The 144179-nt window shown below is 45.4% G+C and overlaps 1 protein-coding gene across 1 annotated transcript; it reads left to right on the forward strand.

The window, feature by feature from the left end:
* Window positions 1-315: 315 nt before the first annotated feature.
* LOC138516815 (progonadoliberin-2) lies at window positions 316-105474 on the forward strand. The gene is made up of 4 exons (XM_069632228.1): window positions 316-451; window positions 44555-44726; window positions 99177-99260; window positions 104714-105474. The coding sequence occupies exons 2-4, from the start codon at window positions 44559-44561 to the stop codon at window positions 104750-104752; spliced, it is 291 nt and encodes a 96-aa protein (XP_069488329.1). The 5' UTR covers window positions 316-451; window positions 44555-44558; the 3' UTR covers window positions 104753-105474.
* Window positions 105475-144179: the final 38705 nt, after the last annotated feature.

The raw sequence follows: 144179 nt of genomic DNA on the forward strand, positions 1-144179 counted from the left end.
ATTTAAGGCATTGGGTGAAGCCAGACATGTGCAGCTGCATACGTTTGCGAGCCCTGGAAGAGTAAGCAAATCCCCCCCACCCCCTACGCCTCTGTTTGCACTTGATGTTGACTGTGGACCCTTTAGCTCCTCTGGGGCTAAGAGGGCTCAGATTATAATGCAACCTTTATTACAGGGTCCACGATGCGCCGCCGGTTGATCCGCAGAGGGCTGATTGGGGCGGGCTCCCAGGAGATGCCGGCAGCGATGTCTCATTCATGCCTCCCCTGAAGGCTGTGGGTTTAACTTTAGACTTGTATGTCTCACTAATCAGTGCACACAATGGACGTCAACAAGAGGTCCCAGCAGAGAGGTAAATTACACCGATCTAAGCCGGCGGAAGGTATAAATGTGAAGGGCACACGCTAGCTAATCAGAGAAGACGCGCGGAGCCGCAGAGTGAACCAGGGCGGTGAGTTAATTGGTCATGTTCAACCTCTTCGACGATGTGGCATTGTTTGTCAGTTGCAACAATCTTGCAATGAATGTTGATAAAGAGTGCTTGTCTGCGTTTAAATACAGGGTGGTTGTTCTTTGATTGACATGGGGCCACTAAAAGAAGAAATACTTAATATTGATTGAATGATTTTAGATGCAGTTATGCATGTCTAGAAGGGTTCCAGCTGGTGTGCAGATGGGAAGGAATGCACTATCCTATGCCTAATTGTTTCCAACATTTAATGCATTGCAAGTGAGCTCTTGAACGCTTGCAGAAATACAGCTACAGATGTGATTGCACACTTGTCTGTCTTGGGCAAAAAGGTAGAATAATTTTACTCATGGGGGGTTCGTATGCATTACGATAAGAATGGGAAAATGTGCGCTCAATATAGCTACTGTATATTTGCTTCCATCTCCTGCCATCTCCCTCTGATCTAATTTAATATTTTAAGGAGCACAAAGATACAAAGGAATGCTTCTTGCACACATGGATATAATTCTTTAGTTTTTGTATTTCTTATTGTTACATTGCACGGCAAAGTGATCTTAAGCCGGTACCCGGTGTGAGACTTAATGTCCCGCGGACACATGAATAAGTAGCAATGCTTTCAATGCAAATGTCAGCGCACAGTGGGTCTTGTTGTGCCAAGATGTGCCTCTCCGTTGCCTAAAATTCTTCAGGTTGCAAATGCCCATCATTACTGCGCGCGTCAATATCTAAAAAAAAAAAAAAAAAGGGTAATTGACGCGTCAGAAAACCCAAAGTTTCGAAAGCTTTAATATTTCTCGCCAAAAATTCGAATCTGAGATGATATAATGGATCCATTTACGAAGTCCCTCAGATTTTGCAAGCGTGTGTTTTGTGTAAATTGAGCATTGTACCGTTTTTGCTTCGCCCGGTGAAGTAGGTTAGACCGTGGATCATTCGTACTGAATGTAGTCTTGTGTTCGGAATGTGGCGTCCAGGATGGAGCTTATTGAAGTGACTATACAGGTAGTCATGTGGTTTTCTTAAGCACGGGCTTGTGGCTTTGGAGAGCACTGTGCGCGCCCTATGATAATCAACACTGGCTACAGTTAATGCAGCATCACTTCATCACATTTTAGACATAGATATGTGTGCATTATTTGTCAGGAAAGTAATCCTTCACACATGAATAGTATTACAATGTTCCTCTACCCACGCCTAGCCTTTAATTTATGTGAGTTACTTCCCGCGTTCTCGTGTCCATGTGCCCTCTGTTAGATCTTCAATTGTAAAACGAAAATTGATTTAAAGAGCCCATTTGTTATTGAATGTGATCTCCCCCCTCTGAAGTAAGTCCTTTCTCTGGTCGTATATTGTGACCGCAGCACCCCGTTTTGTGATTACCTTTCATGACTGCGGAACTCTTTTGCCACATTCGCCAAATGCTAAGAGTGCAATAAACTGCACTCATGGTGTTGATCTGGTCCAACCAGCGGCCAGGTGGTGTTATTGCATCTCTATTGAATTAGAAGTTGCATGAAACATGGGGGGAGAAAGACATGGCGTTACAAACACCGTCATTTTCTTTTAAATAGCATGGCTCTTTTGGAAAATGCAGGTCTTGCTATGTTACTTCACTTTTGCCCCTCAAAGAGGCCTCCTTGGGACTGAAAAAGAGATTGTGAACATCTGGCCAAAAACCCCAATCAAGATTGCAAAGCTCACCCCAACAATGTGTCTCTGTTTTGGTGGGGTTCTGCATTAGATGACAGAATGATGTAAATATGGTCAAGCTTCGGATTTATTGTATTGTATGGTTTAAAGTGTCTACGCTCATGCAGGATTTAATGTGTTTTTGAGGCTCAAAATGTAATGGTATGACATATGCTCTGCACAATCAGGTATACTTATTAAAAGGTATCTTAAGCAAGGAAACGCTCTTCCATTAAAAGGGAAACCCCTCTAGGAACCATTGGCATCTCACCATCTCCAAGGAGTAGCAATAAGAAAATTGGAAGATTTAGGTGATCTGTGAGGGGCAGGTTGCAGCAATGCAATAACCGGTTTGGAAATACCGAACAAATAACTTATTCTGAAATTAAGAGGTAAATCGGGAGCAGCCAATAGCACCACTCTATGCTCGCCACATCCTGATGCAAATTATGGAGGCCTCTCCCCTGTTTCGGCCTTGCCACATAAGTACATCTGTGCCTGCACAAATGGACGCTTTAGTCATTGCTGTTCTCATGCCACAATTTCAGGTCTGATCTGGCTTTGTTGGTTCGCCCCAAGCCTCACCCCACTCCCCCGGAAATGACTGAACCGTTGCACTTAGAAGCCCTAGCGGAAGATTCCCTGGTCAGGGGTCTAAATAGCATAGCGTCGGCCCATTGCATCCTTTTACTGCACAGTAACTGGCAATTGCAGAAAAATTTAGCAATATTTTCTGAAAAACTGGACAGTTCAATTTGGATCCGTCCATTCAAAAAACATTCCCCCTAAAATGTGGTAAATGATTTTGGAGCAAGACCATTTTAACAGTTTTTTGAGCCTGAGGCACCAACACATTTGGCGACTCCCCACCGAACCAATGAAATTACGGGAACCAGAATTTTTGGTCACCCACCCCACGACGCGATCACAACCCACAGCTTGACATGCCGTGCTGGCAGCGATCAAAATAAGCATGGGTGCCCCTTTCACCCTTGCTGGAATCGGACTAATAAACATGGGACATTTCAGGGGAAACATTAGCAGTCCATGATGTGCCTAAGAATATTGGAAATTGGGAGAAAAAAAAAAGATTTTTACTGCCAAGCAAGTGGACCTGAAAATAAGGTCGCCAGAAGCTTGTGACATGTGGCAGGCTCTCTTCTGTCTGGAACCAACTGCATGTAAACAACCTACATGGAAAGCAAAAGCATGCAATGGGCTGAACAATTTATTTATTGTACTTATCAATTTATACCATGCCAGGAACCGCAGGCATCAGGGAGCCAAAACAAACACAAGGGGACAACAAAAGAAAACAAGACATACATGAATCATACAAAACTTAGACAGGCGTCTCACTCCAAAAGGAAAAGTAATCTTTCCTGAAAGAGCCAAGTTTTCAGAGAGCACAGAAAGTATTCACATTTTTGTGCAGCCGAAGGGAGGGAGTTCCATACCTGGGCTGCCCGTATGGCACATGCCCTCCCGAGACCACCCACCCTGGTAAACATTGGGACACTAATTGTCCCCTGATCAGAAGAACGGAGAGCTCGCCTGGGAGTGTACAGAGTTATGTGGGTCTGCAGGTATTCTGGGGCCTTTCCAACAATGTTGCAACAATGCCACCTGAGTATGCAAAGGCATACCAATTCACAGAACACAGCACAGTGAGATAAGATATTTTGTACAGGATCACTGTATTGTCTATTGGAAAAGCTGGGCTTTGGGTCCAAAGCCTCAATTCTGGCTACACAATCAAACGCTCCCGACTACACTTTACGCTCTTCAGTGGGGTGGGCGGGTGAGTTTTTACAACCCTCTTTTGGAGAAACCAACTCTGGACCAGCACCATACTGACGCAATGCTAGTTTTCATAACTAGCTAGATCTGGTGCAGGGGAGGTGTGACTTACTACCAAGAAAGTATATATATTCACGCTCAAGGTTATCAACCTCAGAGAGAGGAAAGGCTGAATCGGCCTGGACGGAGTTTGGTACCCCAATCTGTCATATGATCACGGACCTCGTCATCAAGGGCTGAGCTATCTTCTGGACCATCATGGCACTTAAATGTACCATTATGCGTTTCATCATTGGTTTTTGCACGTGATTGACAAGATCCCCACAGAATGGTGAGAACACTACAAGAGTTGTGCTACATTTAACACACACACGTTATCGACTTTAGTGAATACATAAAAAATGACATGAATCGATCAGATCGGAACATATTCGTCAACAAGAATCAGGAGGCATAGTGCCTCTGTTGTGCACTATACGATAGTGAAACGCGCTATTTATGTTTTGCAAAACATATATGCACTTACCTTTTGTAATCAGGCAGCCCCATGGCAGTCTCTTCTGTCCTCCCACAAAGACCTCTATGATTTAGGATCCATAGAGAGACTGAAATCTGCTAGTCAGACATCTAATATATTGAACGAGTCAATGAACTGCAACAGCAAAGTGACTGCCTTCTTCATTAGTTTGGCCCCCAGTGAAATGGGAAGTAGTAGATGTTTTTGAGCCATGGTTAAACGCTTGCTTGATTCACTGGTGCAGATGCTGGACATGGGGAGGAAGAACAAAATATAACTTTGGTCTGAGCTGGGGCAACTGTGGCCAAATGCACATGGGTTATCCTGGGGGAGGACGAGGGTCCAAAAGAGAGAACGATTCATCCTTAGGAATCCTTTTCAAGGGACCTCATTACGGGTCCGGTGGTAACCGTGCCAATGCTACCGGAGGGTTCCCGCCGGACCGGTAAATATGTACCTGTGCCTGACCTCCGAGTGCCACCGGGAGATTACAACCTCGGCAGCCCGGAAAGTCAGGTGCCGGTAAAATGTAAGTCCCCATTACCATGGAGTCGGATAGAACTCTATGCGAGTAGGGACACGGAAGCAGTGGCACCATTGCTAACTGTGCCAGCACTTCCGTGACGGCTTGCCTACTACTGTGGCCGCTGTGCCCGGCAGAGTCAGACCGGTCGGGCACGGCAGCGCCAGTAGGCAGACCTGTAATAAGCCGGTTCGGAAACAACGGTGGCAGTAAGCTTACCGGCATCCTTGTTTCCGGACCGGCAGGGTTGATTTGAGGCCCAAGGTATCCCGAATGATGATAGTGCAAAATTCTGAAATGCGGGGCTGAGGAAGAGGGGGCAAGGTAAGGAGAGGAGTTAAAGGAAGGAGAGAGTGGGTCATCAGGAAGAAGAGGGAATAATGGGGATGGTGTTTAGCATAATCATGCATTCTAAAAAAAGAGGACGCAATCCTCTGACCTTCTGTTTTTCATTTTTGGCTATCTGGTTGTGTGGTAAGCGCAGCCTCTAAGCCTAAACTATTAGAATGGCAGGAATTAAGAGAGACATTGAGATTGGGTCAGATGAGGGACACACAGCCTATGGATTTTGTTTGGCTTTCTAGCCACCTATTGACTGCCCATTGTAATGCAAGTCCCTATTATCATTTCTACCCACTACTTTCCCCAAACACACACCCTGGGATCTCTTGGAGCTATCTCTGTGCAGTTAAGGGGATCCATTGTTATTTCGAAGAAGCCTCTGGAATGCTTATGACTTAATTGCACCTGTAATTCTCTCCTGGTGTCAGAACTATGTCTTAACAAAGCATCCATTTGGTAACTTGGATTATAAGCAATATGTATGCCCTTGCATCCGTTCCTTGTACTGAATTCCAGTTACAGACAGGCACTGGCAACACCAACAATGTTGGCTGTTGTCTAGGCATTCGATAGCCACTGTTATCATATGCCCAGGTGGGGATTATTCTCCAACTGTTGCCATCGCATGGCCAGGTAGTTTTGTATGGATGTTCCTGGTAAATGCCTATACCACGCCAAGAATAAAAGCCCAAACTGTGGGTTTTGCCAATGCTTCTTTCAGTTACCTCTGAACTGTAATAAGCACCAATGCCTTGATCTACTGGTGCACAGTAAAAAGCAGTGTTTCAAATGGGTCCCAAATTTTAAAAAAACATGACAGTAGAGGGGACATGCAATAACCAATCAGTCGTTGATATAGAGACAATGGCTTCAGTAGTGATTCGTAATATAATGCTTTTGTTTTGGGATCACCATATTCAAGCCAATGCAGGCAGGAGACATTGGAGAAGAACAGGTGAACATTAGCATATTCTATATTGATCACGTTAGGATGTTTGGATCTATGTTGCGATAAAGGCACTGTGTTTTTAGCTACAGCTATTAGGTGTCGCTTGCGCCACCTATAAGACAAAACTATTGCATTAGAGCACAGATAGGGCGGAATGGCATATGAGGAGAACACACAGCCTGTAAGTGTTGTTTGGTTTTATGCACACCCATTGACTGCCCATGGCCATGTTAATCCTTACAGACATTCCCACCCAGTATTGCCCCTCTCTTCCCAAAACAGATCCTCCTGGGAACTCTTTGAGCTTGCTTTAATTAAGCCTTACCATCAAACTTGGCATTCGATAGTGCCTGCCAGAGTTTTTTCAAAGTGGTCTTCTGAGAGTTAATGGCTTAATTGGAGTTGTAAACCTGCTAAGGGTGTAATAAAAATGTCTTACCATGTCTTGAGCCACACGATTTATAAGCACTACGTGTGCCCTTCACTGAAGTCCTGTTAAAACCAAGCATTGGCAAAGTCAATAATTCTGCCAGACACTGATATTAAATGTCCAGGTACTCGCACCATTTTGCACCTGCTACCATCAATGGCCAGTTAATACCAGTGCGGCAGTGCCTGGCAAGTGTATTGCCCTTGCCTACACAAAAGCCCAAACTGTTGGCATTGAACATGCTTGTTTTAAGGAGCTGTAGAACGGTGTACAGTACATGAATGAGGCCCGGTACACCAAATCCCTTCCACCATGTTCCTTTATGTGACAAAAGCCATGCGATCACTCTACCCATCTAATGATGACACAGGGTGCCCGATCATGGATCCTGAGCAGAGGCTCCCCAAACTGGGACCACGCAAAGGAGGATACAAATCAGGTGAAACACTCGCCATGAGTCAAAAGCGGTGCCTGCCGATACCAAGGGCCTGGTCATTGGTCAGCAGACAATGGGCCTCATTATAAGTTTGCCAGTCAGGAAACCAGGGTGCCGGTAAGCTTGCCGGTACCGTAGTTACCGGACCAGCAAACTATGAGTTGGGCTCGCAGGTGCATTTCTGCCCGCCAGGTCGGACCTGGCGGGCAGAGCGCCACTCGCCTGCACAGCATGTCAGATGCACAGGCACTCTTATAAATGGTGCCGGTGCATCGGACCTCCCCATTCCCATTCAGCCCTATGGGGCCGAATGGGAATGGGGAGCATCTTTTTACCGGCGTCCGCAAATGGGCAATTAATGGGTCCGGCAGGGCCGTAATGACCGGGTAATTGCCCATTCGCGGGTGCCTGAAAAAATAAATGTCTCCAGCTACCACCGATGTCATAATGAGGCCCAATGACTACATCACCATTCACCATGTAAGCCACCAAATTCCGGTGGGTGACGTCCACATACCATGAGAGGTCTGGGCCGTGGCGTGGGCGCAGAGCCACTGTCGGGTATACTGGGTAGACTGGGCTGCAAGTTTCTTGACGGACTGAACGGGAGTTGAATGCGGGTCAACGAAATCACATTGCATTAAAGTCACTTACATTTCAAGCTTCTATCATCAGGGGCAGATAGACTGAGATCTCTAAGTCTGTGTTGACTTCAGGGATAGAGTACGTGGGAAGGATCCGCCATCTATTACAGAAAATCGGTTTTAAGGAGGCTATTATGAAATCACAGTAAATGTAATCATTGAATAGAACTTTACCCACAAAAGATCATTCCTTAGTTTTATTCTATCTCAGTAGGGTTTTTGTTTTTTACTTGAGCACTGGCCATTGTAATGATCTGGTGACATCCATTAATTTAATATACTACAAGGAAGAATGGTAGAGAAAGAACACATGTAACCGTCTCTTTGCTGTCAATTGGGGTTGGGACGAAAAGGCTAGGAAATCTTCAAACAAAATAAACATCTGAGGTTAATCATTTTTTTAAATAAGGTTACATGGTTAAAAATGTATCATAAAATGTAACCTTTAACATTCTTCAATACAATAAAAACAAGGCATGAATATACCAAACAAAACAATATTATCACATAATAGTTTGGAGAAAAAAATAAAATGTTTAAAAAAGTTAAAAAAAGGAAAATTATTATTCTTAAATATACTTAAATACTAAATTCATAAGTACAACTCTAAAATACAATTAGTTCCAGATGTATCATACATCACATACAACACAGCAAAATAACAGAATTTCATCCAGATTCTTCCAAGAGCAAAGATTGTCCTTGCCAAAAGATAAAACCAGTAGCAATGCAAAAAAACAAAGCCAGCAGATTGTTGATGAGGTAGTGGGAAATGACGGATTCCAAACACGTGTGATCTTGTTCAACGGTTGTAGCTGCAAAGATTTAAAAAAGGGTAACTAACGGCAGTACGGTTGATGTCGGTCGTCCCGCAAGGCAGTGATTCCAAACAGTTTAACCATCCCCCAAAAATAAAGATTTCCTCAACTTTTTCCAACAAAGTCCACCTTTGACCCTGTACTGCCGCGCCCAAAACCAACAAGTGTTTCCTTTTCTATTGCAGAATCTATAGTTCGCCAGTTCAGGTTTTAACACACCATGAGCCTCATTATAAGCTTGCAGGTCTGGAAAGAAGAGTGCCCGTAAGCTCACGACATCCTTGTTTCCGGACCGGCATACTACAAGTCTGCCTGCCGGAGCCACTGTGCCCGACACGCCTGACCCTGCTGGGCGCAGCAGCCACGCTAGGCAGACTTGTCACTGGAGCACCAGCACCATTGTTAATGGTGCCGGTGCTCCCGTGTCTCCACTCCCATAGATTCCGATATGACTCCATGGGAATGGGGATTAACAATTTACCGGCAGCTGAGTTCCCGGCCACCAGACTCAGAATGAGCCGGTGGCACCAGGAGATTAGGCGCTGGTAGCACAGCCAGGGTATCCACCGGACTCGGAATGAGGCCCCATATCTGACCAGAATGTCCTTAGTTAGAACTAGGTTCCATTTCAACTTAAGGAAAATCTTCCTACCAGGTTAGATTGCGAGATATGGGGCTAATACTCCCAGCTTGTTCTGCGTGTGGCCCAAGTGATTCAATGACACATACTTGTGCATTCCTTCTATAGTGGCTCTCCAGTCAAACCCATGCAATCATCTTTTGACTCTTCCTGGGTTCTCCAATAGTTCCAAAAATTGAGGAACCAATTTTGTTGAGGAGGTCACAAAACAAAGAGTACTCTAGAAACAATCCATTACCTCTCTCTTCCAAAATGACCTTCAAGTCAGCAAATAGGGCGTCTTCCACTGGACACAAGACCTTCCGGTAGAATGACAGGAGTTTCCATTGTGCTCTTGACAACATTGAAGTGAAACCAAGCTCGTACCTGATCGCGTATAGTGACACCAAGTTTGGAATCCGAAGAGCCCTCCTCCAGATCAGCACTTCCAGACATGGCTAGTACTCCACGATAGATAATGCTTGTATTTCAACCCCATATACATTCTAGGGGATCATTTTCCCCTCATAGAACGTAACGATTGAGAACACAGAGAGCCTGCCAAATCTGGCGTCCACCCTACTAAGCGGATTTGACATCGGAGGTTAATATAACACCTGCTTTTGGAAACCCCATTGAGAGACCTACCGGGTGCCGTAAAACAACCACCCCGGTCCTCGAGAGCTCAGGCCATGCCATGTTTTCAGGACAGCCACACAGAATCCAAAGGAGGCAATGGGGTTTGAGCCTATGCCGTGTGGATGTGAGAGTCATATCTAATGGAGGTCTCCCAGCTCACTTGTTGGGGTTGATGGTGCAGATACCATGCATTATTCAAGACGCAGATATTGTGCAGCAGCAATTTAAGGAAAAATTATTTCCCAAACGGGAAAAAATATTGTGGATGTTACGAAAGACATACCTCACTGTGGCCCCAATAGTTTTCATAGCAACCCCTGTTATCCTGAGACTCTCAGCTCTAAAAGGAGCTACCTCCTGAGTCTCACGAATCCCACAAGATTCAAAATGCAGGTGCTTTTCTTTGCTAACTTTGATCCTGGAGATAGCTCACACGTTAAGCGTTTACCTCTGACATGGGGAATGATGCAAGTTCCAATTTTGGCAGGGTGCACTCACCCCTTCATCCTTCCATGGTCGATACCATTACGTTGGGTAATAATAACAGTGTTTAGAAATGGGGGAACTTTGACATGAAGGTCTTTATAAAAAACAGATATTAGCATTATTATTGTCCAGAAAATATTCCATGCAGGCATTCCCTAGCAGCGATGTAAGTGATGCCAGTGACAGCAAGGCTATACATTTTGACTATTATTCCTATCTTCATTGATTAGTTTCTATATAAAATCTATTTCTATGAATCCATGAACATCAAAGGGGGTGTGATGTCACTGTGTGTGATGTAATCAGTGTCGCATGTCATTTTCTGTGATGATATAAGGGTGTCTGTCGGGGTGTGACGTCACTTTCGCTACTCCTATCAGCACGGCTAAACGGTTGAACCAGTCATTCATAGTGCTTCACACCATGGAAACACACAAGTAGTCAAACTGTGAAAGAGACTGAGGTTCTAACACACAATGCCTGCCACAAATGTCCACATTAATCAAATGCATGACCATGTACAGATGAGTGTCTTGTCTGCACCAATCAAATGCCCGTGTGTAACCCAGACCGCAAGTGCTGCATGCATTCTGTCTGTAACAGTTTTTGTCTTTGGCATTTGTAATATCGTCCAATGCCCAATCCCCAAGTCCATCAAAGAAGCATGGGTCACACCACTCCTGAAAAAACCCACCCTGTACCCCACCCTTCCCAACAACTACCACCACATCACTACCGTTCCCTATTTCGTAAAATTCCTCGACTGCACAACTTACTCCTAACTCCAAACTCACCTAGAAACAAACAACCTACTTGGCACCAGACAATCTGGCTTCAGGCCCAGACACAGCACAGAAACTGCCCTTCTCGATCTTAAAATACAACTTGATCACATCTGCGACACAGGAGACCTTGATATCCTCCTCTTACTTACCTTTCAGCTGCCATTGACCTCGTTGATCACGACATCCTCTGCCACCACCTCAGATTTGTTCAACTTCTCCATCAAAGCAGTTGACTGGATAAGGTCCTTCCTTCGCAAACGCACCTCCAGAGTCTTCGCTGGGTCCGAATCTGCGGATCCCACGCTGTCTCCTTTGGCGTCCCCCATGGATCTTGCCTTTTCATCCACCCTCTATAACATGTACACCAAGCCACTCTTCGACCAACTGGATAAATTAAACATACCTTACACCAATTTTGCGGACAACGCTCAGGTCCTCCTCAAACTCACTTTCAACTATGAACTTGATTCTTACAATGTCAAGCAGATCTTTAGCATCATCCAGGTGTAGATGGCAAACCACCACTTATGCCTCATTGATGATAAAATAGAACTACTCATTGTTGGCCCTCCTTATCATCTCAAACACCTTGACCCCGGCTTCAACTCCTTCTCATCGACGGCAACATCACCCTGTTTCTGCCCATGTCAAAACTCTAGGGGTATACCTTGACACCAAAATAACATGCACGAACACGTCAAGGCTGTCACCTCACCTGCGGCCTACTCAACGAAACTCATTAATCTATCTAGGAAATTCTTCACCAGCGACAACTGCATCACACTGACCAGAGCCATCAGAGGTAGAAAACTTGACTATTGCAACACCATCCTTGCAGGTACCTCCTTGAAAACCCTAAAAAAACTGCAGCTAATCCAAAACAACGTCCTCAGAGCAGTGTGGGGGATGAAACTCTCCAACCACATCTCCAATGTGAGACGCAAAGCCCACTGGCTTCCAGTTCAGGCACGCATAGAGTTTAAAATCCTATCCATCACCCATCACTGCACACATAACACTGCAAACCATACTACCCCACATATCGCATCTCCAAAAGATCCATCTTGTGTATTCTGCGCCCCTCCGCCTCCACCTCTCTAAATACCCCAAGGTTCTCCAGAAAAAGAGCAGGAGGATCTAGCTTCACCACTCCCACCCTCTGAAACATGCTCCCCCCAACATCAAAGAGGACCCCTTCTACATGTCCTTCCGCAAAAAAGATTAAAACATTTCTGTTCAACAAGTATGATTGACTACAAGTACTTTACCTGTACTATCTTATGCCTGGATAACCACAGTATGATAAAATGCCTGTACAATGTGTCTTTTAATGTACCGATTACATTGTAACCTCTAGCGCTGTGATACCTTCGGGTCTTTGGCGCTATCAACAAATGCAATAAATAAATAAATAAATGTGTGATGTACCCTTGTCACAAAATGATACCGTGTCTCTTGGTGAGCTCCTTCACACACATCTATTTCGTTTTTGATTACATCTAATATCTTTGAAGTAAATAAACTACACCTCCTAACTCTCTAAACTGGGGTGCCAGTTGCAACCCACAACTGCACTGCCAATATGCAAGGTTTTTCCGCCTCCACCATCTGGCATTCTCTGCTGTGCTGCAGTGTAGCCACTCAGTGCCATCTCCAAGATGGTGCCTGGTGTATACTGATGCACCGTGCTGTTTTCAAACTTATACAAAGCTGTCTGTGCTTCACAGCCATGGCATTTATGGTGTACATGTTCTCCAACTGGGCGGTGAACCTCTCTTCTAGTGCTCTACCCTTTGTTTATTATACATTTAATCTAAATAATAATGTGGCCTAAAAATAGCCAGTTAAAACAAAAAACATAATAATGTGACTAATTCAACGAAATATCATGTTACATCTGGTGCATAGACAGGGACTTCGAAGACACAGGGACCAGCAATGAGAAATAGGTTCATACCTCAGCACCAGTGCTCTACTTTTTTCTCTTATTTTCGTGGTTGTAAAGTGACTACCTTTCAAGTAGTGCTAAATGGCAGTAATCAGGCAAGGCCATGGTTGAACACTCACAGCACGAATTTGTTGTTGGTTTCCTCAGCCAGACTGTCTTTATTAATCGACACACTGCGGCCCCTCTGCAGCAGCTCATCTTGGCAATCAAAGCCGCAAGGTCATGTTAAGAATTATATCTATTAAAATAAAGACATAAGGAATAATGTTGCAAAATAGTAGATACTAATTGGCTAGTTATTTAGAACGGAAATAACTGTTGATGACCAGGGGATTTGGTGCAGCATGTATTCGTGGCATGGGAGAAACTAGCACCTCCCTTACTAGATCAGTACTAGAGCTAACAGTACCCTCTAATCAAAAACACATGCTGTGTAATGGAGATTCATTTGTTTTATTTAAATCACCTAGCCATGCATGACTACTTTGTCAACTTCCTATTAGCGAACACAATTTTTTGGAATACTGATCCAGTCCAAAAAAAGAGAAATAAGCACATTCTGTCCACCTTTTCTCAAAATTCCACTGTGAAATATAGTCAATAATCACTTTCCCCCAAATAAAAGATAGAAACAATGATGTTGAGTTTTATCTTGGGAAAGAAGTTTTCAAATCCCCCGCTTATTTTTATTAATGTGCCATGTAAAAATTAACGGTACTTTTAGGGGCAGTATTTGGTCAGTTGTGCCCCGAGACTAAATGTCCCATCATGGATTTGGTGGCGAATGTAAGCCCAGATGGTAACACGACTGCAGTGGTGGATGGTGGGGCATGGTTTGAAAGTAGGAACTACCTTTTATCAGTATAGCGTTAATGTGGCTATAGCTGAAGATGCAAGGTGGCTATCCATGTGTGTCCAGGTGCTTCATCCCCTGTTGAAAGCTAGGAAGACCACTAGTGGTGAAATATTGGCGCCTTTCATGGCTGTACTGACCTGATCTGGGGGAGAATTTGGAGGCAAAATAATGGAGAATTTTGTTGATGAAACTGTTGTCTCAGATGGGGAAAAGGAGCAATATATCCAGATGTCACTCTCAGGTAAATGATGTGCCCAGTGAGCACATAATGACAACTATTGTATAGGCTAATATATTGGGGTCAGAGAGTCTACAAGTGAGGCGGTAAGGGCTTAACGGCCGGATAAAGGTGCCTGCGCCGTTAATCCCGTACCGACTCATTACGAGGTTCCCTCGCGGGACGTGCTCTGGATGTCTGATCAGACCAGATGTTTTTTGCGGGTCCCGCGAGGGGCCAGCATGCTAACAACGGGCACATCATTAACCGGCCCGTTGTTAGCATGCTCCCCATTCCCATTGAGCCCTATCAGCCTCAATGGGAATGGGGATGGTCCGGGGTTCTCTGAATGGGGAAATAACGGGCCCTCCAAAGTCGGAATGGCCCGGTATTTCCCCATTCAGGGACCACGGACCCACACCCGAGTTTGGAGGCAGCCATGCCCTTATTAGAGGCATGGCTGCCTCCAAACTCGTAATGAGGCCCTTTCTATTAGTTTATGCTATAGAGCGGTTTGTCAAGCCAAGTGAGAAAATAGTGCTCACAAACAAAGGGGTAAGTACACCGTGCCGTTTGTGCAAATACAATTTGAAGGATATTTCAAAGTATGGATATTAACAAGCGAGTAACATGGTGATCACCCTGTTTTCCCTGGCATACGCTTAGCTGAAGTATGTTAAGAGATGGAGACTCTGGAAGGACAGAGGACTGTCCCCATGAACTGAACTAATTGGAAAACTTCCAGAAAGACAGTTGTAGATATAAATATGAAAACTGGGTGACACGTTGTTACTCACAGATTTTATCCCTCGAAAAACTGACTAGCAAAGACGTAAACTCTAATCAAGAACAGGGCGACAGACTGTGTTTTAGCCCCACAATTTGGATATGTACATTCTGAGATGTTCTTCACAAGATTTCAAGACGGCCTTCATCAGGACATGGAATATCTTTAGCGATATAGGGAGTCCAGCAACCCCTGTTTTTCCTTAATCATGTTATATCGCGTGTTAGGGCTGGGATGATTCTTGTCTTTTTTGAATTAATTAAGAAGGGCTTGGGTATGCTAAAGACATGAAATTGGCACTGGCGGCTCCAGTGGAGTAACTTTGGCGAAAATGTAGGGGGGGGGGGGTGCATGACATCTGAAGAAAAGGTGCCCCGGCCCTACAGAATGGGGACAAAATGGTGTGCCACGAAAGTTGGGGGGACAAACACTACTGTCCCCCCTAAAATTACACCCATGGGCGGCACTTCAGGAGAGAACCAAGGCCCATGCTCTTCAAGTAATACCATGTTGCTTGCCCTCCTCATAGTACTTATTAATTCTTCCTCCCATGACACTGCTCTCCTTGTTTCTCTCTCTTTCTGTACTCTTCCCTTTTTAGTTACGGCTGAAAGGGGGCAAAGACACCTTGTTATGTTAGGAAAACGTATAAAGCGCACGGTCACCCGAAAGTATCATGGCACTGAGAGGGAGCAAGAGCAGATTGGCAAGTCCCATCTAGAACAGGTAGGTCTTCAGGGATTTTCTAAACACAAGATCATTAGACACATTTTTAAATGGGCAGGTCGTTCCACATTCGGGCTGCGGCCACAGAAAAGGCCTGGCCTCCAATGCGAGAGTGACAAAAGGACAGCCAGCAGAGCAGGCCCGCAGAGGCAGTTCGTAATGTTCGATTAGGGCAATAACGGGTGAATTTGGCCCGCAGGTTTTCCACTCCTAAATCGTGAAAAGCACGATGGACCAGACAAAGTGCCTTGAACTTAATGCGCTGGGCCACAGGCAACCAATGGAGGGATTGCAGGGCTATCAAAATACATGCCCCGTGGGGGGATCTTGTCGCTATTCGTGCAGCCAGATTTTTTAGGCACTGTAGCTGCTGGATGAGGCCATTGGGCTGGGCCAAATATAGCAAATTACAGTAGTCCAGTTGACTTGCGACCAAAGCCGCTACCACCGGCGGCCTAAGATTCAAGGGTAGAAAGGGGAGTACCTTTCACAGTATTTTAAGGTAATAGTGACCTGCTTTACATACAGCGAACACCTGTGCATCCATAGCAAGAGGAGAGGAGATGACCACGCCCAAATTCTTAACTGTAGCAACCGAACAGGGAGCGGGACAAGTGTGGACGGCCAGAAAGGGGACACCCAGAGTGCAGGGTCATGGGGAGAACCCACCACCAACACCTGCGTCATGTCTCCATTTAGCTTCAGCCAATTGTGGTTCATCCAATCTCCCATGGCAGACAGGCACTGATGCAGGCACGATGACATCTCAGCCTGCTCAAGATCGAACCGAATCAGTATCAGAGTGTCATCGGCGTATGAATAGCACCTGATACAAAAGGAGCGGGTGATACACACCAATGGCCAAATGTAGATGTTAAAAAGGATAGGAGACAAGGCTGAGCCATGTGGGACCCCGCAACCAAGGGGACAGGAACAAGAGAGAAAAGGCGGGAGTAAAAGTATTTGGGTTCTGTCTGCCAGAAAATAGGTGAACCAGGCCAATACTTGGCCATAGATTCCGAACTGTGCTAGACAGGCCAGCAGGGTAGGGTGGGCCACGGTGTCAAAAGCCGCTGATAGATCGAGTAAAATCAGGGCACCAACCACCCCCTGCATTGACCAGCCTAGCCATATCATCCTGTACTGACACCAAAACACTTTCTGTACCTCGTCCAGGCCTAAAGCCCGACAGAGCGGGGTCAAAAAGGTCAGATGACTCTATAAAGGATGACAGAAGTGGTGAGATCAGAGACTCCAAGAGTTTCATAAAGAAGGGCAGAAGTGGAATAGGGCAAAAATTAGAAGGAAGTGCATGGTCTAAAGAAGGCTTTTTGAGAAGGGGAATCACTGTCGCTACCTTCAGTTCCTGAGGGATAAGGCCCGTCTGACAGGAGGCATTTATGGCCTCCGAGATCTCACTTAGTAACTCCGGAGAAATATCCTTAACCGAATCGGACTGGGCCGCTGATTTAAGTTGGGGTCAGAGATGTCTGACTCGACAAACTTCGGAAAGAGAGACCACCCCGCTGATATACTGGCCAGAATGGTCACAATTCTGGTGATGAAGAACTGAGACAGAGAGTCACAGAGTTCCTAAGAAGGACTCACCGTAGGCACAAGGCTTTGCACAGGGCTTGCTCAATTTTCTGTGCCAAGTGTGACTTCTTCACAGCCAGAATGGCTGCAGAATAAGCAGCCGCACACACTTTATATTGGAATCTGAGACCGGGATCATAGGACCGCTGCCATTTCCGCTCAACCTGCTTTAGCTCAAGTCGAGCCAGTTTAAGCTGCTCAGAGAACCAAGGTTCAGACGGGAGCCTCCGCAGCTGAATTTGCCTTAAGGTGGCCACTTCATCAGCGGCCTCTTGCAAAAAAACGGGACAGCACGGAGAGGTCGACCACCAGGGCCACACCACATTTGGCTCAAACTGAGGATGCAAGGTTCCGATGGTCACCCGAACGCCAACTACACTGCCAGACTCTAGGCGGAAGACTCTTCTGCTGCGTCAGTACCGCATTAAGAGTAAAGGTCAGAAGGTAGTGGTCAGACCATAGCACAGGCTGAGCCAGAAAAATAGTTAATTGTGTTTTTTTGGCCAAAACCAGGTCAAGCGTGTTCCCCAGATTATGAGTAGGTTCGGATACAAATTGATGAAGGCCTAAATCGGCAAAGCTGTTAAAAAAGGAGTCTAGGGCTGGGGCCCGGAGGCCATTGAATTTGAGATTGAGATCTCCCAGAACAACGAAATGAGCAAACTTCATCTGTAACTCAGTTTATAGATCTAACGCGGTTTATGATCCTGGAGGTTGATAAATTATTAAAAAGTAGCAAGTATGCTGTAGCGACATGACACATCTCAGCAATAGTGCTTCCATAGCTCTGGTGTGAGAGAGTGGCAGCTGAGTGACCCCTAGATTACACTTAAAGATCATCACCACCCCACCTCCTGTTTGGGGAGAGGCTCGGTCAAGATGAATAATTTTGAAATCAGCAGGAATCGCCTGCACCAGTGCAGGTGCCGAGCACTCATGCAACCATGTCTCAGTCAAACAAAGCACGTCCAGTTTACGGTCAGACAGAAGGTGGTGCACTTCAGCAGCATGTGCTGGAAGCGAGCGGGTATTGTGCAACATAGCAGACAGACCCCCCCCCGCCATTGAGTGTGCCGTAGGAGAGCTAGATGGAAGTCTGGAGACAGAGCACAAGCCAAAGCCCCCTGGAGCCTGCCTGGGAAAAAACGTGCAACTCCATCCAGCCCACCCATGGCACGGGCGGGCTTGCCTTAAGCGTGCCTTTGGTACGCTGATGGCACGCCTGCTGCATCGCCTGTTGCGCCAGCCCGCTGAGCGTGCGATCCCTCCGACAAATAAATGCAGTGAAAGAACAGAAGCGAGGCGTGATAACGCCCACAACAATCAAAGAAAGAGGACCGCCCGCGATGCGGCTTCCTAATATTAGAAGAATCAGAGCAACAGTATCGCCAATCCAGTCCACTGTAATGATATTGCAACGATGTGGCTAGGGAAACCTTAGTTAACAGTAGTTAAAAGAGTAACATAAACAATAAAGTCTGCCGAGGGGCTTTAAATGGAAGTCCTCTGCAGGATGACGTCACATCCTCACCTTGGTGGCCAAAACATTACTGTAGGAGAAGTTTCTTCACTTGTTCTTGTAAGTTATTTCACTCTGATTGCTATATCCTTCGTGTGTACATCCACACAAGCTTTGATTGACCCTGACATGGCCCTAGTAGGCAAACACCTGGTTGGCGGTACGCTAAAGTCCTCGCATTCCAATGTCTGCATTCTAAGTTCTTGCCGGTCAAGGCAACACCCGCTCTTACAGTTTTGCCAGCTGCAGCAATTGTAAGATACCTGTGCTGTAGCCATCCCCGAGCAGCATCGCCCCCTGCCTTCTTCAGTACTCTCTCCCTCTCCAAGCACCACCACCCTTTGGTTGACCAAGACAGCCACCTGTACACAAGGACTGACCATCTGTTACTATTAGAGTATGCACAGAGTTTTTCCTTAACCGGCACTTGGCGAGTGGACACAGTTGCGTGCGGTGTGTGGATGATTCGCCTCTTCTCATATACTGCAATGCTGCTCCCTTGATGCGGGTCTACGCAGAACAGCTCAACCACACATCCTCAAACCATCCTCAATCTCTCCGATGACCGGTGATCGCTGGATACACATGAATCCTCTGGCATCTGCACCAGACTCTTGTAGATCACCTGCACTGTTTATGAAGCTCTGCTTATGGGCCTCATTGTTCCCTCAATCTTCCTGGTCCGGACTGTTTAATTCTTATAGACTGGTGTAAGCACCCATTCCAGAGAGACTGGTTTCTTGCCCCACGCATTGTGAGAATACTTACTTTTAATATTTATTTAGTTGGTTTTTATAACGCGCCTAATACCAGGCTTGAGTTCAGTATCTAAGCGCATGACCAGGATTTGAACCTCTGTTGCTTCCATGACTAGGGCGTTGCCCCTGTGCTATCCTCCGTTCATCAAGCTAGATCTGTTTTAATAGGTTGCATGACTGCTATAAACCCAAGTAGACACCACAAAGGATACAACTCGATCATTCTTTTCACAGCGTTTTCTCACTGAATTATGTACAAGGTTGGGCAATTCAGCAAGGGTCAGAAAGGCAAAACATGCCTTCTTTGTTCCAAAAGGGCTCCTCCAGAGTTGCTCTAGGCCTCTCCCTCCGCCCACCCCTCAGTGTCACTCACTGTCTATTGTATGACATTGTTCCAGTGGTTGATGTGCTGTTGGGTCGTTGGCCTTGCCTGCTTGTCCACGGGATGCATAGCATTGACGAGATGTCCCAGGCACTCTTGATGCTACTCTAGCTTCACAGCTATCAGGGTTCATACCATACTCCAGAGATGAGTGAGGTCTTATGGATGCCTAATTATTTGTTTGGGCTCTGTATCACATCCCTGCCTCGGAATACTGAACCTATGTCCCCCCAGCCCTGTCATGCTCTAATCCTCGCTCTGCCAATCATCACTTAGGCCTATGTGTCTGGTACTTTTCTCCCTAGAACTCGAGTTGACTGTCGTGGAACCTCCTTGACTTTCTTCCTTCGGCTTCATCCGCTTCCTACTTTTACCTGACAACACATAGGCTCATGCTGTCTCACTCTGTGGGGTTGCTGTGCTTCCAGTGCAGAGGGGACCTGGCCTAGCAGTTCCAGGCTGGGCTGCTCCCATTGGTGGCAGTACCTCACTGATTTGCATATGGCTAGACCCCTTTTGCAATGGTGCTAAGAAACGGTGGTGTGGAAGGTTGCCCAGAGGGCAGTGCCAGTGGTTCAGATTAATTCAAAACCTCCCATCCATCACTTTGTTGGTCTCGCTCTGTCTGTGACACATCTCCACAAGATGTCCCAATCTTTTTTCCTTCAGTTTCTTCTCTTTCTCACAAAATGCCCTCTTCTTCCAACTTCTCCACCTTCCCCTCTTCTGTCAGACCCCTACTTCACCTCCTCGTGCACCCATTCCTTCCTACCCCACCAACTCCTGCACCTTCAACTCCCCCTCTTCCTGCTCAGATACTCCAAACTCAAAGTGAACCCCACACTGTTCACTTTGTGTACTTTTATAGGGTTTTCTATCTTCCCCCTGGGCTTGGCTTAGGGTTAGGACTTGCAGATGAGTGTAGGCATCTTATTTTTGGAGGAGTACTGTTCAATTTGCTTAAACATCCCATGCCCAGGTACACCTGTGCTCACTTTCCCAGCATCTGTTCGCCATCGACCAAACCTTAAATGGCTGAGTGGTTGGCTCCAAATGTGGAATGGGACCCGCAACCGAAAGCACAGCCAGTAGAGTGCTCACTTTGACATCTTTGCAGAGCTTGCTGACGCAGGTTCGAATCCTGGCAGGGCCAAACTCAGCCTTTGATCCTTCTGAGGTCGATAAATGAGCACCACACACTGTGGGTAATAATAAGCAGCGCTCAGATGCCTCAGGGCTCGTAGTGCTATATAAATACTAAATAATTATTAATATAGGCAGATATGACCTTGGTAAGCTGTTGCAATGCGTGTTCTGCGGTACCAGGCCACAGATTTCTATATCAAACCCAGCTTCTGATTTTTTTATGTGCTGGTAGTGGATGCATATACCATGTGGTAGTCTCCTGTCCCAGGCCCACAGTGTTCTGAGGAGACCAGTTCATCATCCCCCGGTCCCAGACCATGCAGCAGCCGGCAACTCTGAGTTGCCCCACACACACACTTTATGGACCAATCAGGTGACATTGTTGCAAATACCCAACTTCATGGCACTCAGTTTATCGATTGCAGTAGGATAAGGCCGAGAAACCCCTGACAGCCAATTTTATCAGCTGATAGTTTACTTTATAAAGACACAAACACTTGAAATTGTCACCTCTAAATGATTGCGCAGCCCTGAGCAAATGGTAAATGTCCTATTCAAATTGAGTGTGTAACTGGACAACAGATACGGTGAAACAAAGAGTCCAAAGCAAGTAGATTCTTCAGTCAAAATACGCTGTCGAAACAGATTTTATGAAATGATGCAAAAACAAGACTGCCGACACGTGTTTCAACCCAGAACAACGGGTCCTTTTCAAGGCAAGACTGTGGTGTTAGTATGATTCATAGGCATTCAAATACAGCAATATATTATGTAATCATGCCATAAAGATAAGAACATTAGAAATTTAAACCAAAATTAACCAGCAGAGGAAGAAGAGGAGGCCAGGGTTAAAGAAGAGAAATGCAAACAAGAAAGAAAAAAGCCCATATGTACATTACATCATGTCAAAGAGCAAAGCAACCATTTCAATGTGAAACATATTCCAAGTAAATAAGGAGTAAATAAAAAACATTTGATTTATTACCATATATTGTCGAACCAAAAATCGCGGTCGAAGTGCCAATATGTGAATGTCCATATGATGAGAACAAAATAATATGTAAAAAAGAGAGAAAAAAAAAAGAGAAAACACCATAAGCCTGAATCCTAAATGAATAAACAACTGGTACATTTTTACAATTAGTTAATCCCATGTACACGCATAGTGCAAAGGTAACAAACTATTGTGCCAAGGATCAAAATGCTCATCCCTCATGCGCCTCATGGTGGTAAAATGTATTGTTACATTGTCACCCGTGTGTGATATAAATGTTAGAATGAATAAATGTTTTACCGTATGTTATTCAAACTGCGTTGGAAAACCCAAAGCCCTCCTGGGGGGGCAGATATATGTATTTTTGTAATGCTTTACATAAATGCTGATGCACATTTCCTATACTTGCAGTAACTGCATTTTCATTATTCCCTGTTTGTTTTTATGTATTTACTTTTAGTCAAATTTAAACAACCCAGATCGTCAGGAATCGCTGCCAGTTTCTAATTGCTCATCCGTCCACTGCTGTCATTGAATATTCCAGAGATTTTTGATTTTTTCAAATAAAATGTTTATTTATTTTTTTTTAATTTAACCAGTTTATTCATTTAGGATTCAGGCTTATGGTGTTTTCTCTTTTTTTTTTCTCTCTTTTTTACATATTATTTTGTTCTCATCATATGGACATTCACATATTGGCACTTCGACCGCGATTTTTGGTTCGACAATATATGGTAATAAATCAAATGTTTTTTATTTACTCCTTATTTACTTGGAATATGTTTCACATTGAAATGGTTGCTTTGCTCTTTGACATGATGTAATGTACTTATGGGCTTTTTTCTTTCTTGTTTGCATTTCTCTTCTTTACACACTCAATTTGAATAGGACATTTACCATTTGCTCAGGGCTGTGCAATCATTTAGAGGTGACAATTTCAAGTGTTTGTATCTATTAGCAGTTTATGAGGTGACTGCTGGTCCCTCTTTCGTGCAGCAACCCAATCTTATTTGGTTTGTAAGGGTCTCATTGACTTTAGTTTGTCTTCTCAAATTTAGTTCTAACCCAGCGCCTCACCACACCGGCACACCTCAATTTTGTTTTTCATTTTACTTTATAAAGACGTGTGTTAATTGGTAGTCCCTCTTTCATCCCAACTAGATAGAAACCCTTTCCACTAGGGACACCATTGCTATTCATGTAAATTGCAACTAACAGAACTATTTAGCATGCATCTATCCGTGTATTTTGATACATGCAAATAAATACATTTGCATGCCTTATTTATTTACTTTTTTATTTATAACATTTTTGTAAAGCCCAAATCCTGAGGCATCATAGTGTTTGTGCCAGAAAAAGATATGGGGGGGGGGCGAAACAATTTAGTAAATAAGCACACATTAGTAAAAAGTCAAGCACCAACAGATGCATTCTGATGGAAAGGTTATGCACCCAAATGTAGGGTCTGAGCAATAGTGCAGCCCGACTTCAGCGGTTAGTTGTATTTGTCAAATAACCACGTTTTTATCAGTATCTTGAATGTTGATTGGGAAGGTTCATTCCTGATGGTCAGTGGTAAGGAATTCTAAAGGGTGGGAGCAATGACATTGAAACTCGCTCCACCTGCTGTGACACGTTTGAAGCATGGAGTGGACAGGGAGATGCTGCTGGAAGATCTAACGAGTCGCTTCTGTTGTTTCCTTGTGATGGTGTTCAGATAGAGTTGGGCTTCTTTTTAGGTGCACTGGTGGGCAATCAAGAGGGTCTTCAAGTAAAACCGGGCTTTGATGGGTAGGCAGTGGGAGTCACGGAGTGCTGCTGTGATGTGGTCCGAGCGGCGGAGCCCTAGGACTGTGCGCAGCTCTTTATTTTGGCGGAGTTGGAGCTTGGAGAGATTGGACGTTGATCCGCCTTTGAGAAGTACATTGCAGTAATCAAGTTTACTGAGTAGGAGGAGTCTCGATGAAGATATGAGCTTGGATGTGTAGGCTGTTGAGGAGGCAAGGACATTGATGTGCTTTGTCATGGTGAGCTCGGCATCCAGGTAGACCCTGAGGGTTTGAACTTGTTTGAGGACCAGGATAGTGACACCATCGATGCGGAAGGCGGAATAAACATTTCAGATCACCGTTCGCTCTATTAACCCATTTTGGTATTCTGATGAAGTGGTGACAATGACAAGATCAGAATTATCTGTGGCACTCACCCATGGCAATCTGGCACATCCAACTGCCGGCATTGAGGCTCTGACCAGCTCCAATTCCACCAGAAAATACCTCTACAGGCTACCACCACAGTTTTCATAATGCTCACTTCCTACCCCACAAATGTAGTACTGGCTAATGTCAGGCAGGAGGGACGCTCATTTTGATAACACAGTGTTTTTTTTAAATTTGTATTGCTTATAGCAGGGACCTAGTTCAAGACCAGCGGAGCGCTTTACATCAGGATTGTTTCAGAATTGGTCTTGGCATTTTATACAGTAATGCAGTGCTGTTGGTTGAAGGAGACAGGGATATGTAAGTGCCCAGCAGGTATTGGAGAGCTTATAACTTTGACTTTCAGAAGGGACAGGCCCTCTTTTGAGAAGTAATTGATTCAACTTTTTGTGAGATTTGGACCATTAGGTAGTAGTGGCTGAGCCGTGAGAGGGCACAGGGAGCGGAACACCCACCCCCCCACTCCTGACCGGCTCCTCCCTGGTGCCCAGTGCATCCCCAGCCTCCCGATGGCCCCTATTATCCTCCCCCGCCCCACCCGCCGGCACCAAAAGCTGCCTCTGCTAGTTAGATGAGCAAACCTTTGTAGCAATTCAGTTTTCAAGTTGGAGCATATATGTCTGAAGCACTGTACTAGTTATGTCTTAAGCACTGTACTAGTTATGTCTTAAGCACTGTTCTAGTTATGTCTTAAGCACTGTACTAGTTATATTTGGAGGAGAAAACAATGTAACCTCTACTAACCATTAGGCACAAATGATCAGTTACTTCCAAGATGCAACTGCCATTAACTGTGATCCTCTCCATAACTGTATAGTAGCTGTCTCATTAAACCGCATGCCAGCAACTGGATCCAGTAGAAATCATTTGCAAAAATGGCCAACTGGAATTTACACCGGGGAAGCTTGCATATGTCTGCGTAGCTGGCTCATGGGTAAGGCGCATGCCTCTGACATGGCGCAAGCCTGCACTTCGCAAGTTCGAATCCTTGCAGAGCCGACTCAGCCCTGCAGCCTTCCAAGGTTGATATATTGAACACTATTAAGTTGGGTGATCATAACACGTGTTATACAGTGCTTAGGAGTGGGATGAACAGGCCACACCATGCTGTATAAAAACCTGACGTCATTATGATTTGCAGGGGAAAAGGAATACGCACACGTGTTTGACCTGTGAGCAGAATGGCTGCAAGCGAGACATCTACGTGCCACCTTTACAAAGACAAAACAGGACAATGCATACGTGGATTTGAGCCGGGCTTCCATCATAGGTCGTGTGCGCAGCTTGCAGCTCTCAATCCCTGTGCCATTTAGCGACGCCAGGGAGGAGCAGGCAATTGCTGAATGTTAATCCAGTTCAATACAATGATCGGCAGCCAATGGCTTCATGGCTCAGATGTGCTGCGGCAATTACCTTTTATCACACGCCAGGGACATGCACTGCAAATAACACACTAAGTGCGTTTCCTACTCTCGAAGCAGGTTTATCGCCTTATGGGAAGACGTGTTGCTAATAGTAAGTCTTCTTAGTAATGCCACATCAGCTGTTCGCGCCTCTCTGTGTTCATTTTATTTTCCAGAGTGGCCTTATTGTTTCGGTGTGAAGTTTGCACTGCCTTTGCGGAGGCGGGTCCAGAGCGTCCCTTAAGGGAGGAGAGGACACGGGAGAACGAACGGAACACAGTGAGCCATTCCAATCTGTAGGTCCTTATCCAGTCATGTTGCTTTCTTTGCATTCTGGGACTTGTAGGTCTGCTTTTCCTATTTTAAATCTCAAACTACAAGTCCCAGAATTCAAAGTAAAAACCCGGAATGCATAAGCACCTACAGATTGGAATGGATCATGGTGGCAACTATGCACATGCGTGCAAGCGGATAGAATAAGATAAGTGGACAGGGGGTGAGGCCATGCTGTCCCCTCACACTCCCTGACCGTCCCTGCAAGGCAGAAATTAAGACCCCGAAATAATTAGATTTCTATGCAAAGAAAAAGCCAATACAAAAATGGCTTGGGTTTCACTTGAACGTTAGAGGGTCAAATTAATAGGGGGAATCGCCCCGTTGGAAGACCACACCTACTTACACCTGTCAGTAAGAACGCGACCCACGGTTCTAAACAATTCTGGACCTAACTCTGTTCTTTCCTGCACCCTGCATCTCGGAGGTCGGCTCGCTCAACGGATCCGTTTAAGAGCTCCCCGACCGGTCTCAACCGGTGCCACCAGGTAACGGGAGTTTTAGCCGCAGCAGATTCCATGGAAGTATAATTCATGGGATTCTTTTCATTGGATTTATCCCAAAATATATGTGGGGGGTGGGTTTAGTGTAATAATTAATATAGGGGTTTTAGAGGGTTTCGGGGGGGACTCCCCTGCATATATTTGCTGCAAAATCAACCAGTAAAAAACAGAAATTCAATGCAATCTTTTCGGCCAAATCACAAGCAGCCATGTCACTATGCTAGGTGGGAAAACATTTTTTTTAAATGTATTTATTGTGTTTGGTTTTCATGAAACCTCACACGCTTTATCCAAAATACAAAATATCCATACAGCAAAGTAGTCAAAAATAATTAACAGCTCATAGCATTTAAATTTGCTTCACATTCCTCTCTCCCTGGCTCTTCAAGCACTACCTGGAACCTGTGGCCCCCGCATCGCTACTTTATGCTCCAATTTTCAATGTTGTGCGCATGACACTCGGCTCTATTTCAGGCTTCCCTCAGCCACCTCTGCTTCTTATCTCATACCAGTTGTCTGTCTGCTACCCAGGAGTGGTGTGCTGCCAATGATCTCTGCCTTAATGCTAGTAAGACTGAGATCCTCCTCAGTGGGGTACCTGAACACTTCTTTCCTGTCACTCTCTGGCCGGCCTCCCTTGGCCCTCTTCCTGCTCCTTCCTGTGAATCTAAGAACCTTGGTGTCAGCTTCGACTCCACCCTCTCCTTCTCTCCTTCTCTCCTCACATCTCTGACATCTCTAAGAAGTCAAACTATCATCTGCACCTCCTCAGAGGTATTCTTCCTTTCCTCACTTTCCCCCAGAAGCTCACTGTCTCCAGTGCTCTGGTCCTCTCTAGGCTGGACTATTGCAACAGCCTCTTTCTAAATCTTCCTGCCTTTACTCTGGGACCTTTGCAACTTATCCAGAACAGGACTGCAAGACCTGTCCTTGGCCTCAAGATCAGGGATCGTATCTCTACATTTCCGAAATCTCTTCACTGGATTCCTGTGGCTGATACGATCAACTTCAAGACCCTCTGCATCGTCCACAGGGCTTTCTGGGGCCTGGGACCGCCCTACCTCCAACTTTGTCTTCCAAATCATCTTCCTTCTCAAGCTCTCCGCTCATCCACCTCCAAATCTATGAGGGTCAGACGCTTCTCCAAGCAGAAGAGTTGGGGGTAGATCTATCTCCTCGGCTGGGGCCTCCCTCTGGAACAGCCTCCCTGCCTCTAAAACATGAGTAGAACCACCTGTGGTTATGGAAGCAACTCAAGCCCTTCCTTTTCGCATCTGCTTTCTCTCTTCCTCTCCCCTGCTGATGCACCATTCTGCTCTGCACACTGGTCACCACCTGAACTTGGGCCCAGGCTCCTGCATGTCCAGTTACCCTCGCACTACCTCCAGGCTCTTCAGCACCTAAGGGTCTGTATCTGCAACCCTACAGTCGGTTCTCTCTGCACTTATGAGCCAGCCGCTGGCTGCACTTGTGAGTTAACTGCACTTCCCATTTCCCCTCCTCCCTGGCACTTGTCCCCTTCCCTCTTCCTTGGACGTGCGCAATCTGAATGACCCAAGACCTAGTAAGATCGTTATTTTGAACTCCCTTGTTTCCTCCTCCTTGTCTTGTCACACTTAGAAACACTTGTGTACAGGCGCGTTATAAATGCCATATCATATCATATCACACAAAAACTGCCATTCAAGTCAGCAGCTGTAATCACGATAATTTAACAATTCATGTATTTTGCGTCATATAGTCCTCAGTCTCATCAAATGCCCACCCCAACAGCGAAAAAATCCCCTATAAGACCATCTATTCCCCGATCTCAAAATGAATGTTTGCCGACCCCGAAACATAGCACTACTTCACCTCTTGGTTCTGGTAGCTTAACGTGCATATGTAGGTAGGCGGTCATATAAGGGCAAACTGATCCCAAAAATATTGGTGTCACCAGGTGCCTCTATTGGTACTGCCACAGCTGGGTTCGAACATATATGCAAGTGGATCAGGCTCAGTTTAGGCATGTAGGATTGTGATGGCTCGACAGCAAGTGGACATCAAGTAGGGGCTAATGTTGGTGCTCTTGTGGCAGAACGACATCTCTTCAAGGATTCAGGTTGTGTCAGTCCCAGGAATGCTATGTAGTGGGCCGGGCTGAGTCAGGCTTTAGCCACTGGGAAGGGTTGATGGGTAACGCTCCAGTAGTTGGAGTTTGTGAGCATTGGTCGTCGAAGTGGTGATCTTGAGTACATCGAGGTGCGTTCGATGAGGCGGCCGTTTAAGAGTTGGCTGGTCCGAGGTGAGGTTGTAAACTCCTGGTTAGAGTCGGCGAGTGACTCTCCAGTGATTCCATTTGGATCCCTGCGTTGAGCAGTCGTTTTGGGCACTACCATGTGATGAACTTTGGCTGGGACACCATGCAGTGTCAAGCTGGTCAAAGGTGCAAGCAATATTCAATGTCGTGGAGGAGCGCAGCAACTATTGCTGGTGACTTCCCCCTTTTTTGAGCTGCGGTGAACACAGAGCGTCGGTTCAGAGCAGTGAACAGGGAGCTTCGGCAGGTCTGGTCCTCTGGTTGCTGTAAGGTTCACTCAGGGGGACTCAAGGATAGGACAGTTCCATTCAGGGTCTGATCTCCCAGCTCAGGATATTCCTGTGCAAAGTGGTAGGTTCTGAGCCACAGCAGAAGTTACTCCTGTTGTTACCTGGGAGCGGTAGGAGACAGATCCTGCTTCTGTCATGGATGATTCCTCCTTCAACTCAGGCTGGAAGTCCAGTGAGATCTTCAGAACTAATCTGTGGCCTTAAAGGATCTGAGGGGATCTGAGCAAATCTGCTGAAAGGCTGAAAGACCACTTATTTGAAGGTTAAAAGTCCTCTGGTGAATGGACTAAAGCTAGCCTGCCTTAGTGGTCCAATCCCTGCTCTGTAACGGAGTAGACTTTGCCCTTCTGATGTCACACTCAAAGTGCTTTGCTCCAGAGGAAGTGGAGGGGATAGGAATGAGAGCAAGAGAGACAGTAAGAATCAAGATGGTGGCAGCCTCCTTCCCTTGACCAGAGCCGTCCTGCGTATCATAATCCTGTCCCCTTCCCTTCTCAATGAGAGCAAAGGCCTTTAGAGATGCAGCAGCACCCTGTGGTGAGGTTACTCCTTTTGAATGGGTGAGCACCCTTGATGCCGGGGCCGTGGACATTGGCCTTCGGTGCGGCTGTCTCAAGCAGAGGGTGTTATCAGCCCTCACAAGGAGATCAAAGAGGAGGCCCAGGCCTTTGGGTGCTCGTCCTGACATTTGTCAGGCTACACCAGGCTGAACAGAATATAAATCACATTCCACAGCAGAGCTGTCTCAAGGGAGCTAACACATGTGCTTTATCAATTTGAATGTGGTCGTCATGATCATAAGTAGCACCATGTACTATGCCTAAACATAGGCATAGCTTTTATTTAGAGTTTATCCTGCCACCAGCATGGGCGAATCATGATCATCATAGTTTTGGGTTCAGCGGGCCATATCTTAAATGCCGCCTCTGCACCGCACGGACTTTTATGTCCCTGTAGCTGTCAAATGGGCATTTTGTGATCTTTGAACCTGCTCTGTGCCACGAGTAGGGTGGGAGCCACGGATCAAGCTACTGATGTGGTAGGGCACGAGCTAACTATGCTTTTTGGCATGGAGTTGACGGAAAAGCAGAATCTGTTTGGAAAACTACCCTTCTTTGAAATGGAATTGCCCTCATCATTCTATTTGTTAATGAAAATCAAAAAGGCCAGGGCGTTGCAGCCTTGACAGATTGTACTGTAATAGTCATTTATATAGTGCCCTTTTGCCATTTGTATGGCCTCAATGCACTTCAATGCAATTCTTCACAGCAAGATCAGCAAGATCAGTGAAGAAAGGACACAGCACAACACCCAGTGGTTCCCCCCATGAACATGTATTCCCCAGTACATGACCCCTAGTAGAATGTTGGCATCAAAAACATGGATGCGGATGGGCCTGTTGAGGCATGTATAATGCTGCATTGCTTTTTACTAAACAGCAGGTCTTATTCCAGTACCTGATCACTGCCTTCACTCCTGCAGCAGTTCTCGACTTCAAAAGGAAACAAAACCTGATGCTATTGATTTAAATTGCAGTATATGGTGATCGGATACGATCTGCTGCAATTTTAAATAGAAACACTTGGCTTTATTTTCTTCCAGTGGCTGCAAAACGGGCCCAAAAAATAAAACTAGAGCAAGATAAAATAAGAGAATTAGCACCTAGACTCGAAGCATGTGGCAGAAGGCAAAAGGCTTTCACCAAAGGCATAGGCTAAGCTACTGGAAAAGCTCCTGTCAGGACTTTCATGTTTACATTGTTCGCGCTATTGCAGGGTGCAGTTTAGAAAGCTGCAGATTCTTTTTTTTAAATATATTTATTTGTAAAGTTTACAGAATAACAACTAACAGTCAACAATAAATAGTAAAACAGTATAACTACATGCAGATAAGAATATACATATTTACAATAAAAAAGTAGTACATACTCAGAAACTCATCCCAAATGTTTGCATGCAATTTAAGCTTCCCTTGCCTTTTGTAGATTACTCTCTCCATGTTTGCAAGACAGGTCATCTCCTCAATCCAATCCACAGCCGTGGAGCAATTCGTGATTTCCAGCTCCTTAATATCATCTTTTTGCAAATACAAGACCCCCTGAACAGAATTTTTTTCTGAGATACTGAAAGATCCCCTGAAAGCTGCAGATTCATATACCACACGTGCATACATCTACCTGTTCATTCCTGTACTTAGCAAGACACCTGGGAGAGATTTATTTTAATTATTGGTTATGTATAATGCGCCTGTGCTCAATGTGAAGGTGCAACAAGATAAGATTGGGGTTGGCCAGGGATAAAAAAAAAAAACGGTTGTTCTAGGCCTTGGGACATTCGGATCATGCAAGTGCAGCAACAAGAAGTGCGGGGGAGGGGTGGAAGTGCTGGTCAGGGCGGAAGGCCCATGGGTTAATCGAGTGCCAGGGAAGGCCAGGTGGACAGAGCCAGGGGAAAGAAGGTCCATGTGCTAACTGCGAGGAACGAGGCTGGCAGGACTCAAGGGGTGCAGGCCCAGTCAGGCTAGTGCAGGAGGAGGGAGCCCGGAAGGGCAAGTGTAGTTTGTCGGGTGAGGGGGTTCAGGTGAGACCAAGTGCAGGCAGGGACGTCATTTCACTAAAATGCCTGGGGTAGCGGAAGTGACATCACACGAACCTTGACTCCCTGGTGACATCACAGGAAGTGATGTCATTTGACCCCACCCCGAAGTGATATCGCGGGATGCGATGGAACGCGACCTTTCACCCGTTGACAAAACAGGAAGTGCTATCACAAAACATTGTACACTACAAAAAATATGATTACAATATTGTTGTAATGTGATGCATATTTCATACAAGAATGGATCACCATATGTATCGTTAAGATCAGTGTATATAGGCCCATATTAGCAAATTACTGTGAATGCAAGCAGACGTCCATGACCAAATGATAATGATGTGTTATTATATAGCACTTATGCTTAAGCGCTTTATATAGATAAAATATACACCCAATATCAACCAACCTGTGTTGGTACTCATTTATCGACCTCAGAAGGATGAAAGGCTGAGTTGAGGCTTTTAAGAACAGACTAAATCAGTGACTCACCCCCTGAAGTGTGCCTGAAATAAACCTTTAATGAGTCTAGCAATTATTGTATAGAATTCCAGAAAGACACATTATTTGGTATTCCTAATCTTTCTTATTTAGTGTCAGTGCTGAAAGTGTTAGACTTATGTCACTCCTTTTCTTCTTTTTCTTCTTTTTTTAAGGGGCTTTAACAAGAAAGCCAACCACTCCAGAACTAAAGAGCTACATGGTGCTGGCCACAGCCCATGAGCTTACATTAAAAAAAAAAATACATTTTTTTTTCTTTTTTTTTCTAGAGTTCGCAAGGGTGACCATAGAGGTTGCAAGGGAGACCTCAGAGGTTGCAGTTGCGACCTCTGGCAACCCCTAAATGACATCCCTGAGTCCAGGGATAGACTGGTCGAGGGTGGCCTGGTGCCCTGTAAGCATCAGAAGGAACCAGGCAGCCAATCAAGAGGCAGAGGTGCACTTTAGCAGGGGAAGAGGGAAGGTGGAAGAGAAAACTAGGGTCTTGAGAAGCTTCCGGAACTAAAGGAGATCCGGCTAAAGTGTGAGAGGAAACAGCAGCAACAGCCCAGCGGGAGCACAACACCCAGGCCCTTGACCCATGGGCTTCACCCTGCAGGTGGGTTAGAGTCCTTTTAGATCTGGAGGGGGCGTGGCAAAATGTCGAGGAGGCAAAAGAGATGAAACAGCAGCAACAGCCCTGTGGGGTCTCATTAGCGTAGCATGAATGCCCACGTTCACTGGAGAGCTTGGATATGTATGGCTCGCCAGCACAATCCAAAATATGCCTAAATGAAGGGAGGGCCTTATCAACTGCTGTGGGCCATTAATAGACAAGTGCACTCACCAATGTAGGTGCTAATGCTATAAGCCCCACCAGAGGTTCCCACTGGGATACTGATGCTTAATGTATTTTTATATGGGGAACTATTTTGACCCAGTGTGCATGCCGGATTACCATAAAGACAAAACTACAAATAAAAAATAGCCTTCCCTATTTTTAGGACGAGAGACAGCTCTCAGGGATTAGGACCCGTTGAGAGAAGTCGAGTAGGCAGGTAAGTGAGGTGGAATGGCCTCTGTGGGTTGAGGGTGGCTTTTTTGAAACTGGATCAGCTAGAGTAAAATATGCCTCACAGTTTTACTGGATCAAAATATGGATGGGGTTCCAAAGTACAGGAGCTAGACTTAAGAAGAATCTATCGCCACCCGCTTCATCAGAAGCATGAGGCCAGCAGGAGTCTGGTATTGAGCAGTAGATATGCCTTAAGGTTTGGAATTTCCTGAGGTGGGTTTCAAGACATTTTGACCCCAGCACAAATAATTAACAATTCACTATACACAATGTCCTGAAAGCTTTTTGCTTCTCTCCTGGGAGCCGGTGTAAATGGGGCAGGTAAAATATTGGGAGGTGTGGTATAAGACGGGCCTCAGAAGTCTTCAGCCTTTAATGCCTTCTATGTTGGACCTCAGAAGACCAAGGCAAAGCTCCTCTACAGTTCCGGTGTGTTTGGACTAAGGACAGTATGACTTTCATGTGGTCAGATTGTGCCAGATATAGAAACGGTTAATAATCCTGCACTTCCTGTTGCTGCACTTGCATGATCCGAATGTCACAAGGACTCCTCGACATATGTTCTAGGCACGCTCCAGCTCTAAAAGGACTATGACCCACTTGAAGTGTGAAGCCTGCGGGGCAAGGGCACGGGTGTTGTGCTCCCACAGGGTGTTTGGCTCTTCGCAGGTGAAGGATCAGCCCGTCAATCCCTGCATCTGCTATGCTATACTCAGCTGAGAAGTGAAGACTCGCTAGACCACGTGATGGGAGGAGGGCCATGCCATTCTTCGTTCTGATTCTAACTGTTACTTACTAATTGTGTTCAAGTGCTTTCAAATTGCTTTTAGCAACTGTTCCCCTAATTTTTCCCTAATTTTATCCCGGTGCGGCCGCAGTGTCGGCTTCCATGGCCGATATTGGTTCACCTCGCGACCTGTTACTTAGCCTCCTGGTGTTTGGTAAAGCAAGACAAAAAATAGTGAAAGTGAAACGTAAAATACCGAAGTCGCCCCCGGCAGCAGGTACCCTGAGTGATCCTGGCAATCCCAACATGCAGCCTTGCAGTCCAAACAATCTTAGTAGCGAGGCGTATAAACCAACGTATTCATGAGATTAATCCTTTCTTGGGAACAATCTGACCCCTCCGGGTGGCTATCAATAAAGTAGAGACCAGCGATCCTAGTAACAACATTGTAGACACCACAGATGCCATAGACAGCAGCTGGGTGACCGCCTGCAGCCCATTGAGTCGAGGGCCAAAGAACTCCATATTCAGCAATAGTCGGAGAATTTGCTACATCTGAGTATGCAGGGTCCAGGAAGCCATGAACTAATGGATCCCTTTCTCACTGTAATGGTGCCGAAGAATTGTACTGAAAATGACACTGGGACGCAATGCATTGATGGCACCGAAATAGCCTCAAATTCTGCTGTGTTGAGTTCCAATTTGGATGATGAAAATGCTGTCCAAAATGCAACAGGTAGCCCCCTGGCAGAAATTCAGCAGAGAGAGCCGCTAACAACTAGGAGCAGTACTTCAACACCATTTAGAGCCAACAGAGATGGAGGGATGGCTATCCACCCTGAAAACAAACTGCAGTCATGTGCCAATTAAGCCTGCACGGTCGCTCCTACTGGAATCCCTTTAACTACGAACACTGATGGAGCTGCCAAGGGGTCATTATCAGGAGGCAAATGCAACCTTGTCCTAGCAGAATTAGCAGTCTTTAAAAGAAGCGGCTTCTGCTTGTCCTAGAAGTTCAAAGAGGTGGAGGATCCCTGGAGCATTGTCTATCCAGAGTGGAGGGCCACTTAAGGTTCCCCAAGTTATCAGCTGAGAAAGTTCACAGCGGTCTGGTGTACAACCCGTAACTGCTCAACATTCCTGCCGAAACCATAGACAATGCAAAAGCACAATCCGAGACGGAACGCAGGTCACCAGTCTGCCAGGGTACCCAAGTGCAGTCCCCAAGTCACCAGATCAAAACTGCCCAGACTCTACAGCAGGCTGCACACTGGCAGGCCGACAGAGGGCCCAGTTCCACACATCAAGGTGGCAAGCAATGTGGAGGGGCAGCCCATGTAGAACCCAAACTTCCCCCTGATAACGCCAATTACTGGGGTTCCAGACTTCAACATGGGCAATGTGCGAAATATGGAAACAAGGGAAGGACTTTTATTTTTGCATAGAGCACCCAAAGTTAACTCTGCCCACCGAGAATCCTGGGAATCACTAATCAATGAGTGCACTCATTGGCTTAGAGCGGTACATGGTTGTTCATCCCTAATTCGCGAAAATATCACAAACTGTACAAGACTACCTTATGATGGGGCATCCACCTTTGATTCCATACATATCGAACTGAGGGAAAAAAGAGTATTCTGGGTATTGGAACGAGATGCTGTGCATCTCCTGGTAGTATAATTGTAGTGTTTTCCCCATCATAATAATGGTTACCCCATGCGTACTAGCTTACAGTATCCACTGCTGTTTGGCCCAAATGCAACACCACTGGGGAGAAGATCCAGGAGTATTGCTATTGGATGAGGAAAGCTTGTTCACTCAGCTAGTTGTCCAGATCTAATTGAGCCCATCATTCTGGGAAGGTTGGATACAAAATTGAGTCGTTTTAATTGTTTATATGTTCTGTATTATGCTTTGTATCATGCTGTACTTTGATGGCCTTATGGCTGAATAAAATTATTAAGTAACTAAGAATTCATGAAATGATGAGGAGCAACCCAGAGAGCTTTACCCCTGATGTGTACGCCAGCCTAAAACAGGCTTCACAAAAAAGGAACTCCCTTCATTCACCCCAAATAATGGTTTTACACCTTCATCATCCAGCTCTCTGTCGCTAAGATTTTAGAGATCCAAAGGGGTCTCTATTTGGATGTAGTATGTAACTCCAACAGAAAAGGATTAACATTTACCCTACTGGAACTCTAAAGATCCAGGCAATTGACTGGAAAATCCAAGCCTTCACATAAACCATCCACAGCTCAACAAGATCCAGAAAAAGCTTAACTCAGCCCCATGGCCCAGTGATTCTGATGACCCAACCCAAAACACATTCCTCTTAAAGTAATGCAGTCCTTCTGTGTGGACCATTCTGATGATGACCCATCAGGCCAGCTTGCTCCTCCTCAAGGACCTCCCTTAGGAAGAGGCCTGAAATGGGTCCAATGTACCATGTCCCTGGAAAAACAACCTGATCAATCAAATAGCCAAGCTTTATTGAGCCCGACATAGCTAGTCAGAAGCCATTCCACTGCCCCAACCCACCACTTAACCTACTTCAGCCAACATAGTGAACCCCCAAAACAAACTGTTCATCTCATGGAACTAGATCTAATCAACAACCATTCATTACAGGAATCCATTCATAAAGAAAATAGATAATCACACATAATTGCCATGATATTGAACTGGCTGAGACCTGACTTGGTGAATATGCAACCACCCTTTTGATAATCTCTGCCCCCATGGATTAACATCCTGAATACAATTAGACAGTCTAAAAGAGGGAGAGAGTAGCCCTGCATTCTGCAAGACCTATCCTTGCCCTCAAGCCCAGAGACCATATCTCAACAGCCCTGAAATCTCTCCACTGGCTCCCAGTGGCTGCAAGGATCAAGTTCAAGACTATTTGGATTGTCCACAAGGCTTTCTGGGTCTGGGCCCACACAACATCCAATGCTCTCTTCCAAAATACCTTCCTTCTCGAGTCCTTGGCTAAGCTACATCCAACTTTCTAAGGGCTAGATGCTTCTCCAGGCAGAGAGTTTGGGGTACATCTCTCTCCTCTGCATGGGCCACCCTTCCCCACCCAAACTTGAGCCAAACCACCTGAAGTTTCTTGAAGCAGCTCAAAACATACCTCTTCTCCTCTGCTTTCTCTTTCTCCCTCCTCTGCTGACCTACCTGACCTACCTGTCTGCTGTACCAACTGGTTTCTTTGCTACCCTCAGAATCTCACTAGGTACCAGGCTCTTTCTAGATTAGTCTCCCTTGCATTGCCTTCGTGCCTACCACACACTTAGGGGCTGCAACTGTAACCCTACAGTCCTTTGTTCTCCTTGTACTAACCAGAGCCGCGCTGCCCTGACAGCTCTTACTCAGAGCATTGCTTCCCTGTTTCCCCTCCCCTCTCCCTTGCACCTCACCTTCTCCCTTTGCCCTTGCACTTCTCATTGTCGCATTTGCACAATCTGAATGACACAAGACCTAGTAAGATTGTTTGTCTTGTCCTCCCTCTGTCTTCCCTCCCTTGTCTTGTCACGCCTAGAAACACTTGTGTGCAGGCACGTTATAAATCAATTTTCATATAATATCATGGATGAACTCCTTGATCTCTCACTACAAACACTGACCCAAAACTACTTATAATTAGAGGTTGCAATATATGTGTGAACATTCCACTGATTCTAGATCGACTATATAATTAATTTTAATATAGATTACAGTAGAAATTCAGTAGTTATATAGACTCATTTAAACACTTGCATTCCATTATAACCCATGTAAGCACTAAATAAATGGGAATACGTAATCGAGTATAATATTTGAGTTCAGATCAATGAACCCAAAGCAAGATGGCGCACGTGATGATGCGATCGTTTGCAATGAGCGTGATCGCGTCATCACCTTACCATATAGATTACAGTAGATCGGCCATTTTTAGTCCTACACCGTTAACATGCCGCAAGGACTACTTCGTAATGGGAAACATACGCAAAATTTCAAAAAATTACCAGGTAAGCTGAATACTAAGCTCAACCCTTATGATCAGACCATTTTAGATGTAAACGCATTATAAACTGCTATATAAGACTCATATCAGATAACTAAAAGCAGTGTAATTATATTTATCCGTAGCAACACGTTTGCCAAAAACATAAGGATAGACACAACAAGAGAGCTTCAAAATTACCTGGTGAAAATAAATCAACCTGGAATTCTAAAGACTAACAATTCTGTGTGTATTCTACCTCCCAAAAGTGTGAGGAAGTTGTAGCTAGAATCAGAAGCAATGTATGATACATCCTTGCCAGTGTATATAAAACATATTCTAAACAATTACATTTTATTTTAGGCACAAAGTCGAAGAAATTAGAAAACCCTCCTGATGAACCTCCAGTACTATTCGGGCGAGAAACACATGTCAAGGGATTGTTTTCTTTATTTGGAGAAGCACCCAACATTTGAGAGGGGCTTATGGTTTCTTTCTGATTAAAATAGATTGGCGCAATCTATTGGATTCTTCTCCTGATTTTCGCAATTTAATATTTGGATACTGGTCAGCCTCAGCATCTAGAATCTGATTGCAGCCGACACCCCCAATTGCTGTCAATAAATATAAGAATAAATTAAGAAATCACCAACAGTTGCGGCAAGGCTGAACACTTTCTTTTGAAACATTACACAGATGAAATAGGCCTCTGAATTGGTAGATAACATGTCTGCATATGGATCCACTTAATGGGTCAATGGTCCAACACACAAGGCTGGCTACACCCTTGATGTCTTTCAGAATGGCACTGTCATGGCCCAAGGCTCTCAGCCTAACCTTCTCCTTCTTCATAGGCATCTTCCGTCTCTTATTAACTTCCTCCCACTCCTTCGTCTGTCACACCTCTTGCTCCTTCTCCACCACAGATGGGCGTACCACATCTCTGTACCCCTCCTCGGAAGACCTTCAATGGGGCAACCAGCTTCACCTAGCTACCCTCAACTCTTGCTCTTCTGTTAAACACTCCTCTGATATCTGTCTCCTTCTTGAAGACTTTGACATTGATGCTCTCTCTCTCACTGAGACATGTTTCACTTCCGGCTTTGTCACTGCTTTTGAAACACCCTACCCTGAGGGCTAGAAGATCCTCTCTAAGCCCAGACCTAACCGGTCTGGAGCTGCGTGGCTTTGATCTTTCCTGAATGGATCCCTGCCACTATCCTTCCCACTCAGAGCTACTCTTCCTCCAAATGCCTCGTCTGCAGGCTTGGTGTCTCTCCAACCCTCTTATTGACACTTGCCACCATCCACAGGGACCCTGCTCTAGTCTCCCTCTTCCTCTCGGAGTGGTCTGACTGCACCTTTTCTTTTCTTGCCTCTACTTCCAAGCTTATCCTCCTCTGAGACTTCAATATTCACCTTGACACTCCTGATTCGGCCACTGGACTCTTCCGCAGTTCCTGTGTCTTTCTTTCCCTCACCATTCATCCCTCTGGCCCAACGCACTTAGCCGGACATACCTTAGATGCTCTCATCTCAGCAGACATCCCCATCTCCACTCCTCTCACTACACCTCTCTCCTGGTCTGACTATGCTCTCCTGTCCTCTCACCTGGATCTTTTAGGTCTCCCGGCTAAGCCCCTGCCTGCACTGTCAGTCTCCTTTTCTGTCATTCGAACGATGAAGCGAGAGTCAGTTGCTGCTTTTGCTGCCACCTTCATTCCACCTCCCATTCCTGCCACTGACTCCCATACTGACTCTGCCCTTGCCAATCTTCATCTCTCTATCACCCACACCCTGGACATCTTTGTCCCTGTCATGAGGATCCACTTGAAGCCTGCCTCCAGGCACAACACCTAGTATGACTCCAACCTAGCCTCTCTAAAATGCAAGTGCAGAGTTGCTGAGTGGAAGTGGCGGGCATCAGGCACATCCTCTGACAGACTGGCCTGCTGCCTGCTCCAAAGGTAATACACACTCTCAATCCACTCGAAGAAGTGGGCCCATATTCAAGCCTGCATCACTGGGGCCACTAACAACACGCGAGAACTGTTTAAAATCTCAAGGAACTCTCCAATCCTACTGCAGTCTCCACTTCTCCCCTGCCATCCCTGACCCTCTGTACTTCACTGGCCTCCCACTTGTTAACCGAGACTCAGGGCATCCTGTCCTCACTCTTGTCTACTCTCCTCCCTCCACAGCTCTCAGGCCTCCTATGCCCCCCTCCCCTCCCACGCTCCTCTTTCTCGCCAATAGCACTGTATGAGGTCTCTAGACAAGTCCTCTTCATGAAGGTCTCCTGCAGATAGCTGCTCCCCTGCTAATCCACAGCTATCAATGACATTGTCTCCCTTGCACCAGCCTTGGCCAATTTCTGCAATCAATCCTTTGCCACTGGCTCCTTCCCTCTACCCCTCAAGCACTCCCTTGTGCATCCTCTCCTCAAAAAGCCCTCTGCCGACCCCTCCTGCCCGGCTAACTACCGCCTGATCTATATTAGCATCTTCCTGGGCAAACTCCTGGAGAAGCTGGTCATCTCCCAACTGATCCAACACAATGGATCTGTTGGTTTTCTTCACGACCAACAGTCTGGCTGCGGAGGCACAGAAACTGCTCTACTGAACACCCAGGAAGACTTGCTCTCAAATCTTGATCCATCCATTCTTATCCTTCTGGATCTTTCCTCTGCCTTTGACACGCTGAGTCATGTCACCCTGACAAATCGGCTCTTTGACACCTGTGGCATCACAGGCTTGGCACTGAACTGGCTGACCTCATTTCTCTCTTACCGTCCTTCCCAGGTTCAACTGCACCCTTTTCTCACCCCTATCACACTCTCTACCTGTGGCGTCCCTCAAGGCTCTATCTTCTCGCTGTGGCTATTCAACATCTTCCTTGCCCCTCTGGCCCACCTGATCTCCTCCTTCTTTCCTCACTTCCAGTGTTATGCAGACGACATACAGCTCTCCCTCTCTCATCCCTGACTGTCTGACTGCTTTTCAGGCATGGTGTGCTGCCAATGATCTCTGCCTTAATTCCAGTAAAACTGAGATCCTTCTCATTGGGACCCCAGCTCCCTTCTTCCCTCCTACCCTCTGGCTGCCCTCTATGGGTCCCTTCCCCTCACCCTCTTGTATAGTAAAAAACCCTGGTGTCATCTTGGACTCCTCTCTCTCCTTCTCTCCTTACATCGCGGACCTTCCCAAGAAGGCCCACTATCAGCTGCACCTCCTCAGAGACATTCTCCCTTTCCTCACCTTCCCCCAGAAACTCAATGTATCCCGAGCTCTGGTCCTCTCTAGGCCGGACTACTGCCACAGCCTATTTCTCTTTGCCCCCTTCAACTAATCCAGAATAGAACTGCAAGACTTATCCTTGGCCTCTTGAGCCCAGGGATCTCATCTCTCCTGCTCTAAAATGTCTCTTCTGGCTCCCGGTTGTTATTAGGATGAAGTTCAAGACCTTTTGCATCATCCACAAGGCATTATGGGGCCTCGGACCCCCTACATTGATCTCTCTCTCCCTAAATAGCTCCCTGCTAGATATCTTTGGTCTTTTAGCTCCAACTCTCTGCAGATCAGAGGCTTTGCTAAGCAGAGAGTGGGGGTAAATCTCTCTCCCCCGCACGAGTCTCACTCTGGAATGGTCTCCCTTCCCTTCTCAGGTTTGAGCTGGATCTATTTAAGTTTCATAAGCTCCTCAAGACCCTCCTTTTCTCTTCTTCCTTCCCTCTACCCCTCCCCTGCTAACACCATCCTCGGCATCAGTGACTGGCTGCCTGGTTCCCCATGAGTTCTATAGGACACCCGTACCCCCCCGCCCGCCCAGTCTGTCTCCTCCTAGTACTTAGGATGTGGACCCTTCACCCTGTGCTCCCCATGCAATTCCTGGCACTTGACCTCCTGGCCTCCACATAGCACTCACCCAGCCCCTGTGGGCCTCTCTCCCATCTGTCTGCCCCTCTCACTTGCACCCTCTCCTCTTTAGCCTGTACTTCCCATCCCACCCCAGCACATCGCATTTTGCGCACACCAGCAGCCCCCTCACACTTCTTATTACTGCACTTGTACGATCTGAATGTCACAAGGCCTAGAATGACTGTTATTGTTATATTCTAATTAGCCCCCCCCACTTGTTTGTCTTGCGGTGCCTTGAAACACCATTTGTTGTATAGACGCCTTACAAATATCCAATAAACAAACAAATAAATAAATAAATGTAGTGTTGCCCTGGTGAAAAAATGTATTGAAAGTGCATTTATCTGCACTAGGGCATTTTTCCCCATAGTGCTTATCTCATGAAAAACTGCACTTGTCACGATGCAAATGTTTTCTAATATGGCCCAATGATTTTTGCACTGAAGCAAACCTTGCCCTGCTATGCATCATCACATCTGGGTGGGTGGATGTATGTCTGCCTCTGGTTGTGGAGATGGGGGCACGACCTGGGGTATAATTGACGGATTATATGACACTGTCCATCACACAAAAGCTGGCTAGTTACGAACGACATATGAGTTCCTATAGGACATCCACTACTTTGGATACCTCTGATGTGTAAATTGCTGTAAATGTACTTTATTTTATATTATACTATATGACACCTGCTGTATTATTGTATATAATGTTTGCAATGATTCTTTGTGTAACTTTAATCCTGAAATGTTCTTGTGACGCGCCGAGATACCTTCGGGTTTAGTGCGCTATATAAATCAATAAACAACCAAACAAACAAAGAAACACAATGAAAGTTCCTAGGAGTTTCCTGGTTCTTATCAGTTTGGTGGCATTTCCTCTTTGCTTGTTCTCATATCATAGGGCCTCATTACAAGTCAGGCGTTAAGGGTTTATCGGCGCCGTTAACCCTTAACGCCTGATTAAGAGGTCCCGGGTTTTAACGCCTGCTTTTTGCAGGCGTTAAAACCCATGCCGCAAAGTGACCTTGGTGCTAAGTACGGTGCCGCAATTTGCAGCACCGTACTTAGCGCCTTTCCCCATTCCATTATGCCCTATGGGGCAAAAATGGGAATGGGGAAGGGCAATGGCGGCATGGGGAATTACCGCCCCGCCAACCTCGGGCTCAATGGAAATGGGGAAGGCGCTAAGTACGGCGCCGCAAATTGCGGTACCGTACTTAGCACCAAGGTCCCTTTGCGGGCTGGATTTTGACGCCTGCAAAAAGCAGGCGTTAAAATCGCCAACCCGCAAAGGGACCTCGCAATCAGACATTAAGGGGTTAACGGCGCCGCCACCTTTTGCGGCGCCGTTAACCCCTTAACGCCAGGGTTGTAATGAGGGCCTGTATCTTGATTACGATATGTTGGCTCTACCCCTTTTTTCACATTTCAGGCAATCAGTTTCTTATCCTTATCTTCTATAGATTTAAGTATGGGCGCTCCCTTTTCTCTGATTTCCTGCCTGGCCCAGTTCTCCTCTCCAACTTGTAATGCTAATGTTCACTTACTCTTTAAACTCCCCACTTCTGCTTATATAACAGTAGTTTTATGTAACACAAGTGCTGCTTCTCCAATTTCGCTTTCGATATGTAGGCTTCAAAAGGTCTTGTGATCTTCCCCCGTCTTATATTTTCTCTCTTTCATCCTTCTATATTCTTGTTCGTTTTATCAGGACAGCTTTTTTTAAAAATTGCTCTTACTAGTGCGATGTACTCCGTGCTCTTCCTCTTGTTTCAGGACATTTGAATGTAATGCTCTTGAACAGCGGAATGGTCTTCCAATGCCAGGGCATTCCTGGACCATTCCAGGACCATTCCTTCCTTCCTTCTTCCTTCTTCCCTTTGGGCTCTCCTTCTTCATATTGTTTTTTCTTTGTAATTGAGCCATCATTTTTCATGCTTGCCTAGAAGTTTGGCAAAATGATTTTTAAATAAATAAGTAAAATGAATAAGAGAGGACTAAGGAGAGATGTGAGTGATGATAAAAAAGCAACATAACATAGAGAGTTTGTATGAATATCAAGCTGAACGGGAAAGAAAAATGCACATATGTAAAGGTTTGATAAATAGTAGTTGACATGCAAACATTTTCATGCATTATTTTAAAGCTACCTAATTACACAACCATGGGGTTGAGTCCAATGGAAGCTGATCTTTAGATTAACCTTTGCAAGAAATGTTTCACCATTAAGTATAACTATGGATCTGCATTGGGCACGATATTATGTTGTATTTAGTCAATTCTTTTTGGCATGAAAGAATGCCATTAGGGACGTTTGCTGTGGGAGGAAGGCCTATATTGGTCTAATCATAATATTAGTAAGTTTCCCAATTTGCTAATGTCAATTAATGTATCTGAGATCAGTGTTAAAAAGACAATCCATGGACTATGCCAGCTGACATTGAGGGAGACAGAGAAACACGATTTGATCAGTTAGTTTCAAATGATGAGTTTATATGTACACATCCCTTGTTAAATTGAAATCAAATGCAATCAAAATCATTTATTGTGACCAACATGTCCTCTCTTTTTCACCTAGCTGCTGGTGTTTCTAAACTTTGTTTTCCGCACATGAAGGTTTGATCCTGGTTTTGTTCTTCTGTTCACTAGGCCCATGAGGATCAAAGGTGTTGACACTAGCGCTATGGCATGCCACCGAAAGCTCCTGGTCCTGCTCTTTGTCCTGGTTGCCGTCAGTGCCCATCTGACACATGCTCAGCACTGGTCTCACGGCTGGTATCCTGGAGGAAAAAGGGAACTGGACTTCGCCCAGTCTCCAGAGGTAAGGCAATCTTTTATCACAGCGTACCCACCTGTAATGCTGCTGCCCTGTTGGCATCATTATTTCGGTGGGACAGTTAGGAGAGGGAACATGAGCGAAGTGACATGGGGCTAGGGAGGGGTGAGGGCAGTACACATATAAAGTTGGGTTTGAGCAGATGTCTCTTGTCTGTGTCATGTTTGCTAAGTGGTGCGGGCCACCTAATTAGTCTACCGCTTGTGAGGCACCCGGCGATGCTCTGCGAGTACATCACAGCTTTGCCGGTGAGAGCAGGTGCCCGTGGAGATGCACTGCACATTGTGAAGGGGCGTGAGAGACCGGAAAGCTCATGCGACAGCCCCAGAGAAGTAGGAGCAGAGGCACGTAGCAGAGCAGTGGTTGCGAGGTCACTTTGTGTTACCTCACAGCGTGCCAGAATCCCTGGCCGCATGCAGGCCTGCTGAGTGCGGATCATGGTGCAGCCTGCTCCAAAAAGGCAGAGCTAAGGTACAGCACGGAGAGGGGGCTGTGGAGATACTGTGCGTGGACTGCGGCACACCAACGTTCCAGGCCGTGGTATGCCTACTAAGCGAGCATAGGGCTGACACTGTGCGGTGGAAAGAGGAAGTACAATAAAATCCTGTGTCGAGGCCTTAAAAAATCCCCTGCCACCATGATTAAGAGGAGGCCAAGAAATGTGATGTGGCAAGGCCCAAAGGGGATAAAGAAAAGCACAAGAGACATAGGGCACACTGCACAGATGCAATAAGCCAGACGTTGCCACTAACCCATCAACGTGCAGCCCCTCATCATGTCAGCAGAAGAGATGCCAAACACTGAGCCTGCAGGGAAATTGTAAGGATTCCAGCCAGCTCAGTGATGCACTGGCTCTGCATCTACCCCCACCATTCGACCAAAGGACACCAGGAATCTTGGGCCACATTGGGCAAGATGGATACAGAACTACAAAGAACACGTAGGAGCTATGTGGCTCATAGGTAATGAAAGGAAAAAGAACACGTCGTTAGCGGTAGGCCCCGCAGTAAGAGAAATTCTTTGCAAACTGCGAGATAATAAGACAGCCTCTTTTGATGACCTGAAGGAGGCGCTGTCAACAGATTTCGCTCCACACACTGACATGGATTATGAGAGACACACCTTTCACATGACACAACACGAAAAAGGGAAAACTCTTGATAACTTCGTAACAAGATTGTGCATCAAAATAAAGCATTGCGATTTTCACAGATACTCGAATAATGAAACACTCTGATCTCAGGTCATTGCAGGGTGCAAGTCTCAGGCATTCCAGAAGAGAATACTACAGAAGCCGAGATCACTTGAAGAAATTCTCACCATGGCCCAAACCGGACAGGCATGAATACCGGCGTTCAAAGAAGAATGTCAGATACATTGAGGTGCAGCCTCTGTCATGCAGTGAATCCACATCATCAGCAGATGATTAGAGGAAAAAGGAATATTTGTGGGCACTCAGAAACAATGCTGCCAAGGAACACATCCCAACACTAGTGATGCATGTGAACGATACTCCCATGGAGTTTTTAATTGACACAGAGGCAACAGTAAACAAACTGAGTGAGGAAGCGTAGAACAACCTTCCACAACCACCGAAATTAAAACCATTGGCTGTAGGTATCTAGCATTAGAGGTGCAAAAACCCTCTGCCACGTAGAGGTGTAATATCTGCGATCTGTTCCCACAAAACACACTCAGTTCGTCAACAACGTCACGAATTAAAAACCTAAACAAACAGTGGCTGCATCCTGAGTTTCACGACGGCAGTGGACATGGGATTGGTGCACGTCCTCTACAAAATGATGGCGCATAAATAGGTGGCAAATGATGGAGATGCCGAAAGCACATTCCCAAATCTATTTAAGGGTCTAAGCAAGCCACAAAATCGCAAGATGAAACTCCACATTGATCCAGCAATCAAGCTGGTGGCCCAACATTATCGGGTATACCGTCCAACATACAGAAATAGGTGGAAGAGGAAATTGGGACACTGCTGGACCAACATGTAATTGAACCAGCCCCAGGGCACATGCTGTGGGTGTCTCCTATAGTACCGGTCCCACAGAAGGCAGGCGAGGGTGCTATACGATTATGTGTAGACATGAGAAGGGCAAATGAGGCAATCCAGAGAGAAAGACACCAAGCACTGATTATCACAGGAATTATTCACCTCCTTCATGGAGCGGTGGTATTTTCTAAACTTGACCTTCACAAAGGATACCATCAGCTGGAAACAGCCCCAAAATCCAGGTACATCACCACGTTTGTGTTAAGTGACTTCAAGTCAGCAATCCCACTAAGTCAATGCCTTTGTCTGGGATGCCCAAAGGAAGCACTTATTTATATATTTTTATGACAAGTTATAATCTGGATGATAAACCCTTATATAGCACCCCTCTCTTTGAATCCCCCTGACCTCACTGAGCCAAGAAGTAGGTTTGTTTTGCAATTTAAAATATTTATTGAAAATTAAACAATATATATATATCACACTTTTATAATAAATTAATATTTGATATCACACTTAAGAATATGATGTTGATCAACAATGGATAATCTTACACTAGCACACTTATTTTATTACTTAGGAGTTGGTATGGAAAGGATAAGGTAGCAGAGAATACTTTTATGGTTTCAAGGAATGCAGTGATGGAAAAGAATGCAGCACAGGAATAAACTGATATGGGTTCAACAAAAGCTAATATGTTCACTTTTCCCCTTGTGGCAATTCACTCTCCCCCCTTTATGCAATATAAGGAGATGGAAGTGAAGCACACAGTTTTCAGGGATACAATCAACATGCAATTCAGTTCCCGTTCCCCCCAGCAAGCTTAGAGAAACAGGGATGATTTTAAACACAGGCAAAAGTACTTTAAATGTGGTATGCAAAGAAGGGAAAAATATGCTAAAAATTATTTTAATTTCCTATAAGAGATTCAGGGTGGGTGATAGCTACTTTAAATTAGTTCAGGATCACTTTAGCAATGCTCTATGAATGATTGTCAGGTTGCAAATGAATTTCAGCAAAGGAAAGCAAGAAGCTGCTATTTTGACAAGTGAAGAAATTTGAGCCAAATCGCAAATCGCAGCACTTTTTCCAAGTGCATTGAGCGTGATTACGGAAAAAGCATAATGAATAGTTATTCATTGCGCAAGGGGACTCTTCTTGTTTTGGCCATATCTGACCTCCACAGGAAAGCCTTGCATTGACAGAATCCAGGAACTAATTCGGGAATTACTCACATTTCCGGCTCGGATTCTGTCAGTTTGGAGATATTGCAGAGGCTGGTGTGGAGTCTCCACTATGATGTGTTCCCCCTGGATGAACGGGCGGTAATTCTTCAATGCCCACACCGTTGCCAGGAGTGCCTTCTCACAATCGTTGAATTTTTCCTCCACAGAGGATAAAGTTTTTCTCGCATAGGAGGTTACTTTATTGACCTTGTCATGCTTTTGGTATAATACTGCCGTCAAGCACGTATTAGAGAACCCGTTCTCCAGGAAAAACTGCTTATTTCTGACAGGGTAATCTAGGCAAGGCGCTTGTGAGAGGCTTCTTTTGAGCTGTCTTACTGCCTCGGATTGTTCTGGACCCCATTCCCACTTTACCCCCCCTTCAAGAGATGAATCAGGGGTCTGGTGATCTCTGGATAGCCCTCAATGAACTTTCTGCTGTAATTAGTCAGTCCAAGGAGGCTCCTTAGTTCCCGCAGAGTTGTGGGGTCTTTCAGTTTCTGAAGTGCTTCCACTTTCTTTTCCTGGGGACAGAGACCCTGAGGAGTAATCTCATGCCCCAAGAAATTAACACGGGTTCTACACCACTGTGCTTTCTGAAAGGAAAGTTTTGCTCCAGCGGCCCTCAACTGTGTCAGAACATAACGGATCTCCGCTATGTGTTCCTCCACAGGTGAACTTTTGATGAGGACATCATCTACATAAGCCAAGTTACCCCTTGCACCCGGGTCGGGCATGGCCTTGTGTAGGAAAATGTTGAACTCATTGCCGGAGTTGAGGTATCCGAAGGGAGTCCGGGTCCATGTGTACTGCTGGCCCCCAAAGGTAAAAGCCAGTTTGTATTGGTCCTCCCTACTGAAAGGCACGGTCCAGTATCCATTGGTCAGGTCTATTGCAGTGAATACCTGTGACCCCTGAATCTGGGCCAGCCCTTGGTCAATGTAGGGCATAAACCATCGGGAAGTATGGACCCGTTTGTTGAGCTCCCTAAGGTCGGCGCAGAGTCTCCACTGGCCGTTTGGCTTCAATATACCCAGCACCGGATTGTTGAAGGTGCTGTGTACTGGACGGATTATTCCCCGGGACTCAAGGTTCTTAATTATTTCAGTAAGGGACTCCATTGATGTGAGAGGCAAACGATATTGATTCACAAACACTGGAGTCATGCCAGGGTCCGTGGGAATTGTTGTTGTGTGGATGTCGGTGCGACCGCAGTCATATGAGTCTACCGCAAAGAGATCTTGGAAATCCAAGAAAACCTGTTTCAACTTTTGCTTCTGTTCCAGAGTCACGCAGGCATCAGCTAGGTTGACTCTCTCTTCCACCATCTGCCTGAAGCCTGGAAAGACTTCTGGTTTTGCTATCTCCGCGGCCTCCTCCAGCTGGGTGGAGAAGTCCCTGGTCAGAGTGCTGATTTGTACTGGTGGCTTCAGGTGGGAAAGGCAGCCCTCATGGACCTGGAAAATCACCTCATCCCTTCTGAAGTCAAAAGTCACCTCTTCCTTGCCATAAGGGCAGGAAGTGTACACCAGGACGTTCCCCCCATGCCGGGTGAAAATCCTGTCTGGCGTGGTATTGTCCTCACTATCACTGTCAAAACAGTCCTTGGGGATTGGTCCTAACAGTTCATTTCCAAAATCAATGGAGAAATGTTGGTCATCAACCGCCATTCCAATAATGGTGCCCGCGGCTAGAGTGGTACTCTTTAAGTCGCTGTTATCCACCTCTATTGGAATGGTGTCATGTTCTATATTGACTAATGGTGTTGGGTTTACCCCCAACCCTTGCTGTTGGAGAGAAGCATTTAGATGAATATAAGCATCAGGGTTTTTCAATTTTTGTCCTCTTTTAACTTTCACTCCCAGGGAGAATTGTCGGGTCCTTTCTGGGATGGTGCCTTACTCTTTGATCTGAATTTCAACTGCATAAGGTAGCAATTGAGCTGACCTAAATGCTTTTTCTGGATCATCAAAGCCCACGGGATTATCCACTAATCGGGACCAAGCTTTGAAGTTTATTAGGTCCAAACTAATGGCAAAACGATTGAGAATATCACTGACTAAGTAAAAGGCGGCAGTGACGTCTCGCACGACCCAACAATTATGGACTATGCTCTTGTTGCCAATGGAGATTTTGAGCATACACCTGCTTGGCAGGAGATGTTTCGAATTGGGTGTTTCCAGATCCATTTCCCATTTGTCTATCAGTTTAAATTTGGGAATGGCTGGATCTTTTGGGAGTTGGCGGAACACGGCTTCGCTGATGAAGCTCTTACCGTTGTTCACACACACTCGGGCGAGAACAGAGTCCTTCCCATCATTTAACTGAACAGGGATGAACAACTGCTCTCCAATTTGCTGAACATCAGCCAGGCTCCGAGCTGATTTCACATCTTTCTGGACTGTAGGAGTGGGAGTGTCTGATTGTGTATTAGTAGAGAATTTCAGAGTGTTTCCTTCCAGTGTGGAATACCACCTTAAACTGGAAGTAAGGTTGATTTTCAGAAATAGAGAGAACCCCCCATCACCAGTCTGTTGTCCCACTGCTATTACTGTCACGTCTGGAATTTGGTTGTTCATGAAGTGAAATTCTACTTGGTCAGATTTTTGTTCAACCATGTGGCAGGTGCCGTTTAAACTAACATGGTTGACGCTCTGTTTTAATTTTATTGGTCGGCTAGTCTGAGTCCAGAAGACCTTGTTTACGCAATCTATTAGGGATGACAACCTTCTCAGGAGGTAATTCCCTAGTAAACAAGGGGTGCCCTCTGGAGTCACTACTATGACCGGGTGTTTCACCTTGTGTCGCCCAATTTTAATGTCCAAATCTGCATTCCCTCGACGGGAATTTCCTTCCCGTCAAAGTTCTACAGTTGTCCAGGAAGAGAGGTGAGAGGAATAAGGTAATTCTCCCCCCTTCCTGTATTTATTTTATCAAAGGCCCTTTTGGACAGAAGAGTAGCTTGGGATCCAGTGTCCACCAGTGCCAAAATTGTACCCTGCCCCTGTACTTGTACAGGGGCATAGTATCTTCCCTCCTTCTCCTCAGGGGGGCACAGATAATGCACATTTTTGGACAATTGGTGGGCTAATTTTCTGGTTTTGGACATTGGGAGAGAAGAGATTTGGGCAGAATTCTGTGGAGAGTCATGGGAATCTGCAAGAAAAAGTTGGCAACTTGAAAGAGTATATTCGAGTTCCCCTGGTTCCGGTCCTGGGCCGCCCCCCCTTTTTGGAGGCAGTCACCAGAATGGGTTTGAACCCGGGGATTTTGATTCTGTTGGTTCTGGGATAGAATGATGGGCAGTGACAGCTCAATCCCCACATCTACCCAGTCGATGGATGCGGTTTTGGGTTCCCCTGGTTCCGGTTCTGCCCCCCCCCCTTTTGGAGGCAGTCACCAGGATGGGTTTGGAACAGGGGTTTTTCGTATTGTTGGTTCTGGGATAGGATGATGGGCGGCGACAGCTCGATCCCCACATCTACCCAGTCTATTGATTCGGTTTTAGGTTCCCCTGGTTCCGGTTCTGGGCCGCCCCCCCCTTTTTGGAGGCAGTCACCAGGATGGGTTGGAACCAGGGGTTTTCGGTCTTGTTGGTTCTAGGATAGAATGATGGGCGGCGACAGCTCAATCCCCACATCTACCCAGTCTGGGTTGGAATCCCTTGGGACCCATTTTTCCATGGGAGGAGTTCCCCATCTCTGAAGGAGAAGATCCTTTTCCCAGGATCCTCTGAGGATCCCTCTCCCTCAAATTAGAAGACCTGTACCTCCTCCACAAAATGGGTCTGTTTGGGTCCTTTGTTTCTCCTACTTCCTCTCTGCTCCTTGGGTGGCAGACTTCCAGGGGTAGGAGATTTTGTTTCCGGTTCCTGGGTTTCCAGGGGCTGTTTACAAGTGGGGAAGGAAGCTTCCTCCAAGGCTTTACACCCCCCTTCCCCTTGTGCCTCCTCCCTGGGAACCGGTGGGTTATCAGGGTGCTGCCCCCGTCATTGTTCTGGAGCACCAGGCCCAGAGTTTGGTGCATTCTGTGCCGGCATGCCCATCTGAGGGTTCTGCTGAGCCCTTAGCACGCGACCCAGCTCCTGTGCCATATTTTGGACCTGGCGCTCTAACTGTGAAACCCGCTCAGGCTGATACGGGCTTCTATTTTCTCCACTGGGCTGATCCCGGGAGGGGTAGCTATCCCTTCTCTGGTAGTACCCCAGGTTGGGAAGATTTGGGTACCCCTCCACCCCTGGCCTCCCCTCTCCCAGATTCGGTTGTCTGGGCTCAGGGAATTGGGGAAAGAAGGAAGGATGATTTGGGGCTGGAAATTGGGTGGATACCTGGGAAAAAAGTTCTGCCCAGTGTTTGGGCAATTTCTGCCCTCCTGTGGGAAGTTAGGAGGGAAGTTCCCTGGGTCAGGTGCTTGGCTGGATCCCCCCCTTGGGCTGGAGGAGTCCACACATAACCCAGGATGGGTCGGTTTCCCTTGTAACGGGGACTTACATAATCAGGGGAGTGAGGGACCCCATTTGTGGGACTACCTCCTTGACTCCCTGTATGTGACTGGCCCGAGGGCCTTCTGGGCTTAGAATTATTTGGTGCAGGCAGGTTTTTAGGCTCTCCCATCTCCAAATCTAAAACGGGGGCAACCTTTACCTCTGCCACCTTGGCAGCAGCAGGGGTGCTGTTGGTTTTGGGGTTTTTGGGCTGATTCTTATTTTCCACCGGTTTCTGCACCTCATAGATGCGGGTGGCTTGCTCAATGACCCAGTCTAAAGATCTTTTCTCGTGAAAATCTCTCACGAGCTGGGTCATTATGTATTTGGGTAAGGCATGGAAAAACGTACTAACAAATTCCTTACTGTCGGTGCACACCCTTTTGGTATTCTGCGCAAAAGCACACTTTAACTCCTGCACACATTCTTGTGGGGCCTGATCCTCCCCACATTGCAAATTGTAGGCTGCCTTGCGAGCCTCTTGAGGATTTTTATGAACAGAAAAATGTTTCAAGATGGCCGCCCTATAGGTGGACCATCTTGAATGATTTTGGTCCTCCAGTCCCGCAAAGAAACTGGAGTATTCTGGGGAGAATGTCCATTTGACGTACTGGATGCAGCTACTGCTGTCCTTCAAATGGAAAGTCTCCATCATTTGCTCAAAGAGCTCCAAGTGTTCCCAAACAGAATACTTGGAGTTCTTGTGATAAGGCGTGATGACACACCTGATTGCCTTAATCTGTTTTAAGGGGTCCTTAAGCAAGGCCCTTTTTGCCTTATTGGCCTTTTTTTTTCGGGTAACCCTGGTCCATTCATCCTCCGACTCAGAAGCACTGGTCCCATAGGTGCCCATCTGATCTTCCAGGTTTTCCCGGATTCTGTGAGCCTGGGAATGGCTGGCAGAATGTGGGGACCTGGTTTCCTGTGTCCTGTGACGCTCAGAGGAGTCTTCTGATCCCTCCTTGCTACCAGGATTTGATGGGTACCCCCCACTGACCTAACTGGGCAGTGGTTTTCAGGATGCCCTTAGTGGGCCTACTCTCCTGGGCTTCCCCACTAAATTGCACTTTGCTTGGGTGCCCATACCGGGATGCCCGCCCCTCCATTCCTGGGTGGTACTGGCCTATGAGCCCCATACTTTTGGCTGGATAGTAATCTGCCATCCCTGTGGCCCTGTGCTCATGTGCGCCAGGGGACATGGGAGTGTCAGAGTCCAGGGACTGGGAGAGATGAAGGCCTCTGGTACTAGGGCTCCTGAGGTTATGCTCAGGGGTTTCCCTTTCCCAGCGACTTCATCTCTGTCAGCCCATGCTCCCTGTTGCAATGCAACAGCCTGGGCTTTCAGTTCCTCAACCAAGGCCTTACTAGACTCTATCAGTCTCTCCTTCATGGCTACCTGTTGCTGGAGCCTATCATTATGTTGGCAGAGAGCCTCATTTTCCCTCTGTGCTTCCTGATTGGTCCTGGAGCACTGGGTCAGTCTTTGCTGCAGGGTGGTTACCTCCTGGGCACCCATATGGATAGCCATATCCTCCTTTATTTTAATGATGGACTGTCTACTATCATTTTCTGACTCCTGGCTCCTGGCTCCTGTGCAGCCTCTGCTCGGAAGAGACCAGGTCAGATTGGGCCTTTTCTAACGCCATCTGTTGCCTATTTGCCAGATCTTGGCCTTCAGCACATTTGCCCTGTATGGCTCCCATATATAGATACAAATATGCTGCTATCCTGACAATCTTGTCGTGTTCATCTTTAGCTTTAGGAGCCATATATAGTTCACTCAGGTCCACATGTAATGGACCCTGATCTCTCCATAGTCTGTCCATGTTTCAGTGATCTGGGGTGCGATTGCCTGCAACCAGACCGCCTGGTCCTGATGAGCCCACACACCTCTAACAAATAGCTTATGTAAGAAGTGCTCTCTGGCTATTTTGATGTCTACCAGTGTTGTCATTCTGGCAGTTGTTTATCTTCCTGATTTACAGAAGTTTGTAATTTATTTTGCAAAACAGACCGTTTCCTTAGAGCGTTCCTTTGGGGGGTGCTTTCACAGTGTAAAACAGCGTGGTGATCTAACCGGATATATGTATCCTGTCAGTTGGCACACTGTATTAAGCTGCACAATGGTAGTTCTAATCCAGATATCCCGGACGAGCCCCCAATCTGTTAAGTGACTTCAAGTCAGCAATCCCACTAAGTCAATGCCTTTGTCTGGGATGCCCAAAGGAAGCCCTTATTTATATATTTTTATGACAAGTTATAATCTGGATGATAAACCCTTATATAACACCCCTCTCTTTGAATCCCCCTGACCTCACTGAGCCAAGAAGTAGGTTTGTTTTGCAATTTAAAAGATTTACTGAAAATTAAACAATATATATATGTCACACTTTTATAATAAATTAATATTTGATATCACACTTAAGAATATGATGTTGATCAACAATGGATAATCTTACACTAGCACACTTAGTTTATTACTTAGGAGTTGGTATGGAAAGGATAAGGTAGCAGAAAATACTTTTATGGTTTCAAAGAATGCAGTGATGGAAAAGAATGCAGCACAGGAATAAACTGATATGGGTTCAACAAAAGCTAATAGGTTCACTTTTCCCCTTGTGGCAATTCACTCCCTCCTTTATGCAATATAAGGAGATGGAAGTGAAGCACACAGTTTTCAGGGATACAATCAACATGCAATTCAGTTCCTGTTCCCCCCAGCAAGCTTAGAGAAACAGGGATGATTTTAAACACAGGCAAAAGTACTTTAAATGTAGTATGCAAAGAAGGGAAAAATATGCTTAAAATGATTTTAATTCCCTATAAGAGATTCAGGGTGTGTGATAGCGGTTCTGGGTTCGTTGGAAAGCCTAGAATCTTAGCTTTAAAATGAAAGTTAAAACTTGCTCCTAGCACAAACGGTTCAAGAGATACGGACGATTTCGTAAAGGTAGATTTTCAGAAATGAAATAATGATTCAAAATGGCAAAATGACACTTTTACAGGTTTAAAATCAGAGAATGAACACACGATTCCTATGATGCAGTTCTGGACAGGTTCAAATGTTTTGAATCAGATTATTTTAAGCTAAGAGATTGGTTTGCACAGTTCTGGCTGAGTACTCACACTATGAATTTGAAATAGGCCGTCAGGGTCTGGTCAGCAGGTTGGACTGGACTCCGGGAGGGTGGTTCTGAAGTCACAGCTCTCAGGTTCAGCTCCGCTCTGCACTTCACCGCGGTCTGGTCTGGTCTTCTGCTGGTCTGGATCAAGTGGATTCTGGATACTGCACTGCTTTCTGGGTACTGGTTCTGTTCTGGATACACAGGACTCTTAGCAAGCAGCAAACCGCACAGCCCGGCGGTTGAATAGTTTGCAAAAGATTTTGAGGCCTGCTGAAGAGTTCAACTCTTTGGAGTTTTTGTTCTGGAGTTAGTCTAGATCTCTGGAGTTCTGGGTTCTGGAGTTCTCCATCAGCGTGTTGCACAGGAATTCAGTTGAAGGTTGGAAAATGAATCTCCCTGTCTGGCTTCCAGTGGCTCTTTTATGTCTTTAGAAAATGGGTGTGTGTTGGCATAACTAATCCTGCCCCTCACAACTTATCATTGGCCAATCTCTCCTCCCTCCCTTGATTGGGGGAAGGAAATGGAGTGCCATCGTGAGGAGGTAGTTTATGGGTCAGAGAATCCACCCCTGGTCAATTTGCACACAAATCTTTTCTTGATCCAAATACATATTTATCTACGTACAATTTTGCTAATATTATATGTCCAGTTAACATATTTTCTGTAGCACCAAACCATCCGATCCCTGTCTTTGTAAGATGTTGTGTCCACTTATGGCAGAATTCTGCCCTTTTCATCAAGAACACAACCTCTAAACTTTTCCAGAATTTACACAAATGTGCACAAGGAATATGGGTATCAGATGATAACATACATACATTTGGAGTAACAACCTATTTTCCGCTACTATCCCCAAGAACATACCACAGAGTCCTAACACCTCTTAAAATGTGCACAGAAAAATCACAAGAATAACGATATTAATTATATAATTTTGACAAGTCCGTACTATGATTTATCCATCTTTTTAAATATATGCTCTGGCCCAGAGGGGTGTGGTTTCCCAAAGCACATGGTGGAATTTCTGGTTTGTCCACTTCCTCCAACTCATGTTGCTCACAGAGGCACTGCCCCTCCCCGTTTCTCTCAAGAGGAAGCCATTTACGACCCCCCCTAATATAACATTTGCCTGAGCCAAGGAAAGTGCATTGTTCTGTTTCCTTCCAGTCCCAGGTGCCACTCCCCTAATTCAATCAGAGAGTTGTCATCTCCTTCGGGCAGGGGCAGCAGAATGCAGCCAGGCCTGGGAATGCAGCTGCTGATCAAGTTTCAACTCCTGTCGGGGGTAGTTGTCAGGCAGAATTCAATCTCTTCAAGCCAGGCTTCAGCTAAATGTCACTTTGGTTCCCAGTTTTTCTTCATCCAAATCAAACTTACAATTTTTACACATGCAGCTAGAATGCTGACTCTAAGTTCAAAACTATGACATTTAACAGTTGCAAACTATGTGACACTCAACAGTAGGTCACTCATTTATTTTAAACATTTAGATTTTAGTGTCTTTCAGTCCAATTCAACTTAGGCTGCTGACATCCACAGCTCAGCCAGTTTCATTATGAACATTATTTTAGGCTCTTTCTCTTTCCAGATTTTGTATGCACACAAGTCAACCTTATGCCAAATGTCTGCTGGTGTTCAGTGAGATTTTTGAATATCTTGCAATGTTTGAAATAGGCATTTTTAGCTTGCATTTCAGAGAAACAAAGGTGATTTCAAAGCGCTTTTGAGCTAACAGGCACTGCTGTTTTTCCTTTGGCACGCATTCCACTCATGGAACTCCTGGCCCATCACGCTCGCACTGATGGGTGGTAGGTCAGGCGACGCGGTTTTCCTGGATCCTGGCACAAATGTGGGCTTTTCCGCCATCTTGGATTTCCTAAGCCCACAGCACCAAATGTTGCAGCATAATAGTCCAAACGTGGGTCAGGACACCCAACATTTGTAACTCACCTAGGTTTTTTCTGATATAAAAGCTTGAGCTTCAGAGTATCGTCGGTGGCCGAGATCTTTTAGGAAGAAATTCATAAGGTCATAAGGCACATCCCAAACTCCCTAAACTATTCTGATGATACCTTGGTATTCAGCAAGCCGGTATTGGATCATGATGCCACCCAATATTGTGTCTGCTCAGCTCTAGAAGCATCCCATCTGGTGCTAAATAAGAATAAGTGTGAATTCCGCAACAGGACTCTCACAGTTTTCTGACATATCTTTTTGGAACAAGGCAAGTGGCCGAACCCTTTAAAAGTGGCAGAACTGAACAAAACCCTGAGGCCAGAAATGTTTTCTGATTTATGATCATTCCTTGGACTGGCGAGCTACTGCTCATAATATTTGCAGGAATATGGCTTTCACCTTTTTCTCTATGGGAAAGAATTCACCATTATCACAGACCATCAAGTACTTCTAACCATGTATGGCAACCTTAAGGCCAGGATGCCGCCAAGAATCGCGAGATGGGGCCTACGCCTTCAAGATTATAAATTCACCATCAAACACCATTGAACACCATCTGGATAAAAAAAAGAACAACATTCCGCTGTTTAAGAGCATAACTGATTACCTGTCTCGCCATCCCACTAGATCTGCCACAGTGGTACATTCAATTGCATATGCATACGTAAAATTATGTTATACATCATACAAAACGGTTCCTCATGCACTGGGTGATGCATAGCGAAGAGTAAAATGAAACATGCTAAAACATTTGCAAGGGACAAAGGGACAAAAGTGTAGCAGTGTAGAAGGATTTATACAGTCTTGCATTGATGGAGGATGAGCTCACCATCACGAATGATGACACTGTCATGAAAGGTTGCAAGATCACGCTATCCAGCTCATTGAGGCAACAGTACATCAAATTTGAACATGAGGCCCATTGAGGAGTTGTGTTGATCAAAAGACAGAAGGTTTGGCTCCCAAAGCTAAGCTAGACTCCCGTCAGTTATGAAAGGGAACACGAGGGAAGTGACGTAGCGCATGGGAAGGGTCGGGGCAGTACACAAATAAAGTTGGGTTTGAGCAGATGTCTCTTGTCCGTGTTGTGTTTGCCGAGTGGTGCGGCCCACCTAAGTAGTGTACCTCCTGTGAGGCACACTATACCATCATTAGTTTGCATGAATTTTCTAAAGCAGCAACTTCTTTCTTAATGGTACCCCATTATTTGGCAGAATGTTACATTTGTGAGCCACAGGTACTGGGCACTCACACACACTTAGGTCACTTGGCTGTAAGAGAGGGGACAGCCCTAAAAGGTTTCATCCCTAAAATGTGTGTTTTACATACCTATCCCTTTTATTGCAGTTGAAATGTTAGTCTGAACAGAAATGCTCATGTTGTGCCTGAGAATTTCTATGTGTGTTGCTGCAAGGCAGGTAGCTCTCTGGAATTGACACTTTCTGACTTGCACATTCCCCAGGGCCTCACCTGTGCATAGTTGCAGGAGAACACAGTGACACAGGTAGCACATTTTTTATTGAAGCCCTTTGTGAATTGGCGATAGTCTGAGAGAAGTGTTGGCCAAACCATGCCCCACACATGATTTTTTGCATGCAAGATGGAAATTGTTTTGTAAATTGGGCCCTTGGTTATTAATGAATTTCAAATTACAACTACAAATTGGTGTTAGGTTCTCCCAATGTTTCATTCTGTGATACTGTAACGCTCACCTGGTTCCCACGGAGGCGCGGCGTCGAAGGCGCAGAACTCTGAAGATGGCCAGGAAGGGCCCCTCTATTCTGGCTTCCCTGGGTCGTTGGATACCCTCCTGTGCGTGAAAAGGGAGTATTACCAACTGTGGAACAATGCTCAAGCCTCCCACTCCCTTCCAACCCTCCACGATACCTCCTCCACGATTCCCCGTGAAGCCTCACCTTAGGGTTTGGAAGGATGAGCTCTCCATCCTGCTTCTGATGCAGGGGCGCGTTGAAACCCAGTTACTTCACTGGATTGAGGATTGATGGGATATCAGGGAAGCTTGACTGTTCAGGTAAGGCGCTGTAAAAGTTCTGTTCAAAAGTTCAAGCTTAATAATAATGTTTGTTGTCTAATTGCAGCAAGCGCTAATGCTTATGTCTTTTTCCCCTTAGGGGCCGGGGTTCGGAGTGCTGGAGATATGGCGCCGACCCGAAGTGAAACAGTTCTGGATGAGCGCTCAGGTAATGTCTTTGCATTCGCTCATTCAATGTCTTTGTCTTTTTTCCCCATAGGGGCCGGGGTCCGGAGATGCCAGGAAGCGGCAGGACCCAAAATGCAGTGGGAATAATCCAACAGGTAAGACTTAAAAGGAAACTGAGCTTTCCTTATTCCTTTTCTCCCTCTCACCTTTGTTCTTGTCTTTTTTCCTCTAGGCGCCGGGGCGTAGCTGAATCCGGAAGATCGCTGCTGAAGATGGAAGTGCCTTGCAAAGGTGAGTAAAATGCAGCGCTGCAGCGATCGAAACGAAATGCCTTTAAAATGATGTCTTCCTTTTCAGGGCCGTTGGAGAAATGACTCCGGGATGCAGATTTAGCAGGTAAGGGCTTTTCTTCTCCTATTCTCTTCCTTTCTCCCATTGCAGGTGTTCCAGGGTGCTGGCAGGCGTGGCTGAAGTCAGGATGCAGGAGCTGACACGGTGAGCGTCCAGCTGCTAGGTGCAGAACAACGCGAAGCATGTGTGGCTGTTCGGGTGGGGTTTAAATAGCCTTGGAAGAAGTTCCTGGTATGTATCCTTCCACCAATCAGGTATGTATCCTTCCCCGACCACACCCGGGTGGTGAAGTAGTCCTACAGGTTAAGTAGTCCCATTCAGGCCTCAAGAGGGCCTGGATGAAGCAGCAAGGTCTGCATCAGGTAAGTGTGCACCCAAGCACTTAAACACATATCCTCTTCTATGAGCCTGGCGCCTAAGGCGCCAGGACTGGAGTCCGCTATGAGCCTGGCGCCTAAGGCGCCAGGACTGAGTCCAAAGGGCCCGCTGAGACTTCCCTGGGGAAAAAGATGTCTGCCTCTGGGGTTGCTGGGCCCGGCCTGGCTCCTTAGAGGTAGGCATCATGACAGATACCCCCATTTTAGCTACTTCTCTCCCTTAAAGTCCCCAAGCTACCTTTCTGAGGATCTCAGGTCTATGATCCACCAGACACCAAGACATTTGCAGATTCAGTAGACAGGCCTTCTCTCTATATGCAACCAGTCTCTGCAACCACCTCCCCATCAACACCAGAGTTGCCCCAATAAATCTACATTTCAGGAAGGAGCTGAAGACCCTTCTATTCAAGGAATGGCTCCTCCTTAATACCTAGGTCTATACCCCCTCTACTCTCCACCTAACTTGAGATTGGGTGATCTGCTCCCACTGTTTCCTCCCCTGGTTGCTTGTAGATTCCATGCTGCTAAATGGCCCCCTTCCCCTTTCACGTTATTAGCTCCCCGCTCCCTTGTACTGATCAACTGAGACCTGCTTCTCACACTGTGTGTTCGACCATGACTGTAAAGTTATTAGTATTATTATTCATATTGTATTTATTGAGCGCAGACCTAGCTTCGAGAAGCAACAGTGTTTTACAGAGGTATAAATCAATAAAGATACATAACGGTGCCCTTTACAGAGGTGTACAACATTACAGATGCATGAAGGACCTCTTTTCAGTGGTAACAACAGAATAGATATACAGCGGCAGGGTAGGATACAGTGCGGGACAGAGATGGGGTACAGCTGTAACGAGTGGCTGAGAGGAGAGGGGCTGGCAGCGCCTAGCGAGTCAGGTGGCACGAGGGGTGACGTGATGGCCTGGGTGTTGAGAAGACCATCACGTCACCCCTCGTTCAGTCAGAGCTGCTCTGTTGCTTTGCAAAGCTCGGTCATTGCTCAATAAATAGCTTAATAATAGCAATAATAATTCTCTACCTTGATTCCTCCGTGTCTAATGTGAGAAACCAGAAGGTGTCTCATCCGCTAGTCCCCGTGGATCTCTCGCTCAGGTGGCCAGGGAACGGCCATCGCCTCTGGATCCAGACCTTCGGGGTGGACCAGTGCGGATGGATTACATGGGTGAGGGGTCCTCAGGGAGTGGGAGAGGGACACTGGACGGTGAGACGCGTTATCCCTCCCTTCCCTGTAACACCTTTACCCCATCCTACTCGATGGGATATTTAGAAACTCAACCCCCTGGCCCCCTTTTCCTGCACAATCACTTTTACACAGACAGCCCGCTCTTGGAGAAAACAGACTCACACCTGAGCCGTGTACCCGACATGTCGCAATACTATGGTCAGGCGAGGCCTGGCAATTGTGGACAATCATTCACACCTGACCTCCATTACACTTCCTCCCACAGATAAAAGGCGGAGCATGAGAGCACACTGTGAGCGAGGCAAAACACACAAACGTACAGTAGTTTTGAGTCAGCAGTTAAACGAGGGGGGAAAGACGCCAGGTTTGTGAGAGGGGCAACACCCTTGATCTTTTTGGCAGGAAGTTGTTACTTTCAAGACACCTTCAAGGCAGTAAACGTAAGACCAGAAAACCAGGCAGAAGAATCCTGCATTGTGTGTCGGAGATACCGAGGGACCACAAACGTAACTGACCAAGGCAGGGAGGAGCAGCAGATGCTGTGGTATCATCCTTGGCCCCAAAAACCAAATAGCGACAGAACAATACAGCTGGTGAGTTGGGGATAATGATGCCAGACCAGTCTTTGTTGAAGTCAAGGTTGCAAGCGGCAACATTGTAAAACGAGTGCTGGAACGAACATTGTTAAATACGTGTGATGAAAGACACGAGTGAAGCTAAATTGCTGGTGAATATTTGAACATTAGAAGGAAAGATAGGGTACCGTTGACAGAGTGGTCCGGCACTGGGAACGTGCTTAGTCAAAGATCTCTTTTCGGTATCCTGACAAGAGAAATTAAAGTAGAAGATTGATGTGAAGAATAAATTAAAACCCATCACATATTTGAAAGTCTTCGATTCTATCAAAAGGGATCTGAGCCCGGACGAGGGGGATCCATGTTCCAAGCCCGAACGAGGGAGACCAGTCTTGAACTTGTGAAAGTGAAAACCCTGACAAACGAAAGGAACTTTTGTATTTTGTTTGTTATATCAGGCCGTCTGCAATACGAGACTGTCATTGCGAGAGAAACTTGGGTAGAAGGCCCTAATGCCTATGTGTTGAATTGTTACCTTGTGTCCAAGAATCCCGAGTGTGTATAAAGCCTGCATGTGCCGGCCTACCCCATGCTGAAAACGTGGAGACTGTAGTTCATAGATGTCTATTTGGGCAGGACCCGGCCTACCTTAAGGAATGTATCATACAGCATTTACCTATGCGATCACTAAGATCAGAGGCACTGGGACAGATCACATGCCTGGTCTACAAACGGTCAAACGGCCTGGGTCGGGCTTTCCCTGTGAAAGCAGCCTACCAATTCAGCTAAGACACAAATCCAACTACACAACATTCAGAAAAACCCTGAAAATACACTTATTTAAGTTAAGGCGTTGACCCAGTTATCCCGTACCGTCACCTGGCAGACAATATTGTCCCGTTGTATATGTAAGTCCATTGTCTCTATGTGTGCGCCCCGATGCCTGAGGGCTTTTAACACAATATAAACAAATTAATAATAAATAAATAAGGGAAGCCAACTGCTCGACTATCCTGACATATCATTTCTTGAATACTTTTCTTTTGCATATATTGTTATCTCACACCATTGTGTATTTAGAAGTAAGGATTGGCAATAGGTTTATTAGTATAGGCCCTTTTATTTTGACAGACGCCAGTAGGACTGCCTTATTATTACTGAAGGCTGGGCTCCACTGAAAAAAGTCAGGGTAGGATAGCCAAACTAAAGCAAAAGGTTTGGGGGGTCCATAAATGGAGGTAAAATTGCACATGAATGAAATCTTTCCTAACACACCTATCAAGTTAATTGTTAGTTTTCATTGATCCATTTATAATTGCAGAAAAAACAAAGGATCACCTCTGTCAACATATTAACTAGCTTTCAGCTTCTAACACTCCGTTACATGTTTAAAATAAATCTCGCCAGATTAAATAGTGCCTTCATTCCTCTAATCAATCCTTCTCTTCCTGCATTACGAACACTTTCAGTTTCATTTCTTGTTTTCCTTTCACGGCTCACAACAACGTATCTATCAATCCTTTAACCATGGATTTCATTCACTGAGAAAAAAGCAGTCCCGTCACCTAGCTGGCGAAGTGCTGGAAAATGTAGAGGTCCTTTGATGTAAGTTAAAACCAACAAACATTATTTTACCTTGGTCGCAGGACCAAAGGGGGCTCCCCTTCCAAGGGTACGGAGGGGCTCTTTGGAATAAGCATATGGACAAGGTGTGACAGCTACACTACAAAAGAGCGGATTGAATTGTGCTCTTGCATTTACAACTTTTACACAGATTGGTATGATGTCTGTAGACAAACGTCAGAGAACTGTGTTTGTCTAGTTTTGAACCAGTTCCAAAAGCCATGAAAAGGCTTGAGTAGGTAGCTGCAGTCTAAGGTCTGACCGTGTGTAGTGCAGGATGAGCTCATTAGAGGGATATCTTTGCAGTCTATAGCCACCATATACGGTACAGGACATGTGATTTAGGGGGATAGTGCTACAGTCTAAATCATGATCCTGTAGGGTAAGTGTATGCAATTTAGATGGATCTTTCAGTTGACTAAGACCGGATATTTACTGTCCAGAACTTGTGATTTGGGAGAATAGCTCAGCTGTCTACAGCCTGACAATGTACTGTGCAGGCCATGTGATTTAGGGGATAGCTCTGCTATAAAAAGCTTGAGCTTTCATGGCAGTTAATTATGGCATGTGTTAAATATAAGGTTAGCTCCACTGTCTTTATCATGTCTATGTATGATGCAGGGCATCTGATTTGGAGGATAACCCTGCTGTCTGAAGCTTGAGCATGTAAAGTAAGTGCATGCAAATTAGGGTGAGGAGCCTATTGTCTAAAGTCAATTATCATACAGTGCTGCATGTCCAATTTAGGAGTATCGTTCTGGTGTCTAAGGTCAGATCATCTGTTATGTTCGTCGGAATTTAGACCACAGACATCTACGATTTGCAAGGTCTCCAAGCAAGCTCATATGTGTAAAGCAAAGGGGTGGGGGCAGCAGTGAGAAAGGAATAGGGAAAATACAAGGGGTTGTCCTTAACTGATGTTACTTGTAGAACCAGGAGCAACTGGCATCTATGTGGGTGTGCTTTCGAGGTGGGTATTGATTTATATCTTAGGGGCATTTTGTTTTCAGTTGGGCGACCTGGAGTGTTTCGCTTGTTTGGCCAGTTGGCCAGGTTTGCAAGTTAATCCAAGACATACAGAGGATAGAACATGTGCAGCGTGCTGGTCTTAGAAGCAAGATCACAGAGCAACAGAGGTTTGAATCCCGGATCCGCGCTTAGAAACCAAACTCAGTATTAGGCGCATAAAAAAAAACAATTGAATACATAAAAAATAAATACAGTTGATTAGAGTGTGTAAGAGGATTCAATTCAACACTACAGCTAAGTCAACGCCTAGTCTATAATACTGAATGAAAACCCTTATTGATATATCTTTATGTCCAGTTCATGCGTTCTGGATGACTACCCCTATATAACACCCCTCTCTTGGAATCCCCCTGACCCCACTGAGCCAAGAAGTAGTTCTGCTTTGCAAATTAAAAGGTGTATTTGATAATTTAAACAATATATATTATATCACGCTTTATAATAAATTAATAATTGAATATCACACTTAATCTGATATGATAAAGATTAACAACGGAGAATCTGGCACTAACACGCTTCTCTATAATCAATAAGGAGTTGACATGAAATGGATAAGGTAGCACAGTGGTAAATAGGTACAGAAGTATAATGTGGTAGAGAATGCTTTACAGGGTTCAAGGAAATGCAAGGTTGAATGAATGAAATGCAGTATAGAAAATACTCAATATGATTTCAACAAAACAATGTAATCACTTTTCTCTGGCAATCCCCTCCCCCCTTGATACAATGCAAGGAAATGGAAGGAAGCACACGGTTCTCAGAAATGCGATCAACTGTAATTCAGTTCACCCCAGCAAGCTTAGACAACAGAAGTTTAAAACACAGGCAAAATGCTTTGATATGTGCTGGCAATTCAGTGAAAAGTATGCTAAAATGCTTTTAATTCCCTTTCAGAGGTTCAGGGTGAGTGATAGCTACTCTCTATGAATTCAGGATCACCTTAACAATGCTTTAGTAGTAACTAGCAGGTAAACGAAGTTTTTGGCAAGGAAAAGCAAAACAGCTGTCTTTTTACACGTGGAGAAATTTGCAAATCGCGGTAAAATTCGCGGATGCGTGTTCCGCGATTGCGGTAAAACTATAGAGGGTAGGAATGCGGTTCTAGGTTCGTAGGAAAGCCACGATTCTAAGCTTTCAGATGAAAGTTATTGCAAGTCTCTAAGACAAACGGTCGCGGAGATATGAGCGATTTTGTGAAGGTCGTTTTTCAGATTTGAAATTTTAAAAGCTCAAAATGACAAGTGCAGCTTGCAACTAGAAAATGACAAGTGACAGATTTTACTAGAAATGACAGGTGACAGATTTGGAGCTATCAGGCAGTTCTACTTAGGTTAAATAGATTGAATTAGATGAATTTAAACTAAGAGCTTTGGTTTGGTACAGTTTGGCGGTACTCACAAGAGATTTTAAACAGGAAGGCGGCTTTGTCATGATCTGGTCAACAGGTCTGGACTTCGGACGGTCTCTGGGCACAGCGTCTGGTCTCTGGAACTGCTCACAGCATCGGGGTCAGCACTCTGGATACAATGGCCTGGTCTCTGCTAGGCACCGGTTCTCTGGGTCGGGTCCTGCCTTCTCTTTGGATATTTCTGTCACCGGGTTCTTGCAAAAGTTCTTGGCAAAATTCAGACGGCGTCAGCCGGCTGTCTGAAGAGTTCAGTTGCAAAAAGATTTTTAGGCCTGCTGACAAATACTCTTGCTGGCAGTGACCTTTTTGGTTAAGGTTCTGAAGTCTCTGTTTATCTTGGAGTCTAAGTGTTGGCTCTTTGAAGTTTGATGGAGGTAAGTATGGATTTTTCCGGCAGAGCTTCCAGCGGCAGATAGAATTGAAGGTCTCTACCTAAGTTTCAGTGGTCCATTTATATGTTCTGCAAGTGGGTGTGTGTGTTGGTCATAACTAAACTTGCCCCTCTCCCTTGTCATTGGTCAAATTTCCATTCCTCACTTGATTGGCGAAGGAACTGTGAGTCAGAGTGATGTCATTTTATGGCTTGCAGATAGGACACTCCCCTGTCAGATTGCACATATTCTATATTTGATAACAAAAGACATATTTCACAGTTACACAGTTGCTTGAAATTACATATACATGGTGTGGCTGAATTTAGCCATGTCTCTGTCCAAATCTGCTGTTTCTAAGAGCTTGCATTCAGAAATGGCACATAATTGACTTTTTAACTGATTTTTCAATTTCTGACATTGACCCAACTTTACATACATGTGCGCAGGGAGTATGGACATTAACTGATGAAGTTTCAGATTTTTAACATGCATACATTTAGAGTAATATCCATTTTTCCGCTAACACCCCCCTGAACATACCACCGGTTCTAAAAACCTCTTAAACTGTGGGCAGAAAAATCACAAGAATTATGGCATCATTTATAAAATTTTCACATGTCCGCTCTATGAATGATCCATCTTTTTAAAGTTATGTTCTGGCTCCAAAGGGGTGTGGTTTACCCTCAGCACAAGGTTGAATTTCTGGTTTTTCCAGTTCTGCCAAGCCAGCTTGCTCTCACAGGCAGTGCCCCTCCCAGCTTCTGCCAAGAGGAAGCTACATTTTACGACCGCTGTAATAAAACCTTTGCCTGAGTCAAGACAGGCTTTGTTCAGAGCTCCTGTAGAGCACAGGTAATTCAATTATCAGATAGATGGCATATCCTTAGTGTGGCCAGCAAAAGGGAGATGGGCCTGGGAACACAGTTGTGACTCAAGTTTCACTCCTGATGGGGGTAGTTGCCAGGCAGAATCAAGTTCCTTAAGCCAGACTTTCAGCTAACTGTCATGTTTTTTGTTGCTTTTTAAATTAACTTGCAATTTTACACATGCAGCTAGAATGCTGATTCTAAGTGCAAAACTATGACATTTCAACAGTTACAAAGGCATGTGACACCAAACATAGGTCACTCATTTAATCTAAACATTTTCGATTTTAGTGTCTTTAAATCCAGTGCAACTTAAACTGCTGACTCCATAGCAGTTTTGTTATAAGCATTGTTTTGGGCTCTTCATTTCCCCGATTTTGTAAGCACACAAAACTCGATTCTGCCAAATGTCTGCTGGTGTTCAGTGAATATTTTGCACATGTTGCAATGTTTGAAAATAGGCATTTTGAGCCTGCCTTCAGAGAAACACAGGGTGGTTTTAAAACGCCGGCTTTTGGATAGTGGTGAGTACTGGTACTGCACCCATTTTTGGGATTTAAGAAATGAATTCCCCACCATTCTAGGTTGCATTTGGCAATCAGCATTGCCATTCCCAATGGTTTCAGACTACTGTGCGGGTAGTCCAATGGTGGTTTTAAAGCGCTTTGAAGCTAACCGGCGCTACTGTTTTTCGTTTGGCAACCCATTTCCCTCATGGCAACCCGGCCTTTCATTCTCGCACTGGTGGGTGGCAAGTGAGGCAACCATTTTGGTGTGCGCACAAACTGCGCAGCTTTCCTGGATTTCGGCGCACATGTGGGTTTTCCGCCATCTTGAATTTTCTAAGCCCACAGCACCAAATGTTGTGGCATGATAGCTTAAACGGGGGTCAGGACACCCAACAAGCCCCCCCACGCGACTGCACTTTGAATTTGAGTCGATGGGGAGTCGCGTGCCCAAGGGTTTTGACCCACGCACCGGTCTGTCCGCATAATCTTCTTCCTACTCTGTAGATGGCACAGTTCAGCATCTTCTTCTCCATCCGGTACTGATCGATCGGTCCTCCTCGCCGGTCCTGATGGGAATATTGGGCGGTCCACTGGGCCCATTGGATCTTCGTTCCCGGTCTCCGGATCGTCCTCCTTGGCCCGTCTTCAGGTTTTCTTTCTCCTAGGACGACAAAGGAAGAGCGGCAATACCTACTCATAGACGTTTTTCCACCACTGTTGAGATAGTGGGGCAGCATATGCATTTCATCATAACGAAACATTACATTCTTTTTTGAAAAAAAAAAACAGTATAACTAAGAGACAGTTTCATGCAAATCACAATATTTTAGAGACTAGATGTGGTATGTTTTATGATTGGAACAGAATTAGTCTGAGACAGTACCCGCTAGGATTCCAGAGGATTCCTCCAGTTGTTGCAGAGCGTGCCTGGGATGGCAACACTTCAACTGGTTTATGTGTACCCACTTGTCTTCCCCCGCTGCCAAAGGACCTTTGGGGATGTGGATTTTGTAGGCCACAGGGGAGATCTTGTCGATGATCTCCAAGGGTCCTTTCCATGTAGGCAAAAATTTGCGCTGCTTGGCCTGGTTCCTTTGGAAATTGTATAGATAGACCCGGTCTCCCACCTGATATTCCTTCCTGGAAGTTTTCAGGTCATAATGGGTCTTCATGCTATCAGCTGATCTTTCTAGATTCCGCTGAGCATAAGCAAAAGCATGTTGAAGGTGTTTCCTTAAATTCTCCACATACTCATGAGTTGTGGAGGCATTTATTAGAGTCTGCTCTTGGGTCCTATAGAGCAAATGCTGCGGAAGCACCATCTTGCGCCCAGTCATCAACTCAAATGGTGACATTTTGGTTGCAGATGAAGGGGTAGATCTGATGGCCATTAGGACCAGAGGTAATCGGATATCCCAACTTGGCCCAGAATCTGCCACAAACTTCTTTAATATGCTCACAATTGTCCGGTTATATCTCTCTACTGCCCCAGAAGAAGCTGGTCTATAAGCAATATGCAGCTTTCTCTTGACCCCCAATATCTCCCACATCTTTGTCATTACTTCACTGGTGAAGTGGCTACCTCTATCTGACTCAATCCTTTGAGGTAGACCAAAACGGGAAAAGATGTGTATATAATCATCAAGGCAGCTGCAGTTTCTGCCTTGCAATTTGGGGCTGGGAGACATTCCACCCACTTGGTAAACAAGCATGTCACAGTCAACATGTACTTATTCCCCCTAGCCGAGCGAATCACAGGGCCTACAAAGTCGATTTGTAAATCTGACCATGGCAGTGTCATCCCCCTCTTTTGGAGAGGCGCACGGTGCGTGAGGGATGATGGCTGAAATTGTGCACACACAAGACACCCCTTCAAATATTGGTCGAGGTCCTGCCCCATGTGTGGCCAGTATGCAACCTCTCTTAAGATTTCCAATGTTGTGTGAAACCCCCTATGACCGGCAGTGGCCGCATCATGGGCGTGACTTAACATCAGGCTTCGGAATGAGGTAGGAACCACCCACTGATCGTGGCCAGCTTTGGATTTCCTTACCAGCAAACCGTCTTGGATTCGGAACATTTTTGGACATTTCATCAACACTCTTAGGTCCTCTTTCCCAATGTAATCGGTATCCGTCAGGGGAAAGTTTTCAGGGTCCTCAATGTGCTGGTAAAATTTACCAATTGTTGGATCCCCCTTCTGAGCGGTAATAAAATCAGCATCAGGGGTCTCCTTACTCCATTGTGCAATTGAAAGGTCGTTGTGAGCATTTGTCTGGGACCTAGTGATAGCAGTGACCTGGATTTCCCCCAACAGGGACTCAATCTCAATTAGATCCCCTTGGATGGCCCCGGTTTTGGCCAGCTGATCAGCTAAGTCATTTCCAGTTTTGTCTGGTCCCTCTACTTTGGAATGACCCTTGATCTTTTTCCAATAGATGGTCATCTCATTCGAGGTGACCAGATCAATGTTTTGGATCAACTTCCCATGTTTCAAGGGTTTGTTGTTAGCACATAACATGCCTCTGGTTTTCCAATTAACCAGGTGCTCCACGAACCCGTTCCGTACATAATCCGAATCTGTGATTATGACCAGTTCGTGGAGTTGATGCTGGACAGCAGTGAGGATGGCCTGATGCACAGCCATCAATTCTGCCACCTGACTACTTCGGGGACCAATTTTGTATCCAGCTGAGGGTTCTGGGAACTCATTCACCCATGCATTCCCTACGCCGGCCACCAGTTCTTTCTCCCCGTTGTTGTCAACATGGTAAGAGCATCCATCCACATAGACAGTGGGCATTCCCTCACACTTGTCCTCTTCAAAGACTTTGTGGGGAATTAAGGTATGCCTCCGTGTTGTCCTTTATTTTTAGACTCTCGTCCTCGAGACAGTTTTCTCTGGCACAATCATGCAAGTCAGCCAGACATTGCGCGAGGGGACTCTTCTTGTTTTGGCCATATCGGACCTCCACAGGAAAGCCTTGCATTGACAGAATCCAGGAAGTCATTCAGGAATTACTCACATTTCCGGCCCGGATTCTGTCACTTTGGAGATACTGCAGAGGCTGGTGTGGAGTCTCCATTATGATGTGTTCCCCCTGGATAAACGGGCGGTAATTCTTCAATGCCCACACCGTTGCCAGGAGTGCCTTCTCACAATCGTTGAATTTTTCCTCCACAGAGGATAAAATTTTGCTCGCATAGGAGATTACTTTATTGACCTTGTCATGCTTTTGGTATAATACTGCCGTCAAGCACGTATTAGAGAACCCTGTCTCCAGGAAAAACTCCTTGTTTCTGACAGGGTAAGCTAGGCAAGGCGCTTGTGAGAGGCTTCTTTTGAGTTGTTTTACTGCCTCGGCTTGTTCTGGACCCCATTCCCACTTGACCCCCCCCTTCAGGAGATGAATCAGGGGTCTAGTGATCTCTGCGTAGCCCTCAATGAACTTTCTGCTGTAATTAGTCAGTCCAAGGAGGCTCCTTAGTTCCCGCAGAGTTGTGAGGTCTTTCAGTTTCTGAAGTGCTTCCACTTTCTTTTCCTGGGGACAGAGACCCTGAGGAGTAATCTCATGCCCCAAGAAATTAACACGGGTTCTACACCACTGTGCTTTCTGAAAGGAAAGTTTTGCTCCGGCGGCCCTCAACTGTGTTAGAACATAACGGATCTCCGCTATGTGTTCCTCCACAGATGAACTTTTGATGAGGACATCATCTACATAAGCCAGGTTACCCCTTGCACCCAGGTCGGGCATGGCCTTATGTAGGAAAATATTGAACTCATTACCGGAGTTAAGGTATCCGAAGGGAGTCCGGGTCCATGTGTACTGCTGGCCCCCAAAGGTAAAAGCCAGCTTGTATTGGTCCTCCCTACTGACAGGCACAGTCCAGTATCCATTGGTCAGGTCTATTGCAGTGAATACCTGTGACCCCTGAATCTGGGCCAGCCCTTGGTCAATGTAGGGCAGAGGCCATCGGGAAGTATGTACCCGTTTGTTGAGCTCCCTGAGGTCGGCGCAGAGTCTCCACTGGCCGTTCGGCTTCAATATTCCCAGCACCGGATTATTGAAGGTGCTGTGGACTGGACGGATTATTCCCCGGGACTCAAGGTTCTTAATTATTTCAGTAAGGGACTCCATGGATGCGAGAGGCAAGCGATATTGCTTCACAAACACTGGGGTCATGCCAGGGTCCGTGGGGATTGTTGTTGTGTGGATGTCGGTGCGACCACAGTCATATGAGTCTACCGCAAAGGGATCTTGGAAATCCAAGAAAACTTGTTTCAACTTTTGCTTTTGTTCCAGAGTCACACAGGCATCAGCTAGGTTGACTCTCTCTTCCACCATCTGCCTGAAGCCTGGAAAGACTTCTGGTTTGGCTATTTCAGCGGCCTCCTCCAGCTGGGTGGAGAAGTCCCTGGTCAGAGTGCTGATTTGGACTGGAGGCTTCAGGTGGGAAAGGCAGCCCTCATGGACCTGGAAAATCACCTCATCCCTCCTGAAGTCACAAGTCACATCTTCCTTACCATAGGGGCAGGAAGTGTACACCAGGAAGTTCCCCCCATGCCGGGTAAAAATCCTGTCTGGTGTTGCGTTGTCATCACTGTCACTGTCAAAACAGTCCTTGGGGATTGGTCCTAACAGTTCATTTCCAAGATCAATGGAGAAATGTCGGTCATCAACCGCCATTCCAATAATGGTGCCTGCGGCTAGAGTAATACTCTTTAAGTCGCTGTTATCCACCTCTATTGGAATGGTGTCATGTTCTATGTTGACTAATGGTGTTGGGTTTACCCCTAACCCTTGCTGTTGGAGAGAAGCATTTAGATGTATGTAAGCATCAGGGTTTTTCAATTCTTGTCCCCTTTTAACTCTCACTTCCAGGGAGAATTGTCGGGTCCTTTCTGGGATGGTGACTTCCTCTTTAACCTGAATTTCAACTGCATAAGGTAGCAATTGAGCTGACCTAAATGCTTTTTCTGGATCATCAAAGCCCATGGGATTATCCGCTAAACGGGACCAAGCTTTGAAGTTTATTAGGTCCAAACTAATGGCAAAGCGATTGAGAATGTCACTGCCTAAGTAAAAGGCGGCAGGGACGTCTCGCACGACCCAACAATTGTGGACTATGCTCTTGTTGCCAATGGAGATTTTGAGCATACACCTGTTTGGCAGGAGATGTTTGGAATTAGGTGCTTCCAGGTCCATTTCCCATTTGTCTATCAGTTTGAAGGTGGGGATGGCTGGATCTTTTGGGAGTTGGCGGAACATGGCTTCGCTGATGAAGCTCTTACCGTTGTTCACACACACTCGAGCGAGAACAGAGTCCTTCCCATCATTTAACTGAACAGGGATGAACAACTGCTCTCCAATTTGCTGAATCTCAGCCAGGCTCTGAGCTGATTTCACATCTTTCTGGACTATAGGAGTGGGAGTTTCAGATTGTGGATTGGTATAGAATTTCAGAGTGTTTCCTTCCAGCGTGTAATACCACTTTAGACTGGAAGGAAGGTTGATTTTCAGAAATAGAGAGGACCCCCCATCATCAGTCTGTTGTCCTACTGCTATTACTGTCACGTCTGGAATCTGGTTATTCTGGAAGTGAAATTCTACTTGGTCAGATTTTTGTTCAACCATGTGGCAGGTGCCGTTTAAACTAACATGGTTAACACTCTGTTTTAATTTTATTGGTTGGCTAGTCTGGGTCCAGAGGACCTTGTTTACGCAATCTATTAGGGGTGACAACCTTCTCAGGAGGTCATTCCCTAGTAAACAAGGGGTGCCCTCTGGGGTCACAACTATGACCGGGTGTTTCAACTTGTGTCGCCCAATTTTAATGTCCAAGTCTGCCGTCCCCTCGACGTGAATTTCCTTCCCGTCAAAGTTCTGCAGTTGTCCAGGAAGAGAGGTGAGAGGAATTTGGTAATTCTCTCCCCTTCCTGCATTCAGTTCGTCAAAGGCCCTTCTGGACAGAAGGGTAGCTTGAGATCCAGTGTCCACCAGTGCCGAGATTGTACCCTGCCCCTGTACTTGTACCGGGGCATAATATCTTCCCTCCTTCTCCTCAAGGGGGCACAGATAATGTACATTTTTGGACAACTGGTGGGCTAATTTTCTGGTTTTGGACATCGCGAGAGAAGAATTTTGGGCAGAATTCTGTGGAGAGCCTTGGGAATCTGAAAGAAAAAGTTGGCAACTGGAGATCAGAGCCATTGTGGGTTCCCCTGGTTCCGGTTCTGGGCCGCCCCCCCTTTTTGGAGGCAGTCACCAGGATGGGTTTGAACCAGGGGGTTTTCTTGCTGTTGGTTCTGGGATGAGATGGTGGGCGGCGGTAGCTCAGTCTCCACATCTCCCCAGTCTGGATTTGCAACCCTAGGAACCCATTTTTCTTTGGGAGGAGTTGCCCCCTCTCTGAAGGAGAAGATCCTTTTCCCAGGATCCTCTGAGGATCCCTCTCCCTCAAATTGGAAGATCTGTACCTCCTCCTCAAACTGAGTCTGTTTGGGTCTTTTGTTTCTCCTACCCCCCCTCTGCTCCTTAGGAGGCAGACTTTCAGGGGCAAGAGATTTTGTTTCCGGTTCCTGGGTTTCCAGGGGCTGTTTACAAGTGAGGAAGGAAGCTTCCTCCAAGGCTTTACACCCCCCTTCCCTTTGTGCCTCCTCCCTGGGAACCGGTGAGTTATCGGGATGCTGCCCCCGTCATTGTTCTGGAGCACCAGGTCCAGAGTTGGGTGCGTTCTGCGCCGGCATGCCGATCTGAGGGTTCTGCTGAGCCCTCAGTATGTGACCCAGATCCTGTGCCATGTTTTGAACCTGGCACTCTAACTGGGAAACCCGCTCAGGCTGATACGGGGCCCTGTTTTCTCCCCTGGGCTGATCCCGGGAAGGGTAGCTGTCCCTCCTCTGGTAATACCCCGGGTTGGGAAGATTTGGGTACCCCTCCACCCTTGGCCTCCCCTCTCCCGGATTAGGTTGTCTGGGCTCAGGGAATTGGGGAAAGAAGGATGGATGATTTTGGGGTTGGAAATTGGGTGGATACCTGGGGAAAAAGTTCTGCCCAGGGTTTGGTAAATTTCTGCCCTCCTGTGGGAAGTTTGGAGGGAAGTTCCCTGGGTTAGGTGCTTGGCTGGATCCCCCCCTTGGGCTGGAGGAGTCCACACATAACCCAGGATGGGTCGATTTCCCTTGTAACGGGGACTTACATAATCAGGAGAGCGAGGGACCCCATTTGTGGGGCTGCCTCCTTGGCTCCCTGTCTGTGACTGACCCGAGGACCTCCTGGGCCTAGCATTATTAGGTGCAGGTAGGTTTTTAGGCCCCCCCATCTCCAAATCCAAAACGGGGGTGACCTTTACCTCTGCCACCTTGGCAGCAGCAGGGGTGCTGTTGGCTTTGGGGTTTTTCTGGGCATTACTTTTGCTATCTATCGGTTTCTGCACCTCGTAGATCCGGGTAGCCTGTTCAATGACCCAGTCTAAAGATCTTTTCTCGTGAAAATCCCTCACGAGCTGGGTCATGATATATTTGGGCAAGGCATGGAAAAACGTATTAATAAATTCTCTGCTATCCGTGCGCACCCTTCTTGTGGTCTGTGCAAAAGCACGCTTTAACTCCTGCACAAATTCTTGTGGGGCCTGATCCTCCCCACATTGCAAATTGTAGGCTGCCTTGCGAGCCTCTTGAGGATTTCTGTGAACAGAAAAATGTTTCAAGATGGCCGCCTTATAGGTGGACCATCTTAAATGATTTTGGTCCTCCAGCCCCGCAAAGAAACTGGAGTATTCCGGGGAGAAGGTCCACTTTACATATTGAATACAGCTTTGGCTGTCCTTCAAATGGAAAGTCTCCATCATTTGCTCAAACAACTCTAAGTGCTCCCAAACAGAATACTTAGCGTTTTTATGGTAAGGCGTGATGACGCTCCTGATCGCCTTAATCTGCTTTAAGGGGTCCTTAAGCAAGGCCCTTTTTGCCTTATTGGCCTTTTTGGTTCGGGTAACCCTTGTCCATTCGTCCTCGGACTCCGAGGCACTGCTCCCAGAGGTTCCCGTCAGATCTTCCAGGTTTTCCCGGATTCTGCGAGCCTGGGAATGGCTGGCAGAATGTGGGGACCTGGTCTCCTGTTTGCTGCGCAGTTCAGAGGAGTCTTCAGATTCCTCCTTGCTGCCAGGATTTGATGGGTACCCCCCCCACTGACCTAACTGGGCATAGGTTTTCAGGATGCCCTTAATGGGCCTATTCTCCCGGGGTTCCCCACTGAATTGCACCATGCTTGGGTGCCCATGCCCAGATGCCCGCCCATCCATTCCTGGGAGGTACTGGCCTATGAGCCCCATGCTTCTGGCTGGATAGTAATCTGCCATCCCTGTGGCCCGGTGCTCATGTGCGCCAGGGGACATGGGGGTGGCAGAGTCCAGGGACTGAGAGGTATGAGGGCCTCTGGTACTAGGGCTCCTGAGGTTATGCTCCGGTGTTTCCATTTCCCAGCGAACCTCATCTCTATCCGCCCCTGCTCCCTGTTGCAATGCAAGAGCCTGCATTTGTGCCTTCAGTTCCTCAGTTAAGGCCTTACTGGACTCTATCAGTCTCTCCTGCATCGCTACCTGTTGTTGGAGCCTATCATTGTGTTGACAGAGGGCCTCATTTTCCCTCTGTGCTATCTGGTTGGTCCTGGAGAACTGGGCCAGTCTTTGCTGCAGGAGGTTTACCTCCTGAGCTGTGTCCCTATTGGCCTGCTCCTTTCTTGCTAGAGCATCCTCCACCCTCCTGGTGTGCTCTAACAAGTTCTGGTGTTCTTTTTGGAGGTCACCCAGTCCCTGGTGGGCCAGGTGATTTTCTTCCATTTTTCTTTTTAAATGGCAGACTTCCTGGCCTAAGGCGTCTCTTTCCTGACTAAGAGCCTGCATTTGTGCCGCCAGGTCGTCCCTTTGCCGTTGAAAGGCACCAGCTTTTTGGCGCTCCTCATCAAACTCTGCCTGGGTATCCAGGTCTTTCAGAATCAGTTTATTGCTCTCCTCTTTCTCTCTATCTAACTGGCTTTGCAGGGTGACTACCTGCTCCGCGCATGCCCTGTTGAAATTGATCTGTTGCTCCAACTTTTTCTGGTTCTGCAGTAAGGAGTCCAAACTGTCTTGGTGCTCCTTCTGCAGGGCCAGAAATCTGGTATCCTGGTCTGTCTTTTCCTGTTGTAGGATGCCCATGTCCTCTTTTATTTTAATGATGTACTGCCTGCTGTCATTTTCTGACTCCTGGCTCCCCTGCAGCCTCTGCTCAGAAGAGACCAGGTCAGATTGGACCTTCTCTAACACCACCTGTTGCCTATTTGCCAGATTGTGGCTTTCAGCACATCTATCCTGCATGTCTCCCATATATAGGTACAGGTATGCTGCTATCCTGGCAATCTTATTGTGTTCCTCTTTGGCTTTAGGAGCCATATATAGTTCACTCAGGGCCACATGTAATGGACCCTGATCTCTCCATAAGTCTGACCCTGTTTCAGTGACCTGTCGCGTGATGGCCTGCAACCAGGCATCCTGGCCCTGCTCAGCCCATTCACCTCTCACAAATAGTTTATGTAAGAAGTGCTCTCTGGCTATTTTCATATCTACCAAGGTCGTCATTCTAGAGATTGGTCTCTGTCCTGACTTACAGAAGTTAGTATTTTATTTTTGCAGAACAGAACTTTTCTTGGAGTGTCCCTTTTGAGGAATGCTTCACAGCGTAATGCAGCGTGGTGATCCGACCGGATGTATGTATCCCGTCAGTTAGCACACTGTATTAAGCTGCACAAGTGGTATTCTAACCCAAACGTCCGGCCGAGCCCCCAGTTTGTAAGAGGATTCAATTCAACACTACAGCTAAGTGAACGCCTAGTCTATAATACTGAATGAAAACCCTTATTGATATATCTTTATGTCCAGTTCATGCGTTCTGGATGACTACCCCTATATAACACCCCTCTCTTGGAATCCCCCTGACCCCACTGAGCCAAGGAGTAGTTCTGTTTTGCAAATTAAAAGGTTTATTTGATAATTTAAACAATATATATTATTTCACGCTTTATAATAAATTAATAATTGAATATCACACTTAATCTGATATGATAAAGATTAACAACGGAGAATCTGGCACTAACACGCTTCTCTATAATCAATAAGGAGTTGACATGAAATGGATAAGGTAGCACAGTGGTAAATAGGTACAGAAGTATAATGTGGTAGAGAATGCTTTACAGGGTTCAAGGAAATGCAAGGTTGAATGAATGAAATGCAGTATAGAAAATACTCAATATGATTTCAACAAAACAATGTAATCACTTTTCTCTGGCAATCCCCTCCCCCCCTTGATACAATGCAAGGAAATGGAAGGAAGCACACAGTTCTCAGAAATGCGATCAACTGTAATTCAGTTCACCCAAGCAAGCTTAGACAACAGAAGTTTAAAACACAGGCAAAATGCTTTGATATGTGCTGGCAATTCAGTGAAAAGTATGCTAAAATGCGTTTAATTCCCTTTCAGAGGTTCAGGGTGAGTGATAGCTACTCTCTATGAATTCAGGATCACCTTAACAATGCTTTAGTAGTAACTAGCAGGTAAACAAAGTTTTTGGCAAGGAAAAGCAAAACAGCTGTCTTTTTACACGTGGAGAAATTTGCAAATCGCGGTAAAATTCGCGGATGCGTGTTCCGCGATTGCGGTAAAACTATAGAGGGTAGGAATGCGGTTCTAGGTACGTAGGAAAGCCACGATTCTAAGCTTTCAGATGAAAGTTATTGCAAGTCTCTAAGACAAACGGTCGCGGAGATATGAGCGATTTTGTGAAGGTCGTTTTTCAGATTTGAAATTTTAAAAGCTCAAAATGACAAGTGCAGCTTGCAACTAGAAAATGACAAGTGACAGAATTTACTAGAAATGACAGGTGACAGATTTGGAGCTATCAGGCAGTTCTACTTAGGTTAAATAGATTGAATTAGATGAATTTAAACTAAGAGCTTTGGTTTGGTACAGTTTGGCGGTACTCACAAGAGATTTTAAACAGGAAGGCGGCTTTGTCACGATCTGGTCAACAGGTCTGGACTTCGGACGGTCTCTGGGCACAGCGTCTGGTCTCTGGAACTGCTCACAGCATCGGGGTCAGCACTCTGGATACAATGGCCTGGTCTCTGCTAGGCACCGGTTCTCTGGGTCGGGTCCTGCCTTCTCTTTGGATATTTCTGTCACCGGGTTCTTGCAAAAGTTCTTGGCAAAATTCAGACGGCGTCAGCCGGCTGTCTGAAGAGTTCAGTTGCAAAAAGATTTTTAGGCCTGCTGACAAATACTCTTGCTGGCAGTGACCTTTTTGGTTAAGGTTCTGAAGTCTCTGTTTATCTTGGAGTCTAAGTGTTGGCTCTTTGAAGTTTGATGGAGGTAAGTATGGATTTTTCCGGCAGAGCTTCCAGCGGCAGATAGAATTGAAGGTCTCTACCTAAGTTTCAGTGGTCCATTTATATGTTCTGCAAGTGGGTGTGTGTGTTGGTCATAACTAAACTTGCCCCTCTCCCTTGTCATTGGTCAAATTTCCATTCCTCACTTGATTGGCGAAGGAACTGTGAGTCAGAGTGATGTCATTTTATGGCTTGCAGATAGGACACTCCCCTGTCAGATTGCACATATTCTATATTTGATAACAAAAGACATATTTCACAGTTACACAGTTGCTTGAAATTACATATACATGGTGTGGCTGAATTTAGCCATGTCTCTGTCCAAATCTGCTGTTTCTAAGAGCTTGCATTCAGAAATGGCACATAATTGACTTTTTAACTGATTTTTCAATTTCTGACATTGACCCAACTTTACATACATGTGCGCAGGGAGTATGGACATTAACTGATGAAGTTTCAGATTTTTAACATGCATACATTTAGAGTAATATCCACTTTTCCGCTAACACCCCCCTGAACATACCACTGGTTCTAAAAACCTCTTAAACTGTGGGCAGAAAAATCACAAGAATTATGGCATCATTTATAAAATTTTCACATGTCCGCTCTATGAATGATCCATCTTTCTAAAGTTATGTTCTGGCTCCAAAGGGGTGTGGTTTACCCTCAGCACAAGGTTGAATTTCTGGTTTTTCCAGTTCTGCCAAGCCAGCTTGCTCTCACAGGCAGTGCCCCTCCCAGCTTCTGCCAAGAGGAAGCTACATTTTACGACCGCTGTAATAAAACCTTTGCCTGAGTCAAGACAGGCTTTGTTCAGAGCTCCTGTAGAGCACAGGTAATTCAATTATCAGATAGATGGCATATCCTTAGTGTGGCCAGCAAAAGGCAGATGGGCCTGGGAACACAGTTGTGACTCAAGTTTCACTCCTGATGGGGGTAGTTGCCAGGCAGAATCAAGTTCCTTAAGCCAGACTTTCAGCTAACTGTCATGTTTTTTGTTGCTTTTTAAATTAACTTGCAATTTTATTCATGCAGCTAGAATGCTGATTCTAAGTGCAAAACTATGACATTTCAACAGTTACAAAGGCATGTGACACCAAACATAGGTCACTCATTTAATCTAAACATTTTCGATTTTAGTGTCTTTAAATCCAGTGCAACTTAAACTGCTGACTCCATAGCAGTTTTGTTATAAGCATTGTTTTGGGCTCTTCATTTCCCCGATTTTGTAAGCACACAAAACTCGATTCTGCCAAATGTCTGCTGGTGTTCAGTGAATATTTTGCACATGTTGCAATGTTTGAAAATAGGCATTTTGAGCCTGCCTTCAGAGAAACACAGGGTGGTTTTAAAACGCCGGCTTTTGGATAGTGGTGAGTACTGGTACTGCACCCATTTTTGGGATTTAAGAAATGAATTCCCCACCATTCTAGGTTGCATTTGGCAATCAGCATTGCCATTCCCAATGGTTTCAGACTACTGTGCGGGTAGTCCAATGGTGGTTTTAAAGCGCTTTGAAGCTAACCGGCGCTACTGTTTTTCCTTTGGCAACCCATTTCCCTCATGGCAACCCGGCCTTTCATTCTCGCACTGGTGGGTGGCAAGTGAGGCAACCATTTTGGTGTGCGCACAAACTGCGCAGCTTTCCTGGATTTCGGCGCACATGTGGGTTTTCCGCCATCTTGAATTTTCTAAGCCCACAGCACCAAATGTTGTGGCATGATAGCTTAAACGGGGGTCAGGACACCCAACAAGCGATAGACCAGGGAGACATATGTGTTGGCATGTTTCGTCAGAATGTGGCTAGTAATTTGGTTAAGTGAGTTTATTAAGGGTACCTAGATGTAGAAAACAACAGGGCACAATATGCATTACGCAGGGAGTGGGGAGAGAAACTTAATGGTTTGATGCCTTGAGGGCCATTCAAGGGATAAAAAGGCAGGCACTTCTTCCACAATGCCCATACCAGGAACAGCCTCAGATGAGAACCTCCCTTCTCCATTCTCCCTATCTCTTCCCTTCCTCCTTTACTTTTTTCTATGCACTTACTCTATCAGAACTGTCCCTGGACCTAGTATGATAGAAACAAATGTTTGTCTCCTCCCCCCGCCTCCCTTTACTTGTCTCCCCCCGCTCTAGCACTATCTGAAATGTCATCAGGCCTAGTACGATAGTCGCTTGTTTTGTTAATCTCCCTCCTTTCTCCTCCCCCCTCTCTCACTTCTTGTTAATCCCCGGCTCTACCAGAAATGTTGTCAGGCTTAGTACGGTAGTCACCTATCTGTTTCCCATTTCCTTCCTATCTGTGTTTTAGATCTTGCACTATCTGAAATGTCGTCAGGCCGAGTACGATATTTAATTTCACATTCTTGTTGTTCATAACATGTAAGAATGTTCCCTCCGTTGCTGTGAAGCGATTTGAAGCGCATTGGGCCTCATTATAAGTTTGTTGGTATGGTAACAACAGTACCGGTAAGCTTTCCGGTAACGTTGTAACCGGATTGGCAGACTACGGGTTCTGCTCGCGGGTGCCTTTCTGCCCGCCAGGTCTGACCTGGCGGGCGTACCGGCACCCGCAAGCAGAGCATGTCGGATGCACCGGCAACATTCACAAATGGTGCCGGTGCATCCAACCTCCCCATTCCCATTGAGCCCTATTGGGCTCAATGGGAATGGGGAGTATTTTTTTCCGGCACCCGTGAATGGGCAATTACCGGCGGATGTTACCTGCTGTTAGCGGCTGTTGCCCCTGCCTCAGGCACTTCATCATCGTCTTCAGGGGGTGGTATGTCCACCTCAGGGGGTAGGGGCACATTCTTCCTCATGCAGATGTTGTGTAACATGGCACACACAAGCACTATTTTTCCAACTTTCTCAGGAGTGTGCATAAGGGCTCCGTCTGTGCGATCAAGGCAGCTAAAACGTGCCTTCAGGAGTCCAAAGGTGCACTCAATGCACACACAGGCCCTGATGTGTGCATGGTTGTAGGCAATGTCATGCAGTGTTAGTGGATCACACTCAGGGGGCATTAGCCAAGGCAGCTGCTGGTATCCAGAGTCACCTGCATGGGGAGAGGCTTAGACATTAGTCACTGTGATATATGTGAGAAACCTGAAGGTGTCACACCCGCTAGTCCCCAGGGATATGTCATCCAGGTGGCCAGGACACGGCCATCGCTTTTGGATCCAGTTCCTAGGGGTGGACCAGTGCGGGAGAAACACCTGGCTGAGGGGTCCTCAGGGAGTGGAAGTGGGACACTGGATGGCGAGAGGTGGTATCCCCTTCCCTGTGACACCTTTACCCCAGCCAACCAGGTAGCAGGGGTGAAGTCCTAAAAATTAAAGTGGGGGGACTCAACAGACGCAAAGGAATGTGACGTTGCCAGAAATATTCACCCCCCCACCTTTCACGGACAGCTCACTGTGAGAGAAAACAGACTAACACCCCAGCTGTATACCTGACATGTCCCAACACAATGGTCAGGTAGGGTCAGGAAATTACTGATCATTACACACACACCTGACTTACATCACACTTCCCCACATGGATAAAAGGTAGAGCACAAAAGCACACTCTGAAATAGGCAAAGCACACGAGAAAGCAGCGGTTCCAAGATGGCAGTTTAACACAAGGTACAAGATGGCAAAACCGAAGAGGATTGCAAGGAGGGAAGTGCCCTTGACATTTTCAACGGAAGACCGTTACTTTCAGAAACATTTGAGAATAGGAAACTTAAGACCAGGAATCGAGGCTGGTCTCACAATATGCCTGGCGGGCAGAGTCAGTCACAGGGTTCTGATATTGTTCACTTGTTTTTAGTAGCGATTTTTGTGTTTCCAATGGGTGGTTTAAAAGGAGTTCTGTCTCTAATTTCTCACGTTCTACTTTGAGTCGAAGCAGAGTGTCAGCTCTGTTACGTTTGCTTGCCTTAAGAACTTATATTGCTTCACCCCATAACAGTTTGAGTGTCTGCCAACAAAGAGGTGTTTAATTCAAAGTATTAAGTTGTTTTTCATAAGCACTGTTTACTATATTTGAGAACCCTAAATATTATGGATTGGGACGTGATTTTCCTCATGGTCTCCCGTTTTTCCCTTTATGTGATACAAATGCTTCGTATGGCTTAAGTGGAGAAACATGGACATAGTTTATCGATAGAGAACAGCTGAAAATCTGATTGACTACAGCACTTTGTGTCTCGTTAGCCGATGATATCAGAGAGTTTGAAAGAGGTAAAGAAGAGAGCTTTGTTGTGGTTTGGTTAGTATTGACCTGCTAATGGCTAGGCCTGAGGTGGCCGTCTGTAGGGGTTTGTGTGTGTTGGGTAAGGTGGTAGTAGATCTTAGAGGGAAGTTGGAAGGATGTAAGTCAGCCAGTCACAAGTCTTCACCCAGCCTACCATTCACCTGAGGGAAGGTATGGCCCTCTGCTCCCACCTGACTCAAGGGTTTTCCATCTATTAAACATACATGCAGATTACGTTCTAAGTTGAAAAATAGCCCAGTGCAGATGTCTGGTATTGTTTCACCTATTGAAGAACACTTGCTGTGTGCCATCATCTTTACCTGGTTGTGACCTTTTTCTGATGCTCTGAGGATGTCAATTGGTGGCTTGTAGCATTCAACACATTTTCAAATATAAATAAGTAATAGTAGAGTTCCTTTTAGTACTTTTGGGCAAGCCTTTATCAGTCTCTGCCAGTATCTTTTTTTTGGGAAAGATTACACTGGATTGTATCTCTGCCTCCATCCTTTGGGTTCCAACCTATTGCTGGATCTTTACATCAGCCTTCGACTGCGCCTACCTATTTGCCACCTCAGATTCTCTCTGCTCTTCCGTCTTGTACTTGGTACTGAATATCTGATCATTGCCAGTTGTTTATTTATTTAATGTATTGGTCATTTATAATGCGCCGATACACAAGTGTTTCAAGGCACAGCAAGGCTAGAGGGTGGTGGACCCGGAGAGACAAAAAGGTATCGATCTTACTAGGCCTTTTCATATTCAGCACTTGAAAGTATAGTAACAAGAGGTTCAGGGGGAGGGTAGTTGAGGGAATTGCAGGAAAAGGGCAGAAGGGCCCATGAGAATGACAGTGCCAGGGGAGGCCAAGTGGACAGGGCCAGGGGAAGCAGAGAAAACAGGGGAAGTAGGGACCACAAGATAGGTGAGAGGTAGGGGACTGGAATGGTTCCAGGGCCATACAGTCAAGTGCAGACTGTAAGTCAATTCAATCCGGCACTTCACCTAAGTCAACGCCTAGCGTGTAATGCACAACTGAAACCCTTATTTATTTTGTGTCTAAAAGTTCTTTTATTCTGAAGGATGTACCACTTATATCACGCCCCTCTCTTGGAACCCTCCGGTCACACTAAACCAGGAATCAGGCTGGTTTGCAAAGTTAAAATATTTATTTATGTAGTTCACAATATAATTACACTATGTTTAATGGTTATACAATGATCACCAATGGGGTGAGGTAACACTTAGCAATCTCTTTAATCACAAGAGTAATAATGAGCAAAACAATTCAGCACAGAAATAATACTTTTGTGTGTTCAGACCAAATAGTAATGTGGTTACTAGTTCCCCCTGCACACCCATCAGTCCCCCAACAAGCAATGTAAAGAGATAGGAGGAGAGAGAACAGGTTTCAGGAATGCAGAATTCAAACAAATGTCAATCCCAATTTCCCCCAGCAACACAACAGAGAAATTGATTGGCAAACTGTCAAAATGGTTAAAAGTGATCTTGAGAACGAATTGGATAAAACACTAAATATGGTTTAAATTGCTGAAATTGTTTAAATTCTTATGGGAGCCTCTTTAGATAGTTACAGACAAACACTAGCAATGATGTGATACTAATAAGCAATGTGAAAACTTTTCTGTGCACGGTAATCGCGATTGCAGGAAACTATATGGATTTGAGATGCGGTTTTGGGTTCTATTTAAAGCTGTGGATGTTAGCTACAAGCAGAAGTTGAAACTGAGAAAGTCATGAACGTTTTAGTGGAGGTTGTTTTTCTGAGATAGGTGCAAAAAAGGAAAAACAGGGAAACGCTTTTAAAAGACAAACAGGATTTCTTTATACTAGATTATGACTATAGAAAAAGAGAATGCCGCACAAGAATCTCCATCAATCCTGGCAGGGACCCTTCATGTGGTGGATAATCCATTTCTTTCTGGGATTCAATTTATTTATTCACAATACTAATGATTTATGATTTAGAAAACAATGAGAGAAACATAGCGCAAGAAAACGCTCTAACAATTAAAACATACTCTTAACACTACCGGTTCTGAATATAAGAGAGGATGGGTTTAAGACAGGGATTACTTTGGACAGTACATATGCTAGTGACAGTTCTATCTATAGATACTCACTATATGGGTTTCAAGTGGAACCTCAGGCATTCTGGTCAGGGATTCTGGCTCTGGGACAGACTGCTGGGCACACACCGGATTGGACTGGATCTGCACTGGTTCTGGTCACAGCTCGGCACAGGACTGGATCGGGTCTGCAATGGTTCTCTGGTCACAGCACAGCACAACTGGATTGGATCGTAGGTGCTGGTAATACCTATTTTGGCAGGAAAGCAGTTACAGCACAGCCCAGCTGTTTCTTTTGTTCCCCTTAGATTTTGTAGGATTCTTTCAGGTTCTGGAAACTCAAGGCCTAGTTGGAAATGGTTCAACTAATGGAATGGGCCTTTCTGCTTGCCAGGTTTCTGGAGTCAGGAGTAAGGAAAATAGATGGTTCTCTCGCAGGGTGCTCTGCCAGCAATCGGTTAGTGGGTAAATCTGTGTGTCTTTCTAAGTCCTCAGCTATCTCTATTTATGCATATGATAAAGTGGGTGTGTGCTGGTTTATCCTAAGTGTGCTCCTTAGGCAGGTGATTGGCTAGAGTCTCCTCTCTCCCTTGATTGGAGAAGAAAACAGGGTGTCATCATGATGATGTGTGTTTATGAGTCAGAGAATCCTCCCCATGTCCCTCTGAACATAAAATCTACTTTTAGTATAATACACATTTACATGTGTGCAATCTTTATCACAATAACATATATATATATATATCACATATTTTGTGTAGCATCTACTCCTCCAATCCTCGTCGCTGTCGGATCTTGTGTCTGCTTTTGACAGAATTCTGCCCTTTTTGTCCAGAACACAATATCCAGTTTATCACAAGATTTGTACAAATGTGCGCATTGAATATGGGTATAAGAGTATGATGTTTTGTGCTTTTGGCATAAATACATTTGGAGTAAAACCATATTTTCTGCTGTTACTTCCCAGAACATCTCCCAGAGTCCTGGCGTCTCTCAAAACGTGCATCCAGAAATCTCATTAACAATGCTGTTATTTCTATATTTTGTACAATTTTACACAGTAATTTATCAGTCTTTTTTAAAAATGTACTTTTGGCCTTTGGCAAGCAGCAAACGGTGGATTGTCTCTGCCTCCTTCTCTTGCTGGCAGCTCAGAAGCAATCTCTGCCCCCTTCCTTCTGGGAGAGGCTGTTTATGACTCTTCACACTCTGCATATCCTTTCAGCCAGAGGAAGTCCATTGTCTCCCTTCTGGCTGCCCAGCAATTGGCACCTCCCTGTGAGATTCAGCTGGGGGGGAAGTGTCCTCCTTGTTGGAAGAAACCTTCCTTTCAAGTTCTTGCAGCTCAGCCAGGCTTAAAATGAAATGTAATTTTTGTTGCAATTTTTTTCTTGGTTTAAAATAAACTTGCAATTTCAAAACAAGCAGCTAGAACACTGATTCCAGATTATAAACCATGGGATTTGAATAGTTACAACCTAGGTTACTCTCAATAACAGGTCACTTAGTTTTCAGACATGAGATTTCAGTTGTACAAGTTTAAATCTTCTGATGCAAGCTACTGACAGCTGTCACACAGGCGGCCGCTGGTACTGCACACAGATTTTGACAGATTTCACAGGCGGGCACATTTTTTGCTGTGAATGTTTTGATGACAAATCCAGCTTTTCTGGACCTTGTATGTTCATAATGATTTCTTGAATGAAGTGACTTTTAACACCGAGCAAGAATATTGGATGTTTGATGGTGTTTTGGACCGGCATTCTGTAGTTTCAGCAACCAAGAAAATATTTAAAAACAAGATTCTGGATTTCTTTCAGCAAAACACTGCTTTTCAAGCAGTGACATGTTTCAGGAGTGAGGTCTCCGTTCCACCACTGACAACATGCATGGTAGATTTGGTAGCCATCTTTTCGTGTTGCAGAGCGCGATTTCCATAGGTTTTGGCACACAAAGGGGTTTTGCGGCCATTTTGATAATTCTGGCACCATCCACACACAGGGATGCCGCAGGGCAGAGCGTAAGTGGGTTAATACATCCCACAAGACGGGGGCCCGTAATGGCAAGTGTAAGATGAAGAGAAGGGTGGGTCAGAGGAGACCAGGTTCAGGGGTTGACTGAACAAAGGGGGGGTAGCCTGGTGCCCTGTATGACTCTGAAGGAACAAGGCCACCAGTCTAGGGCAGGGTTGGCAATTAGCAGGGAGAGGGAAGGAAGAAGAGAAAAGAAAGGTCTTGAGGAGTTTCCAGACCTTAAGGAGATCTAGCGCAAGTCTGAGAGGGGCGGGGTGGACATTCCAGAGTGAGGCACCTGCGGAAGTGATCTACACCCACTCTCTGCTTGGAAAAACTTTTGACCTGCAGAGAGCTAGAGCTAGACAACCGAAGGGTTCTAGCAGGGAGTTATTTCGAGAAAGAGAGTTGGATGTAGCAGGGTTCCAGGCCCCAGAAAGCCATGTGGATGATGCAGAGGGTCTTGAACTTAATCCTTGCAGCGACCGGGAGCCAGTAGAGAGACTTAAGGGCTGGAGAGATGGGGTCCGTGGCCTTGAGGCTAAGGATAAGTCTTGCAGTCCTAGTCTGGATTAGTTAAAGGGGGCAAAAGGAGGAATTAGGCAGATTGAGGAAAAAGGTTGTTGCAATAGTCCAGCCTGGAAATAACCATAGCTCTGGAGACATTGAGTTTCTGGGGGAAAGTGAGGAAAGGGAGAATGCCTCTGAGAAGGTGCAGATAATAATAATAATAATTGGAGAATTGCCAAGAAGTGGACCTTCTTGGCAGGTCAGAGATGTGAGGAGAGCAGGAGAGGGAGGAATCGAAGATCACACCAAAGTGTTTTGCTTCACAGGAGCGTGAGCAGAGAGGGCCCATGAAGGGTGGCCAGAGTGTGGGTGTGAAAGAGGAAGCAGGGGTCCCAATGAGAAGGATCTCAGGCTTACTGGCATTAAGATAGAGATCATTGGTGGTGCACCATGCCTGAATAGCAGAGAGTCATTCAGGAATGAGCGAGGAAGGGGACGAGGCAGAGGAGGGTAGTTTGATGGAGAGCTGTGTGTCATATGCATGGTGCTGGAAGTTAGGAGAGAAGGTGGAGATCAAATGAGCTGGAGGGTCCAAGTACATGCTGAATAGCTAGGGCGAGAGGATAGAGCTCTGAGGGACACCACAGCTGGATAGTGAGATGGTGGAGAGAAAATGGCCCAGTTGAACCGTGAAAGCTCGATCAGAGAGGAAGGAGGTCAACCAATCCAGGGCCATGTCAGTGATGCCTAGGGTGTCACAGAGTCGATTTAACAGGGTGGCATGACTGATTGAGTCAAAGGCAGAGGAAAGGTCAAGAAGGATTAGACCACAAGGAGATCTGGAATGGAGAAGTCTTCAGAGGTGTTCAGGAGAGCAGTTTCCGTGCCTCTGGCAGCTCAAAGGCAGATTGGTGGTCATGGAGGGAATCAACAGATTCAGAGTGGTGGATAAGCTGGGAGATGGCCAGCTTCTCCAAGAGTTTGCCCAGGAAGTGGGTAATAGCTATAAGGCGGTAGTTAGCTGTACAGGACGGGTTGATAGAAGGCTTTTTTAGGAGGTGGTGCACAAAGGAGTGCTTCAGGAATGAGGAGAAAGATCCAGTGGCAAAGTAGTGATTGCAGAAATCGGCTAAGGCTGGATCAAGAGAGACAATGTTGTCCTTGATAGTTCTGGAGGAGCAGGGGAGCACCAGTTTGGAAGAGACGTTCATAGAGGGGATTTGTCTAGAAACCTCATCAGGTGTCATGGGAGGAGAAGGGGGGAGAGGGAAGGGGAGAGAAGGAGGGCAAGGGATTCCTGAGAGAAGGCAAGGGAGAAGGGTGAGGGTGAGAGAGAGGAGAGGAGGTCCTGAGTTTTGGACAAGACGTGAGAGGCCAAAGAGGAATAGAGGGCAAGGGAGGGCAGGGGAGAAGTGGAGACTGCAATAGGGTTGGTGAGTTCCTTGCAGATTCTAAAAATGTCTGCCTTGCTGTTAGAGGCCGCAGAGATGCAGGTTTGGATATAGACTCTCTTCTTAGAACAAATGGAGAGTCTGTATTGCCTTTGGAGCAGACAGCAGGCCAGCTTGTCAGAGGATGAGCCTGAAACCTGCCACTTCCGCTGAGCCGCACTGAACTTGCGTTTCAGGGCGGCCATGTCAGAGTCATATCAGGAGAAGCACTTAAAGCCAGGTTTCATGTGGAAGTATCATGGCAGGGGAAAGGATGTCCATTAGAGAAAGGGAGAGGTCAGCCCATTCAGAGAGGAATTGGGTGACCTGTCCAGGGGGCCTATAGATGGTGGGCAGAGTTAGGGAGAGGCAAGGGGAGACGGCAAGCCTGCAGACAAGACATTCAACAGAGGAGTAGGGCTGAGTGGATATGATCGTAGCTAGGACCCAATCAGGGAAGATAAGGGTCACTCCACCACCGGGCCGGTTTGGCCTATGTTTAGAGTGGCTATTGTAGCCCTCAGCGAGGAGAGTGACGAATCTCGTGACAGAGCTGGCGGTGAACCATGTGAACCATGTCTCGGTGAGAGCAAGGACATCAAGCTCAAGGTCCTCAAGAAGGTGGCAGAGGTCAGAGGAGTGTTTGATGGCAGAGCGAGAGTTGAGGGTAGCTATGTGGTGCAGTTTGCCACTTTTGAAGGTCTTCCAAGGAGGGGTACATGAATGTGGTACCCCCGTTGGAGGTGGCCGAGGTGCCAGAGTGAAGGAAAAAGAAGGAGTGGCAGGTGAGGGGATGATGGAGGTTGGGCTGAGAGCTTTGGGCCATGACAGTGCCATTTGATTAGACATTAATGATGACCCTAGAGGACAGGGACAATGCCAAGAGTACCTTCCTGACGTTGCCACAATTAATAGGAGAGGAAGAGAAAGGGGGAGCACAAAGACCATGTTGAGAATCCAAAGGTCCGGTGAAGGAACAACAAAGAGGATGTCAGTGATAGTCTGGAAGAAACATTGACATAGGTGTCAGCGATGGGAAGGCCTGTGTTGGAGACTAGGAGGTCCTTCTTGAACCTTTTCCTTCCAGACTTAGAGAAGGGGATAGGATATGTGATAGAATAGCAATAAGATGGGACATTGAGAGCACCATTGGGGTGGAAGAGGAGAGAATGCAGGGGGGAGAGAGGCATAACTGCAGAGCATGACCCAAATGCACAAAACAATGCAAAATCAAGCGATGTGTGAAAGGAAGAGGCCAGGGAAGCAACATACAGCAGGAAAACAATTGCAAAAAGCATAATCGAAAATCACAGACAAATGGAGAATAGCATAAAAATCTAACTGGGGCAGAACTATTTAAACGAGCAGATTTGAATTTCCAGAAGACTGGAGAAAAGCATACAATTTAATTAGGGCCGGCACAATTTAAACAAGCAGATTTGAATTAGCTAGAGAAAAGGGCCAACTCAAATCACATCAGAATGCAAACAGATCAGAACCATGCATCAGTAACAAGTTACAGCCAAAATGAGGAAGGAGCGAGGCAACTGTGGAGTGCAGACAGATAATAGTCCAATACAGATTAGGGTAGGAGGCAGCACAGTGCAGGGAAAGTCAATAAATAGCACAACGGAGGCAAGTAAGAAAGGTCTGAAGGCAGGGAAGTGAATAAAATATAGCTGGCCAATATGCATGAGTGAGGAAAAGCATCCAAGGTGCCAACGGTGTTGCTCCAGTAAGCACAATAGGGGGCACAGGAGCGAGGGTCAGGAAACTGATTGCCGCGAGAGACAGCAAACATGGAGAGATGGCGGCAATGACCCGGACAGAGCTGCCACACAGCGGCGATATGAGGCTGCATGGAAGGGGGGCTATGCAGAGGAGTCGGGCAGCAGAAGGGGGCCATAGCAATGATAACACGAGGTAATGAAGTGAGTGAGGGGGGGATTTACCAGCTTTAAGCTGCGTGAAATGAATTGGCGAGGAGAGTTGAAGAACGGGTAGGTAAGGAAAAATGAGAGTGCCCTCCAGAGCCCAGACAGGGTCACCTCAAGGCCCTTGTAGGAGGCCCTTTGAGGGGGCCAGTGTTGCCTGCTGGCTGCCAGGTCAGGCAGCAATAAGACAGTTCTGCTAGCCAATCAGACAGTCTTCCAGCGCACCAAAGGAGTTCCACAGCAGTAGGATAAACGTGGCAGCCATGACGAAAAGTCCTCGCTGAGCGGGTCACTCAGGCAGCTCCATGCAGTCTCGGGACTTGTGGGCAGAGAGGGTGGCCCAGGTGAAAGAAATGTAAACTAATTCCCCATTAGTCAGCTATTGGGATACAACCAGTTTGTGTGGGTATATATAGAGACAATTTCCATTAACTACACAGTGCTGCAGTTGGTCCTTTAAAATATATCCAGTCTTTATGAAGTGGGCTTTATGATACAAATATCTTCAAGGCATTCTTGCTTGGCAGGTAGCCTGGTGGGGAATGTGTCCAGCCAGGGCCCCTGTGTTTATAGGTCCCAAAGGGACATAAGTGAGTCAAGTGGCCCATTGCCCCCATCACTAGATGTTGTAGGTTTTATGTTCTGGGGCCTGACAATACCAATACTGAGATGCTATAGGGATTACAGAGCACTGCTCAAAGCACTATAGGTCTACAGACTCTCCCTGCTCTGCAAGCCGTATGGATTCTCTGTATTGTCTATAGACAGTCTGTAGGAGTAGCTGTAGGGTTTTCAACAAAGGGAAAATCTGCATACTAGCACAGAGAAGCAGCAGGACTTGTAGAGCAGGGAATGTCTGTAGCCCGACACAGAGAAGCTGTAGGGCCTGCTGATCAGGGAATGATTGTAGATCAATCCAGCGAAGCCGTAAGGATGGCTCAGAAGGAAAAGTCTATAGACCAAAACAGAGAAGCCATAGGATGTGTAGAGCCAGACAAGTCTGAAGATCAATGCAATGAAGCCATCAGGCCCATAGAGCAGAAAAAGTCTATAAACTAATACAGGGAAGCCATATGGCTTGTAGCAGAGTTGGGACCTCTGCGGACCAATACAGAGAAGCCGTAGGCCTTGCAGAGCAGGGACAATCTGCAGACAAGTAAAGAGTAGTCGTAGGGCTTGCAGACCAGGGACAATCTGCAGACCAGTAGAGAGTAGCTGTATGGCTTGCAGACCAGGGACAATCTGCAGACAAATACAGAGAAGCCTTAGGGCTTGCAAAGCAGGGATGTCTATAGACCAATGCAGAGACGCTGTAGGGCTTGATGAGCAGCAGAGAAGACTACAGACCAAATCAGAGAAGCCTTAGGGCTTGCAGAGCTGGGAATTCTGTGGACAAATACAGAGAAGCTGTATTTTTTACAGAGATGGGAAGTCTATAGACCAATACAGAGAAGCCGTAGGGCTTGTAGAGCAGGGACAATCTGCAGACAAGTAAAGAGTAGTCGTAGGGCTTGCAGACCAGGGACAATCTGCAGACCAGTAGAAAGTAGCTGTAGGGCTTGCAGACCAGGGACAATCTGCAGACCAATACAGAGTAGCCTTAGGGCTTGCAAAGCAGGGATGTCTATAGACCAATGCAGAGACGCTGTAGGGCTTGCAGAGCAGGGACAATCTGCAGACCAGTAGAAAGTAGCCATAGGGCTTGTAGACCAGGGACAATCTGGAGACAAATACAGAGAAGCCGTATGGCTTGTAGACCAGGGAAGTCTATAGACCAATACAGAGAAGCCGTAGGGCTTGTAGAGCAGGGAAGTCTATAGACCAGTACAGAGAAGCCTTAGGGCTTGCAGAGGTGGGAAGGCTGTGGACAAATACAGGGAAGCTGTGGGGCTTATAGAGCAGGCAAGTCTATAGACCAATGCAGAGAAGCCTTAGGGCTTGCAGAGGTGGGAGGTCTGCGGACAAATACAGAGAAGCCGTAGGGCTTGCAGGGCAGGGAAAGTCTGTCAAGTAATCCAGAATCTGCATTGTAAATGGTCATCTGCATAAATGATAGAATTTGCTGTCCTTGAAAGTGGGAGCAGAGTAATCTACAAACAGATCTTTCCCCTCTGGTGGGGTGCAGAGTTCTATGCCATCCTACAGTATTTGAAAAATATATATAGGGCCTGGTTTATAAAAAGGGTGTTAATGGGAATTCCCCATTGAAAACTCCTTTAAATCAGGCCCATATTGCGTGAAAAAAAATAATTGCTGCTCTTCTCTGTAATACTGTGTATTTTCTGACAAATACGAGTGTGGGGGGACACGTGGAGAGTTCACATTTGTGTGTGTGAATGTGGTTCTAGACTGATGGAGTGCAGCAATACACCAATTATTTTACTGCACAGATGTATGAGTCGTACAATGGTGAGCAGATGCAACAGCTATTTCTTTTTTATTATTTACGCAAAACATAATTACTCAGACCTGTTTAAGATTCCGTACTGGTTGACCTGTAGCAGCATTTGAACATTCGCTGCTCGACCGGCGGCCATGCAAAATCAATGCTTTATAATCTAAAAATTTAAGCGATTTCAACATATGCACGCCGGCAAAATATCAAACGAGGCCACACTGGACTGCGCCGCCATGTTCATTAACTGTAAGTAGGCAGCGCCCATTTATGAAAATGTTTGCTCTCTGGCATACGCCCACTATCAGAGCAATTGCATCTTTCTGATTGGTTTTCTTCTAACGCTCACACCCAAATCAAGCTCTTCAGCAAACTATGGCAATCTGCCTTAGAATTCCATCAGAGAAACGTGATCTTGTTCCACTCTGAGCAGCCAAGGAAAGATGACGAGCAGAAAGAACTCCGAGAGCTATTGCCCTGTTCCCAGATTACCTTAACCTGGTGGAGCGTTGGCCATTCTCAAACCTGCTGTGAGCCTCTGCCCATATACCCCTGTCCCCTGTCCTTTAGAGTTTTATTCTTTACATTATTTTTTGTCATTTTTCAGAAAGCAATTGACAGGCAAGTCATTAACATTGTTGAGATCATATTGTTTGCGAAAAAGCATCAAGGACATAACATTTAATTATGGTCACATCCCACTTACCACAGCATCCCTCCTCTCACAATATCACCTCAATGCACGTCAGAGAAACGCTCACAGTGGCCTGCAGAGTCTGATTGGCCATTGGTGAAGACACTGCTACACATGTACAGAACGTCCCAAATCCCATTCCAGAGTAACAGTGCCTCCTTCTTCTGGAGCCCTGTTAACAGCACAGTGAACCTCAGTCGGTTCGGAATGACCACTGCCCTCTGAGTCTTCCTCTGACCTCTCACATGCATAGAGAACGGTTCCCAGATGCATCTAAGAGGTCACCAAAAAAGTGTTGATTGCATTGAGGTTCATAATCAAGTCATTACATTTGGCGTCCATTGTATGGAATTCCTTCTCCTGGCCACATCTGTTTCCAGCCTATTAGGCGTCGTGTTCAGTTCCTTCTCCTCTGCAAAAAGGCATAGTAGACCTCTCATGGGTGATAGTCGTATACGCCTCGACGTGATTGTGCTTATGTGAGGCGCTGGGAGGCACAGGGGTCAAGCATGGTATTTTATTTTACTGGACATCTATGGGAGATGTCCTGTAAAAAGATGACTTCCCTGCTTCCTGGGTTCCTGGGTCTCCAGTGCGCACGTGTGCACCTACTCTCTCACACACACTCTCTCACAGACACCACACACACACACACACACACTCTCTCTCTCTCTTTTTTTACTGGACAGCTGTCATAGATCTCCAGTAAAAAAAGAAAATATACCATCCATGTTCCAAAGGCACATTACAAAAGGCAAGCTGATTTTCCCTCAAAGCACAAACAGGAGCCAGCTTTGGTAAGGAAGCACCCCTACATGGCTGTATGTGTAGGGAGGGGCAGGAGCACCCCCTCACACATACAGGCATGCAGTTCCCAAGCCAGCATTTCCAATGGGCTATGCAAGAATGGGGAAGCAAAACACCCCACCTACATTTTTTCAAATAAATATTTTTGCTTTTCTTTTCTTTTGTAAATTAATTTAAGATGTGGAGGATGGTAGGGGGTGCATTTGTGGCGCTTGCACTGAAAAGAAAATGCACCCTAAAAGGCCCAAAGGGCTTACCGTCTTTTGTTTGCTGCTGGTGGTGAACCCCCTGCCTCGTGGAAGCAAGTCAGGCCCGTTCTGGCGGATGCCCCAGAACAAGAGGCAGAGGAAGGCTGATCACAGGATTTTCAGTGAGGGGCTAGGGAGGCGGGCCGGCATTCGCCTGCTGGCAAGTCCTGGTTGGGCATATGAGGAAAGGAGGCCCAATCTGCGCGAGCCCTTTTCAGGCCCCAGGCCTACTGGAACAAGGCAGCCGTTATGAAAGGGGGCAAAGGGGCAGCCTGCCGTGTAGGCAAGGTCACCTTGCACCCAGAAACACAGTGCATGCGTTTTTGCAAATACATATTTTCGCTTTTCTTTTCTTTTGTAAATTAATTTAAGTTGTGGTGGATGGTAGGGGGTGCATCTGCGCTGCTTGAACTGGAAATAAAATCCCCCCCTAAAAAGCCCAAAGGGCTAACCTTCTTTTGTTTTTCTGCTGGTGGTGAGCCTCCTGCCTCGTGGAAGCAGAAGAGGCCCGTGCTGGCCGGAGCAGATTATGTGGCAAAACAAGTCAGTCTTCTGAAAGTGAGACCGACGGTGGGATCGGAAGATAGAGTGGCAGGATCCATTAGTGCAAAAAGCTTTATTGGTTCAGTGTGTTAACAGTTTAAAATGTAAACTTTCCACACCATTTCATCTTAAAAAATTCATCATATAAAATGTGTCCATATATATTCTCGTATCACAATTAAAATTACTTATTGCAACTATATATATATATATATATTTATATATATATGTACATATATTTCATCCTTATTCCACAATTCATATAATATCTGCGAATCTCCCATCTCACTCCCATCAAGTCATGTTTAATCTTGGTCAACATAGAGAGTTCTTCTGAACTATTTCACTGTAGCTTTACCAATGCAACAATCAATGGCACTTGTGTTGCTCTTAGACATCGCTCCCAAAATCCATCAGAATAAATGGAAATGTTTGCATGCACAAACCTGCCCAACTATTTTTGCCTAACTCCTTTTGACCTTAGGACATTCTAGTAGCACCGGGTTGTCCAACTCCAGGCCTCCAGGATATCCCTCATTAATATTCATGAGCAAACATTTGCATACATTTAGAATCATTGTATGCAAATTTATCTCATGAATATTAATGAGGGGTATCCTGACAATCCAACGTGCATCCGTCCCTCGAGGCCTGAAGTTGGTAGCAGATGCCCTATAGTTTCCTTACCCTGAGGCGGCTCACACAATCTGCACCACCACTCTTCAATTGGAATGTCCCATCTAGTGCCAAGTGCAGCAAAACAAGGCAATTGATTACACAAAAAAGTCCTTCTGATATTTGGGCATGGGCATTTTAACATATAAGGCTTGTGTTGCCGATACAATTATATATGACATACTAAAGAGTGTGTGGACTTCATGTCGTTGCCATTTCCCGGTTATATAGGCTATCTCATATACTTGCTTTTTAAAAAAAATCTGTGTGACTAGTTGTTAATAGGTTTAGGGACAATCAATAACATATAGGAGGTCATTACAACCTTGGTGCTAAGTGCACCAACTTTACCACCATGGTGTAAACTCCGTTTACACCATGGTGGATGGCGGATTTACCGCCCCATTCCAAGGTGAGTGGGGCGGTAAATCCCCATTTCCCATTTTCCCTTCCCCATTCCCATTTTTGCCCCATAGGGCATAATGGGAGTGGGGAAGGCGCTAATTACGCCGCAGTAAATTACGGGGGCGTAATTAGCACCATGGCGGGTTAGCGCCATGGATTTTAACGCCTGCTAAAAGCAGGCGTTAAAATCAGAATCAGGCGTTAAGGGTTAACGGTGGCGTTAACCCTTAACGCCTGAGTTGTAATGAGGGCCATAGTATTCAACTACCTGTAACTCCTGTTTTCCTTGGCTCCCCATAATAAAACCCACATCAGATGGTCAGGGCATTTTAATAGGTACAGATAAAGCACCACCTCCCTTATCGTAGCTAATATTTACATGGAGGGCACACCCAAATCCAATCTAATAATCGATATGTGGACTGCAATCGTAAGGGCTAGAACTTTCTTCCATATTGTACCTTCCAGAGTATCCAGTCTGTCTTTTATGCTCCAGCCCCACATTTACTTCATATAATAGCATGGGCCGAGGTTTGACCGATAGGCCTCTAACCTCTCTTCAGGCAGAACCCACCAAATTGTCTTGTAGCCTAAGTGCTCCTAGCTTCAACAATACATTTGATTTAACGTGCACTCACAATATTTGTTCATTATGCCTGTTTTGAAACAGCATGCACAGATAAACATAAGAGTGCACGAGTTCCAATTTAGAGTCTCCCACCGGCCATGCCTTCACAATACCAATCTTTCTTCTCCCAATGTGCAATCTTGGTCTTGGTCAGATCAATTGCCAAGTCATGTTCCCTTGAAAAATCCCAAAGCACTTTAAGGGATCTCTTAAGTCCCACTAGAGCATGATCAATAGGACTATGTCATCAGCATAGCCTAGCCTAGCTATCTTAACGGTGTCTCCACAATTCTGGGTGGTGAATTATTAACCTCCCCATGTCTAGCCAGCAGATCTTCAATGTAGAGGTTAAACAGTAGTGGGGCCAGAATACAGACTTGTTTCAGCCTCCAGTTTGTACTTATTTTCTTAGAGCAGCCACCTGATTGTTTAGTTTTATCATGACCCTAGTATCTGTGTATAGGTGTACAATCCTATTCAGGGCCCTCTGGGGATACCCCAGCTATCAAGCTTTCCCCACAGCCACACCCTGCTGACCGAGTCAAAAGTTGCAGTGTAATCTACGAAGCAGGTATAAAGTGCCTCTTTCGCTGTATGCGCCTGTCTGGTAAGGAGTCTCAATAGCAAGGTATTCTGATCTGTCCCATATCCTTTCCTAAATCCCGCTTGAAAAGGATCTAGCAACTTCTTCTCCTCCACCAAGCTAATAGGTCCCCTTAATAGGATCTCATCAAATGTCTTGCCAGGCACATCTAATAATGCTAGCAACGTATAGTTGGTAGGATCCACCTGCTCCTTCTATTTAAAAATGGGTATATTGCTTTTTGTGAGGTCTAGGATGTCACAGATAGGATTCTGGAATGTGTGTTGCTTGATGGCATCTAATGGCTTTCTATATATTGTACATACATTGACCCAATGCAAGCCAAGTGGAGCTGAGAGATCATGGAGAAGGAAGACAATATTTGAGAAATAGGACTAAGCCAAAATCTGATGCTTACAGGAGGCCGTGGAGCAATGGCTAAAATATTGATATCCCTTGCAGCCACTTAGTAATGTGGGTATTTTACGTTACATAGCATTCTCACTACTAATTCCTTCTTTAATATCTTACTTGCCTTTTCAGGTTTCAGAAGAAATCAAACTTTGTGATGGAGATGAGTGCGCCTACTTCAGAAACCCAAGGAAAACAATTGTGAAGAATATCTTGGTAAGAGGAAGTAATGACATTCCAAAGATTGTCATTGACAAATCGATCAAGAATCAAGAAATGGGCGGAATGACCTACACAGTACATTAACACATCAGCGAGTAGCAGTGGCCCAGAAAAAAAGTACATTTGTTGCAAGACCTGGGTATTTATCACATTGAGCAAATCCTTGGTAATTGCTGTTTAATGAATCTAGGAGACCTGCGCTGGCAAAATCTCCATCCTGCACTGTACATGCAAGAGGGAAATCCCATGTACATAATTCACGGATCAGGGCCTCATCACGAGTTGGGCGTCAACGCCGGCGGTATTACCCCTACCGCCAAATCCCCCGGCGCTATTAGCACCAGATCATGGGTTTGGTGGTAATGGAATTCCCCACTGAGCCAATTCGGGAATGCCCCATTCCCCATCAGGCTCAATAGGGAATTTTCGCGGTCTTACCACTGGCGGATTTCCCGCCGGCGGTAATAGCTCAGAGCTGGGGAGAAATCCGCCAAAGCCCTGATTTGGCGGACCCTTCAATCCGGCGGTAATAGTGCGACCGCCGGATTTAAGGGTTACCGCCAAACTCGTGATGAGGCCCTTGAAAGGAAATCAGAACAGTAGATGTCGAGTCACTGAATCTACACAAAATAGAATAAAAATATTAGTGAATCATGTTGATAAGGAAATTGACTTTATGTATCTTGCAATTTCTGGTAGGGGTCAGTGAAGGGAAATGAAACACACATTTATTTTTATTTTGGCAATTTTGTGCCCTTTTGTAAAAATACTATTTAAGGCATTTGCTCCATTGGCACACAACAGTTAAAATAACCAGAATAGTCTTCAATAAACTGTGAACTGACATCAATCAATTTGGCTTAAAAAAAATCACACGAATTGGGCGGTATCCCCGGCGGTATTACCACCGGGTCTATTATCTGTTATCGCCAAAGCTATTAGCGGCTGATCATCGGTTTGGCGGAACGGTAAGTCCCCATTCCCATCGGAGCCATTTGGGAATTCCCCATTGGGCCCAATGGGGAATTATTGGTGCTACTACCACCAGCGGTATTAACGCGGCAGTAATAGCACCACAAATTGGCAAAATAGCTGCAGATTTGCCCCCAGCTCAGAGCTGGCGGTAAATCCTGCCAAACCCCTGATTTGGTGGGCCCTTAAATGCGGCGGTAATAGCGTTACCACCGCATTTAACGGTTACCACCAAACTTGTGATGAGGCAGTAAGTGTGATAACAAGTACAAGTTATGGCGGACTCTTTTGGATGTAGGTTTGACAGCTGCAGCATTATTTGCCTGTGCCAATCCCGGAGCGCTGTTCCCATGTCCAGTGTGCGCAACACCACCTTCTTCCATGGAGTGTGTGTTGGGATGGTCAGCTGGTATTATGCCTGTAGGCTTTGGTACCCCTTTGGAGTGCTTATCCTCATGGAGCAAGTGCAAGTTATTCTTCTAAGAATGCAGTGACGTGGTATAAAAGCCTTGATGATGACCTCACCTCACCTTATCTTGAAAGTGTGGTTTATCACACCAATTTATTTTTCTGTTCACTGCCCCATATGTCTGTGGCCCATGTGCTTTAGATACCAAGAACAGCCAAACTAGTGTTGAATGGCTGTTTGCTTTTGAGTAACTAATTAAATTGCGCAGGGGATTACATTGCTTGCTCAATTCAACCCAATGTAACTACCTTTGTGGCTCTGCCTGAGAAATCCTTTCTAATGTGCATGCAGCAATCTCCTGAGAATGTAGTATTCCATTCAATTAAAAACCTTCTACTTGTAACCTGCATACTTTGCCTGATTGGTGTATTGTAAGACGCTAATTAGATGTAGCATTGCCTTTGCATTTGCTCTCTTGTACAAAGTTCAGTTCAGAAGCTTCACATAATCTACACATCATCCCTGATGTATGTATTGTACGTATGGGGTCTATAAATGGGCAAACTAACTGGGGGCACACCCAGGGGTTTGCAAGTAGACTGCCCAGTTAGCAGAGGAGTTATGATGTGTATGGGGAGCAAGATAGGGCTGTTGGATGGACTCCAGAGAGGGGAAAAAAGGGGTGAGTGGAGTGAGCAGTGATTGTCGTTATGTTCTTTCATGAGTAAGATCTAAAGTGTAAGATGGAGGGAGCAGTCTTATGTGTGCTATGAACGTGTTACAGAGACAGGGTGCATAGCAACCAAAGGCTGGTCTCTTGTTTTAACCATCTTGCACTTCTCTGTTTCTAGCTTGGCTTTTGTAGGTTCTGGTGTTGCTCTGGTCTCTAGAGATGGTTTCATGGCTAAGTAGAGTGCTGTTTTGTTGCAGTTCTTTTTTTCTAGCTTGGCTTTTGTAGGTTCTGGTGTTGCTCTGGTCTCTAGAGATGGTTTCATGGCTAAGTAGAGTGGTGTTCTGTTGCAGTTCGTTGTTTCTAGCTTGGCTTTTGTAGGTTCTGGTGGCGCTCTGGTCTCCAGAGATGGTTTCATGGCTAAGTAGAGTGGTGTTCTGTTGCAGTTCGCTGTTTCTAGATTGGCTTTAGTAGGTTCTGGTGGTGAACTGGTCCCCGGAGATGCTGAGTTTCATGGCTAAGTAGAGTGCTGTTTTGTTGCAGTTCTTTGTTTCTAGCTTGGCTTTTGTAGGTTCTGGTGGTGCTCTGGTCTACAGAGATGGTTTCATGGCTAGGTAGAGTGGTGTTTTGTTGGAGTTCTTTGTTTCTAGCTTGGCTTTTGTAGGTTCTGGTGGTGCTCTGGTCTCCAGAGATGGTTTCATGGCTAAGTAGAGTGGTGTGTAGTTGTAGTTCTTTGTTTCTAGCTTGGCTTTTGTAGGTTCTGTAGTGCTCTGGTCTCCAGAGATGGTTGCATGGCTAAGTAGAGTGGTGTTTTGATGCAGTTCTTTGTTTCTAGCTTGTCTTCTGTATGTTCTGGTGGTGCTCTGGTCTCCAGAGATGGTTTCATGGCTAAGTAGAGTGATGTTTTGTTGCAGTTCTTTGTTTCTAGCTTGGCTTTTGTAGGTTCTGGTGGTGTTCTGTTCTCCAGAGATGGTTTCATGGCTAAGTAGAGTGGTGTTTTATTTCAGTTCTTTGTTTCTAGGTTGTCTTTTGTAGATTCTGGTGGTGTGCTGGTCTCCGGAGATGGTGAGTTTCATGGCTAAGTAGAGTGGTGGTTTGGTTGTGACTACTTTGTAGGTGATATAGGCAGACAGATCATGCGTTTCAAAACTGGCTACAGCAGATTCTTATGTCGAAGGCAGAGTAGTCGACATCTTTTAATTATGCAGGGAATGCTAGATCAACTATGCCTTATATACAATGCTTAATTTATTGAAAAGAAATAAGGCTAAGGCCCCAAGTATTTTCGAGCATGCCTGTGCCACATTGAGAAGACAGCTTTCCACCCACTGCTGCCACACACCAACTTCTGCTTCCCACATTGTCAGCTTATTTGGGGGTTGCAGCTGCAACTGTCACTGGATCACTGCGGGAGATACGTGCAGCAGCCATTGCAGATCTGCTATTTACAAACACCAATCAAAGTATCATATAGCACAGTAGATCTGCCTTGAGATGAGACTCCATATGTTGTACTGCTCCTTTAAACACAGCATCCGTGTTATCAATTTCCTCTGATTCCATAGAGACTGTGGAGCATTTTGACCATCTGGAGCAAAAATGCTTTATTCATATAGCAAAGTTATTGACGGACACAGTCATTACTAAACCAACTAACTTTCTTGTCAAACACCTCTGCATGATCATCTATCATCATGATCTTCTCCAATCGCATGTCACCCAGCGCAGGCATTACTCCTTGGTAGTGGTCTTTTCCCTGGCCTTGCCCATCTGGTGGGGCTATTGGCGGGCCACTCTCCAGTTGTTATCCTCTCTGCTGGTTACTCTTGTACCCCACTAATGACACTAGTGACTTCAGCACCACCAATCGCAATCATGTGCCAGTGTGCGTTTCAGACTCAGTGAGTTCCTAGCCATGTACACGCCTGCATACTAGTGCACCTCATGCTGACGGCATACCAGAAGATAAAGGGAAAGTGCCCGGCTTAGCACGGCCCTACATGTCTCCGCTGAGTGCCATGCCTGCAGAGGCTCAGCAAGCAAGTATCATACCTATGTGGCACGTACACATGTGATTACTGGCCAGTCTGTTTATATATAGGGCTACAACGAGTACTATGCATGCATGGCTGCTGGTCACAACATGTGCTTGAGCTACCCGCACTTTGGTTACAGAAGGGTCACAGTATCAATATCATATAAACTGATTAGAGCAGTGTGCTGGGATGCCCACAACTTAACCTTCCGGTTCATCGCTATTCATAAAACTGGACAACTAGCATGACTCACGCTGTCATTTCCAAAAATAAAGTTGCCAGAACGTAATTGGCCTGGATCTGAGAGAGTAAATCCTGGTGCTGTGAGGTAAATTCTTGGTCTCAGTTCTGGCAAATGCCAACACAAATTGATCACTGATTATCTGCTATTTAAACAGAAGAGATGTCTGTCTTTACGTCTCCTGCCTTCAGTTGCCCATACATTCACCGAGTCACATTTACTTCTCCATACCTTTACTTTTCCTGTCCTTCACTTCCTCTAGCATTCACTCTGTCATTACAGTGGGAGACCTCCTGTATCACCTTCTTTTTTAACTGGAAAACAGTACTACATAGCTCCTTGCGTTGTTACTCATGTGGTATGTGGTTACTGTAAGACAAGTGTCTGGAGGCCTGCACGTAGATGGCATGAGGGAGTGGTCAGAGCGGAGCCTAACAGGAAGTGAGTTTCAAAGATCAAGGCCAGTGATGACGATGCACCCGTCACCTCTGTGTTTGTGGTTTGACCAAGAGATGTGGAGGAGGATGAAATCCGATGGTCGGAGTCGGCATGGGTTTTGTCTATGGCTCCTACTTTGGGTGCATTTGGGTCTCTGCAGTGTAATTTTATAGGTTTTCTAGAGGTTCAAGGGGAGGATGATTGCCACTTTTTATAAATTGTGTAGCCTCGGAATTGGCTTCAGGGGTTGGGTAAATAGAGGGGGTTTCCATAGTCTAGGTGAGAGTTGGTTAGAGCGCCTTTTATCGTGTTGTTGAAGACACTTACCTGCATTGACAGCTCATCTCCGGAAAGCCTCTGGTCTGTTTATCCTTCTGAACATATTACTACCAGAACTCTTAAAATATACATGGTGACCCCTCACAGACAATGCCAACTGAAGGTTGCATGAATATTACACCGCATGAGTCTTACACCCGACCAACATGATCCATCCTCTCTCTCTGTCCTTTCCAGTTGATGATTGGAAATGCCAACCCAAGATCGTGTGTCTTCTGTGTGACACTACCTTGATGTTTCAAAGGATTCCTGTAGCTTATGGAGTAGTTATCCATATACCTATGTGCATTTTTTATTTTTATGTCGCTGTATTATCCTAATTTTTCATTTTCATTTTGGCAGGCTGATCTTCTTGCAAGACGGATGCAGAGAAAGAAATGACATCAGACCGTAAACACTAGACTCTTTCGAAAAGTTGGCCCAACGCCTACGATATAAATTCCACCATTTCATTTTGGAAGCTGCGTTTTGTTTTTCAAGAAGTCTGACATGTCAACCATCCCCAGCGATCACCGCCATGGCTGCGCATCAATCGAGGACGCGGACCGGTTCTGAGCAACGACCATGACCTGAGCTACATTACGATAAAGTTCAACCGGCTCCTGGATTTGTTTTTCCATTGGTGGGCTCTGTCATACCACCAAGATGAACAAAATACTTTATTTCGGTTTATTATGCATATGCCACACTGCCGCCCGATTCCTTTTACCGGTTCTGTGCTTACCATGAGGCGCAGCACTTTAAATGAAGTCAACGTTGTTTTAGCTTATTTTTTTTCTTAACTTATCTTACATTTTAATTGGCATTCTATTGAACATCATGTTCATTTTTATTTTATACGTTTGGTTAGGGAACCTGTAATTGTGGAGAAATACCAAAATACTTAACATACTTTACATTCAAATAAATAAGATATGGACTTCCTCATGAATATTTTCGGGTTCAACTTGGAATGTAAGAAACATACTCTTGTCATTGGCCGTGTACAAGCACAGTGCGGCCATTTATTTGTAAACTGGCTAATAATGGAATGTGAAAACACTAACGGCATTCACCACTACGCTGTAATAGAACGATAACAGTTCAAAACTTAGCAGACATCTTTAGACATGAACGCCTCCTGTCCTCTTTTTATTTCTAGTAGCATAGCCTACAGCCGTGGAGGCTGCAGTCTCACATGAAGCCACAGAAGCTTGCTCCTATTTACTATACTGTGCCAGGACATCTCACCACGTTTCTAGTTTTGTTGCCGTGGGAGGTCATGCTGGACTCAACATTTCCAAGTGCCATGTTGACTCTGACACCGCTGAAAGCGAAGCTGATCCTGATGTTCCTAGGTGCCCAACTGGTCCTGATGTTAGGGACCATCCCCCATCAGGTGTTCTGCTGATACCATGCCAGGCCATGACATTTTCTCTTCAAGCATATCACCTATTGTCTGTGTACCCAACAACCACATTTGGCTAGCTGTTGAGATCTGCCACACAGCACCACTTCATTTGGCCTTATATAAGAGCATCCTTCCCCACACCCGCCTTAAGTTAAGGGAACTTTTCCCTACTTTCTATACTAGAGGTTTGTCAGAACAATCAACTTCCCTTGCTTCACTTCCAATTCCTAAGGCCATATACTACCAGCATTCAACCCAGAGCCATTGATTTTCATGCCCCATGTCCCGACGGTCAAGTACCATATTTTCCTATCAAACATTTCTCATTACTGTCCCCCTCTACTGATGGGGTGGCATTGGTGTCTGGCCACTGGCAATCCAATATCTTACAGCTGTAGACAAATGATACATTATGGGGGTTACCCTCTTCCCCGACTATTGTACTGAAGCCTGGTGTTAAGTTGTACGGCTAATCCTCTTTATTTTATTCATTTATTTTATTTGGTGTTTATAATGCACCTACACATCAAAAGGTAATTCAAGGCGCAACAGGGCAAAAGAGGGGTGGGAGGAACAGGGATGATGAAAAACAAAAACGGTCATACTAGGGCTTCTGACATTCGCATTGTGCAAGTGTAGTAACATGAAGTGCACGGGAGAGGGTATGTGGAAGGCCATGCCAGAGCAGAGAGCCCATGCTTTAAGCGTGTGTCATGGGGAGGCCAGCAGGTGGACAAGAGATAGGGGAATGCAGTGAGTGCAAGGGAAAGAAGGTCCATGTGTTAAGTGCAATTGAAGGGACTGAAAGGGCTCAAGGGGTGCAGGGATAGACAGGCCAGTGCAGGGGAAGGGAGCCCAGAAGGGCAAGTGAAGGTTAGGGGGGGTCAGGAGAGACCAAATGCAGGGGTAGACTGGTCGAGGAGGGCCTGGTGCCCTGTAGGAATCTGAAGGAACCAGGCAGCCAGTAAAAAAAGACCTTTAATTGCTGCGACTTTAATGTTCCTGAGGACTCAGCACTGTGAGAAAATATGTAGAAATGAACCGGGCTCTGTACAACAAAGACATTGATGGACTGTTTCAACTTACATTTTCAGGATTTTTTCTGGGGTGATATGAATCCTTTTCCTAACATGATATTAAAGTCTCATTAAGTTTGCAGGCAGTAGCAAATTGTCAAGTAATTGATGAGTTTGTGACTAGCACTATCTTGTAATTTCGCAAAATCCCTAGACCATCATTTAATTGTTACGGTTTTATTGTTATTTATATGATCTAGTAAGTTTTAGAACAAACAGGTTTTGCCCTAAGTGGATATTGGGGTAGATTTCCGCTCTATGAAATCTCTTCTAAAATCTGCTTACTTGCTCATTAGGCAAAACATACATGAGTCAGAGAGAAGCCAATATCTCTTTCAAGCTTGTTGCAGGTGGTACTTTACCATCAGCTCCATAAACGATGCATTTTTGGCTTACTTGCTGTTATTCGATGTTAGGTCTCACACTTCATGGAGCAATTTTGGGAGATTTGGCTGATGGCATACTGGTGTGAGTGAGAAAAATGAGTGAGGAAAATGCTTGCATTTTCTGGAATCAATATATGTTCATCCAATAGTGTGTTAGCCCCCACATGGTCTTCATGCTTTTTAAAAAATGCAATACTTGAATATATTAATAAGGTGTCCTGTAACGTAACATCATTCTTGAACAGGACTGCAGTTCTCTGATGGACTGACCACACGAGAGCTATTTATTATATCCGAGTACCTTCTCAAGATCCACCAAGAAATCTAGTCAAGCCAACACAGTGCTGCATAACTGAAGACTGCGCACTAGCCCAAATACTCAGGCACACTCACTCACACTCACTCTCTGGCATTTCTGAGGGCCTGAAGTATAAAGCCGAGACATGAATATTACTTTACTAAGCTTCAGAGGATCTAATCAGCACAACATGTAAAATGAGGATAAATAGGTGTGTTTGTTTTGTGGTCTAAGTCACTACTTTATGCTATCTGCTTTGTGCATTCTCTGGGTGTGAGCTCTTTCTCGGCCTGTAGACCAATGTATGCATGTAGAGCCCTTACAAAGTAGGAACCTAGATGGGAAGCAACGGAGCGATGTACATAAGGAACAGACTAGTGGGGTTAAAGTAGGTTGTGAGTAACAAAGGAGATGGCTTGGGTAGGGAAACAGAGTTGTAAGGGTAGTGGCAGAATAACACCTGTTTGTTTGTTTATTTATATAGTGCGCCTAACCCTTAGGTATCTGGGCTCTTTTAAAAGGTTACATTTACTTTACATTATGACATTACAATGAAAAGATGCAAGCAATTATTTACATTGCGTTGGTGTGTTGTGCACCAGACACTCTATATTACACGATTACAGTACAGATATATCCAAGAATGCTGTGGTCATACAGAATCCCAGCGTGCTCACAACCACCTCTTTACAAGTACAGAAAGGCGTTGCTGGAATTGCTGTGGGCAGCTTTTAGGTATTTCTTTCTGCAGCAAGAGAACATTCCGTGTCAAATACGATGAACATCAATCTTTTTTTTTTTTACTCGGTGCAGTGAGGTAGTCTCAGGTGTTCAACAGAACCACAGTGCGGATTCCCTTAGTTGGATGGATATAAGAAGCCTTGAAAGGGACCTCCATCTTTCCCATCCTTCATCTGAGAACACAGAAATGTATATGCCATAACAGGATCAAACTACTCTCAACAGAGTATATTATAGCTATACCAGAGGTAAAGACAAACCACTGCTTTAATAGGATCTACAGATGAGTTTGAAAGGGTTGAGTGAGGAAAGACCAGTTTGTTGACACAATGACGTTGGCCTTTAATTGAAAAGTTGTGTTGAGATTAACAAAGCCAATGTCATTGTTGGCTTTACTCTTCACTCTTCCCAACCGCTGTGATGTGGGAGCTTGTGGAACTTTCTTGTTGTTGATGAATCTATGTCAACTCCTCGCAGTGAAAGCAAGTTTAACATTTTATCAGCAGCACCATGAACTACATTATACATGTTTCAATTACCCTACTTATGTAACCAGTGTGCTGTGTTTGAAAGACCTCATCTGCATTACACAAACTCTCTGCACCATGTTTTGAGTGTACACAGAAACTACTGTACACAACTGCATGATATTAGCTTATGCATTGCTATTCCTAACACTAAAGGCTGCCTGTTATAACTTACAACAGTTCAGGATTAAAATGGAATATCACAACCGTAAGAGTGTTAAAAGCATCTCTGTGAGAAAAATAGCAACTGCTATTAAAACATTCACTGGAAAGGAGGGCTCTGTTTCCTTTCTAGATTCTTGGATGTTAGTTCAGAGTAGTTCGTTATTTGAGATTCATAACCCTTAGCCAATAATGATTCTTTTCAAAGTATACTTCACTGTATTTCAGGAAAGGCAAGCAGGGACCACATTGTCAACCATCTTCTCCATGAAAGCGTGCCATGCTAGTCACCTTATAAGTTACTGTGAAGTATACATATCTAGATTTTACAACTTTTAACCTAATTATATACTTTATAACTTGCAATCTTATGAATGCCTCTACACCCAAATGGCTGTGAGAGGGCTATGGATATTGTTGTGAGCGTTATGTGACTCCTATACTCAAGTTCAATCCTACATTTTTATTTTTCTATTTTTTCAGTACTGTTTCTACATATTTTCGATAGACTCAATCCAAGGTCACCTCTCACGCCAGGGGCACCTACACACCAATAGTAAAAGGTAACCCGAGGTTGCTATGATCATTTAATTTGATGGATATGGGCTTCAGCTTCATTCCTCTCACCCAACTCCTTGATTACTACAATAGCCTTACAAACACAGTACTGGGGATCTAAAAATCGATATTATGTATATTCTATTACGGGAGAAACTATACACAATCTGATCAAAGTATTATTAGCTGTTGTATTAGAACTATATATTTTTGATAATTATTTGTTGTTATATATGTTTCCATGACTGTTCTGCATTCATGATTTAATCAATAAATAAGGTTTCATTGATCTTTTGTTAGTGAAGATTTTCTTTTTCAGTCTATTCAATTGGTTTGCATGCTATACAACACAATTCACATAGTCACAAAGCTTATAGGATTTAACATTTCTAATCAGACAAATGGCTCAGAAATTGTAGGTTATAATGTCTTTTCTATTCTCACTTTGAATTCAAAATTTAAAGTTGACTTTGAGCTGTACATTATAGCTGAATTACATTTGTATGGCTTAGATAATGATCAAATATAAACAATGGGTTTTTAGAAAGACATTCTATTGAACAAAGGATCACTTTAATAGGCTACTTTGCGTTAGCAAAGTTGTAATGGAACAGGCATGCTACATTTTGAAGCCTAATGGTCTTGAAGTTTAAGAGTTGATGACCATTCCTAGAAATCTGCTTCTTTAAAAACTGCACTTAACTTGTGGCCAGGCACCCATTGACCAATGCACGGTGGTCTTACATATTAACTAAACAAATAGGACCAGTGGATTTGATTTTGAAATGGATTTACCTTTAATTTTATTCAAGGAGTTATGCCAAATGAAGGGGGATATGAGTGAGGACTGCTTAGTTATAGATAGGAACATAATGTCAACTTCTCTCTCTTGTTGAGGTTGTGTCTCCCGGTTCCCTTCCTCCACCTCCTCACCTGAGTCCTCTTCCTCCGTGCTCAAGGATCTGTGGGATCTGTAGTCCTTTTCTTTTTTGTGGTGTAGCGGGGGTCTCGTATGGGAGGAAGCCACAGTGAGGGCTGCTAGGACGCAACTCTCTGGGGCCCCCTTCCCGGAACGGACCAATACGGGGAAAAAGCCAATTGTGGCAAAAAAAAACTTTGAAGTGGTGTACTGCAGGCTTGTTTGAAGATGTAGGCACAAGCGACAGTGATGGGATACTTCCGGCAAGGAACCGGGAGCACTCGAAATCGTGGAGCAGAGTGCGGAAAGAGAAACTCCCGCAGGCAGTATCAAAACAATAGGTAGAGCACTAAGGAAAAGAAAGCAGAGAGAGAGCGAGACGGAGGAACAGAAGGGTGCCGTGGACCGAGAGCGGACCACACCCGGGGGAGGCAGCTCAAAAGCAAGTAGAGCAACGGAGCGGTGAAAGTACCGAAAGGTAAGAAAAGAGACCGGAAGGGTCCGGGAAGAAAACACTGCGAAGCGCAACAACGGCAGCGAAAGCAAAACACAGCTGACCGAAAGGTTGCAACGCGCATGTGTCAAAAAGGGGTGTGCCTAAATAGTAATACGTGCATGATGGGAAAAAGAAACTAGACCGCTGCATGCACGTAGAGGAATGCGTGTTGGAATCAGGAAGTACGGTGGAGAATCAAACGGGGCCACAGACGCCAGTGTCCAAAGCGTTGCATGACAGTATGCCCTCTCGCACCCCCGGGTTTGCCCGGGTGAGCCCAGTGGAATTTCCTAAGGAGGATAGGGGCATGTATATGCGAAAGGGGTTCCCAGGAGTCTTCTGTAGAAGAGAAAACTTTCCAATGTACCAGATATTCTAGGCGACCATTATGGTATCTGGAATCCCTCAATTGTGACACCTCGTATTCTGGCACTTCATTAGAAGATGGAATCCGAAGAGGTCTAGAGATGCGAGTTTGGTCTGCACTTCTTAGGAGGGAAGCTTGAAAAATCGGATGTATACGTTTTAGAGCATGAGGCAACTTAAGGCGGAAAGCCACCGGATTGATCTTAGCAGTGATGGGATAGGGTCCAATGAAGCGTGATGAAAGCTTAGATGGATGAGACCAGCATGGTAGGTATTTGGTAGAAAGCCATACTTTCGAACCCACTCTCCATTCGGGGACTTCCTGTCGATGTCTATCTGCTTGTCTCTTGTATGCTCTGAGACTCTCTGCCAAGTTCAGTTTAGCTTTTTCATGGGTGTCCTTGAGATGAGCCAACACTTCATCCACTGCTGGGAGAGAAGTTGGAACGGAAAAGAGGGGAATGATGGAACGGGGGTGAAATCCATACGAACAGTAAAACGGGGACATACCACTGGCAGAATGACTGGCGTTATTGTATGCAAACTCTGCTGTGGGTAGTAGGTCCACCCAATTATCCTGTTCCAAATTTGAATAGCTTCGTAGGTACTGTTCCAGGGTTGCATTTAAGCGTTCAGTCTGCCCATTTGTCTGGGGGTGATACCCAGACGATAACGCGCGTTCGATGCCAAAGGGCTTTGCAAAGGGCTTTCCAGAATTTGGATATGTATTGGCTTCCGCGGTCTGAGACGATTTTGTCGGGAAGACCATGAAGTTTAAAGATGTCTCTGATGAAAACCGCGGCCATGGTATCGGCCGTGGGCAAGCCTGAAAGTGGCAAGAAGTGAGCCATCTTTGTGAGGGAATCCATGGTGACCATAATGCATGAACAACCTTTGGAACGTGGTAACTCCACAATAAAGTCAGTAGTGATGTGACTCCCTGGACAGCCTGGAACGGCATCCTGTTGCAACAACCCTATGGGTCTTTTGGTGCTGTACTTACTTTGGTTGCATACGCTACAGGTCTTAACATACTTTTTCACATCTCTGGAAAAACCCGGCCAATAAAAGGCTCTCCTGACCAGATCCAAGGTACTGGCTTGTCCTCTGTGACCAGCTGTCCTATGGTCGTGACACCAGGATAGCACCTTTTCTTGCAGGCTCTTTGATGGTATCCATAACATTTTCTTCCTGAAAAAGAGACCTTCCGCTTTAGCTAACCCTCTTGGTTCTGTTTGTGTAGCTGTGGCCTCCCTGACTTGTTGTAGGAATACTGAGGTGGTGGCGATAACACGGTTCCTAGGGAACAGCCTGTCTGGGGGACCGGTAGAAGAAGCGGAAGCATAAGTCTTCCTGGAAAGTGCATCGGCCAAAGTGTTCTGGCTCCCTGGTATATACGTAATATGGAAGTCGTACTGAGAAAAGAAATGTGCCCACCGGGCTTGTCTGGAGTGGACATAGTACATAGTTTGTAAGACCTGTAGATTTTTGTGATCCGTCCTAATTTCAAAGGGATGGCTACCCCCTTGTATTAGATGCCTCCAGACCTCGCATGCCTTTTTCATGGCCAAAAGTTCCCTTTGTATAACCGAGTAGTTCTGTTGACTCGGTGTAAGGGTCTTTGACAGATATGCCACTGGATGTTCCTCATTGTCGTGTTCCTGAAGCAAAACCGCTCCTAGAGCGGATGCTGAGGCATCGGTCTCCAGGATGAATCGTTTCCCTTGATCCGGTTGTCGTAGTATGGGAGCACTACAGAACCTGTCCTTTAATCGTTGGAAGCCCTCTTCTGCTTGTGGGCTCCACACGAACGGCATGGATGTCTTCTTTAGAAGGTTTGTTATGGGCAAGGTGATCTCAGAAAAACCAGGGATGAAACGTCTGTAAAAATTCGCCATGCCCAAAAATCTTTGTACCTCTTTAACAGAAGAGGGAGCAGGCCATTTAAGAATGGCATCCACCTTCTTTTCGTCCATCTGAACTCCTTCAGGCGAGAGAACAAACCCCAAATATGGTATTGTTGTGACTCCAAAAACACACTTCTCTTTCTTAACCAGTAGCTGATGTTGTTTGAGTCGCTTTAACACTTCCTTCAGATGGATCAGGTGTTCTGGCATGCTTTTTGAAAAAAACAGAATGTCGTCTAAGTATACAACCACTGAAACGAAGAGAAGGTCTGAAAAAATACGGTCTACAAACCATTGAAAGACCGCAGGAGCGTTCACCAGCCCGAAGGGCATCACATGATACTCGTATAGCCCGAAGGGTGTACGGAAAGCAGTTTTCCACTCATCCCCCGAGCGTATTCTGAGCAGGTGGTAGGCGTTACGCAGATCCAGCTTGGTAAAAACTAAGGCACCCTGGACTGCCTCTAAGATGTCAGGGATGAGTGGCATGGGGTATCTATCCTTCTCTGTTACTTTATTAAGACCTCGGTAATCAATACAAGGCCTTAGGTCTCTGGAATCTCGTTTTGGTATGAAAAACAATGGTGCGCCAGCAGGGGATTTGTCTGATGAGGCCATTGTATAAGTTATCATCGAGATACTTCCTAAGTACTTCCTTCTCTGTCTTAGAGAGCGCAAAAATCCTCCCAAAAGGCACCAGAGCGTTAGGCACCAAATCTATGGCGCAGTCTTCCGGTCTGTGGGGTGGCAAGTCTGATGGAGTGCTGTTGGCAAAGACCGGAGTGTACTCTTCTAACACTTGTGTGAGAGTATGTATACTAACAGTGGTGAAGAGAGGACTGGGAACAGCCTTAAGCTGTTGATACAGTGTTTTGGAAAGGCATTCCGTATGACAATAGCTTGAATCGAATTTCAAGAAGTTAGTCTTCCAGTTTATGCTCGGGTTGTGTTGACGCAGCCAGGTGATCCCTAGAATGAGAGGGAAGTGTGCTGCTCTAATTATATCAAAGGTAATAACCTCTGAATGTTCGTGAATGCTGAGGGATAGGGGCTCTGTGGTCTGGAGAATAGGCCCGGAGCTCAAAGGCCTGCAATCCACGCCTTCTACTTTTTGTCCATGACTGCGATCGATGCGTTTGGCTCCGACCTTGTCTACCCATAAGGTGTCTGCAAAGTTTCCGGCGGCACCACAATCCAGTAATGCTAAGGTCTCTATAGCAGAATCATTAATCGTAACCATCACAGTCACCACCATTAGACGGGAGTCCTCCGGTGCGTTGGATGAGTCTATTGCCATGGAAACATAGGAACTACAAGATGGCCCTCGATTGCCCGTCCCTTCTAGGGTCGAGGGTTGTGGTTTTCCGCCGGTCTTTTAGGTAATTCGGTGCAATTTTTTACTGAGTGTCTGTCGGAACCACAATAGGCGCATAAACCTTGTTCTCTCCTTCTCTTTCTTTCTTCAGGAGTTAGTGATCTTCGGGTTGAACCTATCTGCATGGGTTCCTCCGTGCGTTTGGTAGCAGGTGGGAGAGGAGAGAGAGGCGCGGTGTAGGAAGATCGAAACTTCCGTCTTTCATTTCGCCTTTCTTGCATTCTGGCTTCCATTTGTAGAGCAGCCGTCATCAGTTCAGGTAGCGTAGCAGGACGTGGAAAATGCGCTAGCTCATCTTTCAGTTCTTCTTTAAGGCCCCGACGGAAGAGTATATACTGAGATTGGTCAGACCAACCAGTTTCCATAGCCAGTCTTTTAAACGAGGAAATGTAGGACCTTAAATCAGCCTGACCTTGATGTGCGTCTAATAGTTCTTCCCCGGCTGCCAACAAGAGTTCTGGGCTATCGAATGTACACTTTAACAGTTCCACAAATGCACTGAAATCCTGCAGTACTGGGTCATTACCAGTAACTAATGGTGTAGCCCAAGCTAGGGCATTGCCTGTCATATTGGATATCAGGAAGCCTGTCTTAGCATGGTCTGAAGCATAGGTGCGGGTTCTGAAAGCAAAGTAAACTCTGCATGCATTAAGGAATTCTTTTAGTTTCTTAGGAGAACCGTCGTATTTGCCCGAGGATAAGGCCATCGGTGGTAAGTCAGTGGAATGGGGTTCTCGTGCCGCTACCATCTGCCTTAATAGATTATTCTGCGCCTTCATGTTCTGCATCTCTAGTGAGAGGCTTTGTACTGTGGCAACCAACTCTTGAACTTGCTCCGGAGTGGCCATTGTAGGTGGGGGCGTTGCAAATTGTCAACTTCTCTCTCTTGTTGAGGTTGTGTCTCCCGGTTCCCTTCCTCCACCTCCTCACCTGAGTCCTCTTCCTCCGTGCTCAAGGATCTGTGGGATCTGTAGTCCTTTTCTTTTTTGTGGTGTAGCGGGGGTCTCGTACGGGAGGAAGCCACAGTGAGGGCTGCTAGGACGCACCTCTCTGGGGCCCCCTTCCCGGAAGGGAACAATACGGGGAAAAAGCCAATTGTGGCAAAAAACCCCTTTGAAGTGGTGTACTGCAGGCTTGTTTGAAGATGTAGGCACAAGCGACAGTGATGGGATACTTCCGGCAAGGAACCGGGAGCACTCGAAATAGTGGAGCAGAGTGCGGAAAGAGAAACTCCCGCAGGCAGTATCAAAACAATAGGTCAAGCACAAAGGAAAAGAAAGCAGAGAGAGAGAGAGAGAGAGACGGAGGAACAGAAGGGTGCCGTGGACCGAGAGCGGACCACACCCGGGGGAGGCAGCTCAAAAGCAAGTAGAGCAACGGAGCGGTGAAAGTACCGAAAGGTAAGAAAAGAGACCGGAAGGGTCCGGGAAGAAAACACTGCGAAGCGCAACAACGGCAGCGAAAGCAAAACACAGCTGACCGAAAGGTTGCAACGCGCATGTGTCAAAAAGGGGTGTGCCTAAATAGTAATACGTGCATGATGGGAAAAAGAAACTAGACCGCTGCATGCACGCAGAGGAATGCGTGTTGGAATCAGGAAGTACGGTGGAGAATCAAACGGGGCCACAGACGCCAGCGTCCAAAGCGTCGCATGACACATAACCATCTTGAAGGAACGGATGGATTGGCGAGGACAGGAATATTTAGTACATTTATTTTTCCCTTTAATTAAGTAGAGGTCTGCAAGGGACATTGGGGAAGCCATAGCTCTCTCTAGGCGAACCCAGTTAGGCACATGAAATGATATATCCTGAACAAACCACCACTGTGTTTGCTTAACAGTAAAGGCTAGATGATATTTTTTTAAATCAGGAAACCTACCCCTCCTTGGGATCTGGATCTTTTGAGCTTACTCAGCGAGATTCTATGTTTCATTTTCCCCCATAAGAATTTTGTGAGACATGAATCTATAGATTTGAAGAAGAAAGAAGAAAGTGGAGAAGATAAAGTATTATGGGGGAGATCATCATCTTGATCAATTCTAATCTGCCCCACCAGGAGAGATATAAGGGGGAACAAGAAGATACTAATTCCTTGACTCTGGCTAATATGCTATCTGAGTTATGTTTACGAATACTGGTGATGGAAGCAGAAATGTGGATACCTAAATATTTGAATCCTATGGGACACCATTTCATACCTAGAGTGCTAGTGTGAAACGGGGTACAATCTATATTGAGTGGGAGAATCTCAGATTTGTCAATATTGATTTTATGTTGGGCACTCAGCTGAGGGTTTTTTTAAGAGTACAACCACATCATCTGCATAGGCCGCTATTTTTTTATTATTTAAATTATGGAATGGAATTCCCGAAATAAGATCATTTTGTATAATAGCTTCAAGAAAGGGTTCTAACGCTAGAATAAAGAGAATAGGGGATAATGGGCAGCCCTGATGTGTTCCTCTAGATAAGGGAAAGAAGGAGGATAATTTCCATTTACAAAGATTGCAGTTTTGGGATTGGACTATAAGACCTTAATCATGGATAGAAAAGCGAGACCAAAACCATTCCACTTGAGCGCTTGGAGCATTAAGTCCCATTCAACTCTAAAGCTTTTTCAGCATCAAGGGCTATCACAGCAAAGGGTTCATTTGATTTGTTTAGAATATCGATGATGTCTAAAAGTAGTCTAATATGGGATGAGGACTCTCTACCTTTTACATAACCTACTTGATCTTGTTTAAGAAGATTGGGTAGGAAAGGGAGGATTCTATTGGCGAGAAGAATTTTAGCATAAATCTTACAATCAGTATTAATAAGGGAGAACAGATGGTAGGTTTGGGGAGTTCAGGTCTTTAACATATTTAGAGAATACTATTAGTATAGCTTCTGAAAAAGATTTTTGGGCCATGTTATTTACAATAAAGTGAGAGAAGAGTTTGCTAATCTTAGGGACAAAAAGATTGGACAAATGGGTAAAGAAATCAATAGGGAAGCCATCTGGTCCAGGGGCTTTACCTTTTTTAAGGTTTTTGATAGCTAAATGTATTTCAGGTGCAGTGATTGGAGAATTAAGTGAAGAGAGGTCAATTTGAGGGTAGGAGTCGCGAGGTGTGGTATGTAGGAAATAATTAATAGCGGGATTATTAGGAAGGGCTTCAGAAGTATATAAATTGGAATAATATTCCTTAAAGACCTGTACAATTTCTTTATCAGACATTTTCCCAAATGATCCTTAATAACAACAATCTTGGATTTCTCCTTCTTAAGTTTAAGGTAAGAAGCCAAAGTTTTATTTTTTTTGTGGAAAATTGGTATATTTTGGCTTCATATTTAAGCAGGTTGGAACAAGAGTATTGTGTGATAAGTTTATTGTATGGAAATCTTAGCTTCATAATGCCTCTAAGGACTATGGAAGAATTAGAACAAGCAAATTGAATTTCTAGGAGTTTAAGACATTTAAGAATGGATTCAGATTCAGCCTTAAGGTTTTTCTTCTTATTTTCTACGTATGAGGTAATATGACCTCTAAGGACTGCTTTATATCAGTACCAATTGTTGGGAATGGAAGTATCCTGCTCTTTATTTTCAAGGAAATAATTATTATGTTGTTCTGCGATAAATTGTGTGAAAGATACATCATTTACCTATAGTATTGAATCTCCATCTGCAAGAATTATGAGAGGTTATTGGGGTAGCAATTTTAATGTGCACGGGAGCATGATCAGAAATTGTGATGGATTCTATCTGGGCATCAAGCAGAAGACTAACCATAGAATTAGGGATAAAAATATAATCAAGCCGTGAAAAAGAGTTATGGGGTGTAGAATAAAAGGTAAATTCCGAGTCAGTGGGATGTAGGATGTGCCATGCATCACTAAGGCCAGTTTCAGATATGAAATTAATAAATTGTGTATGGGATGTAGTATTAGTATATCGCACATCTGATTTTCTGTCCATAAAGGGGTCTATGGGCCTCATTACGACCCTTGCGCTAAGGGATTACCGGTACCGGTAAGGGTACCCGTACCGGTAATCCCTTTGTGCCTGATTACGAGGTCCCTTTGCGGGATCCCACCTTAAAGGCTGGTTTTACCAGCCATTAAGGAATGGACCCGCAAAGGGACCTTGGTGCTAATTACGGTACCGCAATTTGCGGTACCGTAATTACCGCCCTCCCCATTCCCATTATGCCCTATGGGGCAAAAATGAGAATGGGGAAGGGCCATGGAGGAAGGGGGAATTACCGCCCCGCCAACCTTGTAATGGGGTGGTAATTTCCCCTTTCTCCATGGCGGAGTCAGTAAGTTACCAGCATGGACCATGGTGCTATTAGCACCATGTTTTTCCGCCTGGGTCGTAATGAGGCCCTATGACTTGATTACATCTCCACATACAATCAAATTGAGGGGGTTACTGCGTAGTATATGATTTCTGAGTTGTTTCCAGAAGAAAGGATCTCGAATTGTATATGTTATGGAATCTACCGATATATTAAGAGTAACCCATCAACTTTGCACTTGAGGGATTTGTTAATGAGTGGGATCACCCCATTTCTTTTCTCGTTGCTGCACTTGAAAAGACCTGGCCTACCCAATGGAGTTTGAGTTTTGCTGCTTCTTCAACTGAAAGATGTGATTCTTGCATACATAATATAGAGGGCCTTAATCTATTGAGGTGTGAAAGTGCTTTTTGTTTCTCAATGGGATTATGTAATCCTTTGACATTCCAAGATACAATATTGAGTTGCATCATTCAAGAAAAAGGATAAATATGTAATAAGATAAATCGTAATTTAAATAAAACAGTAACTTTAAAGCATAAAAACCTGTTAGCATGTAAAAATAAACGAGTATCCAGCATGGCACGGGATAACAAGAAAGGAGTAAGGCACAAGGGAGGGTGTAAGGTACACAAAAAAAGACATGAAAATTGGTAGAAAATAGATGTAATCAAAAAGATCAAGAAAACGGTGGCTACCGGGAACCAGCCACACCAATCCATGTCCAAAAAAGAAGACTCCGATTAAGTTATCGATGAGAGGTGTTTGTAATATACCTCACTCAAAGAATATTGTAATTTATATAAGGTAACTTATGTCAGTCGTTTTTGATGAATATTCAGATGTGCTCAAAAAATAGTTCCTTACAATTAAACTGGGTTGAAAAAAATATTAGCACAGTGTGTTCTGTTCTTTTTCTACCTCCTCTTTACGTTAAGTACCTCAAAAATTGTTTGTTTCTTTCCATATATATCTATTCAGCCTTGATTTAGGTAAAAGAAAATGCAGGAATAAGGCCAAAAAGAAAAAAAAAGAGAGAAAAAACCTTTGATATGGAAGAAACAGCTCTCTCGGTGCGCAGCGTGCTTCCAGCATATCTGCCGCCGACAAGCTGACAGGAGACGTCGGCTTGCAGATCACGGGATACTGTGGCTTTAGGCCCGGCCCTCCGGACGTTCTACACAAGGGTTGTAGGCAGCATAGGCTTCACAGGAAGAGCTCCAAGGTCCAAGGTCCATGCAGCACACAACAGTATTGCAGGGCACCAGAAAAATCAAATTTAGGTACATTGAAGTAAATTATTAATAGAGGGAGCGGAGCACTGCTATTAGATGTCCGCTCTCATCAGAGCAAAGCTACGCCCCCCATGCTGTGAGTTTTTAATACATATTCTAACTTTCTAAGTAACTTTGCATTCTGTGCTTTATCATATCTTGTAGAATACAACTTTTTCACACAAAAAACATTTGATTTGGCTATGCCTATGATAAAACCTGTACTTGAAGTTACATTAACTTTCATTGTACAGTGACCGGCACATTGACCATCAAATTAACTTTTTACTCCAAATTGTCTGTTTAATTACTTGATATTTCAAATAAAGGTATAATTCTGACCATGTATCATTATCATTCAATCAAATTATGCTTTAAAGTGTGCATGACACAATGGAAGGCGGTAATGGTTAACGGCCACCGTTAATGGTAACGGTGACCGTTAACCATTACCGCCTTACTACGAGGTCCCTTAGCGGGTTGGTGCTTTAAAGCCTGCTTTTTGCAGGCGTTAAAAACCAACCCGCTAAGGGACCTCGGAGCTAATTATGGCACCGCAAAATTGCGGTGCCGTATTTAGCGCCTTCCCCATTCCCATAGAGCCCTATGGGGCAGAAATGGGAATGGGGAAGGGCAATGGCGGAAGGGGGATTTACCGCCCACCAACCTTGGAATGGGGCGGTAAATCCCCTTTCCGCCAAGGCGGTGCCGGTATTTTACCGACATGAGCCATGGCGCTAATAGCGCCATGGCTCACCGTCTTCCGTGTAATGAGGCCCAATATCCTGGAGATATTATATTTTATCTCTACTTCCAGAATTGTTCAAGACCTCTATTGAACCATTGGTTGGATCGGATCACGTGCTGCTGTTGACAGCTTTTGAGCCGTAGCCCAATGCAATAGGTAGATGCCTAATATGTCCTTCCTGGATTAGCCATAGTTAATGTCACTGTTCAGGGAGGATTGCAAGTCCTTCTTCATAGCTAATGCTTCCTCTGACATATCTGTACAAATGAGATGGGATGCTTTCAATCTAGCATCAAGGGGGCATACAGCATACCTGTTCCAAGGAGAAGACTTTGATGTGGCCTCATGCAAGCGTATGGATGACATGAATACATTAGAATTGCTTCTATATCGCTTCCTCATTCATGGTTAAATTTCAGCTTACTATTTTAAGGTGCCAATGTAACAGAATGTTATCTGAAAAAGCCAGCTGAGGATTCAACACAAATACCACAGAGGTTGCAATAGGGCAGGTACAATTCTGGCATATCTTAAAGTCCTAAAAAAGAGAGTATAAGGGTTGCTGCTCTGTTGAATGCTTCATGTCCAAAGGTCACCAAATTATATAAGATCCTTCAATCTACAGCGACCCATCTGATATTAAGGCATTCTAGGTCCAGGTGAAATACAAATTGAGTGATGGGGTGTTTTTATTTTATTTTCGCTGGGTAAGCCCACCATGTGAGGAGAGGGAAATCAAGGGATTGGTGCTATGAAGAAGGGGAAGGTACCAGTTCCAGGAGGGTTCTCTGTTTTGTTTTATAACTGTTTCTCAAGCATTTGTTCTCCAAACCTCCACAAACTCTCTGATCAATATTTGGGTAAGGGCTCAGCATCAGGCACTTTTGTGGAGGTCATGCTTGCATTAATTACCAAATTTGGAAAGAATCCTATCCAGGTACAGAATAACCCTCCAATATCACGTATTTACTTAGATACCTAAATCTATGGAAATGTATTGGCAACTAGACTTGACACCTTCATGCCATTGCTGATTAGCCCTGAGCAGGCGGGATATATGAACGGCAGGTTGGCAGCAGCAAATACCAGGCTATTCGGTTATACACTCACTGAGACTTGATCACTGTCCGAGAGCCTCGCTCTTCTTGCCCTGGGCTCTGCAAATGCCTTCTATAGTGTGGGTTTCCCCTAACCTATGGAGTCACTGTCGTCATATGGTATTGGACCGAGCAGTAGGACAATGTTGAGTATCCTGTACCCAGATCCTGAAGCCAATATGTTTGTTATTGGATGCTCCTCACCCTTGTTTTCTCTGTTGTTTTCTCACCCCTACTCCTTGTTCTTTTTTGTTTTGTCCCATATGCCTTGCCTGGAGAACATCAGGTGCCAAAAGGAAATCAGAGGCATTAATGTTTGGACCCTCACTTGTGAAGATAATGTTCTTCTTTACTTGAATGATCCTGGATGCTCTATGAATCATCTACAAGAGGTAGTAGAGTGGTTCGATAAAGGCTTAGAATATAGATAGATTAAAAGGAGATAAATCCTAGGTCATTCTACATTTTCATAATTGTAGCCAAAAGGAAGTTGATTTATGTCTTCTGTTGGCTTCCACTCCGATTAGATATCTGGTGATCTGGTCCACATAAATATTATATCAGACATTAGTCAAGGATCAAAAGTCAATCTGCGAGAGAATAGATGTAACCTCTGTATCATGGGCCCTGCTGATGCTGCCGGGCGGGTACATCTAGAAGCTATAAAAATCATGCTGATGTATATTGTCCTATAACCCTTGAGTATGATTCTTATAGAGTTGTTATAGGCCGGCAAGACTCCCAGGATAGCTCTAAACAAATTGAAGTTTCCAAATTGAAAAGCTTCATGCTGTTGCATAGTGCATCTGTAGACAAGCACATGGTGTGTTGGCCAGAGCAGATGTTTGGTAGCCTTACTGTGTGTCTTTGCCTAGAGGAGTACTTTGGCTTTTTGAGGGCACTTCCTTTGAAAGGCTAGTATAACATTCAAGAGTACCCTGCTCTTCGGTCTGCTGAGCTGTGTTCAATCTGTTGTGCTGAGTGTTGGGAGTCCCTTCAGACTGGCACGACTGTTCGGAATCATATAAAAGACAGGTCAGATTGGGCAATAATCAGTCTTTTGTAGATGGTCGTACAATATGAGAATTTGTAGGGTTGGACAAATATGCCCGGCGAGCACACCTGTCTCCTTACGGAAGTTAATTGATATAATTAACTCCGACCCTGCTAGCTTCTTACACTGTTTACAGGTCTGCAATGCTGTAAAGAAAGCACCCCCATCTTGGTGGGGGTTTAGAGGTACCATCCAGCTCCTCTCCATCTTGGACAACCCTCCAGCATGGAAATATCAGATAAATGGGAGCAGATATAATTTACAGAAGGGAAACATGAAATGCAGTTGATGTCGTATTTGGGAATTATACTTGTAAAGGAAGACTGGGAAATGGTATGGTCCTTAAGATATTTGATGGCCAGTACAATGCACCTGCATTACTTTACTTTGTGTATACCTTACCGACCCACACAAACGTTGGTTAAATTATCACACGTCAGGCAGGTGACAAGTTGGTCATATAATAAGACAGGAGCGGGTCTCAAATCTCAAACATGATATCAAATTGTTCAGTTGTGAAGACATGTTGGGTGGAAGTGTGGAATATATTTCAGGAAATGTTTTACTTCAGTTATGCTCTGTCAATGGTAAACATTATGAGTTTCCTTCCAAGAATGTCAGGTGCAGGCCATGCAACAAAATCTAGACACTTCGGCTTACCCAGCACTCTGGAAAACATGAATTGGAAAAGATCAATTAACCCTAAAAATTGGAATGTAGACTTGGAAACTGACAGGCTTGAGTGTGCCTCCCCAGGTAGCACTAAGGAACAATACAAATTTAAAGGAAAGCGTCAAACGCTTGGGGACAGAGAACCGCCTTTATCACTTGCACATATGGGTGTTTAATGAGGTGTATCTGTGACAAATTGACTTCTGCCCTGCAGGAGTACAAGGATGAGTAGAGGCTAAATTGCCACTAAGCCCTCACACTTCTACAAACCAAGAGCCAACGTGATTATGAAGGAAAAACAGGCAAGGTTAAGAGATATAACTCCTTCGCGATCGTGGTCACATGGGCCGAGGAAAGTCTAAACTCTGAAGAGGAGTGTGAATGTAGTTCAATACCAACCTAAACAGCGACGTTTAACAGTCCAAAATAAAGGAATGCCCAATCATAGTTCTATACAAATATATACTTTAATCAAACACACGTACAATAATAGCTAACCAGAAAACACTGTAAAACCCCACCCCTGTAAGAGGAACCCAGAATATGCAACGATAGAAGAGATGCAGCACTTTGTGTAATGGGAAAGGGGGAGTAAAGGCAATGAAAAGACCACAATGTTCAAAAAGGATATTTCTTGAGGTTTCAAAAAGGGATTAATATGACCTAGCCAGTCTCCAGGGCCCATAAATGGACCAAGGGGATAGTTAGTAGTTTTGCTTTTCTTGATGTTCCGACAGCACCAAACCTGACTTCTTGACACTTGTGAGAAGATTGAGAGAGTGTAAAAGGCAACAATAGAGGGTCCTGATGGTACAAATGTGTTGAACGTTTCTGGAAATGTGACTCCAAGCAGTCCAACAGCTAAACATAATAGGAACCCATCCTTTTGACTCTCAGGGTGCTGTGAGTCCCAATCCCGGAATTCTAAGACAAGATGAGTCCTTTTCTCGGGGTCCCAAGGACGGGGAAGCTGGCACACAACTGTAGTGGTCCTTCAGCATGGTGAGGTCTTGGGTACTACTGTGGCTGACAGAGCCACAGGTCTTGTTCGAGCATTAGATTCAATCGAAATGGTCCCTGAGGATGTCTAGGGGACATAGCTCACCTGTGCTTCGGAACACCTGCCTTCACCTCACCACTGGAGGCTCTCTGCCACAGCAGGGTCCAGATGAAATCTACTTCAAGGGTTGGAGTCCAAAAGAAGATTGCAAGATGGATTCAAAGAAGTGGTGGTGGACTCCTTCTTTTAAAGGCAAACGTCTGCAGCTGATTGGACTAAAGCTAGCCTGCCTTAGTGGTCCAATCACTGTTCTTGAAAGAATTGGACTTTGCCCTTCTGACACCCCACCCAAATTGATTGTCTCTAGAGGAAACGAAAGGGCCAGGAAGGAGAGAAGGAGACAGAGAGAAAAAAGATGGTAGAAGTCTTACTCCAATGTACAGAGTCGCCCTGTCGACTCTAACCCCTTCCCTTCTCACTAGGAAAAAAGGCATCTAGAAATGCAGCACACTGTTGTGAGGCTACCCCCATTGAAGGGGTGTGCTCATTTGATGCCTGAGCATAGGGAATCTGTCTGTTGTGCAGCTGTCCCTGGCAGAGGGTGTTAACCGTCCTCACAATCAGATCAAAGAAGGGACATGGCCATTCAGGTTCTTGTCCTATCATTTGTCAGGCCCACCCTGTCTGACCAGAATGCACCTCACCTTCCACCGCTGAGCTTGGCTCACAGGAGCAGACATGTGTGATATCGAATTGGATGTGGTTGTAATGATCATAAGTAGTACCATACACCATGCCTTAACTCAAATCTTATATTTGGAGTGTACCCTGCACCAGGCTGGGCTACGTATGATCAACATAGTTTTGGTACAGTGGTTCATATCTTAAATGCTTATGAAAGGGGAATCTGATCAGAACATTACTTTCAGAGATGAAATTGCCCACACAATTGTATTATTATTTAATAAAAATCAAAGAAGCCCGGGCTTTCACACCCTTGCCAGGTGGCTGTCCATCACTGTCCCATTTGTGCATAAGGAAATGTTTATAATGGGTGGTACTTGCAGTTGTTTTGACATAGTACACAGTTGTAGTATAGTCTTTCATGATATGCTTATTTATTTATTTATTATTGATATGTAAAGCACCAGACACCTTACCAGACGTGTAATCAAATGTATCTGATCTCAATAATAGGCTGTATTGCTCGCTTGCTTGCACCTCCACCGGTATATTCATGAATTGTGGATCAGGTTTGCAGAGTGAATAGCAGCTGATTGTGTTTAATGAGTTTCTCGAAGATTAAGGAAAAAGTTTCTTGTGAACTTGTTATTGCACCCGGCCCAGCTATTGATGTATTCATAACTTAGAACTGGGGGACTTAATTGATAACTGTACTTGTTATTAAATACATTGGTTTGTGTTTGGTGTTCATAATGCTCCCTAAAATTATAACCTGAAAGAAAAATATCCAGTGTCTGTTAGTAGCAGTATGAAAGGAGGAGAACAAGGGGGCGGGTGTGGTGTTTTCTTAAAAATCAATACTGCATAAATGGAAAAGGCGATACTAGCCGAAAAATGTATTTTTGTTAATGTTTTTTAAGAAATACTAGCTCAGGGTAGTTTGATTAATTTTGCCACGCTGGGTTGCTGTTTGGAACCAGAGTTTGTGTATCGGAGATCATCTTGAAGACCATGTCCATTACTAACAGATGCCTGTCCGACACTGCACCCCCCACCTCTCTCAGAAAATCACAAAAGATCAATCGTCAAGGCCATCGAGGACCCTGTATACAAATCGCCTCTGCCAGCCGAAAGTCAGGCGCGCAAAAGCGGGCGGTGCAACCTTCCCATCCATTGCAGCCAAATAATGGAACCCTCTGCATTCCACCTTGACATGCCGAACCCTCTTACTGGATGTTCCGGAGATCCCTCAAAACGTGGTTGTTCGCTTAATCCAGTAATTATTCCCAACCACATTCTGCACATTGTTCTGCTTTTCACTGCCTCACAGTATCACCTGTATGTTTGCTACCTCTTTTGAAAGTAACTGGTTCAATGTAACAGCTCCTCGATGCCCACGGGTTGCTGTGTGCTTTATAAGCAAAATGTATAAATACATCAATTAAATAAACAAATAAAACAGGGCCAGGGGCCTGTGCTGTCCAGGTGCCAAACACATCCTCTAGTCCCTACACTGCACAGTGCCAAGCAGAGATAGGACATGGTCTCGTATTTGATTTTGATGGATTCATTCAGTCTACCTTATACATCAATTCAACAGCTTGTCGAAAACACCAAAAAAGCCCTTCTGGGATGGGCAATTTGAAAATGCTCCTCCCAGATCGGCTATTGGGCCTTCTCTTTGCAGCTCTCCTCAACACTGGCCCCTCCACCTGCCCAAGGTCCTCACAAAATGGATCTAGCAAGCATACAACGTCTTTAGTAGGTTTTTGGTAGTCCGCCAGCTCATCACCATAGTAAAGTAGATTGGTGGCAAAGGTGGAACTAAAAATCTGATATGTTCTTGATTGCAACTCTTAGTCGTGCTACCATGCTTTTGTTTTGCAATCTGGTACTTACGGTGAGTAGAGGGCGTTCCTGCTGTTGTTTGTTGTGTCTTTGTATTGCAGTTTTAGCCTGCTTCACATCTAACACAGCATGTTCTACTACACACTGTACAGAATTGACTGGCGTAACAATGCCTTGTTTTGTTATTCTCAACACGTCACTGCGTTTTTTCCTTGGATGAGACTGACAGCTCACCTAGAGCTCATTTGGCCCCCAGCCATTTTGGGCGCTTGAATCGACTGCATAGTCAGTGGCTGGTGCTGGTTCTCCATAGGTCGTGCATCCACCGTTGCAAATACAGCAAATCCTGTACAAACTCAATCAAATCAGAAAAACGATTGCATTGTTAAAATTGAAATATATACGGAATAAATAAAGAATAATGTTTACTATATGGAAATATGAGTGTGGGAATTGTATGTGTGCATGCCACATTGTATGTACCGCTGACCTAGCTTTGAAGCTGTAGGCTGTTGATAAATAAAGGTTACAGTAATACCATGCGATGCAAATACAAGAAAAACATATTTAGGGTGCCCTAGGAAGGCCATGGAGAGAAGGGGGATATAAAGGCCTACAAGCAAGAGTTAGAAATTAGTGAGAGAAAGGCAGACCCAGTCTTCATTTACTTGTGCATTCACATCTGTGCTGTCCTTAAATCTACGTTTTAGGGGTGTTTGATCATCTGAGATTTGACCGCGGCAAACTGTTAAAAAAAAAAACACCCAGCATGCGATCAATTCTCAGATGATCAAACAAGCTCACACCAACCCACCCACACCCACTGTCCCCCTTCCCTACTTAACCCTATGCTCGCTGTCTGGCCCACTTCTGCCCTGCAGCGTCAGATCCCTCCCTCTATAGTGTGACGGATCCGACGCCACAGGGTCCCTTTTTCTTGTTATTTTTTCTGTCCCCCGCCTCCAATATTGAGGAAGCGGTGGACACCCCCGCCACCCTCAATGCTAATACATATCGCACAAATGGAGCTGGAGACACCCCAGCAACCCCCGCTCCACATATTCGGGATGTATTAACCAATTTGTTCAATTTTATTTGATCAAATATTACTGTCCAAATTCGGTCAAATGTAACATTTGGTGAAATAAAAACAAACAAATATGCTAATACCAAATCGACATGCCTCTGCATTTCCGTGATCTGACCTTCTTGACTGCATTGTTGATTCAATGGGTCTGCATATGTGGTACACCCTCTTGCCGTCTTCTGCCATGAGAGAGGAAACAACACGTATCCAATTTGCAATCCCATCAGATGACCCCATAGGCAGCAAACCATTAGGTAGCATGGAGTCATTGTTGGTGGTGGAATTTGTAAGCTGCAAATCTAGAGATTGAAGTGTCTTGTAGAGTGTGTGGTGGGGTGGACGATGTTGCTATACAGCTGGTGGATGCTTCTGTTGAAATGGTGATGTTACATTTTACTTCTGCACCAAGAAGACCTCTCACAGATTTCATAGATGATGCCCCCTTTAAGCAAACACAAAGTATGGGAGAAGGATCATCCTAATCCTTTGTAGATATTGCTCAAGACTTCCAAACGTACACTGTAAAGTTTATTTAAATCTCTCTTCAAGCCCATTTGTCCGTGGGTTAACATATTTGAAAAACGAATGGGTCACACTACATTTATCACACATTTAAACAGGAAGATCAATGCTTTCAGGGGCAATTTCATTGAGAAGCCCAACAGTGGTGAGGTTGCCAATCAGGGCAACAAAGGACCAATTCTCAACTGCTTAAAGGGTACTACTAAAGAATTGTATCTGGTGGGGGAGTGTTAGTGAGGCTTCTGACTGGCTTGTTTTTTTTCTCATCTGGGATCTGGAGTTTTACCTCACTGTTACATTACATTAAGAAACACTCAGCATCTCCCTGTCTCTTGGGCCCATACCTGCTTTACTAGATCTAGACATGTGGAACATTCCCTCTGTGGCCCCTCTGGTTGGGATCTTGTTGCCTGAATGCCAGCCTGCTCAGGCAACCGCGCCCATGTCCAGATGATCAAAGAATGACAGTACACATGTACATTTCTGCCTGCGTACAAACAGTCTTTGTACATCCGGGTCACATTAGTTCCAATGCAAATGGTATTTGCATTTGCGATAATGCAAGCGCACAAAAGGCATTTGCCTTACACCTTTTCTTTTTAGATAATTCAGCCACCATAGGTTGGAAGATGTTTCCTTACCCTAGTGGTAGGCAGAAAAGCACACACAAAGCACTAAACCTATTTGATATCCATCACCATTGAATACGGCAGCTAGTGATAATGGGAGCCGCAGTCCAAAGTATTTAGAGAGCTAAAGGTTGCCGACCCCTGCACAGCCTGCACCCAACCTTGACCTCTTCTTGGCTTCTCAAGTTGCAGGCTCCTTCTTGGGGAAACCACTCTTTCTGAAGCCTTGACTCCACAGTCTGGCATGTCAATCCATGGGATGCCCGCCACAGGAATACTGAAGCATGTACCTACTTTACACTTAGAAACAGTCAGGGCTGGCCAGAGGTTGAAGTGGGCGGGAGCGGTCGGGAGCCATGCTCCTATACTTTTTATTTTTAATTTTCACTGTTCCTATACTTTTATTTTAAAAAGGAACCGTTCTGGAATGCTTTCGTTCTTTTAAAAATAAAAGTGCAAGAAGAAGTTGAAGCTTGCACTTCAGTGCATTGCACTGAACATTCTCATAAACAGCAGGTGTGTTTGTTTGGGGGTTTGGATTGTGTGCCAGAGGGGGTATGGCGATGGGGGTTGTGGGGTGCGGGGGCAGGCCAGCAGGGAACATAGTTCCACTACTTCTTTTCGTACACTTCGAGTCCTAGGGCTGGCTCAAGACATTGGGGGTCATTACAACATTGGAGGTAGCCATGCTGCTATTTGCGTTATGGCTACCCCCATTCCGGGTACCGGGTCCGGGTTCCTGGAATGGGGAAATACAGGGCTATTCCGACCTTGAAAGGCCGGTATTTCCCCATTCCAGCAACCTATCCCCATTCCCATTCGAGCCCCCATAGGGCTCAATGGGAATGGGAGCATACTAACAACGGGTCCGTTAATGATGGGCCCGTTGTTAGCATGCTAGTTTGCTCGCGGGTCCTGCTAAGGACGCCGCACCTTTACCGGCGCCGTTAATCCCTTACCGCCAAGTTGGTAATGACCTCCATTGTGCCACTCTGGTGAGGAACCTTTTGGATTCCCTCTCCATCAATATGCTCCTGCTTCTGCCTAGAATCGCCTTATCGTAGCACAGACCCTAGCAACAATACCCCACCATTCTAGGTTGCCCGCTGACAGCGGACTCTTCTGCTCTTAATAATAGACTCTCCATGTAGATACTGTTCTGGTACAACACAAACTGGCCTTCCACAAACAATGTAGACCTAACTTCACGAAGATCTATAAATTGATCTTGGCACTACGGTCCTCCTCGACCAGATGATATATCTGTTGATCACACTGCTTCAAATGGAATAGTATGATCACTTGTCCTTTACCTTTAAATACCCGGTTTTAACAAGTCTACTTTAAAGCCCACAAACAGCTCAATTTAGAAACAACCCTTGGAAGAAGGTAGACCTTCAAACCATGATCAAGATATACGTACACATGCCTCACCTACTGAATCTATAGAATAAACAATCCCACTATATTGCTTGCCAACTGGACTGGTAACGTATCGATCTCCATTAGACGTGTTCTTCATAACGAGGAACCGCTCTCTGAGCCAAAACATAAAGCGCCTTGCTATCTCCAAGCCAAGTTCATAGTGCAGTAAGGTTCATGGAAGGGGGCAGGATTGTAATTCATACAGCATGTTTTGTTGAAGGAGACACATTTTTAGTGTTTTTTGGGAATGGTGGTTTTTAAGATTTCAATCTGGCAGACTGTCACTCCAATGGGCCGATCTTATATGTACACGGGTCAAAGTGCAGGTGTTCATTCACACAGTAAGAACACTATATATCCTAAGCCTACAGTTTCCTCTAGTGGTGACGACAGGCGGAGCTATGGGAATTGGACGACTGTATATCCTAAGACAACCACTCTCTCTAGCAGAGCATTCTGTGCATTCGGGCAGCCTCTACTGCGCCTAATGGCATCGGACAGACATACACCTGGCCTTTTATTATTGTTAGATTATTATTATTGTATTCATTGAGAACGGACCTATCTTTGAGAAGCAACAGAGCGCTTTACAGAGGTATAGAACAGTACAGATGCATACTGGATGGCTTTTCAGAGGCAAGAACAGGGTATTGTGGCCTTTTACCGACACCTGTTCTTCCGATAGGAGTTTTGACAAAAATGTCCATCGAAATGTTTTTTGGGATGGGGGAGTTTAAATAGAGTTGGGGGAGAAGTGAAATAAAAAAAATATGAAATTAAGGGGGGCTTGTGGGAGAACCCCCCAAAATAATTTTTAAAAAATGTTGATGTAGTTGTTTGGCAAAACACCCGCCGGAAAAAAGGGGGATAGGCTACAGAATGGCACAGAGGAGGGGTACAGCTGTACCGGTTGGCAGGTAGGAGAGGAGTGGGTGGCGTCTAGTGAGTCAGGTAGCAGGAGGGGTGATGTGGTGGCCTGGCTGTTGAGGAGGAGAGACTCATTGAAGAGGTGGGTCTCGAGTTCTTTTCTGAATTGTTGGAGTGTGGGCGCGATTCTGATGCTGATGGGGAAGAGGTTCCACAGTCTTGGGGCATAGGCAGAGAAGGCTTGTTTTCTGGTCCTATATATTTATGGATTTTAATTAGGGCACTTATTGATTGCGAACCTAGCACTGCACATCAGTCGGAGTTACAGCTATACCTTAGATGGTTATAGCTACGGACAGTTCTTCTCGCTCATCATTTCTTACCCACTCCACTTTAGGGTAGTAGAGAATAGGTAATATTGTTAGTTGCTGTGGAACACATAACAAAATGGTGGAGCTGGAGGATAAGAAGGAGGGGGGGAGGTGCTATAGAGGATGGCTTCTAGGAAAGATGCTGGACCGGGAGGTTTGGGGAGTGATGTACCAGACATGGCATCTGTAACGCTCACCTGATTCCCGCAGAGGCGCCGGTCTTGACTGGGTGAATGCCGTATCTTCAAAGGTGATGTATAAAACACGGTTGGCTCTTTGGGCTGGACCTCTGTGCACTGTATGTCTGACTCGAAGAGTAAGATGTCTGCAGATAGAAAATATGGGATTAATGAACTGGGGTTATTGGGTGCCTCTCTCCTCTTCCCTTTCTCTTCTCCTGTAGAACCCCAAAGGTTAACGCCCTCACCTTAGGTAAGTGAACGCCGAGCTCTCCATCTGCCTCGGGGCAGGGTGCCGTAACCAGTTTCTTCACTGGATAAGGGTGCAGGCCTCTTGACCTCAGAGGACTGCTGTCCGTCGTTAACTGCACGAACTGTAAGTTCTGGGCACTTCAAATGTCTTAAAAGTCTTTTGTAATGATATCTCTTGTTTTGCAGGGTTCCGGCGATGGCGGATGGCGGGCTGATGAGAGTTGAGGATCGAACCCGCGTGAGGAATAGAAGCGCCTGGAAGCACGTAAGTAAGCGCTTGTAGCCTGCTTCACGATGCGTACTAACTGTCCCTTTTATCTTGCAGGTACAAGTTCGGAGCTTTAGAGAAGCTGAAGGGTGCTGGAATACCCACTGGATTCGGCGTGGGAAGGAGTAATGGCACGTGAGTAATACAGTTGCCGAATGTCTTTAAACGCACCTTCTTTTGTCTTTCAGATGCGGGATGCAGCGCCGAAGGCCTCCGGACCGTGCGAAGAGCTGGTAAGCTTTTGTCTTTCAGATGCCGGAATGCAGTGCGAAGACCTCCGGAGCATGCGAAGAGTAGGTAAGCCTTTGTCTTTCAGATGCCGGAATGCAGCGCGAGGCGTTGGTGACAGCCGATGGACCAGGTAAGAGATGCGCTGCCACTGAAGACCGTAGTGCTAACCTGTTCTTTCTTTGTCTTTACAGGTGCTGCTGAAGACTGGATTCCAGGATGGTAAGCCTTTGTTCCCTTAGGCCCAGGATCAGAAGCAGAAGACACAATGAGCGTTCTGCTGCAGAGAATGCAGAATAACGCAAAGCAAGATTCATCCATCGGGTGTGGTTTAAATAGCCTCCTGTAGTGCTTAGGTGTCTCCTTTCACAGCCACGCCTAGGTAAGAAAAGAGTTCCTGCTTTCCAGAAGAGTTCCAGTGTTCTGAACCTAGGGAGTGGCTCCTGCCCCACCCAACAGGAAAAGTAGTCCCAAACAGAAGAGGATCAGGGGTTCAACTGGCAGGTAAGTAAGCAGCATGGTCTGCTGCAGGTAAGTCCACCCAAGCATTATGAGCCCGGCGCTTCCAGCGCTGGGACTGGGCATCTTTATGAGCCTGGTGCCACTGGCGCCAGGACATGGTCCAAAAGGTCCCAATTGGGACTGGCTGGCACTCGGAACCGGGGTTATGGGTCTGCTTCCAAGGGAGTCGGGCAAGTCCTGATCTTTTGGAAGCAGAGATCATGACAGCACCCCCCCTCAAGGCCCCTCCCAAACCGGGCTTCTCCGGGGGTTTGGGCTTGTTAGGAAATGTTCGATGAAATCTTTTGATTAGACGAGGCGCGTGGACATATTCTGCAGGTTCCCAGGATCTTTCTTGGGGACCGTAGCCTTTCCAGTCAATCAGGTAAAATAGTTTAGATTTGGAGACCTTGGAATCCAGGATGCTTTTGACTTCAAACTCGAGTTCTCCATCAACTAGAATAGGTTTTGGAGATGTAGTTAGTCGGGTTTGAGGTTGCACGGGTTTTAATAGAGAGACGTGGAAGACCGGATGTATCTTCATGTGAGGGGGCAAGTCCAACTTGACCGCTACTGGATTTACTATGGTAGTGATGGAATAGGGACCAAGGTATCTTGGGTTGAATGTGCGTGGTCCTTTTAGAGGTAGATATTTGGTGGATAACCAGACTTGATCTCCTACTTGATATTGGGGGGCTTCCTTCCGATGTTGGTCTGCTCCTTTCTTGTATTGTTCTTTAGCCCTTTGAAGGTGAGAAACGGCTTCCTTAAAGGCTTGGGTGATTGTAGAATGCAGGTGGTCTACTGCTGGTGTTCCAAGATCTTGGAGTGGATCCAACTCCGAGGTTCGAGGGTGACTACCGTATAAAAGAAAAAACGGGGTCTTCCCAGTTCCCGAGTGGACAGAGTTATTGTAGGCATATTCGGCTATCCAAAGGATATCTTTCCAAGTTTTTTCAGTTTGTTGTAGCATGCAGCGCAAATACTGTTCCAGAGTTTGATTGGTCCTCTCGGTTTGTCCGTCGGTTTGAGGGTGGTGGGTGGTCGAAAGTCTCACATCAATTTGAGCCGACCGACAGCAACTTCGCCAAAAATGAGAAATAAATTGACTACCTCGATCCGAAATTAGAACTGAAGGAAAACCGTGCAGTCGGATGATGTTTTCGAGAAATTCTCGGGCCAGAGTTGCTGCTGTTGGTAAGCCTTTGAGTGGAATGAAATGCGCCATCTTGGAGAATAGGTCCACGATTACTAGGATCGTATTGTATCCGGAGCATGGATGTAGATCGGTGATGAAGTCCATAGAAAGCGTATGCCAAGGGCGAGGCGGGATGTCAATAGGGCGTAAGAGGCCGGCTGGTTTTTCCTTTTGACTCTTGTTTTGGGCGCATACTCCACAGGACATTATAAAGTCTCTGATATCTTTTTTCCAAGACGGCCACCAGAAGTAGCGCTTGATCTTTTCCGAGGTCTTGGTCATACCGGGATGTCCTTCCATTAAAGAATCGTGATAACAAGAGATTACCTTTTTCTGTAAATCTGTGCTGGGCAGGTATAACCGTTCTTGGAAATATAATACGTTGTCCTTCACCGTAAAGTCCTTTCCCTGCAGATGCCAATTCTGTATGTCTGCTGGAGTTACCAGTAGCCTGGCTTTATCCTTAACTTCCTCTATGGATTGTGTGGCGATTACACCTAGAATTCTTTGTTCGGGAATGATAGGTACAGGTTTAGGATTGATCAAATGTTCTTCCACTCCCATCCGAGAAAGGGCATCAGCTTTACCGTTTTTTGTACCAGGTCGATAGGTAATTATGAAGTCAAACTCGGCAAAGAATAGTGCCCAACGGAGTTGCCTAGAGGATTGAGCTTTTGCGGTTTTCAAATATTGCAGGTTTCGGTGATCTGTAATCACAGTAACGGTGTGTCGGGCCCCCAGAAGATAATGCCACCAAGCCTTAAAGGCGGACTTGATAGCTAGAAGTTCCTTATCAGTAATAGTGTAATTGATTTCAGGAGGCGAGAATTTGCGGAACCAAAATGCCACGGGATGCAACTGATTGGTTACTGGGTCCTTTTGTGATAGAACTGCCCCCATGGCAAGGCTCGAAGCATCAGTTTCAACGATGTAGGGGAGTTCTGGGCGAGGATGTGTTAAGATCGGTGCAGAGATAAATCTAGTCTTCAAATTCTGGAAAGCTTGTTCCGCCTCGGTAGACCATTCAAAACGTTTGTTTTTCTTTAACAAGGCGGTGATGGGCTGGACTATTCGAGAGAATTCGGGGATAAACATGCGGTAAAAGTTAGCGAAGCCTAACATGCTTTGAACACCTTTTACGGAGGATGGCGATGGCCATTTGAGAATTGCATCGACCTTCTTTGAATCCATACGCACTCCGCTAGGTGATAATATGAATCCCAAGAATTCAACTTCAGTCACGTTGAAAACACATTTTTCCAACTTAGCGAAAAGTTTGTGTTGACGCAATCTCTCGAGGACCATTTTCACGTGTTTCCGATGTTCAGTTTCCGATGAAGAATAAACGAGGATGTCGTCAATGTAAACAACAACACACACATCTATGAGCTCTCTGAGGACATCGTTCATAAAATATTGAAAGGCGGCCGGGGCATTGCAAAGTCCGAAGGGCATGACCTGATATTCAAATAGCCCATACTTGGTGCGGAAGGCCGTCTTCCATTCATCGCCCTCTTTTACTCGTACCAAGTGGTAGGCTCCTCTAAGATCCAGCTTTGTATATATGCATGCTTTTCTGACTTGGTCCAGGAGTTCAGGGATCAAAGGTAACGGATATCTATTCTTAACGGTGATCTGGTTCAGGGCTCGATAATCTATACAAGTTCTAAGGTCCCCTTCTTTTTTTTGGAACGAAGAACAAAGCTGAGGAAGCAGGGGACTTGGAAGGATGAATAAATCCATTCGCTAGGTATTGATCCAGGTATTGTCGGAGGTGAAGATTCTCAGGCTCGGTGAGGGCATAAATTCTACTACAAGGAGGAGTAGATCCAGGTATCAGGTCTATCTGGCAGTCATAAGACCTATGAGGAGGTAGAGAGTTAGCCTGATCCTTCCGGAAAACATCTTGGAATTCTAGGTATTCAGGAGGTAACTGGGGAGCCTCCGAGGAAATTGCTGCCAGTGCAACACCAGGTCGAGGGTGACAAGTAGAGACACATTCTGGAAACTGAACCGTTCTTGCTCGCCAATCGATCTGAGGATTGTGCTTCTCTAACCAAGGAATTCCTAGAATAATCTGGAACTGAGGGGCCTTGATCACATCGAACACGATCTTCTCATGGTGTCCATCTTGACTTACTAGCGTCACTTCTTGGGTGGTATGCGTTACTGGTCCGGAGGCTATCTCCGTACCATCCACCGTAGTAATGACGTCCTTTACAGCCTTTGGACAAAGAGTCAGATTCATCCTCAAAACCATTTCATGATCCACATAATTGCCGATGGCACCGCTGTCGACGTAAGCTTCAATCGCATGTAATCGATCCGGATGTTCAGGGCTAATGAGGACCATAGGTATCACGAAATGCGAGGTCACGGAACTGGTTTTAACGCTCGGCAAGAGGACCTCTATTCTTGTCGGGCAAGGTCGTTTCCCTGCTCAGAGTTTGTGACCCTGGTAACTGCAGCTCCTACTGCCTTCTTGGCTGGTTTCACCGGACAGTCTCGAAGAAAGTGCCCCGAGTTTCCGCAATAGAGGCATAATTGCAGCTGTTTTCTCCTTTCCCGCTCCTTTTGTGTTAGTGGTCCTTTCAGGCCCCCTATTTGCATGGGTTCCCCGGAGTCTACTCCTTTGGTAGGAGTTGGTGATTTGGAAAATACTCGAGCATCAAGCTTGGAATGATCGGCCTTCCTGTTCTGCAGTCTGTGGTCAATTTGAACGACTAAGTCAATATAGTCCAAACAGTCTTGCGGGGGATTCACTACTTGGGCTAACACATCTTTGAGCTCTCCACGTAGACCTCTATAAAACAGCGTAATCCTTTTGTCCTCAGGCCATCGAGTTTCCACTATCAGTCTGTTGAAAGACGCAATATAAGCCAAAAGGTCTTGATTACCCTGTCGCAATGAAAGGAGCTCATTGTCCAAGGCCTGCCCCTGTGAATGTCTTGCAAACAGTTTTTCCATACTGAGCTGAAAAGCTTGAAAATCATGGAGAACCGGATCATCTTGATTAACTAGATGGATCGACCAGTCTGCCGCATTGCCACTAAGGTACGAAAGCACGAAAGCTACCTTAGCTTGATCAGTTGGAAAGGCTGCTGGCCGGCATAAGAAGTGCAACCGGCACTGGTTAATAAATACTGCAAACCTCTTTGGGTCACCAGAAAATCGTTCGGGCGGAGCCAGAGGTACATTCCCAGGTAGGTTGATCTGCACTGGGTTCGTAGAGGATGTTGAAGGAAGATTTGCCCCTGATGCGGGTAACGGAGTTTGTCCGGCTTGTGACTGTAGCAATTGTCTAGCGAGATCGTCTGTTCGCTCCTTGGAAATAATCAGTTCCCTTCTTAGAGCATTCGTTTCCTGACGGGCTGCATGCACTTCTGCTCTTAGTTCCCCAAGTATCTGGGCTAGCTGGTCGGTATCCGAGGTTTCCATAGCGCCTGGGTGGGAGTTTTGCGATAGGGCTTTGCGTTCTGTAACGCTCACCTGATTCCCGCAGAGGCGCCGGTCTTGACTGGGTGAATGCCGTATCTTCAAAGGTGATGTATAACACACGGTTGGCTCTTTGGGCTGGACCTCTGTGCACTGTATGTCTGACTCGAAGAGTAAGATGTCTGCAGATAGAAAATATGGGATTAATGAACTGGGGTTATTGGGTGCCTCTCTCCTCTTCCCTTTCTTTTCTCCTGTAGAACCCCAAAGGTTAACGCCCTCACCTTAGGTAAGTGAACGCCGAGCTCTCCATCTGCCTCGGGGCAGGGTGCCGTAACCAGTTTCTTCACTGGATAAGGGTGCAGGCCTCTTGACCTCAGAGGACTGCTGTCCGTCGTTAACTGCACGAACGGTGAGTTCTGGGCACTTCAAATGTCTTAAAAGTCTTTTGTAATGATATCTCTTGTTTTGCAGGGTTCTGGCGATGGCGGATGGCGGGCTGATGAGAGTTGAGGATCGAACCCGCGTGAGGAATAGAAGCGCCTGGAAGCACGTAAGTAAGCGCTTGTAGCCTGCTTCACGATGCGCACTAACTGTCCCTTTTATCTTGCAGGTACAAGTTCGGAGCTTTAGAGAAGCTGAAGGGTGCTGGAATACCCACTGGATTCGGCGTGGGAAGGAGTAATGGCACGTGAGTAATAAAGTTGCCCAATGTCTTTAAACGCACCTTCTTTTGTCTTTCAGATGCGGGATGCAGCGCCGAAGGCCTCCGGAGCGTGCGAAGAGCTGGTAAGCTTTTGTCTTTCAGATGCCGGAATGCAGTGCGAAGACCTCCGGAGCATGCGAAGAGTAGGTAAGCCTTTGTCTTTCAGATGCCGGAATGCAGCGCGAGGCGTTGGTGACAGCCGATGGACCAGGTAAGAGATGCGCTGCCACTGAAGACCGTAGTGCTAACCTGTTCTTTCTTTGTCTTTACAGGTGCTGCTGAAGACTGGATTCCAGGATGGTAAGCCTTTGTTCCCTTAGGCCCAGGATCAGAAGCAGAAGACACGATGAGCGTTCTGCTGCAGAGAATTCAGAATAACGCAAAGCAAGATTCATCCATCGGGTGTGGTTTAAATAGCCTCCTGTAGTGCTTAGGTATCTCCTTCCACAGCCACGCCTAGGTAAGAAAAGAGTTCCTGCTTTCCAGAAGAGTTCCAGTGTTCTGAACCTAGGGAGTGGCTCCTGCCCCACCCAACAGGAAAAGTAGTCCCAAACAGAAGAGGATCAGGGGTTCAACTGGCAGGTAAGTAAGCAGCATGGTCTGCTGCAGGTAAGTCCACCCAAGCATTATGAGCCCGGCGCTGGGACTGGGCATCTTTATGAGCCTGGTGCCACTGGCGCCAGGACATGGTCCAAAAGGTCCCAATTGGGACTGGCTGGCACTCGGAACCGGGGTTATGGGTCTGCTTCCAAGGGAGTCGGGCAAGTCCTGATCTTTTGGAAGCAGAGATCATGACAGCATAGCGAAGGTGCTCTTTGAAGTGGGGGGTTCTTGATTTCTTTTTTGAATTGTATTGGAATGGCTGCAAGTCTGGTATTGATGGATCAGGTGTTCCACAGTCTTGGGGGTCATAGACCCATAATGGCTGTTTCCCACTTCTTTCTCTTGCTGTCTGGGCAGGTGCAGGATTCTGGTGCTGTGCCGACACCCAGAGACGTTGCCTGCCTGGAAGCAGAGGGCATGTCTAGTGACACCTTGGCATGGAATGCAGCTGGTTTCCGAAGTGATGCTTAGACTAATGGTCGATAAAGATGGCCCTGCTCATATTAACCCTTTCAGCAGCCCTTAATACTGTAAACTAGATAAGGGCATTGGCATCAGATATCAATCCCTTAAATATATTAGGTCCTTCCATGCAGGTGGCATCCATGGGGTGACTGTCCTGTCATATTCGTCCCCAGATCAACACTATTGCACTGTGGTGTGCCTTGAGGGCCTGCTCCGGAGTCCCCTTCTGTTCAATGATTTTATTTTTCCTATAGCTCATCCGGTTTAGGTATTTGCCATCTAATTGTGTAGATTCTCACATCATCTTGAAAGAAAGCTGCTGCGAAGAACCAACAGAATTGGGTCACGCGACACGCTAAAAAGACTGAGATTCCATACGTTGGTCATGGTTTAGCATAGGCGCTTTTGGCTCTTTGGCCGTCCACCTTGTAAGATTGCTGCAACTGACACCTGCTGCTAAAAACCTGCATTTGATCATGGACAATTTGTTCCGCCCCTCATCCCAGGTAGATTGCCATTAGTTCTAGGGCCATTTGAAGGACTGTTGAAATGTGTCATGGCACTAGTCCTTCAAGACTTGATTATGGGGACATCCTATCCAAAAGCATCCAAGAAAAAATACAAAACCATGGTAGTGGATTGTGAAATAGACGGACAATCCACCATCTTCGTCCATGTTACGGATTTCCGTGCAGATGCCCCATTCGCTTCCCTGATTGGGCAGAATTCTCATTACAGAGAAGCATAAGGAAGGCATGGCACAAAAACATTTCAGCCAGTTAGGAAGCAGGACATTTTCTACATGCTCCGATTGGCTGAAATGCCAGGCAGTCCAGGCTGTTGGACCATGGTGAGCATACTGGCGTCTTGATAAGCTAAAATCTATGTTCTCCAGTTTATTTTGTTCTATTTTAGGGTCATTCGTAAAGCGCACATTATTGCCTGTCAGTGTCTCAAAGAAGAGGAGTAACATCTTGTCCTCCATCACAGGAGCAGTCAGTTGTGTGGCTTAGGATGAATACAACACAGGTCATTATTTTCTTATGACATTTTAGGAGGTCAGAATTAGACCGAAAATCCACTGGTAGAGAGTTCCAGAGTTTCGTGACACGATGAGAGAACTCTCTTCCTCCTACTCACTTTGATGAGTGTACGCCTCTTGGGAGCATGTACTAGTTTAATCTCTTCTTCAGAGAAGTGGCTGATTCCGTATGCAGCCTTATGAATAAGGCACAGAGCGTTATAATGCTTAAAGTGTCAACCTTTCCACTTTTTGCCAGGCTGAAATTTCAGAGGTGAAACCCATCACTTCTTCCGCAGTTATTGCGTCCATCTCTAATTAAAATTTACTGTTTTCTTAATTTATGTAAAAGGGGTAACAGGAGAATACCACTCACAAACCAGCCTTCTGTTACAAAAGTAGAATATAGAATCTTGCAGTACCTATTTTACATAAACCTTTGCCGTTCTTTAATTTGTAGCTGAAATTCTCAGTAATAATATTACACCCATCCCTCACAAACTAATTGGCTTCCACTCCAAGCCAGGATACTGTTCTAGACTGTATGTATCATCAACAAAGTTGTCGTGAGTAGCACACCAGAGTAACTGGTGGCTAAGCGCCAGATAGCAGGTGGCACACGCTCCTCGCGCAGGAAATCGACCAAGCGGCAACTCATCCGCAAAGCGAGGACCCGCAAACAATCCTTCTCTTGTCATACGTCTACCCTTTGGATCTCGATCCTGGTATCGGCTCGGAGTGCCCCCACAATTCTCCAATTTTGAAAATCTCTCAAAACATGGCTCTTTCAACAACGCCTGACCAAGCACTCATCCCAATGGACACACATGCCCATGCACAGACCTCGCAGTACTGCGCTACTGTTAAAAGATGCCAGCCCAAATGCTGGCTACCCACACTCCACAGTGCTACGCTCTTCTCCAGCTTGGTCTGTACTTTGAACAATAAAATGTAATTAAAATAAAATAATATGGGAGTCCCTTCTCTTTGATCAAACTGATGTTAGATCCCATTTACCTCAGCAGCCACTAGTCTATTACAATGATCCTAGAACTCCTCATACATGTCTTTGCTTTACATAGTACAAATGATGTACATTCACACTTTAATCCAGGGATGTCATTTAGGGGTCGCCAGAGGTCGCAACTGCGACCTCTGAGGTCTCCCCTGCGACCTCTAGGGTCTCCCTTGCGACCTCTAAAAAAGAAACAATGTTTTTTTCTTTTTTCTTTATTTTTTGAATGCATGCTCCCGGGCTGTGGCCAGCGCCATGTGGCTCTTTTCTTCTGGAGTGGCTGTTTTTCTTGTTCGGGCCCCTTAAAAAAAAGAAGAAAATAAGAACAGGAGTGCCACATGTCTAACACTTTCAGCACTGACCCTAAATAAGAAACAATAGGAATACCAAATAGTGTGTCTTTCTGGAATTCTATACAATAATTGCTAGACTCATTAAAGGTTTATTTCAGGCACACTTCAGGGGGTGAGTCACTGATTTAGGGCCTCATTACCACCGAGGCGGAAAACCATGGTGCTAATAGCACCATGGGCCATGCCGGTAACTTACGGACTCCACCATGGAGAAAGGGGGAATTACCACCCCATTACAAGGTTGGCGGGGCGGTAATTCCCCCTTCCTCCATGGCCCTTCCCCATTCTCATTTTTGCCCCATAGGGCTCAATGGGAATGGGGAAGGCGCTAAGTACGGTACCCCAAATTGCGGTACCGTACTTAGCACCAAGGTCCCTTTGCGGGTCCCTACTTTAACGGCTGGTATAGACCAGCCGTTAAGGTCGGGTCCCGCAAAGGGACCTCATAATCAGGCGCAAATGGGTTAACGGCGCCGCAGCCTTTTACGGCGCCGTTAACCCATTAGCGCCAGGGTCGTAATGAGGCCCTTAGTCTAATCTTAAACGCCTCAACTCAGCCTTTCATCGTTCTGAGGTCGATAAATGATTACCAACACAGGTTGGGTGATATTGGGTGTATATTTTTTCTATATAAAGCGCTTAAGCCAAAGTGCTATATAATAACACATCATTATCATTTGGTCATGGACATCTGCTTGCATTAACAGTAATTTGGTAATATGGGCCTATGCACACTGATCTTAACGCTACGTATGGCGATCCATTCTTGTATGAAATGTACATCACATGATAGTGATATCGTAACCATATTTTTCGTAGTGTACAATGCTATGTGGTGCCACTTCCTGTTTTGTGAACGGGTGAAAGGTCATGTTCCATCGCTTCCCGCGATATCACTTCGGGTGGGGTCAAATGACATTACTTCCTGTGATGTCATCAGGGGATCAAGGGTCGTGTGATGTCACTTCCGCTACCCCTGGCATTTTGGTGAAATGACGTCCCTACTTAATCGTTCTTATTGCTGTTGCTTCTGGTTGTCTGTTCACAGCCTCCGATGGCTCTCCCGCTTCACTTCCTTGTCAACACTGCATTCATTCCTACACTATCAGGGATAGACTCTTCCTGACGAGAAATCATGGCTTCTCTAAAGTTCTGAAACGTGCTCTGCTGCACCTTGGAGTCAGGTCTGCCCTACATCAAATACTGGTTAAATATCAATTATGCCCTGCCATCAGAAAACACTCATATAGGCCTGCTACCATGATGCACTGCAAAAATCAATACATTGCTAGTAAGATAGCTCCACCAGTTGAGCCTTTGCTGTTAAGATCTCTGTAACGATCTGCGAGTTGTAGGTTTGGAATTTCACCACGGGCAACTCAACCTTTCATTCTGAATGTGCGCCAACTTCAATTAAGGTAGTGATTATTGTATTTAAATATGTTTTATGTATGGCACTTTCACAAAAACCACTAAATTAATAGCAAATTAGTATTATTATTCTCAGCTTTTGAGCAAATACATTTTCAGTCACAAGTATTTATAGAGACTATGGGCCTGAATCATGGAATTTCCTACGCTGTGCAAAGTGACTTTGCACTGCAAAAATACACTTTGCACCACTCTGTGAATCAGAGTGTTTGTTGCCGGTGCAAAGTCACTTTGCACCGCGCTAAAAATGTCATGAATTAGGTCCTATATGTCCTCAGACAAAAGAAATATTCATATAATATTTGTTAAGACAGTGCTATGTGATTGTATGTATGCATTACTTGCTGACCTCCCAATGTCTACATCCCCAACTCTCCCATCCAGACACCAC

Source organism: Ambystoma mexicanum, chromosome 6q, assembly GCF_040938575.1.
Source record: "Ambystoma mexicanum isolate Mex_15411 chromosome 6q, UKY_AmexF1_1, whole genome shotgun sequence".
NCBI lineage: Eukaryota > Metazoa > Chordata > Amphibia > Caudata > Ambystomatidae > Ambystoma > Ambystoma mexicanum.

Coding starts and splice junctions, on each gene's coding strand:
- LOC138516815 (XM_069632228.1), top strand. CDS start 44,559: ATGAGGATCAAAGGTGTTGACACTAGCGCTATGGCATGCCACCGAAAG. Junction 44,727..99,176: donor ACTTCGCCCAGTCTCCAGAG/GTAAGGCAATCT, acceptor TTGCCTTTTCAG/GTTTCAGAAGAAATCAAACT. Junction 99,261..104,713: donor CAATTGTGAAGAATATCTTG/GTAAGAGGAAGT, acceptor TCATTTTGGCAG/GCTGATCTTCTTGCAAGACG.